The sequence below is a fragment of the Dermacentor silvarum genome, chromosome 9 (assembly GCF_013339745.2).
Source record: "Dermacentor silvarum isolate Dsil-2018 chromosome 9, BIME_Dsil_1.4, whole genome shotgun sequence".
NCBI classification, from domain to species: domain Eukaryota; kingdom Metazoa; phylum Arthropoda; class Arachnida; order Ixodida; family Ixodidae; genus Dermacentor; species Dermacentor silvarum.
Genome location: NC_051162.1, coordinates 137,345,601 through 137,468,386, shown reverse-complemented (window position 1 = coordinate 137,468,386; position 122,786 = coordinate 137,345,601). Strand labels below are relative to the sequence as shown.

The 122,786-nt window shown below is 45.6% G+C and overlaps 1 protein-coding gene across 15 annotated transcripts; it reads right to left on the bottom strand.

The window, feature by feature from the left end:
* Positions 1-1,148: 1,148 nt before the first annotated feature.
* LOC119464432 (uncharacterized) lies at positions 1,149-75,302 on the bottom strand. Of its 15 annotated transcripts, none has more exons than XM_049656069.1 (8): positions 74,100-75,302; positions 68,374-68,452; positions 37,637-37,672; positions 36,940-36,978; positions 36,805-36,840; positions 10,987-11,025; positions 7,754-7,885; positions 1,149-5,708 (listed from the first exon to the last, which is right to left on the bottom strand). In XM_049656069.1, the coding sequence occupies exons 1-7, from the start codon at positions 75,203-75,205 to the stop codon at positions 7,802-7,804; spliced, it is 1,419 nt and encodes a 472-aa protein (XP_049512026.1). In that variant the 5' UTR covers positions 75,206-75,302; the 3' UTR covers positions 1,149-5,708; positions 7,754-7,801. The 15 variants fall into 15 exon arrangements, 13 of the variants coding, with proteins under 13 accessions (XP_049512026.1, XP_049512024.1, XP_049512022.1 ...); XM_049656067.1 differs by lacking the exon at positions 10,987-11,025 and adding an exon at positions 36,471-36,509 and having other exon boundaries at positions 36,943-36,978; positions 68,374-68,455; positions 74,100-75,301; XM_049656065.1 differs by having other exon boundaries at positions 68,374-68,455; positions 74,100-75,300.
* Positions 75,303-122,786: the final 47,484 nt, after the last annotated feature.

Below are 122,786 nucleotides of genomic sequence, written 5' to 3'. Positions count from 1 at the left end.
ACTTAATATGCACCTCTTAGCGCAGCAGCTATCAACGTCGAGTTTCTTGCCCTTAAGCCCAGACCATTTCATTTCAAACTTAAATTTTTTCATCAGGTTCCGAAAGACTGGGCCGACTGTCCTTTCACATGCCATTCTGTATTTCTGAAGACAGACAGGCTTTATATGACATCTCCTTATGGACATTATGTGGACAAATTTTCATCAGCCATGTGACAAATATAATGCACAGCTATAAATATCTCTTCCTTAATGGCAGCACACTCTACAGCAGTCGTTTGGCATACTAACATTCTTCCTGCTCCCTGTGCATTCATGCCAAGTTGCCCCGTCTTACAACAGTAATTATAAAGCCTCTTGTGCGTCACGTCCAACCACCGCAAAAGAAATAGTATACATATAAGGCAGAAAAGGAGGTACACACCAAAATTTAGTACGGCAGAAGTCATCATTAGCTGTTTGATAGCCCCTTAATACTGTGCCACAGCAAACACAGAGGCTTTACCAAGGCACGTAGTATCGAAGCCTCATTAGTGCAAGTTCATCAACGCACACCTGAAAGTTGATGAGCAGGTACAGCAGCGGCACAGTGTTCAAGAAACAAGAACTTGCTATTGCAAGTCCTTTAGTTTTAAGTGAAGACATTTTTGTTTAATCTTTCTTTTGGTTGGAGCAGGTGTGAGTATGATTTCAGTGGTTCAAGCATTTGTGGTTTGCCATAGTTGCAGGCATGTGAAAGAGCAGTTATGAGGGTGTTTTTACAGAAGGTGAGTGTTGGCATGTCCGGCACTAGAGGTTGCCAGTTCTTGTTTTATGGCACTAGGAAGACCATCGTTGCTTTACTGCAATGTTTCAACAGCGTATGTTCAGAAAGTTTAAGGAATTTGTTGTTCGACTGCAACCAACATGAATTGTGTTTTCTGCACAATGCAAACTGTGTTGAATTTGTGTGTAAAGGAACAGCGTTCAGCAAACACCTGGTCCTTACACGTAGTGTACAATTTGGCAATGAGTTATCATTACAGGCTTGTTAATATCTTGTGCCATCAAGCCAAATGATGATAGTGGTATGGTGCAAGAGTGAGTGAGTACGAACTTTATTTAGGTCCTGAACAGAAAGAATTAAAGCGGGCACAAAAGATGGCATTACCTTGTGTTTATTTCTTGGCACGGAAGTCATTCTGGGTAGGTAAAAATGCTTGATAGCATATACAGTATAGACCGCTTACAACTTAAGTCGCCTGAGTCGCAAATATCCACACTATAAGCGGTACCGCACTATAACCAAAACAACTATTTTATTGCGATGATGGACACTCCAGGCGCATTTCTGCCGTCGCTGTCACCGTGCTCTAGGTTCTGTATTCGCTTACTAAATAAATTAACAAGCACGGTGTCACGCACGCACAAGCAAACATGAACACATCTCGCTCGTTGACTGCAGAAACAAACTGTCAAAACGCTCGAGTGACGAAGCGCGGCGAGCGAATTGACCTTCGTGCTATCATGCCTCTCGCTTCAATGCTAAAGCCCCTATATTTATAAAAGTAGCGCCATTCTTAGATCTTGCCGCCACCGCGCTCACCCCGGCGCTTACTCCTCGCCCTCTCTTAGCCGCCTCCTGTCGCCCCAGCCTCCTCCGCTCCCCCATTGGCCAATCCGTGTCACGTGGAAGTTCGCGTCGCGCTTTGTATATTTTTTTCTTTCCAGCCCTCTCCGACTGCCATTCTCGGGCCTGTGCGACGAAAGTGCTGTACGCACAAACGGATCAAACGTGTTATGGACAAAAACTTCGTTGTGATGGCATGCTGCTGCGCCTTAAGTTGCCGCAACCGACAAGGCGAGGGCAAAAGGCTTTTTTTGTTTACCATCCGGCGTGCACAAACGCTTGCTGCACACTTGATATTTGCGCCGTCTCGCATCGTCGCGTTGCTACTTCCAAAACGGCATTATTAAGACCAGTTACTGACTGACGAAGCAAAATCGCGCCTCAAAAATGTCTCCGGAGGGCGCGATCGAAGTTTTCCTCGGATTTCCTCTGGTAGCGTGTTAGCTGTCGTCTGCCACGGCAGGCCCGACGCAGGCGGCGCCACTGTCGATATCGCGCCTCGATCGCGCTGGTCGCGCCGAGCGCGATAGTAGAACGGAGGAGGAGGGACGTGGATGGCGCTACTTTTATAAATATAGGGGCTTTATTCAATGCGACCTATAAGCGGCGAAAACACGGCGCGCGGCGGACTTTGCCCGTCGCAGATTGCTTTCAAGATAGGGCCAAGGCGATTGTATCGCCGCAGTGGATCATCGCAGATTACGTCCAGCTTAGGTCCCCTGAAACCGTTCCGTATTGCTTTGCTGGCAAAAATCCTCTCCTTCTGTTTGCGCCAGTCCCGAACGCAAGTTTCGGATTCTCCAAACGCCCGTGATGCGGCCCGATTTCCGTCCGTTTCCGCACGCATGATCACTTTCCTTTTAAATGCGGCATCATGATCATCATCATCATCATTTATTTTCCCTTAAGGACCCCTGTCGGGGTATTACATAAGGGGGGGGGGGTTACAGGAGGTAAGAATAGGAATATAGACATGGTTACAATTTCCTACAGCCTGTGGATTTCATTTGAGAACACAACTAAAAAGAAAAAAGGAACACACACAAAAAAGGAAAAACTTCGCGGCACACCGAATACAATGCAAAAGCAAGAAAAAAGAAAAAAAAAAGCGAAAGAAGGAAAACGCAGTACGGTCATTATAAGGTTAGAGCTTGAGGTAATCAGTAAGCAGCCGTTTAAAGATAATGTGGTTACGCTCGCTGACAACTCTATCTGGTAAGTTGTTCCACTCTGCGATAGTGCTAGGCAAAAACGATTGATTAAAGGAAGATGTTGAACCATGCAAGCGCTGGATGCTGCAAGAGTTAAAAAGGCGACGAGATGTACGGGTTGGTGGAATAAGAAGCTTTCCATGCAGATGTGCGAAGTTATAATATATTCGATGGAAAAGGCACAGCTTTGCAATTTTCCGACGCAACAACAATGGTTCGAGTCCTAAGGATGATTTAATCTTACTGATACTTTCTTGGCAGCTGTACCTGGAAGTGATTAATCTAGCGGCACAATTTTGTATTGATTCTAAAGTGTTGATTAAGTAAGCTTGGTGCGGGCTCCAAATAGCTGAGGCGTATTCAAGTTTACTTCGAATGAAAGTTTCATAGGCTAGTTTTCGTGTCGATGAGGGGCACAGCGCCAGGTTGCGTCTGACGTAACCAAGTGATTTAGTAGTGTCGGTAGCCAATTTTGTGATGTGGTCGGTCCAGGTCAACTTGCTGTTAATTGTGATACCAAGATAACGATATGATTCAACGGTGGATAGGGTTGTCGAGTTTAGAGAATACTGGTATTCCTTGTTAGAGTGCTTACGGGAGATCCGCATAACTTTACATTTGGAGATGTTAAGTTTCATAAGAGAATTGGAACACCAGGTTTCTATTAAATGTAAGTCTTGTTGAAGTATTGCATGGTCGGTTTGGTCCTTGATGCGACGATAAAGTACGCAGTCGTCTGCGAAAAGTCTGATAGAGGATGAAATGCCGTTAGGAAGGTCGTTTATGAAGATGAGAAAGAGAAGGGGACCGAGGACAGACCCTTGTGGTACGCCGGAGATTACGCTAGAAGTGCCAGAGCAATGATTTCCGACAGCTGTGTACTGGAGGCGATTTGTTAGGAAGCAATGGATCCATGACAGTGCGAGAGGGTCGAGATTGAGGCATGAAAGTTTGGCCAAAAGTCGCTGATGGGGAACACAGTCGAATGCTTTGGCAAAGTCTAGGTAGATGACGTCAGTCTGAATTGATGAGTCTAAGTTCAGGTGAAGATCAGCAACAAATTCAAAAAGCTGTGTATCGCATGACAAACCAGGCCGGAAACCGTGATGAACTTGGTACTTCATGCTGATAGAGCAGACGCAGAAAACGTGCAGACAGACGGTAGACTATTGCCTAAGCACGTGTACTGCAGCACATGGAGGAAGATACGGTAGCTAGGCTCGAGAGTAGCTAGGCTTGACGCACGTGCAAGGCGGCCATTTTAAAATGCCGATGGCAACGCAGATTTAGGGTCGTACTCGATTCTAACATGCACGCAATTTTTGGACCCGTTTTATCGGAAAAAAGTGCACGTTAGATTCGAGTAAATACGGTATTTGTGGCTTGAGGGGAGCGTTTGCCATCTAGGTTGACTGCCGAACTTCCAGGCAGCCGCACTGTAACCGGTATTTCGTGTCCCGCAACTGCACTATGCGTATACATAGAGTGCTATGGGAAAATTAACGGGAGTCTAAAAAGACCGTATTATATCCGGTCCTGCATGATAAGCGGTTACGTTATAAGTGGTCTATACTGTATGTGTGCCCAAGAAATGACAGCATACACATAAATCTGCCTCTATATCAGCAATATCAACGCAATTATATTTCTGTAAATGTGGATTGACTGAGAACTGTTCCTGTGGATTCACAGTACTAAGAACACACTTAGTGAGAATATTGTTTGTTGAGCACTCACGTGCAGGATACTTTACCATGTGAAATAACTTTTTGATTGCAAAAATCCCCGTTTCATAATTGTGCGTGTGTAACCTTCGAAAATGTCACATGGCGCACTTGGCAAGAGAACGGGCACGCGCATGCAGAAGTTTGAATCACTTTTCAATTGGACTTGTGACAATAATTTTGCCACCTAAAATTTACATAATGCAGTATTTCTTGTAGCAGCAGCTTGCACAAGTGCTCATCCATTAATGTTGATGTGGTCTTGTCGATCAAGATATCAGTTCAGTTTTCTTGCATCCATCTTTATATTCATTCATTACTGCATTGCATTAACATTTAAATAACACTATGTGCTAAACCTTTCAGTTGGTAGCCGGCACAGCATCCTGCGTCTTCTTGTTCTGTGCCCTGAGTTGTAGTACTGCTTGCTCCTAAACCATTTTCTTGATACTGCTGTTCATTCACAAGCTGGCTATAAATATTTGATGCTCGTGCCTTTCCAGCCACCCAACTTGGCCTGTTGTCTCCCATGGGTGTCTTACCACTCGAAATTCAACATTTTGGCCAGCTACACTTGTTCTTTCATTATCCTTTTCTCTTATTTATCGATCAACTTGACAGCTTTTCTTTCTGCTGCCCACTTCAGTAACATCTTTCGTGGTCACCATCTTTTCACCTGTCCCTGAACGTGGAGCTACCATGTCAAGCACGTACATGGGTCATTAGTCTGACCCTGCCTCCAGCTAACTTATAGTGTAAACAGCGCAGTGGGTACTGGCCATTGCACAACACTCGCACGCAACTTGATGCTGCAGCATTGTGTGAACCGCTTTCCGTACACCAAGGAGGCATGTGGTCTCTTGTCCGAGTGGTTCATCACGTGCTGGGTGAGGCTGGTTTTGCACGTGAAGCTCTTGTTGCATGGCAGAACCACGTAACAGCGTTTGCCACCGCTTAGGTGAAACTTCTGATGACATGAAATGTGGGTTGCTTCAGCCAAGTGCTAGCCACAGACCGGACCCTCGTGAGGTTTTTCCCACATCTGGACCCTCAGGTGCACGCCAAGAGCTCTGTTCGCAAAAAGTCCTCCTGGCAGACGTCGTGCATGAAAGGTCCTTTCCCTGTGTTAGTCCTCTCGTGATTGGCGACGTGGCTCCTGGGAGACTGGAAAGAAAGAATACTGCAGTGGTAGAAACTGGGGACGATTTGTAAAGCAAACAAAAATGCCACAAAAGTGGAGCAGTGCGAACTTGCAACTAAGCTTAAATGCACAAAGGAAATTTAGACAGCTGCAAGCACTATTCACACCAGGAAAGGACAATGTTGGGAGAGTTTGTCAAACATTTATAAGGAACAATCAAGGGAATGCGCACAACATAGAACAAGAGCCCAAGAGTTTCAGTCTTCGTGTTCCCCTCACATGCTTTTTTTTTGGCTGGGCTAAGTTGGCTGGGCTAAGTGGTCTTGCATAATTTAAGGAACTTAGTAATAGAAAAAGACACGCACAGACAAAAAAGGGATGAACACAAGTGCTACTGTCGACCGTTTATTAGCAGGAATTGTCAAGGCCTAACAAGTTGAGGCTGAAGGTAGTAGTACCATCTGTGCACAAGGTGTCACATAACCTAAAAAAAAGCTTGTTAACTGACACGGTAATACCTCTTGTGTTTCCTGCCCCCAATAAGCTTTTGAAGTGATGGCCTCACATATGCTGTGACAGCAAATGAGGTTGCCGCACAAGGCATAAGAAGCCCATCGTCAAGTGCTCCTGAGGAGTAGTTTATCTTCCAGGAGGGCTTAATTTGTTTCGTTCTTTTTTTCCCGAGACTATAAACCTATGGAATAGTTTACCGGATGATGATGTGCAGAAAAACAATGTATGTGATTTTGAAGTTTGCCTAGATAAGTATTTGGATAAATGTGGTTTCGCTTGTTAGTTGACCATTGTAAAATGTGTGTGTATTTAGTCTGTAAATTCCATTCATTGTACCCTCCCTGCGGAGACCCTCAAAAGTTTGTTAACTGTATGGCTAAATAAATAAAATATAAAATGTTTATTGGCCAAATCGAATGTTGCGTGAACTGCCTCTTACGGAGCGTGTGCAAAACTTAAGCAAAAGAGAGGGCAATGGCGAACATTTGGTAGCCTATGTGACTGTGTGGTTGCGACGCTCGCTTCTTGGCAACAACCATTCTAGGCAGGAGTGGTAACACCGCTTCAAGACTTGCTCAGGAAACATATTTTATCAAAAATGGCATTTACTGTTGCATATGTTAGCGAGTTATACTGCACGCTTCCAAATATAAATTACTGAGCACCGGCTACTGATGTTGTATATTGTTTTTCTGCATGCGTGGCACAATAAAGTGCCTAGCTCCTGTCATTAGAACATTTTATCCTCCTCTGGTCATCTAATTGCTGTCACCATATCTCTCACTACAACCGTGTTAACATTTTAATTAATCCTCGCTTCATTCTTGCTCTTCATTCTGAGACCTGCTTCCATTATGTGGATGCCCCACATTTGCAAAGAAACAACAGCTTGTTGCTGGCACTACTGAACTCACACAGCCAAGTTATAATTCGTCATGAGGAAAGGACTCGTAGCCTCGTCAGCTGTAGCACACTAGTCTGGAAATCAGAATGTTCTGGGTTTCAATGCTGGCGCAGTCAGTGGTGCAAGGTTATCTTTGCTTTACTTTATTACCTGTCTACTGCTAAGAAACTGTACAGTGTTTATCAAGAATCTGCTAGACTGGTAAGATTAGTCTGGTTAGTTGAAACACAAGTGAAATCAGCCGGGGTCTGCAAGACTGGCTGCGACTGCAAAAACATTTCACATTTAATATCATCTGCCCCGTTATTTCCACATAAACAGAAGACTCTGCTTAGTGAGCATAATTGAAACAGAACACGTAGATACTGTTACACAAAGCAATCTGGTGTAACATGTGAATTTCAAACTATTTTAACCAAAAGGTATGCCCAGGTATAAAGTGACCCACACCATTTGTCAAAGGGAATGTCAACGAAGTGGAATAGCTTGCAAGAAATTTCAGAACCTACAACTCAAGTTGGACCAGGAAGAAAGTGATCAAAGAAAGCGTAAATGCTCATAATAGGCTAGCGACTAAGCATGATGCACCGAATCTAAATGCTCGGCAAAAGTGGCCATTCTTGAGGTAATGCATGAAACAGACACACTTACTGCATAGGATGCTTTCCTTGTGATTAGACCGTGTGCCCTTGTTTGATGTTAGAGCCAATCTTCACTCTCTGCCCCCATAGCAAGTGGACAGTCACTCTCGTACTCGGTAGCATCACAGGTAGGCTCGTAGAACTGAAGTATTGTTGAAAGGGAAAAATAAAATCAAAGGTTAGCAGACTGGACATCTAAAAATTTGTACACGGCCATCCCCTCCTAACACTAAACACAAAATACATGCTAGGCACACTGAAACAAGGGTCCCTGAAACAGAACAAATTTAGTAGGCACATAAGGTACAGCTACAGTAAAACATTTGCTCCACAATTTAAGCGAAGCAACTCATATTAAGAGAGCTCAGGGCTATCACAAGTTACCCTCCTCCCTAGCCACGCTTTTCCTCCTCAACTCATTTGCCGAGTGATTGGGGCTAAGGTCCACCTTCACTGGCTCTGCATCATGATGCGACGTCGTGTCGTCTACTTCCGGTGTCTTGGAGCCAGCGCCCGTAGCCTCTCCCGACCTCTCCGCTAGCCACCTGGCCATCGACACCCATAGAGAGCTATCCAAGCAGCGTGCGTTGCGTGTGTTCTGTAGCAGAGCCCAATCACTACATGAGCATGTTACTGTGATAGTAATCCTCCGGCATGAAGTCACGACCGCAAACGTGTAGATGCTGCTTGCCAATCGGATACCGACAGCCCGATGCGCTGCAGCCACACCGCTCGCATGTTGCTTTGCAGAGAGAAACGATGCCGCAACTTGACATGTCACCAATCACTAGATTTACAGCCCACAACGCAACAAAGGCGGTTCATGGTGCTCGTGAAAAGAAGCCTCGAGACCAACACTGACCGTGCACCTCACGTCAACACGAGGCAAGGTGTCACACAAGCAGACGACACTTGCTGTGTGCCGGAAATGCTTGAGTGTAGCGATACATTGATGTGTATTCTCTCTGTGTAATTTTTTTTGTGATACAAATTAACCAATATTCCAATTATTACACACAACATTTGGTCCCCATAAAACTGGAAAAATGACCGATGGCGCAATGTAGGTAGCCAATCGGATAGCTCGCCTGAGTAACGTCACGCACCCCCGCTATGTACCAGGGGAAGGGGCGGCTAAAAACTCAGGGGAGCGGCACATCTACAATCAGTTGCGATGCACATTTCTAAAGTCTTACAATAAATTGCATGCTTTACGCAGAGCGCTTAAATGTGATCAGAAGGACCTACCCTAACAACTCAGTATGTTTGTACAAAATAATCAAAATTGTTCAAGGTCCCCACTTGGTCAGATAAATTGGCTCTGGAATAGTAGCTAGCTTAAAACTGATCACCTTAACACTTTTGCAAGGCTAATTGGGAAATCTGGGACTGGGCCAGGTTTTTCACTCAATTCATACATCTCCATAGCAAATCAATATACGAAGTGGTGGTAAAAATAAGGACAATGCGAGAACAATGAGCCGAATGCAAGGAGTCATCCAGTGTGTTCCCACTTGCCAGACACGTACATCATTGCCTGCCAGGACATTTTGACTTGTACTAAGAGCCAACAGGTGTGGGGAGCCAATGCTAGTCATGCTGCATGAAACTGGAAGAACAAATTATGCTCTTACAGACCCATTCGTGTAAAATCTAATGCCTTGCTTCCCCTCAGTCAAGCACATAGCTGAGTTGACAGCAACACGCGAGTGCCTTGTTGATGATACTGACAGCTAAGTAAAGGAATGTTTTTGAGCTGTGGTGCGCTTTCACAAGCCTATACCATGTGGTAAAGCATTTCGCATTGATCGCAGTGTGGGCATTTATAGGAATACAGTGCAGGGTGTATGGCGTGGTAAAGACTCAAATGCGGATATATATTTGTTTGGAGGTTTCGCTATATTATGGCTTCGTCTCGCGTCAGAGCATTATGAGGCGGCAGTTGTGTTCTTTGTGAAAGGTGATAGTGTTGTAGGATGTGCATGTAGGTTAATGGTATCGGTTCGGGGTGGAACTACTTGGCATGCCCTCTCACGGCTCCTGGTGCGCATGCACTCGGGTGTGGGCTTGTGTCTGCTGATTGCCACATAAGGACTCATGGTCCGGAGTCCACACGATTTGTATGTATGGTGGAAGCTGGTGCATTCCACTCAATATGATGTGCTGCCCTGAAAATTTTGGCCCTGGAAAAATTTCTGCGTGCCGTCTGAGAATCCATCAGAACTATGATGCACTCCTAGTACGGTATCGTCGTGATGGCTAATGCTATCGCTAGTTCATCTGAGAGACGGTGAAGTCGAAAATTTTAAAAAATTGTAGATCTTAATGTATCAAAACTGCACATTGGGTTTGACTACATTTTAAGACACACAATGAACGTCACATGAGCACTGTTGCATTCCACCCCCACTGAATTGTGGCTGCCGCAGCCTGGATCGAAGCCAGAACCTTATGTTCGTTCGGCAGCGCAACAATATAGCCACTGAGCAACCACAGTGGTTCTGGAATAGTTTTGACCACCTGGGGCTTTTTAATGTGCATTTATATACTTAAGTACCCATGAGCGTTTTTCTCTCATCTCAATTTTTCTCTCATCTCAACTCTCATATCAACGCAGCAATGTAGCTTGGAATTGAACCCGCAACCAGATAAAGAGGAATAAATGTAAGAGATATTTATGGCCACGACAATTGCACTTTGGTTCATAATAAAACACAAGTACACTCCAGTATGTAAGCTTGCAGGTGGGCCGTTCAGTATTACTTTTTGTTGGCCGAAAAATTAGCACAGCAAAGTTCCTTAAAGCAAGTTCTGCCAAGCACGGGGGAAAACAAATATTGCAATAGTGGTTATGACATTGAGATAAACAAAGCCCAGCCTGCATGCTATTATCTACAAGCTGTCCTTTCTTCACTAGGCAGTTTGCTCCTGTACTCTTTTTTTTTTTTTGACACATAGCTGTGTTGTGCTTCTCGATATCTGGCTCTTATATTGAGCCACCAAGCCCAGGAGAGCGCCACATGTTAGCAGTCAGTCATGCTGTCGCGCAGTGCTTCCAGGCACAGCATGCCTTATATTCAATAGAGTCATGAAAGAGTTCCGCGTTGAAGTCCATTAGTGAATCTGGCTGTTAGTGCTAAATTTCTTCAGTCTATGATTTAGCTGAGCATACAGGGGCCTTGTGCAGATCTGCCATTTATTTGTCAATACTGCGAATCACGAATAAGTAGGCAACTAGCTTACCTCTAGTTCTGGATATTCTTCGGTCTGCACTGCAACAACCTGTAAAACCAATCATAGACACACAATTCGCAAACATGTCTCACTAGTTCGCCTACGCAAAAAGTGACAAAGGTAAGTAACAATTCAAGAAACCAAGGAAACTGTCAACCCCATGAAGTGTCTGGCCCACATTCCCATATCACTATGACATAACAAACAACAAAAATTTAATCACTAACTATGGCCATTATTTCTCCTTGTTCCAGACTCTGAGAAAGTTGAACAACGGTGCTTACATTTTCGATTTAGTCATACAAGAAAAACCATGTCTAAGCTCATTAATGCTGTCACACAAACAAAAGTGAACCACTAACTCAATTTTTAACTGTTCCTGACTGTAAGTCAGGGTGAAAATAAAGCTCCGGCTATGAAAAGAAAAAATAAAGAACAAAAAAAGGTCACAGTTCAGCCAGAAAGGCAAGGCATTGATAGCGAAGTATTATACAGTCACACATGTAAGGTTTCTGAAAGAAAAAATTGTCATCCACCCGAACGTAGCATGAAGTTACAAAGGAAACCCATATTGGTTTTTCAGAAAGAAGCCTCACAGTTGAAGAAAAATTCATCCTGGTCCAGGATTTGTGCCTCCACCTAAAGGGATGATTCCACAGAACTGATTTGCCATGAGCAAAGTTTGCAGCTTTATCAGCCACATAAATTGCAGTAAACATGCGTTTACCAGTTAAATTAACAAGCATGGTGTCATGTGCGTAGAGGCAAACATGAACAGATCTCACTTGGTGACCACAAGCACTCATGGTCACAACACTAGCGCAGGGTGCCTTGAAACGCGCCCTCTCAGCTTAAGGACAACTGCGTCATCTGCTATGGCGGTCATGATTCTCTGGCTCACTACAGTAGGCGAGAAGTGTGGCGTGCTTAGAGCACTGATTCCTTCACTTACACCAAGCACCTACATTCATGACAAAAGTAAATTGTCTTAGCAGAAGCACACAGAATGTCGTTACATGGTACGAGACATAAACCAAGCTTCTGACGACTATATGCAGGCTGCGTTCTTGGCAAGCGCAGTGCGAGCATTAAACGGTGTTCAAGCATCTGCCAACAACTGAATGGTCGTATCTACCATGCAGTCAAGCTTAGCCACAAGGATATATTTAAAAAAAAAAACAGAAAGAAGCAGACTACAGCGATTTCATTGGCTCTGAACTCATTTACTACGATAGAAGCATTGTCCCACACAAAGACCCCCATCTATTTTTGCTTGCCTGCTATTCTTTAAATAATTACACTCACCCACTACAGGGGAATGTGCAAGAAGCCAGTGTTTACAGGATTCTTGGTTGGAATGGGGATGGGTGGCATTGTTTTGCAGAACACTTGTTCTTTATGCTTCAATGGTAAATACATATAGACTATCAAAATTAGAACTACTCCAGTTTATACATTTGCATCCTCGCTGAAGACTTTCAGCAAGAAATATCAGTTTTCTGAGCTTTTTTTTTTTTTTGTCTGTACTTCGCTTAGCACTCAATGGCCCCATCACACAACCAAGCTGCAGTTGTGGCACTGTCACAAGCTCAGACACTGTTAATGCATACAGGTGTGCCCAGTAAACCGAAAAACAATGCTTAGTAGTTCAGTTCTGAAGGGGAACACCACTGACTTGAGATTCTTTCAACAGTCTGTGCGGTTATGTTCGAGGCTGCATTTTTCAAAGTGGGTCTGTTGATCCATTGGAAAGTTTAAAATAGTGTTAACGTAGTGAGGAAATATGAAAACTGCAGACGGGAATGTAGCGACTAAAAAGTACACTGCTAGAAGGGATAATGGATGGGTTGCATTTCGCACGTGAGACTCGCAACCTCCACAATTTACTACGAATTTTGTTGGCACCTGTAATTTTTACGATAAGCACTGTCATCCTAACATTAAAAATAATTAAAAGTCATGTACTGCGTCTATCATGCAAAGTGACAAAAGTTGGAGAAAGTAAGATTAGGTAATCGGCAGACAACACAGTGACACACAAGCAGAAGTATTGTGCTGTTTAGAGCAAATGTTCGTCTTTTCCATTTTGTGTGTACCCAAGTTTGGTCCATCGGTATCTGCTACCCAAGCGATGCGCTCCAAGACACAAAATGTCCGCACAGGAAACAGAGATGCTTTCTGTGTATGTACACAATATAATAGTGAACCAGACGCGTCATACAGCTAACGTAATTCTGGCTTACGTGAAGTAACGCGACCTTCAAGCCTCTGTCAGCATGAAAATGCAATAAATAAGACAAATATGTTTCTGTTACACAACGGTTTGCACAAATATTGAGCTTGAAACCACAAGCATGCATTGACAAAGGGGGTCTCAAAGAATTCGGCACTACTGTGACATAGCGTCTCAATTTTCAAGGCCTTTACAAGCCTAAAAGAAAATGTTCTCTAACTATGTCTAGAACGTTCCATGCTTTTGGATATGCATACTGAGAAGGGAATGCACGAGCAAAACACCTATCCGCACTCACCACTCGCACCGCAGAGAGAAGTGGGCAAAATAATGGTGGTGGCGCGTCCCGCGAGGCCAGCATGATGGCATCACCCTACGTGGGTGGCATGTGCATCGGGGCATCTTACGCTGGCATCTCTGACTCGCCCTTAGCCTTTTGTACCCACTGCAGACAGCCTCTAACATATGGCACGTGGGAAGCGTAGGCACTCAGCTGTGTTATAGTCATGCCAACAGCCACGCGCAGTCACAGCCGGGCCAGAGAAAGCTGGAGGAGGAGACGCATGCTCTCCTCTCCTGGCAAGTGCTTGATCGCGCGACCTCCGACATCGGGTCTCAAGTCCAAGCCACCATCCTTTTCACCCTCGATTGCTTGCCCTTGCACCCACAATTGACAGCGCACCGGATGGGATCTTATCACACATGACGAGATGGCAAAAATCTGCCTGACAGTCAACATAACTTCTATCTCAATAAAATACACCCTCTTACCTTCATGCATTTCCCAGTTTCAAACGTTTTCTGTGGATAATAAGAAAACAAACATATCACCGTAGGCAATAATGGCTCCCAACATGTCAGGTTAATTCAGAATGAACTTAACATGCACACGTTACCTTTGTGGCATCTTCAGTCTGCACAAAGCAATCAGTCTGGAAGAAATTGTCTTTGTTACAGATATGACAAACTTTGATTTCCAACACTTAAAATATTCCGACAAGGACAGCAAAGCTGTATAAGCGAGTTCTCACACCCTCGGATCGAAGCACTAGGGGTTTGTTAGCTGGCTCACAGCGTCCACACCGGTGGTGTTGCAGCCCCACGGGGTCAGCTTTCCCCGATACAGCTGTACTAACACCTAGCTGAACTCTAATGTGAACCACTTATAAGGGAACGTGAAAATGTTCATTCTAATGAGATATAATATGAGGTATCTTTTATTTTATAATCATAAGTTTAGTAAACCAAATTCTGGCTGCAGTGCATGTTATTTACATTTGATATAGACCACGCCATTACACGCTGCCTTTCACCACTGTACCAAAACCATTGCGGAACTCCACCTAACAGCTTTGCTGTAAAAAGAGCTTTTAAAAATTCACCTTTCCAGTGCCATCTGTCTGCAAGCAAAAGTCAACCTACGAGAAAGAAATTTTTGGGATAAATTTAGTGGTGCTTCCAGTTTAAACACATCATAATGCCAGTAGAACAATTTATGTTTAAAAATGGAGAATTCACAGGCAAGATGCTCTCCATGGAGTTTAATGCAAAAAAAGCAATTAAAGTGACAGTAAAGAGCAATAGTAAATCAGCAAACACTGGTAACAGTTCGTTTTGAAACTTTATTACAGTAAGATGCCGCGGAAACGCCCACCCCACTTTCACTGAAAATTAGGTTAATCTAGATATGGGCGCTTGTTCAGTTGAAGCAGTAAAAACCAAGATGACGGCCATCAAAAAACTTCGAGGCAGGGCAACGGTGGTTATGGAATTGACAGAAGCATGTTTATTTTATAATGGTAAATGATCAGGTACACTAGCACCTACTCACTGTCACTGAACCCAGTGAACAACTCTTCCGAGTTGGTGCAGAAGGGAGGTCAATGTATTCGTCGCTGACACTCGCGCAACCACGGGCACGCTTTATCAAGATGTGTCTCACAAAGCCCTGCGACCACTGGTTTTTTTTTTTTTTTTTTTTTTTTTTTAAGGACTGTTCATTGTCACTCTGCACTATATTCACATGCACCGGTCTTTCCCTGTCCACTGCAAGGAAGCAAATATCCTCGTCATCGCCCCTAGCGGTCTCGCTACGACCGCAGTGGGGTGAATATTTTGGCTGATGCTGGTGCTTTAGAGGGGGTGGGCGCGTAACGTATAATTTTCAGAGTTCTGAAATTTTGAAAATGTTAATACTGGGCACTTTCGTGATATTTTACGGTAATGTGATTAGCATTCTTTATCTACTTTAGGCACTTTGAGCTTATCTATCTGTTTGTCTAACTAACTAGCTAATCATCCCAACCCACTGGCCTAATTTGTTGTTGTCGTCACCCCTTTTACACAGACACAATGGCCCCAGTAGTCTAATAGCTTGGGCAACTAGGTTTGTGCTCGTTCGTGGTCACGATGCCGTAGTGGTCATTCTATTGTCGTCATTTCAGCTTTCTCATCTGACACTCGTCATGCCGTTGTCGTCACACCACCATCATGCATTTGTTGTCACACCGCCGTCGTGATGCCATCATAATCACGCCAGCTTTGTCATCTGGCTTGTTGTCACACCATCATTGTCATAAAGCTGTGTGATACAGGCGTCGCCACGTCATTGCCGTCATGTACTGGGGTTCATCTTATTGTTCTCATACCGTTATTATGCCGTCGTTGTCATTGCGTTGTCATCATACAGTCTTCGTCACGTATTCGTTGTCATACTGCCGCAGTCATGCAATCGCAGCCATTCCATCTTCGTCATCTGGTTGTCATCGTCATACTATCTTCAGGATACAGTCGTCATCACACTGTCATCGTTATCCGTTGGCATCATTTCAGCATCATCTTTGTCATTCCATGATTATCCCTGTGTCATTGTCGTCATATTCACGGCCGACCTTGGCCATGCGAGTGTCATAGCAAAATGGACTGCTACCGGCAACAGTGCATGCCGCATATAGCCAAAGCAATAGAAATTTCAGAATAACCACTACAGATTCTAAATAAATGTGTCCTTAGCAACATGCTATTTTGCTACATTGCTAGAATACTAATCATGTTACCATCGACTGCCATAGTCAGATGGATTCTGCTGGTTTTTTTTATTGTTATTTAGCAGGAGAAAGTTGATTACCAGTAAAGTATTGCACCTTTTTTGGCTTACTATATGCCACATTTATTTATTTATTTAGTATTTATTTACAGAAAACCCACATTTCCCCGAAGGGATGATATAATGTAGGGGAGCAAGTGTGGTAAAAAATTTTATTTTTTGTCCGAGAGGATTAGTAAGAACGTACAAATAATCTACACATCTAAATATGTATTCATGTACACTTCTAAATATTGACACACGTACGTTGTTTATGTTTTTCCAGCGACCATTTGCCATTCGTGCCAAGAGTTGCTGTTCTGCCAACTACAGAAGTGCAGTTAATCAATACCAACTTATTATTGCTTTCTGTCATCTTTTTAAAGCCAGTGAAATAGTTTCAATCAAACTTAGAGGCATGCAAGAATGACTGAACCTTACCTTGCCTTCTTGAGCATTTTGTATGGAGTAGAATTTTTCGGCAGGGATGCTCTGAAAATCTTCATCAATTCTGCAATGTGGAATAGAACCATGTCGAACACTTTGGTGCATGTTTCTCAGCTGCACCCCCGCCCCAATGCACATCTCATACGCTTAAAATAAGGCAAGTTGTCAAGCAAAGCAGTTGTAGTTTTTGGATAGTTGGGAAAAAAATTATGGGGTTTTACTTGCCAAAACCACAATCTGATTATGAGGCACGCCGTAGTGGGAGACTCCGGAAATTTGGACCACCTGGGGTTCTTTAACGTGCACTTAAATCTAAGTACACGGGTGTTTTTGCATTTCACCCCCATCGAAATGCGGCCACCGTGGCCAGGATGATAGTTAGAATGTGGCACCAAGAGGCAACATACACAACTGAGTGGTCAGTTCTGGTTAAGAGGAGGAAGATAGGATATCTCCTTGTTACTCTCTCACATAACAATATCTTAAGTCAATGCCTCTCCCGAGTTTAGATTAGATTAAGATTCCTTTATTTAGCACTAATTTTTTGCAGAAAGAAATATGCCAGGACAGGAACAAAATGCCACGGTTTCAGCAACTTACAAAGGCCCTTGCCTGAATTTTATTCAACAATCGACTGCATTCAACGGTAGCATAAAAATACGATAACATTCTTTGAGAGAGAATGGGTACATTCAAGTGTCAATAGTATAATAAAATTTACTGAGCATAGAATTTTTTTATAAACATGGCAGCTTGACGTGACAAGGAAAATGTTATTCCATTCGCAGAAAAAAAAATATTCTAAATTACAATGAACAGAAGTACAAAACGTATTTGATCTAATCTCGCTAACTTTTTCTCCTTCTGGGTCGCCTTCAGACTGTGACAAGAATAAAATCCTGGTAGCAAAACACAGGCGAGCAGCACACCTGTTTGCAACAAAAAGAAAATACGCTAGCTGGACCATTGCCTAGCTGGTGCCCACAGATGACACAGCTAATGTTGCATTGCTTGAGAGACCAAGTTAATTTTAAGGCCACCCGAGTCTCTCGCACAGGTGGCCTTCAGATGATTGCTTCGATTGAAACAAAACATTTTTGGACTCCACTGTCTAGCATTCATGTAGCATCAGGATCAGTGGTGGTTATGCGAATTACAGCCATTAGGAAGGCTTGCAGTGACTCAGGATATTACAGTAGTTTTACAACCGTAAATATGCGCCAAATGGGGAACCTCAAAAACCTCTGCCAGTTTTAGGACCAAAAGAAACAAAAACAAAGTAATGAAGAACTCAAGAGGAGAGATGAGAAGGAAAGACAGGGAGGTTAGACAGTCTATAACATAGTTGGCTACCTTGTCCTAGAATATGAAAAATTCAAGGTGAGAGGAGGGGAGACGACCTAAAATAAGTTTTTTAAAGATTCGGCAGCCATTCTACCGTGCGAAGGTGGATGACCAGCGAAGCTGCATAGCCGATCGCACACTCTACAACTCAATCCGAAGTTATGGTTGAGAAAGCCTCTCTTGAACCTCGCATAGGCACCGTGGAACGCTGGCACGCCTTCGTTGCAGCCAGCGTCTTCGGCTCTGCGCCGTCTCTTGCGCGCCGCATCGCGGGCACGTTCCTCCTCTCAGGTCGCCTAGTCGGCGCGACGACGACGTTCCGCGGCGCGACGTAGACGCTTGCACGCCGCGGGCACGTTCTTCTTCTCGGTATGGCGAGAAGGCGGCGCGACGCCGACGGTCACATCCCCGTCGCTGCTCCCCCCCCCCCCCCCCCCCCCCCGGCGTCGTTCCTCGTAAATTCGCTGTTCTTTGGGCGTACGCACCACTAACGGCAGTCCCATGGCGACGGCGGAGCTAAAGTGAGACCGCAACTTCACCTCTCTCTCTCTCCCCCTATAACACACGCGCACAATGTCATACGTTCGAGCAGATGTTTCAATGACACCCAGGTGACAGCTAAAGCGCGCTTCGATGCGAGGGAAACGATGCGAGAGAAATTCTCTCTTGTGGAGGAGAGTTCTTGGCTCGCGGACGACGGATTTACCCTAGCCATATACAGCTTCGCTGTGAAAGGCGAAGTGCGCAATATAAATGCAATGTAGAGCATGACAATTCTCAAAGATCAACAATGGGTAACACGGTTTACTCAAAAGGAAATCGACGGTGACCACACTTCATGATTTCGCGGCTGCTATGGACGCTCAATCTCAAATAGATGCCATTTTTTTTTAGACTTTCAAAAAGCGCTTGACTGTGTTTCGCAGTCTAAACATTTAGTGAAGGTTAAGGCCATACTGAAAAATTACGTTAGTGTTGTGGATAGAAGACTACTTGTACTCCCGGCAACAATTGAAGATGTCTGCTCAGCCCCTGTAGCTGTAGGGTCGGGCATTTCACAAGGGTCGGTCTTGGGACTGCTATTTTTCTTGGTATTTATAAATCACAGTTTTAATCAAGTATCCATCAGAATTAAGCTATTTGCTGAGAACCGCATAATTTACCACAAGATTGATAACCCTCACGGCCAGGTCCACTTAAATGAAGCTCTTAATCACATACAAAAATGGTGCGAGACCTGGCAAATGAAAATTAACCCAGGAAAAACAGTTCTCATGAGAATCACTAGAAAGCTCTTACTGTTACAATTTAACTACTCTTTAAATGGAAGCTAATTGACTGAAGTAAAAAATAATAAGTACTTAGGCGTCATATTTACCTCGGATCTTCGGTGGAACAAGCATATTTCTTACATCAAGAAAAAAGCAGTATGCAAAATTGGGTATTAAGACAAACATGGAGACGGGCACCACAAGATATTAAACTGATGGCATATAAAACGTTTACCCAACCAATCACGAAATATACGTCAATAGTGTGGGACCCATACCCAAAAGAAAATATTGTCCAGTTAGAAAGTATTCAAAGAAAATCGGTCAGATTTGTTTACAGTAACTACAGCTGGCGCGCATCTGCCAGTGCCTTGGTGAAAAAGGCTGAACAGGATTTGTTACAGTCCCGGTGCCATACTAATCAGTTACAGTATCTGTGTCTACTCTATCACAATAAAATAGGAATAAAAAAAAGCAATTTTATCCAGTCTGTCGCCAAACCAACCACACACTCTCACCACTCCAAAAAACAGAGACTTTCATTGTCGAACCGGTATCTTTAAAAACTAATTCTTTTTCCACGAACAGTGCAAGAATAGAACATGCTTCTAGCCGACGTTATGGAACGCTCGTCTTCGGTTCCTTTCGTTACCAGCACTGAAGGCTCACCTGTCGACAAATTAATTAGTCAGAAGACATTAGTTCTTTTGTTTTCTTTTTGTCTATATGTAAAGATTCATTTTGTTGCCTTGCATGTTTTTCCCTAATGTTTTCTGATGGGACATAGACCCTGTATTTGCACACGAAACTAGTCCAGGTATATTTTTATGCGCAAGCAAGGTTATGCAAAATATGTATTGTCTGTATTATGTATTGGTGCATCTTCTATCCCCACTCCTGCTCACAGCCTTTCCAGGCTCGCAGTATTGTTGAAATAAATAAATAAATAAATAAAATCTGTCACATAGTCCATATGTCCTCAAGGAGCACAACAACACGTTCAACAATTTTTGTACTGAGGACGATCAGGACCACCAGGGACTCTCTCCTCCACTAGATTGAAACAGGAAAATAAAGCATGATGCATACAAAAAAGAATTGATAACAGATTTTGAGGCAGCGGCTCAATCAGCTATCACAGGCTTATGCACCTTTATGGACAATAACAGGCTATTCACTTCAGCATTGTGTATTAATCAGCAATTTCATGCGAGCAGCTGAAATTACATTGAGAAGGCAGTACAGTTCAACTGCTCACTCCCTATGACAACATGAGCTTGCAAGCTCACATGGCACTCAGCTACACAATTGTATTGCGAGTTCTATGTCATTATGTTATGTAGCATAAATACCAAGTACCTTTTAGCACACTTGCCGCCATGGATCAACTCAAGTGTTATATTTATGCAATATATCATTACTGCCATTATGTAAGGGCTAAGTACCGTATTTTCCAGACTATAGTTCGCAGCCAATATTTGTTGGGGCTATTTATATACGAACTATAGTCTGCGGACTATAGTCCGGAAAATATGCTATACGGATGTCTCATTTAGAATTTACATGAGGTATATGCTCTCACTAATGAAAGGCTAGTTCCATTTCCATGCGTTTAAAAATGTTGCAGTAAAACAGCAAGAGCACAGTGCAAAAATTTCGTAAAAGGGACCACAAGCAATGCGCTTGTGTGACAATCGTAATCAGAGGTCCGCAAGAAAGCACACCACTGTCGTTGAGCCCCGAACATCCCTTGGCTCTCTCTTTTTTTTTATTAAATAATTATGCTTGATTAAAATCGAGTATCAACAGAAGGTAATTCACTTTGATCTCGTGATGTGGTTGAGAATACGAGACATCACTTTATTTAAACATATTAATATCGCTTATATTTAGGGAATGGATATTCTGCCAGCAGAGTCACATGGAAAGAAATTTCGTCGGCAGTTCGTTCCCACTGGCTGGCTGCATTTGAAGAGAGAATTTGTGCATGTAGTAAGTGTAAGCAACATGTCCTTATTTGGTATGGCTTGGCAGCATTTCCAAAATGACAAGGAGGCAACGAGCACAGCAAGGCTAGTACCCAGACTGGTCCGTGAGTCGCGGACAGGCAGTCTTAAACAGCCCCGGCAAATGGAGGCCTCGTCGAGCCCCCAACTCAGGAACAGTCTGGGTTCGAGCTTTGATCCTTCGTTATTGCCTCTTGGGTGTCTTAGAGATCCTGTGCCGCCCACTTGTTTATAATCTCAGGTATTCTCATGGGGCCTCTGTTTGCATGGAATGAAACTGCTGGCAAAATTTCTATCGAGCAACTCTGCCAGCTGCTGGCAGAACATGCACTCTCTTATGTTAAGTATGCATGTTCCTTTAGCTTTTTTTATCAAACATATTGAAACTATTTGAAAAAAGGGTAGTTCATGACAAATTCGCCTTATATTAAAGTGAGTACACTTAGCTCGGTTAATTCACGCAGCTAAAGATACGGTGCTGGTGTTTTCTTGCTCTAAATGTCTTGAAGTGCGATTTTTGAGACGGTCGAACTAAACAGGCAGCCAAGCTCTAAATAACTCAGCAGATTATTTGAATGAAGAACAATGGTACCGTACGTGGGACGATGACGCGCCGGAACTGTACCCCTTTGCAGCGCGCCGTGGCATTTGGAGCACAGCATAAAGGAAGGCACGTCTTCGTTTGGGAACTCGGCACTGAGCAGGGAAACGTGAGGGGTGCGGATGGGCGTAAGGTCTGCTCTAAAGCCAAGGCGATGGCAAACGTCGCACGCATATCCAAATGGGTTACTGGACTGTCCTCTCATTAGTGCTATGTGCTCTCTCAACCGCCGCTGACGCCTTGCCTCGGCCTCGCGTTCCCGGACAGCCGCATCTTCACGCCGTGCACGCTGAGCACAGGCTTCCTGCTGCCGAACTGTGGGGTCCTGTCGGCGTTGCCGCCTTGCCTCCGCCTCGCGTTCCCGCACTGCCGCATCCTCCCGCCGTACGCGGTGTGCGTACGCTTCCTGCCACCGGATTGCTGGGTCTTGCCGGCGGCGTCGGTTTGCCTCGAGCTCGCGTTCCCGCACTGCCGCATTCTCACGGCGGACGCGATGTGCGTACGCTTCCAGATGCCGAACTATGGGGTCTTGTCGGCGTTTTCGCCTTTCCTCGGCCTCGCGTTCCCGCAATTCCGCGTCCTGGCGCCTGCGGCGTTGAAGTTCGGCGTGCTTCGCACGCGAAACAGCACGTTGTTCCTCCGACTGAGCAAGTTTGCGGGCACGCCTTGCTTCCTGACGTCTAATTTTGTGCTCGCGCTCCTCGGATGGTGTCCTCACAATACGCGGACGCCCCATGTTCACAAGCAAGCGAGGCAACTGAGGCGACCTCTGGGCTGCTATCATACTGCTTCACGGCAGGAAGAGATTTTGTGATAACGCGGGTCAATCGGGCACGCGCACTGAGCGTCTGCAGCCGCGGAGCGTCGCTTTACAAATGGATGGATGTTACGAGTATCCCTCTTGAACTGGGGTAGTGGCTAATGCCACCAGCGTCGACGTTTGCGGGCTCGCCTTACTTTAAGCTTAATATTGTACTCCGGCTCCTCGACGGTGTTCTCACGATACGCAGGCCCATGTTGACGACACGCACCAAGCGAGGCAACCAGAGACCTCGAAGGCCACCAAACGAGACTTTGGCGATTGTGATAGCGCGGGCGGAGCATCGCTCTGCATCTCTTCGCATGGATGGATATACATACCTTTTGAAAAGGGGTAGTAACCCCTGTAGTCAGAGTTTCTCACTATAACCTATGCCTGTAGTAGCTAATAAACATGGAGGAAGGAAATATTTTTCTTCCTCCATGCTAATCAAGGAGGTTTTTAAAAAATGGCTGCGGCTTAGCTCAGCTAACCCTGGATATGCAAAGCGAAAGCCATAGCCGCTCGCACACGTCGCGCACAAAGCCAAACTGATTGTCGGTAAAGTCTCCACAAGGAGGCGTTGGTCTCCATGGAACCGATTAGTCGCAGTCGCAGATACATACTCGGTCAATCGAATGGTGTGGTTGACCGACCGTTCGTTCACTTCCTCGTCCACGGCCGTTGGGGCTGTCGCAGATTCGTCCAAAGCCTGCCTTTGTCTACGGTTGTGGTCCCGCTCCCGGCGTTTTGCGAGCCGAACGGCGCGCTCTTCCTCAGTCTCAGATGCTAGCTTCGCGCGCTTGGCATTCCGGGCCCTCTCCAGTGAAGCAGCTCGCCGGGCAATATCCGCGGGGTGATCAGACGCCGCTTGCCGACGACGGCTCAAAGCCTCCCGCTCCCGCGCAACGCTCCGAGAAGACGGCCCGGCCTCGCACTCATCCATGGCCAAGCTCGCACTGACTAGGCGAGCGCGGTGCTCGCCTAATCAGTGTGTGCGGATTAGCCAGGTGCGATTAGGCAGGTGCGCGGCGAGTCACGTGGTCAGGTCCAGCTGTGGAGAGCGCATGCGCCAAGCCGGTGGCGGCTAGGGCACGCGACGAGTCACGTGATGCGTTGCCAAGGCTACGGCGCAGCTGCGGTCAAATGAAGGTCAAATTGCTGGCGACGGCGAAACTCGGCTTAATTCAGCAACCCTTGAGGCAGCACAGCTGCTGCACTGAAAGCTGACGACGTGGTCCAGCAACACAGCCTGCGTGGGAGCCTCGAAGCAGCCGAATGACCAGGGAGTCGGTGACCATGTGCAAAAACCTCGTTATAACGAAGTCGCTTTGGACACAAACAAACATATATTCATTATATTCGGTATTTATTATAAGCATATATTCATTACTCGCTGATTATGGGCAAAAAATATTTTAATTTACTTCCTTATATAGAGGCTCACCTTTGTAACCCCTTCAGATACGGCGTCCACATTTGTGGATACGACCTATTTTTGCCATTTCTGTGCAGTGGTAGCAACGAATGGAGCACAAACATTAAGCTTAGGGTAAATTGAACATTCTGCTTAACCTATATTACTTCCATTTTACTTCTCAGTGATGTATTTTTACAGAGTACCACTTTGGTGAAGGCGTGTTTTACGTGACGTTCGACTTGGCGCATGTCGGTACCAACCTCGAAATATTTTTTCTTTCTTGAAATGCTTGTGGCCAATAAATAACTTGTGCATGTAATTTGAGCGGGTGATTCAATCCCTTTTAAGAAACGTAGCATGACTGGCTTTAAAATATTCAAATATTTAGTTACTCTGTTTAATTATGGTGACTCATGATAAATTGCACAAAGAGTCATTCTACAACCTTAATTTGCTTTCAGTGGAGTCTAAAGCACGCTGGCATAAAATTGTTTCACACATGTATCGGCAGTCGATCATAATTTGTGTCTGAAGGGGATAATTACTTCCGCACAAAAGGTAATTAAGGCATACCTTTTCACGGCTGCACCGGTGCACCGCAACTCGCACCACTGTGAGCATGTTATGCTCGTTTTTCCCATACCCACCCTCTTCACTTCTTTTCGTAGATGCATGCCCTTCACTGAATGATCACCATATTATGATTTACATGTCGCTTCTCTTGCTGCTCACATTCAAACACCCTTTCCCGCAATACAGAGGCTGCAGTGGGAATACTGCTGTGCACAGCTTGCTCATGTCTGTTGGTGACACTGAATTCAAAAATTTCTCATAGAGAGACAGGAAGAACAAAAAATTTATTTAACAAAACGAGAACATTAGGATACAGGCTTGCTTCTTTGTCTTGCAGCCTGCACCAGCGGGGTTAAGCCAGCAGGTGTGTCTGGTGGCTATTATTATTTTTGCCGTCACACACCATTCTGTATTTCTGTAGACTGTTGTCACTTGTACTGTACCTTGATTACCTGTAGTGCATGTACGATATACAGGGTGTTTCAGCGAACACTTCCAAAAATTCTTAAAGGTTGCCTGTGGCAGATAGCACAAGTCTAGTTCATGAGCTGGTCTACTCAAAGAGGCGGACATTACTTGCACAAAAAATTGAAATGCATAACTGACTAATTAACAAAAATTTACTAATTGAATGTTTAACTAATTACCTTATGGTCCATATTGCAAATTACAAATTTTAGCCATGGAGTTCGCAAGGCAGATACACTTTAAACGAATTCTCAGGGCGACACCAGTTTCGAGATATTAATTCCTGAATTTGGCGGATAAATGCATTGGCGTTCCAGTCACTTTCTTAACAAAACGTCGTTTTATGCATTGAAGCACAAAAATAACAGGCACGCCAATGCATTTCTCTGCACAGTTCGGGAATTTATTTCTCGAAACTGGTGTCATACTGAGAATTCGTTCTAAGTGGATCTGCCTTGCTAACTCCATGGCTACAATTTGTAAATTGAAATATGGACCATAAGGTAAGTGGTTTAAAAATAATTAGTGAATTTTTATTAATTAGTCGATTATGCATTTCAATTTCTCATGCAAGTAATGTCTGCCTTTTCGAGTAGACCAGCTCATGAACTAGAATTGTGCTATCTGCCACAGGCAACCTTTAAAAAATTTTGATAGTGTTCGCTGAAACACCTGGTATACGCACCACTCCTTGTGTAATTCCTCAACGTGCATTTATGGTTACAAAGTAGACTGAAGTGAAGGTGATCTTCACTGGTACCAGTCTTATCACAAGTGGGAGAAGGCTCTGCTTATGTCCTAGCTAGTTCCCGATTCTCCTGTTTTTGGCCCACTACAGCTTTTCACCAGTCTCTTACATTTCTCTTTATGCACTACAAACTGCATGCATAGGCTGCAGTATGATCTCACACTGGAGCTCAGTGGCAGCAACAAAGCCGCTTACAGCCAAGTTCCAAGATCACGACAGATAAATTGCAGAACCCCTTGCGACTTTTTGCTTTTTCTTTATGGGCAGTAGGTACAAAATAGCCAGTAGGCCTTCTCTGGAACATCTACAAGTGATAGTTTGCAGTACAGTGATGCTGCATATGGCTCCTTAAGCAAAAGATAAAAAATAAAAGAAGCAAACAGAACATCAGATTGGCAACAAAAAAGTTACTGGCAGAAACCCAAGTTTCAGCAGGTGAAAACAGATGTACTGTGCTATGTAAAGATATCAGATCAGAGCAAATTCTTCACCACTCTTATTAAGAAACATTGTCTGTAGGAGTGTGTGGATTAGAATTTTAATTCCAGTATTGAAACAATGAAGCACTTTATTAGGTTGATTCGAACTGATTCGAGCTAAAACTGATTGAGCTTTCACCCAATCACCTATTACGAGCTGCTTTCCAAAGTTGTATGATGAAGTGCACCAGCCTTATCCAGGGTTACGAGTTGACCATACCTATAGGGTTTAAGTAAGTTCCTGCAAAACAAGCCGAGTGAACCCAGTGTAGCCAGACAGCCCAAACCAAGTCAAACACCAAGCACTGGCACTAACATTACAGCATAAAAAGCTCATTTTCATTGACACACAAGGTTTATAAGACTGCTACTGGTGTGTACTAATGTACAATATACAATGTAACACGAGTGCACTGCTCATCTACTTCATAGCACTGAACTCTTTCACAGAAAAATTTTTGATATGTGGCACAGGGGTCTACTTACGCGGTTTCTCCAGCAGACATGGTCAGAAATGTTTCCTGTAAATGTCAGATATTTTAAAGTAATATATGCAGAAATGCGCAGGTGGGAAGTATTCTTCCTACTGCCCAATAGGTGCCCCGAAAAAGAAATATATATTTTCATATTACTCCAGAGTATAGAGAACACTTGGGATGACTTTCTATGGCTCACAGCAACTGCAATTTTTGCATTTAAAAGTACCTAGTGCTAGTGCCAAAGTGACTAATTCTTAGCATAACCTCACTTAAGCCCAATTCAGTAAAAACAACATAAAATTTGAAATTGTTCTTGTGAAACATTTTTCACATTCACACTTAACTAGTCTACCAAACAAAAATAAGCTGGCAGAAACGCCGTAACGTGGCTTCCATGTAAGTGGTTCCTTGCCTGCCTCCCATGTGACTTCGCAGAGAAGTTCAGCACCTCTGAACATCCAAAACCATATGCATGATTGGGTGGATAGAAAAATTTGCCGTACCTCTGATGTCAAATGCAAAATTAGCCACGTGAACAAGTAACAAACTGCACAAAACAGAAGGGCAGAAAAAAAGAGATGGGACACTATGCAGTACCTTTTTTGCTACACTCCGTATTTTACACACTGCATTGCTTGTTCAGTATGAACCAGCCAGTCCACTTTTGATGCAACAGTTTCTAGATAACAAAAAAAAAAATTTTCAGGGAAAAGAAATAGTGCACTAGACCGAACGCTAATCCCCTCTCTTTTTCTGCTGAAAATTTTTTTACGCTAGGAACTACGCGACACCGAAAGAAACAGCGCAAACTAGACCAACTCTCTTTAGTTGTGCACCTAGTCCGCAACAAAGTACCTCTGAAACCACGTGAAACGGGCTTTAGATGGCATCCCATTACGGGTATTGTGGCAATGTTTTCATCGGCCATGAAACATTGTGCATTAACATGTCAACTTCTCTCTTATATTAGAGAAGTCCACTTTACAGCTCTGGTTTGGCACAGTGTACCTTTTATATTTTGATTATTAGTTGTAGACCATGCTAATACGGCTAACTTGCTGCCTGTAACTCAAACATTGGGATTCAGCAATAACTTGCACATTGGATTTTCAAGTGGAGCAAAGAGAACTAAACAGTCCTGCAATGGCCATTGCCTACCTGGATTACTTCACAACAAGTGCAACATGTGAGAAGTGATTGCTATCATTGTTATCAATAAGAGAACTAGAGGGAAAACATGAACATGCATTCCTCCTCCACCACCCAATTTCTTTTGTGTTGTTCGACTATGCAATCATACCAAGTTGGACAGTTTTACTTGCACGTTGTACTCGGTATTTGCACTTGACCATGAAGCCGCTTGTACGAATACTGAAAAACGTAATGCAGAGCAACGAAATAACCATATTAACGAACACACAAACTCATCACAAGTAAAAAGAAAAACTCCTCTGATGCATGTCCATATCTTTCATTGTGGGTGTGTCATCGTACTGCATTATGTCCTTAAGCAAGCACTAACTGGCCGAGTAACATGTACTGTTGTCTAATAACAATAACATGTTGTCCAATAACATGTAGTGCAACAGTATGCTGCATTTCCTTGGATATGATACGAGTGTTGGCAGTACTTTGAAGCTTGCAAAGTGAATGTATGTGCTGCACTAATGGACAACAGTCATCATCGTTTTATAGCACTAGTAAAACCACCATGACCATGCTGCCACAATGTATGCTCAAAGCCAATTTTTAAAAATTTGCCATGCGACTGCAATTAAAATGAACAGTGTTCTCTGCACAGTGTGAACTGTGTGTGATTCGTTTGCAAGAACAGTGTTCTGTACACATTGTGTCCTTACGTGTAACGTGCAAATTGAAGCTTGGTAATGTCATGCCCCCTCAAGGCAGACAACAATGCCCGTACACTGCACGAAAGGCTGCAACACAGCTTTGTCTTGATTGCTCTGCACTGAAGTCAGTCTGGCTAGGTACAAACGCTTGATGGCATATATATGTGCGTCGAAAAAATGAGAGCACAGAAATGAATCTATGTAGGTGCAGCATCTACGTGCTTAGGTTTTTATAAATGTGGGTTCACTAAGAATTTACTAAGGTTTATAGAGAATATGGTTTGTTAGGCATTTCTTTGCAGGATATTTTGTGAAAGTTCCCTTAACTTGTAATATTCCCTGTTTAATACAGAAGACCCCAAGGGGACGACACTAGCGTCGGTGACAATTCTCGCCACACGCGCGGGCACAGCTGAGGAGGCCGTTATAGTTCGCACCACCCAGACGAGCAAGGATGCCCCCATAGTGGTCTTAACCAACTCTCAGAGGAACGCAACTACAGGAAGGGCAGGATCTCCATCAAAGCGATCAACATACTGAAACGCAGCAACACTCCTCCCCCCCTACACCTGCATCATCTGGGCTCTGGGACATGAGGGACTCGAGGAGAATGAAGCAGCGCACACAGTGGCCCGTGCAACCGTCAACCAGGCATCCCCGCATGAGATCCTAGACATTTCCCACCCACCCACATCAGCGGAGGAAACAGAAACTGACGCAGGAGATACTCTCCACCACATCCAAAATTAACAACAGATGAAGGCACCGACTACAGGCGACTACAGAGTAATACCTTCACACACGGCATCCTATTGCATCATATCCAACCGACGCTATACAGCTACACCTGTCCACATCGCAACGTGCCAGACACCCTGGCACACCTTCTACTGCAATGCAAGCACACCTGAGCAAGCATCACAGCGACACAACCAGCAGCAGCAGACGCAGACAAAAATCTCCTCACTGAAACATGGGAGGCTGCAATCTCCAAGCCAGACCTGGTCGACCAGCGTCAACTCATCGCCCAGGCCAGAGGGTTCCTGGAATAATGGAAACTCCCACCTCAAGTGACAAGTCACTGTTTTAATAAAGGTTTATTCATTCTTTCATTTTATTATTCATGAAAAATTCAAAAATATCACCAGTAGCACTTCACAAGAGAACAAGCACACGCAGGCGTAAGCATAAATCAGTTTGCAGAATCAGACTTGTAATAGAACAATTTCACCACCCCCAAAATCTTCATAATACAGTACTATTTCCTGAAGCAGCAGTAACATAGGTACACACCCATTATAGTTCATGTGGTAATGTTGTTGGCCGAGATATCTCAAGGTTGTCCGATTTCTATTTTGCATCTATCTTTGTATTTGCTTATTTTTATGCTATACTCAAGTTTACCATATACTGCCTGCCTTCGCGTTCTGTGCCTTGAGTTCAATTATATTTTTTTCCTAATCATTTTCTTGTTAACAGAACTGACAGCCAGGCTAGCTAGCCTTGAGCGCTGTCTGTGTGTGCTTCTCTGTCGTCCGTGTTGTTTCTTACGCTGTACAAATTAATTCAAAGATGCATTTTCTTCATACTGCAATATATTAATAACTTGGTCATAAATTATTCACTCATGCTCTTCCTGCCACACTATTTGGCTTGTCACCCACAACAGGTGTCTTTACTCATTGCTGGAAGTTCTACATTTCTATGTTTAGGTACACTCACTCCTCGTATCTTTTTCTTTTGCTAGTTGCCAAACTTTTCAAGGTATTCTTTCTGCCGCCCAGTTCAGTCATACATCTGTGGTCACAATCTTTTCACCACTCACTGTATGTGAAGCTGAGCTATCGTCTTCATTGTGACCGTTAAACTGCACGTGTGGGTTGTCAATTTCACTATGCCCCAGCATCCTTTCCAGCAGTGAGGACAGTGGAGTAGGTACTGGCCATTGTGCACCCCTTTCCCATGCAACTTGGCACAAGTCTTGCCGCACACCGAGCAGCTGTGGGGCCTCCCGTTTGAGTGGTTCATATTCCATGCCCGGTGACACTGGCCTTGAAGGTGAAGCTCTCGTCACACATAACACGCAGACACACGTAACAGCATCCACAACCGCTTATTAGCAAATTCTGATGACATGCAACGTCGTTGCTTCAGCAAAGCGCTGGCCACAGTCCGGACACTCGTGAGGTTTTTCTCCCGTGTGGACTCTCAGCAGCGCACTGAGAACTTCCTTCATATTAAAGCCCTTGTGGAAGACGTCGCATGTGAAAGGCCACTAGTCAGTGTTGGTCCTCTCGTGATTGGTGAGATGGCTCCTGGTAGAATGAAGATTGGAAAGAAAAGATGTTGCAGAGGCAGAAACTAGGGACTACTTGTAAAACAAATGAAAATTCTGCAAGAGTGAACAGGTGCATATTTGGAACTAGGCATGTTATATAAAGACACGCGAAGGTAATTTCAACAGCTGTAAGCAGAAATGAACAGGAGAGGAATCTGTTGTTTGGAAAGTTTGTCAAACAATAAAGGGGCCCTGTAATGCTCCCGAGGAAAGATTTTTCGGCGGCACTGATAGCAGCATCACGGAGCACCAATTTTCTGCACTTCATGTGACGGACATGACATTGATGTGTCCCACTATGACCACTGGTTAAAAGTATAATGTACGATTTACATTCACATAATATTGTGAGTACCATGAAAAAAACTCCAGCATCATGTTTTACAACTATGTTAAGCATCAGCAAATTATCACACAGCCATGACCAAGGTGCCGCAGTCATGGGAATAATGCATCAACATGTTGAGCACATGGCGCACCAATGGCACCTCGTGGAAGCTGTTGTAGACAGCATAGAAGTGAAGCCATGATTCAAGTGAAGCCAGCCTTCAAAATTGCCCCGCACTTTAAGATCACCAACGCCAATGAAATGAAATTCCCAGCTTCAATCTTTCAACCATTCTCTCCTCCTCTAGTCATCTCATCAGCATCACCATATCCCTTCAATTAAGTTACTGGGCTTTACATGCCAAAACTACGATCTGATTAGGAGGCATGCCGTAGTGGGGGACTCTGAAATAATTTGGACCACCTGGGTTTCTTTAAAGTGCACCTAAATCTAAGCACACGAGTGTTTTAGCATTTCATCCCCATTGAAATGCGGCCGCTGTGGCCGGGATTTGATCACACAACCTCGTGCTTAGCGGCCCAACACCACAGCCACTAAGCAACCACGGCGGGTTCACCCTATCTCTCACTACAACTGTATTATTTTTCAAGTTAATCATCATCTCAATCATGCTGCTATTCATTCTGGGACATTCTTCTGCTATATGAAAGCCCCACATTTGCAAGTGGCGGCAGCTCATCGAATATGTGCTTGCACTGCTGAGCTCACAGCAATGTTATGAGAAAAGAACTCATCATGAGGAAAGGACTCGTAGCCTTGTCAGCTGTAGCACACTAGTCTCGGAATCGAGATGTTCTGGTTTTGAATGCTGGCGCAATCAGTCGTGCAAGGTTATCTTTGCTTTGCTTTATTACCTGTAAGAAACGGTGTTTGACAAAAGTCTGCTAGACTGGTAAGATTAGTCTGGTTGGTTGAAACACAAGTGAAATCAGCCAGGGTCTGCAAGACTGGCTGATACTCTGCAAAAACATTTCATATTTAATATTATCTGCCACGTTATTTCCACATAAACAGAAAACTCTGCTTAGTAAGCATAATTGAAGCAGAACACGTAGATACTGTTACACCCCCCCCCCCTCCCCAATGCAATCCGGTGTAACATGTGAATTTCAAACTATTTTAACCAAAAGGTATGCCCAGGTATAAAGTAAAGTGACCCACACCATTTACCAAAGGGAATGTCAACGAAGTGGAATAGCTTGCAAGAAATTTCAGAACCTACAACTCAAGTTGGACCAGGAAGAAAGTGATCAGAGAAAGCATAAATGCTCATAATAGGCTAGCCACTAAGCATGATGCGCCAAATCTAAATGCTCTGCAAAAGTGGCCATTCTTGAGGTAATGCATGAAACAGACACACTTACTGCATAGGATGCTTTCCTTGTGATTAGACCGTGTGCCCTTGTTTGATGTTAGAGCCAATCTTCACTCTCTGCCCCCATAGCAAGTGGACAGTCACTCTCGTACTCGGTAGAATCACAGGTAGGCTCGTAGAACTGAAGTATTGTTGCAAGGGAAAAATAAAATCAAAGGTTAGCAGACTGGGCATCTAAAAATTAGTACACGGCCATCCGCTCCTAAGACTCAACACAACATGCATGCTAGGTGTACTGACGGATACCTGTGCCCACATGGCCACATAAACTGGCATCGGAAGAAGCTTAAAATTGCGATGGGGCCAGGTTTTTCACTCGATTCATACATCTCCACAGCAAATGAATTTACGAAGTGCTGGTAAAAATAAGCAAAAAGCGAAAACGTGAGCCGAATGCAAGAAGTCATCCAGTGTGTTCTCACTTGTCAGAGACGCATGTCATTGCCTGCCAGGGCATTTTGACTTGTACTAAGAGCTCACAGGTGAGGGGAGCCAATGCTAGTCATGCTGCATGAAACTGGAGGAACATATTATGCTCTTACAGACCCATTCGTAAAATCGAATGCCTTGCTTCCCCTCAGTCAAGCACAGAGCTGAGATCAGTTGACAGCAACATGCGAGTGCCTTGTTGATGATACTGACAGCTCAGTAAATGAATGTTTTTGTATTCTGTCCCTACAGAAGTTCAGTGGCCACAGTTGGCAACTGAACCCTTGACCTTGTGCACAGAAGCAGAATTCCAGAGCCATTGAGCTACTGCAGCAGGTGACATAGTCAAATCAAGTTTTACATGAATCCCTACACAAAACAAACAAAGAATTAGCGCCATTGAATGTGCTGTGTCTCTCTGTGCACCAGCTAGACCTCTGCTTCCTTGTCGGCATTGACAGGGGAGAAAAAAAGAACTGCTGTATCAAAAATCAAATCAAGTTGAGAGTTCAAGGTACCAAATCAAGAAATGGTCTGTGGGAGACGATGTAGTCCAAAGCTCTCGAAGAGAGAGAGAGAGAAATGAGGAAAAGGCAGGAAGGTAAACCAAAGACATGCCCAGATGGCTACCCTACACTTGCGAGGGGAAAGAATAGATAAGCAAAGATAAGAAAACCAACAAAGAAAGGTGCGGAATAATTTTTAACAATTGTGGGGTATAATGTAATAAATCTACATAGCTGTGGGTCATGAGGGATGCTGTGGTGGAGGGCTCCGGATTAACTTTGTCTACCTGGGGTTCTTCAACGTGCACTCATTGAACGGTACACGAGCGTTGTTGCATTCAGTCCCCATCAAAATGTGGCCACCGTGGCCAGCATCAAACATGCAACCTCGCACTAGGCAGCGCAACAATATAGACAATGAGTCACTGCAGTGGCTCTGGAATAATTTGATCATTTGGGGCTCTTTACTGTGCACCAAAACTTAAGTACACACGGGTTTTTCCATTCAACCCTCATTTCAGTGCAGCCAAGCAGCAGGGAATTCGAATTCGATTTTCATGGACATTGGAATTTGGTTCATAATGAAACACAAATATGCACTTCGATACATAAGCTTGCAGATGGACCATTCATTATTGCTATTTATTTGCCGAAAAATTAGTACAGCAATGTTCATGAAAGCAAATACTGCCGAGCACGGTGGAAATCAAATATTGGAATAGTAGTTATGACAATGAACTGAACAAAGCCCAGCCCACATGCTATACAGTGAAACCTGGATATAACGAAATTGACAAATTCCCGAAAAACTTCGTTATAAAGAGGATTTCGTTATATGCAGGTTCGGCACGGAAATTCGAAAAAGAAACGCTTACCGTATTTACTCGATTCTAACGCGCCCTCGATTGTAACCCGCACCCATTTTCCATTTTCGTCGAAGCACTCATCCTTGGAATGTCACGCCAGGTACTAGATGCATGGACGCGTGTCGTTTCGCACAAGCGCGAGGCATCGGAAACGAAGAGCGAGCGTCACGATGGCGTCGTAGCGTTGTACAGTGTAACAGTAGAACCCCGCTGTTACGTCGTTTTCGGCCGGTCCCGGCACAGCTCCCATAGAACCCAATGCATTGGTAGAACCCACTGCAATGAACTGTGGGGCCGACCATTCCCGCATCATACGTTGCGAACTGCCACCCCGCGCCGGCCCGAGCGGCCATTTTGACTTTTCATGTCGCTTGGCTTGGTGGCTTGACGATGGCATTGGCCCAAAGTGCCGGGGGCGACAACTATGACATATTTTGGGTTTCCGCCAGCAAAAGTATGGCCCTTGAGATCCGTATTTGCTATCTAAAGATGGTGTCTATGACGCGTTGTAGCCCTAAAATTGGTTTTGGCTCATAGATGTTCCTTATGAAGTCCAAGGGCGATAACGCAGTCGCCGCGCGCCGTATGCTGTATGTGCAAGTGAAAACGTGCGAGGGGAGCCGACAACGGCGTCTAAATCTCGCGCGAGCAAGAAAGAAAAGCAGGGAGGAAGCGCGCCATCTTCCATTGCGCTCGAGGCACCGGCGAGGGAGCGAGGGGGGAGGGATAGCGGGCGGCATTGTACTGTACTCTGGCATCAACTGCGTACTGCGCGGCGGGTCGCGCGGGCCGCATCTTGAAAGCGATCTGCGTTGGGGCAGAGTCTAGGCAGTGTAGGTGCATCGGCAGCTCGTAGCTTTGTGTGTGCTGTGTGTTCTCGGCGTTCAGTTTGCGTTGAAGCGATAGACAACAGCACGAAGGTCACTTCGCTCACTTCTCCAGCGGCGCTTCCACACGCAGCCAGCATTTGACAGTGCGTGTCTGCGCTCATTGAGTGCGATGTGTCACAGCGTCTGCCAGCGCGTCGGCAACATCAACTGGAAAAGGAGAGTGCCGGTTGGCGGGCTAGGCCAGCTGTATGCAAGCGGCAGGATCAGGTTTGAATGAAGGGAAGGGGAAAAGTCACGCCCTCGGCGGCAATATCGCCGGGTCGAGGGATGGAGGCCCGCCTCGCACACGCTCGCATGCACGCACATGTGCGCTCACTTCGCATTCCGTCACGGCGGAGAAGGTGCTTCCGGTTGCTGCTCGCGCAAAAATGACAAAATTTGGGGCGAAATCTCTAGGTTGTCGACGGGGAAAACTTTGTTATTTCGAGAGGGTCTCCCGCTGCCACTTCGTTAGGTAGAGGTCTCAAATACATGTGCTTCTATGAAGTAACGGTGGGGAATAGAAAAACTTCGTTATATCCAGGAATTCGTTATATGGAGGTTCGTTATAAGCAGGTTTAACTGTATATACGGGCTGTCCTTGCTTCACTAGGCAAATTGCTGTTGAATTGCATGTGCACTCATCTGGTGTACTTTCTCTTTGACACACAGTTGTGTTGTGCTTCTCGATATTCAGCACTGATATTGAGACACCACCCCAGGGAAGTGGCGCACATTACCAGTCGGTAATGTTGTTGCGCGGTGCTTCCAGGCAGAACATCTGTCTTACATTCAATAGAGTCATGAAAGAGCTTCGAGTTTAAGTCCATTAGTGCATCTGGCAGTTAATGCTAAATTTATTTAGTCTATGATTTAGCTTAGCATACAGGGGCCTTGTGCAGATATGCCATTTATTTGTCAATACTGCGAATCACAAATAAATAGGCAACTAGCTTACCTGTAGTTCTGGATATTCTTCAGTCTGCACTGAAACAACCTGTAAAAGCAATCATAGACATACAATTAGCAAACGTACCTGAATAGCTGTTCAACACAAGCAACAAAGGTGTGTAACAATTTCAAAAGCAGGAAACTCAATCCCATGTTCTGCCTGGCCTGCATTCCTGTATCACTATCAACATTAATTTCCTAATTAAATTAACAAACACAGTGTCACGTGCCCAATAAACAGACATCACTCAATGACTGCGAGCAGTCACTGTAACGATGCGAGCAGTGAAGATCTGTCTTACAGTCAATATAATTTCTATTGAAATAAAACACACTCTTACCTTCATGCATTTTTCCGTTGGCACTTCAGAAGTCCTCTGTGGATAATAGTAAAACAAAGCTGATCACTACAGGTAAAGATGATTCACAATGCAATGTCAGGTTAATTCAGAATGAACTGAAGAATATGCACTCACTACCTTTGTGGCATCTTCAGTCTGCACAAAACAGTCAATCTGTAAGAAATATTGTTGTTAGAGATAGGACAATCTTTTATTGCCAACGTTCAAATCAGGCAGAGTGACAGCTAATTATTTTAAAGAAATGCTTCACAGATGTATGCAAATCTGACAACTGATACATCAAGGACAGTGAAGCTGTATATGCGAGCTCTCACATCCTTTGGAAGTACTACTAGGGGTCTGTTTGCTGGCTCACGGCATCAACTGAACGCAGTAGCAACGCAGTAGCAGTTGCTGCTGCTCTTGAGCACTCTTGTGGCTGGCTGTTCTAAGCTCCCATGCAGGCAGCATTGGAGCTCCACATCATCAGCTTTCACCACCGCAGCCACACAAAACACTAGTTGATTTCCAATGTGGAACTGGTATAATGCAATGCAAGGCGCATTAATTACAGATTACTGGTTTAAAAAGATACACATATACGTTGCTGTCTATTTGATTGAAACATGCAGTCTACATACACAAGGCAACCTATATTTTATATAATCATCAATCATTACATTTCAAACCAAATTCCGGCTCTGACACACATTGCGCTGCATTTACATGTGATATCGACCACACCGTTGCACGATGGCCTTCAGTGCTGTACGAAAACCACTGTGAAACTCCTTTTAACAGCTCCGCTGTAAAAATAGCTTTAAACAATCACCTTTCCAGTGCCATCTGTCTGCAAGCAACAGTCAACCTGCAACAAATAAATTTTGAAAATAAGTTTATTGGTGCTTTCAGTTTAAACAGGCAGCTGAGCAATTTATGTTTAAAAAATGTAGAATTCTCAGGCAAGATGCTAAACATATGCAAAAACAATGATAAACCAGTAAGCAATAGTACCATGTTCTTTTGAAACTTTATTAATGCAATTAGCATTCTTTGCCTACTTTAGGCACTTTGAGCTTATTTATCTGTCTAGCTATCTATCCGATTGTCTAACACTAGCCTCTTATGCTGACCCATTGGCCTAAGTTGCTTACTAGATTGAGCCACTATGTATGTGCTTGTGGTTGTGATGCTGTCGTGGTTGTATCATTGCCATTCCAACTTTTTGTCCTCAAACTCGTCATGCTCATGCCATCACGCCTTTTACGCTGACACAATGTCTAAGTTATCTTATAGCTTGGGCCACTAGGTATGTGCTCGTGGTGGTGATGCCATTGTGGTAACTGCATTGTCATCATTGAATCGTCATGCATTCGTCATCACACTATCGTTGTTGCTCTATTGTCGCCATGCATTAGTTGTCATGTCGTCGTGCTGGTTCTATCGTCGTCATTCTAACTTTGTAATCTGACTGTCACCATGCCATTGTTGTCGCACAGCCTTCATCATCATATCATTGTCTTCACTCTGTTGTCATCACGCTATCATTAAATCTTGATAATGCCGTCGTTGTCATGCCACTGTCATCATTGCTTCGTCATCAGACAGTCGTCGATGTGCATTAGTTGTCGTATCGTCGCCCATGCCATCTTGGTCATTCCATTTCGTCATACCGTCATCCTCTAACAGTTTTCACAATATAGTCATCATCACTCTATCACCATCACACACTCATCGTCATTCCATTGACCCAATGATGACGTCATACCGCCTTCACCATTCCATCGAAGCATTTCTTTGCCATTCCATCGTCGTCACTGCGTTATCGTACAGTCAACGTCGTGCTGTCATGCTCATGGCCAACCTTGGCCATGCAAGTGTCATAGCAAAGTGGCCGACACTGGCAACAACACATGCCACATATAGCTGAAGCAATGGGGGTCCCAGAATGACCACCACAGATTCTAAACAAGCGTTTCTTCAGCAACATAATGCTTCAGCAAGGTGTCACTGCATTGCTTGAATGCTAATCGCATTACCTTCAACAATCATTGCCAGGTGGGTCTTGCCAGAATTTAAATATATATATAATTATTATATATATTTAGCAGAAGAAGGTTGACTTACTGTGGAGTATTGCACCGTTTCTGGCTTACTATAAGCCTAATTTAATAACTTATTTCATGTTTATATACAGAAAATCCATATCGATTCGAAGGGATTATGTAAACAAATGCAGTAAAAGATATCGATTTTTTTCCCCACAAAGATTAATAGGAACAGCTACACATCTAAATATGTATTAATACACACAGCTCAATATTCACATGCATAGATTGTTTATCTTCTCTTTGGTGACCGTTTGCCATTCATGTCAAGAGTGGCTGTTCTGCAATTGCAGAAACTTCACGTAGAGCTAAACTTAATGCTATCTTCTTTTAAAAGCCAATAAAGTATTTTCAGTCAGTCCTATAGAAGCACACAAGAATGACTGAATCTTACCTTGCCTTCTTGAGCCTTTCGCTTGGAGTAGAGTTCTTTGGCAAGGCTGTGCAAAGGTCTATGCAAGTCTTTATCATGAGTTCTGCAATATAGAAGAGAAATGTGTCAACCACTTTGGTGCATGTTTCTCAGCTAGCTGCACGATGCACATCTCATACATATAACCTCTGAGCTGCCAATGCCGAGATAGCTGCTCTGGTGCCGATGACGAGTTAACTTGTCGTGAATATTTGGCAATTTTTGCACATGTGTGTGTGTTCAGTTCCTTGTAATTTTGACAAGAAAATGATGCACAACCTTTGTCGAGTTATATTTTTGTACCTCTAAAAATTTTTTGGAATTTGTCACAACAGTTAAGGGGTTCAAATATAGGGCAGTGTCTAGCAGACCCAATGTAACTTCTGGACAGTTTGAATGCAGCACCAAGAGAAAACATACACAACTGAGTGGCCAGTTCTGATTCAGAGGAAGAAGATTAAATCTTCATGTGTTGTTTTCTCTCACAGCATCTGAACTCAATGTCCCTCCCAAGTATTCATTTACCTGCTTTTCTCTAGATATTAAGTGCAATAAATTACTCACTGAAATCGCCCTCTGCCATAGGATTCCCACCTCTACCGAACGAAGACCATTTAGTGACTGCACACAGAGCTCTTTAGCCCACTAATTTTCTTGTGTTCATGTTTCTAACAAAAGCACATGCGTAATATGTGCCACTTATTTCGAATTTGTACATTAAGATTTCTTTATTTAGCACTAAATCCTTGCAGAAAGAAAAATGCCAAGACAGGAGCAAAAAGCCACTATTTCAGCAACTTACGAAAGCCCTTGCCTAAAAAGTATTCAATAGCTGACTGTACTCTGTAATAGCATATATAAGTGACAACATTATTTGAGAGAAAATATACACATTCAGGCATCCATAGCCTAATTTGGCAAGGACTAAAATTTTTTTTGAAAAAACATGATGCACTACTCCCTGGCCTGCTTCGTCTTCCCTAATGGTCAAGGACACAAGAAAAGTTACCATCACCATGAAACTCTCTGTCCACTCCCCTCCCCCTATTATGATGGATTTTAAAGGTCACACTTCCCTATCAACCCACAAGGAAGGAGCCAAGTTGCCTCCGAAACGTTGGTTTTAGTAATTGTACGTTTTGGTTGGAGCCGCTCCTAAATTTTTAATGACAGCATGATGTGACAATGTAATAAAGTCATTCTGTGCACAGAAAAAAAAAAGATATATATATACATATATATATACATATAACATGTATATATATATGTATACACATATATACACACACACACACACACGCGAAATAAATATGAAATATATAGCTAGTTCAAATACATTTTGCACATAGAAGAGTTCTAATTTTAATATACCAGGTGTTTTATTTTGGGAGGTCCAACATTAAAAAAAATTCCCTGTGGCATATGGCACAATTCTGACCCTTGATATACACGGAACCAATTATAACCTTTGAAACGCGGAATCATGAGGCGGAACGTGGAGGAGGAGGGTATGGCAAAAGCGTGAAAAGAAAAGCATAGTGCGGCGACAATGGCTACAAGATGGTGCCAGAGTAGCACGCGTACGTCTGGGAGGTCTGTCTGCGGTGGCTGCTGTGAATCGTGCCACGTGTCAAACTCTGTCCTCAAGAAGCGTAACAACACGTTCAACACTTTTTGTACTGAGGATTATCAGGACCACCAAGGACTCTCCACCAAATATAAATCGGAAAATAAAACATGACATCACCAAAAAAATTTGATTACATATTTTGAGATAACTGCTGTACCAAATACCCCAGCATATGCACCCCTTTTGGACAACGGGAAATTCACCTGAGCGTCACATATAAATCAGGAATGTCATGTGAGCAGCTGAATTTGTGTTGTGAAGGAAGCAAAGCTAAATTGCTCGCTCCCTATGGCAAAATGAGCTTGCAAGCTCACGTGATATTCGGCTACATAATTGGATTGTGAGTTCTATGTGACTATGTTATGCAGCATAAGTACCAAGCAACTTTTAGCACACTTATTGTCATGAAACAACTTATGTGTTGTATTTATGCATTGTATCCCTAAAGCCAATATGGGCTAAGTATTCAGATGAGTGATTTAGAATTTACATTGCATATGTGTTCTCATAAAAAGAGAAAAAAAAAAAGGCTAGTTACATTTCCATCCTCTCAAAAATGTTGCAGTAAAACATCAAGAGCACACCAAACATTTCAATAAAAATGTCACAGTTTCGCCCTAAGGGCGAAGCAATGAATGCGATAGCAACACAGCAATGTCATACGAAGTAAGGTGAGCGGCTTTGGTAGCAATATGAATTGTAGTAAACATGAGCTGATTAAGTAAGCAGGTGTGCTGCGGCGTAAGTAGACCGACATGAAGAGAGACTCGATGACCACGAGAAGGCGCGTGTGAAACGGTGGTGTTGATGAGAAGCGCTTCCCATGGGCAGCGCGTGCGAAGGGACACACCTGTAGTGCTGCACTGCCGATCCGGGCGGCATTGCATGTGTAGCGTGCGTTGGAAAATGTGGCCTGACTATTACTAACTGAATGAACAAGCATGGTGTGAGCGCGCACAAACAAACATGAATAGATCACACTGAATGACTGCAGACAACGACTGTCACAACGCTGGCAGCAAGCGCATACGCTGCAGCGGCGAAGGTACGTGCGGTCTATCGCTTCAACGGAAACTGAGCGGCGAATGCACGGCGCATAAAGGTCAGAGCCGTGGGGAGATAAGAGACGGTGCTGGCGGAGCGACGAGCACGGTTGTTGGCAGAGTAGAAGTACCCCCCCCCCCCCACTCCACTCCCTCCGGCGCTGGCTTCCCGCTTCCTTGCTTGCGCGTGGGAGATTGAGTGCGTTCGCTCTCCGTGATAGCGCGCGTCCCCGCACGCTTCCGCTCGGGCATACGGCGCGCGGCGAAGATTTTATCTATAGGGAACCTCACGGCGACGGCGACGGCAGAAATCCGGTTGAAGTGTCCATATAATTGCTATCGCAATAAAAGGACCACAGGCAATGAGATCCTGTGACAATCATAAGCAGAGGCATGCGTGCAAGAAAGCACAGCACTGAAGAAGAGCCACAAACATCTCACGGAATCAATTTTAGAGTGTAGCTCTAGGCGTCCGTTGCTGCGACAAGCGTCAGTGCTGTCCCTCGTAACCGAGCGAAAGAGCACAGCAAAGGAAAGCAAATGCGGAGCGTAGCGGGAGATAAAAGACGGCGATAGCGAAGAGAGCGTGAGGAGGAACACAGAGGAGGAGGATGCAGAGGAACCATGAGGTGGAAAGCGGAGGTGGAGGGTATGGCAAAAGTGTGAGAAGAAAAGCGCAATGCCGCACAAGATGGGCTTTGTGGTGACGATGGCTACGAGATAGCACCAGAATAGCGCGTGTCGTCTGTATGGAAACAAAGCGCTGCATGAGCAAAGGTCTCTCTGCGGTGGCTGATGTGAATAGCGCCCACGCATCACCCACGCGCTGCCTCTTGTGATCTTCCGATTAGCAAGGATGGTGTCCTCACGATACGCGGGGGCATGCTGACAAGCAAGCGAGGAAACCCAACTCATCATACTGCCATAGATTAATAAACCATACTGCTTCAGGGCAGGCCAAGATTTCGTGATAACGCGGGCAATTGACGCAGGTCAATGCGTACACATGGGTGCGCACGCACAAGGAGCCTCTTAAGTCTGGACGTACGGAGCGTCGCTTTGCAAATGAATGGATGTTACAAATATCCCTTTTGAAATGGGGTAGTGGCTAATGCCCCACACTTCACCCGGTTTGCAATGTGCCACACGAGACAGATTGTTTGCACCAGCCAATATACTATTGACTCTTTTCACGGAGCAGTTTGCTCTAGAGGAACGAGATGGGGCTTTCGGTGGCGCGCCATACGTTGCCTCAGAGAATGCGCAAGAATACGAAACCATTACAACTTCTGCCCTGCTACTGTGCGATCAGCTGTTGGAAATGCAAACTGGGTGTTCGCTAATGCACTGTGCCCCATTCATGCTACAAGATGTGTAACGATAAAGGGAAGACGTGTGCGGTAGTTCGCTGCAAAAATAGTGATTCGCATATTATAAGGAATGGAATCAACCTGTGTCGCCGCTGCTGCGTAAGGACTGCCTGTGTTGCCGGCCCTTCGCGATGCACGGTTTTCCACGAGGATCAAAAAAGATAATTCATCCGCCAGCGCTGTACAGCTAACCTCCAAATAAAGGACTTCAACTCCGGAATATCGGCACATAAGAGGGAGTACTGCTCGTTACAAAAGTAAGTAGCGCCCCTTCTTGGCATAGTAAGCTTCTCGCGCATTATCTACACACATCCACGCCTATACTCGCACACAAACTTACGCCCACCCTATCTCCAACGTATCAATAATAAGTTGATGGGCGAACACTTGAACCAATGTGCCGAAGCATGAGTGACGGCGACTACACCGACAAGACACGAATGTTTGAAGCTGAACGTTTCGTGATGGTCCACAGAGTAAGCGAGAGACTAGAGATAATATGTCTTTGCTACAAGCTACCGCAAAGTACAGAACAAGCTTTGTGCGCAGCAAGAACAAATATATCACAGCAGAGCACACCCGCGAGTGATTAGGCTGAAAATAAACACTCATATAGTGGCCGCACCGAGGAACTTTACTGAGTTAGAAACGTGACAAGTCGCTGCTTCAAAATGTTTGGTAAATAAAGAATGAAGAGCACTCTGATCCTGATTTAATTCATAAGCGGAAAGTTTGGACAGCTTGGAGTACATTTCTAGCTCCGCTTTTAGTACAAGCAACGTATACGCTGCTTTCGCCGTTTGGACAAGGGGTAATGAGCTCTGAAAGCATTTACATGTCCTCTAAAGCTGCGGTCAAAGCTTCGTGTCATGCACAAAGCCACCATCTATGATATTCGTCAAAACAGAGGTTTGCTGCGCCGCACCGGCGTCACGCGCTTGCATTGTAAACGCGGAGGCAAAAGAGGCAGCTGAGGCAAGGAATGGATGTCACCACGTGATCAAACATGGCAGTGCCCACGGGAGCGCCGCGAAAAGAGTCAATAGCAAAATGAAAACACGGCATGTATTGTAATATTGTAATTCGTACATTGTATTAGTATTGTAATCCTCAGCGAATATTGAGAGCGCAGCTCTTAGGAGCCCATTCCTGCGGTGAGCGTCGGTGTAACCAAGCGTACTGATGAAAGTGAACACGGAGCGCAGCGGGAGATGAAAGACGGTGATAGCAAAGAAAGTGCGAGGAGGAAAGCAGAGGAGGAGGGTGCAGCAGAACCATGAGGCGGAACACGGAGGAGGAGGGTATGGCGAAAGCATGAAAAGAAAAGCGTAGTGCGGCGACAATGGCACCAGAGTAGCGCGTGTCTGGGAGGTCTGTCTGCGGCAGCTGCTGTGAATCGTGCCCACGTGTCACCCACACGCTGGCTCTCGCCATCTCCAGATTACCATGGCAGTCGCGCCATAATCTGCTCCATTTGCAACATGCTGCACGAGACAGATTGTCTGTGCCAACCAATATATCACGAAATGAAAACACGTATAGAGCTGCACTCAAATTTCTCATAAGGGAGTATCGTAATCGTTGGTGAATTTTTTTTCTTGGTCAATTAAACAATTATGTTTGTTTAAATGTGAGTGTTGACCCAAGTGACTGTTTTTGTGATGTGGTTGACAATCCCGATACACGACACTTAGGGAATGAATATTCTGCCTGCACAGTAGTTCGAAATAAATTTCAACAGCAGTTCTATCAGCAGTTGAATGGTGTCAGTGAGGCAGCAAGGGAAGTGAGATCGTGTACAATTAGTAAGTGTAAATGTGTCATTTGGTACACTTTGGCAGCACTTCTAAGATAAAAAAGGGGCAATAAGGTCACCAAAGCTGGAACCCGGATGGGTCCGTGAATTGCGCACAGCTGATCTTAAACACCCTTGGCAAGTGGAGGTCTCGGCGAGCCCTCAACCGACAGACCAGTCTGACCGATTGCAGCATTGATCACCTTACTGCCCACTTAGGTGCCCAGCAGAATCTGCACCCACTTACCTTATTCTAATCTCAGGTACTCTCCATTTGCCAGTAGACTCTTCCGGCTGTCAGCAAAACATCCACCCTCTCATATATTTAATATCTTCATGCAGCTTTCCTTATCAAGTATATGTTAAGGAAGGGTAGTTCATGACTAATTGGCCTTATGTTAAAACAATTACATTCAGGTCGCTTAATTCCCGCCACTATAAATACAGTTCCGGTGCTGCTTGAAGTGCGATTTGAGAAAGTAGATGACTGATGAACTGGATGGCCAGGCAAGCTGGAAATAACTGAGCAGATTATTTAAATTAATGACGTACATGTCCGGTATACCGTACGTGGAGCGATTAGGTCTGCACTGGTTCATCTGCGTTAAAACACAAACACTGCTACCACATAAGCGGCACTATGCAGACAGCTAGAGCACTGGTTCATGCGGTGCAGACATGTAAGGATCTTTGCACAAAAGTGGCGCACCAGCTCACCTGCACATGAAGTTGCCTTCATGAAACCCTGTGCGACTGGCCGGACATGCGTAACTGCCACTTCGAGAAAGCACAGAAATTGTACCCATTTGCAGTGCACTGCGGCACGCGGAGGACAGTATAAAGGAAGGCACGTCTTCGGTTGGAAACGCGGCAGTGAGCAGAGGCACGTGAGGAACGCGGATAGGCGAAAAGTCGCCTTTAGAACCAGGACGATCGCAAACGTCGCACACATATTGGAACGGGTTATTGATGATCTGTCGTTCGAAGTGTGCTGTGTGCCGTGCCAAGCGCAGCTGTCGGTTTGTCTCGGCTTCACGCTCAGTTTCCTGCTGCCGAACTGTGGGGTCCTGTCGGCGTTGCCGCCTAGCCTCAGCCTCGCGTTCCCGCACTGTCGCATCCTCCCGCCGTACGCGGTGTGCGTACGCTTCCTGCTGCCGAACTGTGGGGTCTTGTCGGCGCTGCCGCCTTGCCTCGGCCTCGCGTTCCCGAACTGCCGCATCCCTGCGGCGGGCACGATGTTTGGCCGCCTCCAGCTGCCGAACTGCGGGGTCTTGTCGGCGTTGTCGTCTTTGCTCGGCCTCGCGTTCCCGCAGTTCCGCGTCCTGGCGCCTGCGGCGTTGAAGTTCAGCGTGCTTTGCACGCGAAACAGCACGTTGTTCCTCTGTCTGGGCACGTATGCGGGCACGTCTTGCTTCCTTACGTCTAATCTTGTGCTCGAGCTCCTCGGATGGTGTCCTCACGATACGCGGGGGCATGCTGATAAGCAAGCGAGGCAACCCAACTCGTCATACTGCCCTAGATTAAAGAACCATACTGCTTCAGGGCAGGCCGAGATTTTGCGATAACGCGGGCAATTGACGCGAGTCAATGCGTACGCACGGGCGCGCGCACGCGCACGGAGCCTCTCCAGGGAGGTACGGAGCGTCGCTGTGCAAATGGATGGATGTTGCAAATATCCCTTTTGAAATGGGGTAGTGGCTAATGCCACTAGTGTCATTGCAGAAAGCCATCATCCAGGGCCGCTATTTTGTCATAATGCCTTTTCGCGCTTATCGCGCTTTGTCAGTGGTCAGAGCGACGGTCCGCTCACGATATCAACGTTGATAACGCGAGCGGGCCGTCGCTCTGACCACTTACAAAGCGCGATAAGCGCGAAAAGGCATTATGACATTAAAGGCATCGCTACAAAATACCGGCCCAGGATGCTTTAGAGGTGTTCCATAGAATAAAGAACGAACTTTGGTGTTCCATAGAATAAAGAACCAACTGTTCTGTGGCTTTAATTCGGGCACCTATCTAAATACATGGGAACTTGCTTCTTTCGCCCGCTTTCATGGTTTGTATGGGTGTTCTGTGGGTTGACGGCGGTCGGTGCATGGCCGGAGAGATTGTTGCGGAAAGGGGGTGAAAAGTTGGGTTAAGTGCAACGCGATAACTGTCTCTCAATAGAGGACACCTCAACCGCGTTGCACAGAGGGGAAGTGGGATTGACAGAGAAAGATCGCAGAGGCAGCAGCAGCAGTGTGGTCGGACAAAGGCGCCAAGAGGAAAGGGCGCGTTTGTGGCGCAAGAAAAAAGATCGCTCTTTCGTTCGCTCGGTCTGTTCGCTTGCATTAACAATCATCGCCGATGGTTCCTGCACAATTTCTTTCTCATAGACCAGCAACAACTGCACTGGTTTTGATTAGGTTTCTTACATTTAAAAGAAAAAGTTACACTTTAGTGACTAATAGACCGGCAACAACTGCACTGGTTTTGATTAGGTTTCTTACATTTAAAAGAAAAAGTTACACTTTAGTGACTAAAGAAAGCAATTTTGTTGCGACAGCAATTACATGGACACACCAATTGCAAGCGAATTTCTGTCGTCGCCGTCGCCGTGAGGTTCCGCCGCGCGCCGTACACTGTGTGTGCGAGTGAAAGCTTACGAGGGTGAGCGTTCTGTGGGTGAGCCGGCAATCGCGGCTCAATGTAGCGCACGTGAGGGAGGCCGGAGGGGCGCGTTCTTTCGCGCGCGAGGCACGGGGGCGAGGCAACGGAGAGGGAGGGGGGTGCGTTCTGCTCCGTCGACTGTAGATCGAGTTGAGCCGTAGGGAGAAATTGCTTAACAAAACAGTTGCTTAACAAAACGTCGCTTTATGCATTGAAGCACAAAATTAACTGCAACGCCAATGCATTTCTCCGCAAAGTTCGAGAATTATTATCTCGAAACTGGTGTCATCCTGAGAATTAATTCCAAGTGGATCCGCCTTGGGAACTCCACGGCTACAATTTGTAAATAGCAATATGGGCCATCAGGTAATTAGTTAAAAACTTCATTAGTGAATTTTTGTTGATTAGTCGATTATGCATTTCAATTTTTTGTGCAAGTAAAGTCCGCCTCTTCGAGTAGACCAGCTCATTAACTAGAACTGGGCTATCTGCCACAGGCAACCTTAAATAAATTTTGAAAGTGTTTGCTGAAACACCCTGTATATGAAAGCGTGGTGATGTCACTAAGTATATATATATATATATAGCCACGTTCACAAGCCTCCGGATCCTCATTTCTTAGCCTACGCAAACTCTCGGCTTCCCTCAATCTAAACTCGATCGGGATGTTCTCTTCTGCGACGCTTGGTTTCAGCTTCCCTAGCTCTCGCTTCAGTCTTTCAGAAGCAATAGTGTCCTCTGGTCGAAACCTGCTGAACCGCCGCCAGAGGCATCGGCTGCAGTCACGGACACCAGGCACATTCGGCGCGAACGTGGGGAGGAAACGCGATCTGCATCGGCAACAGCTCTATGTGTCCCACTACCACATGCCTCACTCCTCCTCTCCACCTCGCATCCGCTATGCCATTTTTTACTCTGCTTTCACTCTCTCTCAGCTCTCTCTTTCCCCCAGCTCAGCGAAGCTATCGCACAGCTGGTATGGGGTATGGCGTTTTGTGTTTACGCCACAAAATTTTCCGACCAACGAGAGATATACAGCTTCACTGTAAAATATACATTCATTATATCTGACACGAACACTATAAGCAGATATTCGTTGTACATGCTGGTATCAGTGATAAAGATTTGAATTTACTTCATTATATATCTGTGCTCATTAGGTCACAGGAGAAAGAACAATTATTCTTTCTCCGTGCATTAAGTGGAGGTTCAACTATTGTTTCCACACTATGGTAAGGCATGCCTTGTCACAGCTGCGCAGGAGAAATAGCATCGTGACCCCATGCCCACTGTGAACATGTCATGTTCACGGTTCTACCCTATGCTGCAGACACCCCACCCTCTTCTTTTGTAAATGCGTGCCCTTCACTGCTCACCACATCATGATTTCTCATCTGCTTGCGGCCGTGACAACCATGCATGTCACTTTTCTGGTCGCTCCCATCGAAACACCCTTTCCCATGATAAGGACAGTACAGTGTACTATTGTGCACAAGTTGCTTATGTCTCTTGTCGACATTGCATTCAGAGAACTTCTCATACAAAGGAGGCAGAATCAACATTTATTCACAGAAAAAGAACAGAAGATAGAAGCTTGCTTCTTTCTTGTTTTGCAGCCTGGCTCCCAGTGGGGGTGGGGGTCCATAGGTGTATTTGGAGGCTATTAAAACAGGGGTGCAAATTAACACACACATAAGAAGCAGACAGAATGAGCACTACTACCAACTGTTGTATTAGGCCTCCCAAGATTCGCCTATATATATGTGTGGTTATTTGCACCGCTCTTCTAATAGCTATGTCTCACAAACTGTAGCCCAACAAGTAGTATTCCTATGTATCTGGTGATGCAAGACATCCGGGGGAATCTCTTGTCTCAGTATAGACACACGTGACGGTTTATGTCACTGTTGCCCTAGTGCAGCGGCGAGTTAGACCTTGACAAAGTGGTGTCTGCCCTCTCAACACCCATGCAGCTGGTCTACTGTGTGAACCCTGAGGTGCTTGGCAAGTTTTTATTGCAGAGGGAAGTGTTTGTGCAAGTTGACGCATGCAAAAGGTCACTCACCCATCTGAATTCTCTCACACCTCTTCACGATGGCCCCTAAGCAGTGGCGCACCGACGGGGGGGGGGGATTCGGGGGTTGTAACCCCCCCACTGAAGCCAACTTAACCCCCCCTTTTGTTTAACCCCTTTTCTTTCCTTACGCATTTGAGTACTGCAACTAAGATGTAAGATGCGAAATCGTCTGCACACTCGCAAAAAGCGCATTTTTTGACAATTTCCAGTGAAGAAATCGAAATTAGTGCTGTTTAGATGGTATTGGCAAACTGTCAACCCCCCCCCCCTGGCAGAGATCCTGGGTGCGCTACTGCCCTAAGCAAAGACAGAAGGGAGCAATACGTATTGGAAGAATTCATTTGTATCACATCCGTGCTTCATTGTTAAAAGCAGCATGTGTCTTCACAGCTCTTCTGTCAACACATTGCCATGTCTTCTTTATTTCATGTACATGGACTTTGTGAAGAACTTAGGGTCATAATGAAGAGGACGAAGTGACAGTGGGGTCGGAATAAAGAAAGTGGCTGACACCATAGCCTAGCCCTACTCTGTATTATTACAAACTGGAGCAGCTGCATACTTTGTGTGTGGACATTCAAGTCAAGATGTGGCGGACTTCATCATCGGAGCAAATCAACGCGGTGGCATCTGAATCTTGGCTGCTACGCCTCAAGATGAAGAGGAACAAGCTCTTCTGGAAGCAGTGAGCACCGACGCATTTGTCTCTTATATAAGTACTAAAACGAAGTTCACTTCAGATGATTTAATTGCGAAAGGAAAGGTGAAGCTGAATATGTAACTTCAAGATAATGAAATTTTGTGTTGACTTCAATTTGAAACTTCGCGAAGCCTGCTACCCTTGCTTCGTCCAGCAGTAGCGTCAACCTGATCACTAAGTTTCTTGAGGTGCAACAGGAATAGAACAGACAGCAAAATGAATTATTGCATTTGCTTGTAAACATGACCAAAAGAGGAATAAACAAACCGAGTCTCGAACACGTGAAGCCAGACATGTTTGATGGAGAGTCCTGTAGTCCCGAGTCCTGGCTAACATTTTATGAATATGCGTGCAATGAAAACTACTAGCACAGTGATGAAAATAAAGTGAAAAACATGCGACTATTCCTATCAGGAATAGCCAAGAGTTGGTACAAATTGTGAGTCAATGCTCACAGGAACAAGCCATGGACGGAGTGGAAGGAAAGTTTTCTCAGCTCTTTTGGCGAGAACAAGATATTACTATGGGACAAAGCTATTGCATTCAAGCACACATCTGGATCTGTACTCAGCTATTTTTATGAGAAAAGGAGATCCCTCCAGCTGGCTGACTCAGCCTTGCCTGAGACGTCCGTGGTTCCGCTTACCATTCATGGTTTGAGTCCAGACCTTCGATCAGAAGCAAATACAAGCGAGCGGGCCCAAAACGGTTCAAGAACTTCTGGAGGGAACGCGAAACCTTTACTTACAAGACTCAAGACCCCAGCGGCAACCCATGATGCTTGGTGCAAGGTGTCCAGCTGCCACACGAGCTGATGAAAGAAGTCCGCTTGCAAGCTGGATGTCTACTGCTACTCCCGTGTCCTTTCTTACTGAGCAGAGAGGCTCACGCCAATATGAAGAGTCAGATGATGCGACAAAAAACTATATGAAGAGGGCCTCGGCTTCCACCTGACGACACCAAGAGAAGCTATTTGTCGCATGAAAGCGTCTTGTACATATCTGTTTTTACTGATGGAATGGAAAGGAGCACGTTAGTTGACAGCAGAGCAAGCATCACAATTATAAATGCCAGCATTGTTGAGAGTAAGAATGTACAACAGAGACAGACTGTAGAAGTACTACATGGGACCGTATTGCATGGTGCAAACTGAAATGCAAAAGGTGTTCTTATGAGAGTTGATTATGTCAACGATGACGACATGCTCGAGTTTGCAACCATTCGGAACATCTCCAGGTATCATCCCAGAAGGGATGAGTCTTCAAAGAGGAAGGGGAGTGTAGGTGGACATTGTGAAGAAGTTAGAGAGGGTCATAACGAAGACGATGAAGGTAGAGGGGGTTCGGAATAAAGAAGATGGCTGACACCATAGCCTAGCCATACTGTGTATTATTACATTTCACAACTTATATTGCAGTTTGCTGAATTTGCAACCTTGAGTGTCTACAACATCATGCACATCTCAGCCTACTGCAACCATCGTATCTGAATTCGTCACTCTTGCAGCTAGACTGTTATGTTCCAAGCTTCATTTTCTTCCTCTGGCTATCAAATACCAGAATGACTGCACGTACGACATTGTTGCTGTCACACACCATTCTGTAGACTGTTGCCACTTACTGTACCTTAAGGGGACACTAATGAAAAGCATTAAGTTGAGCTAGATTGAAAGATTAGGCATCTGTAATGAAGAATTCATTATTCAGAGTCAGAACAGAGCTTTTGTAGGTGAGAAAACAACAGAAATAGAAAATCTGAGTGCAGCCACCTATTTTTGGATTATGGCAACTCTAAAGTGACGTGGCTGATTCACAGGTAGCAGCAGAGAGGAAGTTCACATGGTGACTACGTCAACTCGTCCTGTTTGGTGCGGGCGATTGGAATTGAGGAGCAGCAGAGGGACCTTCAGTGGCAGTTTTCTACGTAACAAAAATATGTATTGGCACAAAGAAAACGATGATACACTTCTAGACGAATACTCAATCTATCTAGCTCAGCTTAACATATACTCAATCTATCTAGCTCAACTTAATATTTTCCTTTAGTGTCCCTTTAATCATCTCTATGTTAAAGGGACACTAAAAAGAAACCAGAAGTGTATTTACGTGTATTTGTAGTCATAAAGTGGACTGAAGTGGAGGATACGTACACCGGTACCAGCCTAATAAGGCTTTGCTCAGGTCATAGCACCCGATTCTTTGTTTTTTACCCATTACAGCATTTCACCAATTTCTTATGTTTCTCTACACACAGTATAGACTGCATGCATAGACGGCTGTATTACCTTGCACTGCAGCCGAGCGGGAGCAAGAGAGCTGTTAGGAGTCAAGATGTAACATCACAGCAGATAAATTGCAGTACTTCATGTGATTTGTGCGATTTGTGCCAGTTTCACACAAGCATGTGTAAGTTTCCAAAGCTTCAGAGTTCTGAAAATTATATGTTAAGCGCCCACCCCCTCCAAAGCACCAGCATCAGCCGAAATATTCACCCCACTGCGGTCACTATGAGACCGCTAGGGGCAATGACGGGGATATTCACTTCCTTGTGGTGGAAAGGGAAAGGCCGATGGGGGTGAAGATAATGCAGACGACGGGCACTCACATAACCGATTTGCAGGCACTGGAGAGCCCGTGGTCTGTTCAAGTCGCGCGAGTGCCAGCGACAAATGCATTGACCTCCTATTCTGCACCGACTTGGAAGGGTCGTTCGCTGGGTTCAGTGACGATGAGTAGGTGCTAGTGTACCCCATCATTTGCCATTTGAAAATAAACATGCTTTCTTCGATTCTGTAGCCACCGTAGCCCTGCCTGGAAGTTTTTCGTTGGCTGCCATCTTGGTTTTTACTGCTTCGACTGGACAAGCACCCATATCTAGATTAACCCAATTTTGAGTGAAAGTGGGGTGGGTGCTTCTGCAGTATGTTACGGTAGGCAGAAGGTTCAACAGTGCTTTCCCTGGAACACCTACATGTGATAGGGATGCCAACGTCAGTGCAACAAGTCCTGTGCTGAGAACATATCATTGCACCCCTTGCCAAAGAATTGCAGGATAGTTCCTGCATTTGGCTCCTAAAGCAATGAAGCAAACAGAGCATCAGATAGGCACCAAAAAAAGTTTCTGGCAATGGCTAAAGTTTCAGGAAGTTTACAGGGAGCAGATGTGTTCAAGCAGGTGAACAGAGATGTACTCTGTCAAATCTAGGCTTTGACAGAATCCCGTCTGGTCAGGAAGATTCATGACAATAAAAAAGGAACACCAGCTAAGAAATTTTCTCGGTCAATGTTCCCTTCTTTCATCGGATGTACTCTGTAAAGCTGTCTCTTATCAGAGCAAATTTTTCACCACCTTTATTCTGCAACATTGTCTGTAGGAGTGTGTGTTGATCAGCATTTTCATTCCAGCCTTTAACCAATGAAGTATTTCTTTAGGTTTATTCAAAGGTATATAATATAAACAAACAAGCAGAACTACAGCTTCATGGAACAGTCATTTTTTTGTCTTCTTGGATATTCCACATTTAATAAGAACCTGTAAATTCCACATTTAGAAACACAATACCTTTATTCATGAAAAATTCAGAAATATCACCAGGAGCACTTGACAAAAGAACAAGCACACACACATAAGCATGAATCACGTTGCAATGACTTGTGACAGAACAATTTCACCACCTCAAATCTTAATAATGCATACTATTTCCTGAAGCAGCAGTTGCATGGGCACATGCCTCTGGCACATGCCTATAGTTGACGTGCTATTGTTTTTGGCTGGGATATCTCAAGGTTTTCCGATCTGTATTTTGCATTTATCTGTGCAATTGTTTATTTTCTTGCTATATTGAAGTTCAGCATACACCGCTGTGTCTTCTCATTCTGTGCCTTGGTTTAATGCTATTTTCTCCCTATAATTTCTTAATATTGCAATATATTAACAAGTTGCTCATAAATTATTCACACTGGTGCTCTTCCTGTCACAGTCCTTGGCTTGTCACCCACACCAGGTGTCCTCCCTCAGTGTTGGAAATTCCACATATTTATTGTGAGGTACACTCGCTCCACCTGCACCTTTTTCTTTTACATGTTGATCAACTTGTCAACCTTTTCTTTGTGCCACTCGTTCAGTCATAGTTCTTCTGCGGTCACAATTCCTTCACAACTTGCAGCACGTGGAGCTCAGTTATGGTCTTCCCTGCAACCATGAAACTACGGATGTGGTTTGTCGATTTCACTATGCTCCAGCATCCTTTCCAGTAGTGCGGACAGTGCAGTGGGTACTGGCCAATGTGCACCATTCTCTCACGTATCTTGATGCTAACGTGTTGCATGACTCTCTTGCCACACACCGAGAAGGAGTGGGGCCTCTCGTTCAAGTGTCATCACATGCTGGGTGATGCTGGCCTTGAAGGTGGAGCTTTTGTCACATGGCAGACGCACGTGACAGCATTCGTCACAACTTAGCTGCACCATTTGATGATGTGCAATGTCGGTTGCTTCAGCAAAACGCTAGCCACAGTTTGGATATCTGTGAGGCTCTTCTCTCGTGTGGACCCTCAAGCGCGTGCTGAGAACATTCTTCGCATTAAGGCCCTTTTAGAAGATGTCACACATAAAAGGTCACTAGTCAGTGTCGGTCCTCTTGTGATTGGTGACGTGGCTCCTAGGAGAGAGGAGAAAAAAAAATATTACAGTGCAGAAATTGCTCATTAAGTACTAATAAAGCAAATGAAATGCTGAGAGGTTGATGGATGAAATGCCAGTGTAAACTTGACACGAAACATATTAGATTTACCAACAATATTTTAACAACTGCAAGCATAAATCAACAGGAGAGGAATGTGTTTGGAAAGTTTGCAAAACATTAAAGGGGCCCTGCAATGCCCCTGAGAAAGCTTGTAGGGCCGCACTGATAGGAGCATCACGATGCAGCCATCTCCTGCACTTCGTGTGACAGATCTGACGTCGATGTGTGGAACTGTGATCATTGGTTAAAAATGTAATGCGTGATTCGTGTTCACACAATATTTTGAGTACTGGGAGGAAAAAAAAAAAATCTGGCATCATGCTTTACAGCCATTCTAAGTATCCCCTAATTATCACACAGCCACGAGCAAGGTGTTGCAACAATGGGAATGATGCGTAAACCTGTCAAGCACATTCTGTGCCAATGACTGCCTTGTGGAAGCTGTTGCAACCATAGAAGTGACACCATGGCCTCTGGGATCGCCCAGCACAGCACTCTATCACGGAGACCATAGGAACGCCATCAGCAGGCTTGACAACCATGGTGTATCAACTTCCTTTACGTAACATCAATGCTATGTCGCCACATTAGATGCCGTAGGAGAGTGAAATGAGGCATCCAGGGCTGTGAAAGTTCAAGACGATGGTTACTCTCATTTCGCATGTATTTTGAAGTTTCTGTGAGCGATTACTTGGGCTTGTGAGCATTATTTACAATAATTACTATCGGTTTTAGTTGTTTGATGTGCTCAGAAAAGGTCTAGAGCAAAAATGGCAGCCTTAAAGAGTGTTCTACAGCTTCTTTAAGAAAGAACAAACAAATGAACATGCACAACACTGAATGTAAGCCCAACAGTATCAGCCTTCCTCTCTTCAGTTAAAATTCTAAACCTAGATACAGTCAAACCTCGTTAATACGTACCCACTTAATGTGTAATTGCGGTTTAAACGTAGTCGCGAAGATTCCCCCACCCAGCCCCCATTGAACCTCATGTATTGGCTGACCACTTAAGCCGCAGTCGCTCATTGCTCACCAAATGGTTAGTGCATACTATTTTGTTTCTTATCTACATGCACAGGCACAAAAGCGGCAAAATCTCAAGTGTGCAGACGTTCGATTCTCGAGTTGCGATGCCCGGACGACAGCCGCCAGCGATAGTGAACTTAAAACGTGGCCACCATGACGTATTTCCTGCTCATGCAGCTGTTGCCGATTGCCGCACACAAAAGCATAGCCTTCAAGATTAGCTCCCGGTAACGCGAAGCCGGCGGTAGGGGGTGCAAATTCGCTGTCGCCATCAAATCCAATTCAAATAGTAACTGCGCAGAAGCACATCTTATTGCAAAGCACATTTCTGCCGTCACCGTGGACGTCGCTTTGAGTTTTCGTATGAAGTCCAAACATGGCAATATCGTCGCCGCGCGCCGTACGCTGTATGTGCGAGCGAAAGCTTGCGAGGGTCAGCCGCCTATACGTAGTTCTTTTCCGGCCGCTAAGTAGCCACTAAACTGGCATTGGCGGTTAATTCGTACATCGTTTAGTGCGTACCTAAATGTTGTTCCCGGCCAGCTACGTATTAACAAGGTTTGACTGCAGCTGGATCATTTTCAAGATGGTGAAGATTGCAGCTGACAAGTGTTCAAGTAGTGCACCTGCCCTGCTCATACAACTCGTGTCATCTGTACAGTTTGCACTGTGGTAACATACACTGGCAAATGAAGCTGACCAACTAGAAGCTGTAAGCTTTACTGCAAGGCTAGGTGCGATATACAGTATAGACCACTCACAACGTAACTGTTTCTAGTGCAGAACTGGCTACAACGCGGCCTTTTCCGACTCCCGTTTACCCTCCCATAGAACTCCATGTATACGCATACCGCTTACAGTGCAGCCGCGTGAGACGAAATACCAGTTATAATGCGGCTTCCGCGGGAAAATCTCGACGACAAGGGCGGTAGCGAGCACGCTTCTCAACAAGATGCGTGCTCCAGGCCGGCGTATACATTATTCAATTCAATCAAACTCTCGTTAATTCAGACTTATTTGGCCGCACATCTGTTAATTCGGACTACTTTTGGAGCTCGGTGAGCGAGGAGCGCCACAAATGTGCGATGCAAAAGAGCAAGAACGGCGCCAGCGTCCAACCAAAACGAAGCGGGGGAGTCCGCATCGCCACAGCCATCAGTTGAAATCGTACGTGAATGACAGCAACGCCGGAATGCTTCGAGCCTATTTGTGTCTTTAAAGCCTGTATTCTTGCGTTTACCGCCACGCATAACACCACGTTGGCTGCAGGCTTTCGTAACTGCCTACTCGTCATCCACGATGGCGTCGATAGCGGCCGCGATTTTCTCAGCAGCGGTTGCGGCGAACAGTAGTTACGTTTTCACTCGGTACGCGCGTCGGTCGCGTGCCTAAAAAACTGCGTAGTCACCATCGATGATCGCATAGATAGCGACTGCGGTTTCGACTGCAGGTGTTGCAGCGAATGGTAGTTTTTTTTTTCGAAAGCTTGGCCTTAGGCATAATGGTAGTTAATTCGTCCAAACTCGGTGTGTGCGTCGGGCGTGTGCCTTCAGCACTGCAAAGTCGTCGTTCATAATGACGTCGATAGCGGTCACGGTTTTTTCTGCAGCGGTTGCAGCAAACAGTTGTTTTGTTTTGACTCGGTGCAAAGCTGTCGAGCTTGAAGAGCACCGGCTACATTGCGATTATGTTTTCGCCAGCTCACTGGCGAAAACACAATCGCGATGTGCGCGCAATAGTACAAAGCGTGTCTACATGCTTGGTCTACATGTTTTGGAAACGTGCAGGGCTTGCAAATCATTGTTTTCGTTATGGTGCGGTACCGCTGGTAGTGCAGATATTCGCGACTCCGGCGACTTACGTAATAAGCGGTCTACACTATCTGAACAAATCAACCATGTATGTGAAAGCGCTTCCACAGGACTAACCTTGAAGCAACTTAAATGAAATCTCTCATATTTGTAATAAAAAAGTTTGACTCAAGAACTTCACAAGAGCAGAGTTTTAATTTGGGCCCAGTAAATAAATTGCCACAATTTAGAAAAGATGAAGGATTCTAAATGGCGTAGTGTAGCCTTGTAATGAATAAAGGTACAAGAATTCTTGAAACTGCATTATGCTGAAGGCCCCAATAACTATACATCTTGCGCCTGGAAGTAGGCATAAACACAACCTATTCATTGCAGCATCAATGTAGAGCGATGATGCTTACTGCATTTATCATCACCTATGCCAGTGCAATGAAATGCCTAGCTTCTGTCATTCGGCCATTTCCTCCTCCTCTGATCTCTCACCACCGTATCTCTCAATACAACTGTGTTTAAAAAAAAAATTATCCTCAGTTTATTGTTGCTCCTCATTCTAGGACATCCTTCTATTTCATGGACGCATCTTATTTGAATGTGGCAGCAGCTTATCTGAATATATATGCTGGCACTACTGAGATCACGGCCATGTTATGACCTGTCATCAGGAAAAGACTCGTAGCCTAGTCAGCTGCAGAACACTGGCCTCAGAAACAGGTGCTCTGGGTCTGAATGCTGGCTCAGTCAGTATTGCAAGGCTTTTTTTTGTTTGCTCTGTTACCCGACTACTGCTAGTGAACATGTTTAGCAAAAGCCTGCAAGACTGGCCAGATCACTCTGGCTGGCTGAAACCTACAAGTACATGTGAAATCAGCCAGGCTCTGCAAGAGTGGCTGATATTGTGCAAATACATGTGATAGATGATATTTTAATCTGCCATGTTACTTCCATGCACAGAGAGGACTCTGCTTAGTGCGCATAATTGAAACAGCACATGTAGAAAGTGTTACATAAAGCTCTTAGGTGTAACATGTGAATTTCAAACCATTCCAACTGAAAAGTTGTGGCTAGGTGGGCCGTAAAGTGGCCTCCACACTTTTGAAGAAAGGAATGCTGATGAAGCTGAATAGCAAGCAAGGCATTTTAGAACCTACTCCTAGGTTGGACAAGAAAGAAAGTGACCAGAGGTAGCATAAAAGCATAAAATGTGGCCATCCCTAAGTTATATGATGTAAAAAACAGGCACATTTACCGTATAAGATCGACGCATTTAGCCTTCCTCGTCGTTAGAGGCAATCTTCACTCTCTGCCCCCATAGCAGGTGGACATTCACTCTCATACTCCGTAGCATCTTTGGTGGGCTCGTTAAACTGGAGCAGTATTGCAAGAGGAAAAATAATAATTAGAAGATAGGGCATCCTACAATTACTAGACTGCTCTCCCCTCCTAAGACAAGTGAAATAAAATACATGTTTAGCACACAGAGGGATACCTGCAACTTTAAAAACAGCCATATAAATTAGCGTTGGAGGAGCTAGCTTAAAATGGCAATCAACATAATTGGTTTACACGGCTAATTGCGAAATTTGGGACTGGGCCAGGTTTTCCACTGTTATTCATACATCTCTATAACAAATAGATGTAAGCAGTGATGGTAAAAGGAAACACAAAGGAAAAAATAAACACATGAGCCAAATGCAAGAAGTCATCCACTGCATTCCTGCTTAAAGGAGACTTATGTCATTGCCTGCACAGACATTTTCATTTGAATTAAGAACCGCCAGGTGTGGGGACCCTAAGTCAGTCATGCTGTATGAAATATGAAACTGGAAGAACCTTTCATGTTCTTGCAAACACATTCATGAAATTGGATTATTGTCATTTTTTTTTCACTCAGTTTAGTGTAGAACCGAGATCTGTTGACAGGAACATGAAACCGACTTGTTGGCAATAATGTGGTAACGCTACGAATGTCTTCGTATTTTGCCCATAATAAATTGTAGCTGCCAAAGTTGAGAATTGAACCTGCAACCTCATGTTCAGCACAAGAATGCCAGAGCCACGGAGCCATCACTGGGTGGCCACCACAAGGGGTGGTGGCTCAGTGACCCTGTGATCATATTCAGTCTTGTGTGGATCCTTATGAAAACACAAAAATCAAGTTTGTGCTTGTGTCTGTCTCGTTACATGTTATTGTCCTCCACTTTGTGCGCAAATCTTGCAGTTATGTTTAGGTGTAAAGTAAAAAATAAAAGGAGGAAAAAAAAAAACAGCCAGTAGTTATGTTAAGCAGTGTCATAACAAGCACTAAAAGTAGTAGAGAACTCCTTCAGGCAACAATAAATTCTGCCTGCTGAAAATTCGGCTTTATTGTCATTTTTGGCATATTCAGAATTATTTGAAGCATGCTGCAACAGACCAGATTAAAAATTTTTAATCCTAAAATATGTTTAGGCAAGTTTACAATACATGAACACTTTGCGGGAACTCTCTACAGGGACATCTAATCTAAGAAGATCAACTATTACATGTCCAGCATGCATTTGGAAAGAACCTGTCCAGCTGCTTGAAGTATATAACTGGTGTAAAACATTACTAGAAACATTCAAAGTGAACCCGCTAAATGATGACACACTCGCACCGACAGCAAACGGCCACTCATCTGCCTTCCAACTGCTTTCACTAAAATACTTCGCATACATATTCAAATTTGCAGCTAAGGTCCAATCAGAAGAGCCGAGATTTAGGCAACACATGTTGATTGTCGATTTCATTAGTCTTTGCTTTTGACGCACTATTGTGGCGCGCATACATGTGCACACAGTGTGTGAAAGGGTTAAAGCGCCGAGTCTGCTTCTGTCAAAGGACAGTGCTGTCTTACATTTGATAGAGCCAAGAAGTGCTTTGAGTTGAAGCCCATTTGTGAATGTGGCAAGTAATGCTAATTTTATTTAGTCTGTGCTTTAGCTTAGCATATGGGAGCCTTACATGTGATTTTATAAGTCACAAAATGCAAGGGACTAGTTTACCTGTAGCCTTGGACATTCTTCAGTCAGCACTGCAACGACAACCTGTAAAAGCAATCATGTACACACAGCCCCTCGACATGCCTAAATAGTTTTTAAAATAAAATAAGCAAAAGAAGGTAACCCACAAGTTAAAAAACAGAAAACTCTCAACCCTCTGCTGTGTCTTGCTGACATTCCCCATTTCGTTTCACCCGCCGCGGTGGCCCAGTCAGCTAAGGCGTTGCGCTGCTGAGCACGAGGTCGCGGGATCGAATCCCCGCCGCGGCAGTCGCATTCAGATGGAGGTGGAATGCAAAAATGCCCGTGCGCTTGCGTTGTAGTGCACATTAAAGAACCCCAGGTGGTCAAAATTAATCCGGAGCCCTCCACTACGGCGTACCTCGTAATCAGAACTGGTTTTGGCAAGTAAAACCCCAGAAAGATGATGAAGACATTTCACTATCATAATAAACAACAAAAATTTAATCACTAATTCACAGTGTTGTTTCTCCATGTCCTAGGCTTTTCGAGAAGGACCAACAAAGGTGCTGACATTTTTTTGTTTAATCGCACATGACAAATGATATCTCAAGTTCACTAGCACTGTCGTTCGCACAAAAATGAACCAGTGATGACAGAATGAAAACTGTAACTGTTCCTGACTGTACTTACTAAATACTTTTAAGCCAGGGCGCTAATAAAGCTCAGGTTGTAAAAAAATCACAGAAAATAAAGCAGACTAAAAAACGTGCTCTTACCTCCATGGATTTCTCGGGTGGCACTTCCGAAGTTATCTATGGATTATAAGAAAAACCTCATTATTACAGGCAAAAATGCCTCACATGATGTACAAGGACGTCAGATTAATTCAGAATGAACTGAACAATATGCACACACTACCTTTGTGGAATCTTCTGTCTGCATAAAACAATCAGTCTGGAAGAAATACCCTTGTTACAAATGTGACAATCTTGAAGTTCACAAATACAATATACGTATTTATTTGAATATAAGACGAGGTATTCCCCAGACTCCTTAGCCTCAAAGTCACACCCTGCCTTATATGCAAGGCTGACAGATTCAGTTCAGTTACTTTTCTAACATGGTGACAGCAGTGCCACATTTCCCACAACCCAGATTTCAGACAGCAGCGCAAAACTGTAGGCAGGTGAGGCAGTACCGTATTTATGCACATATAACCTGCACCAAGAATTCGAAAAATTTAAGACTTAAAAGTTGGATGCAAGTTATTGCAAATTTTGCCCTGAAGTGTGACTTCACTGCAGTGCAAATTTCGCCTAATGATGTGGCTTCACGGCATAGGGTTGTGCGCTGCTGTGAAGCCACATCATAAGATGAAATGCACGCTGTTGTGAAGTCGCACCTCAAAGCAAAATTCGCACGTAACTCGCACCGATCATTCTAAGTATTCTGGGGACTTCCAATTCCTCGGTATTTCCGGCAGTCCCCGCCGAGTCCAAATAATCCTCTGGCTACCGTATATTGCCTCATATTAGTATGCATACTTATTCTATTTCTCGAGTCCCCCGACTGCACCCTTGCATTTTAATTATGACTGCTTTGTAATCGAATAAATATGGCAATAAGGCAAAGAGCGAGAATTAAATTGTAATAAAAAGTAAAAAAAAAATCACCTTTCCTGTGCCATCTGTCTGCAAGGAACAGTCAACCTGTGACAAAAAAAAATTTTTTTTTGATAAGTTTTGTAGCATTTACAATTTCAACACAGAAGAATGCCATTGAAATGCTCATGTTTAAAAATGTATAATTCTCTCACTAGGTATGTTTTAAATTGTTTTTCATGAAAACGAGAGCCTTTAAAGGGAAAGAAAAGAGCAATACATACTAAATCAATTAAGACTGGCAACATGTTTTTTGGAAACTTTATTTTGAATTACCGTAAGCACTCATGCATAAGCCACACTTTCTTTCACGATCTTGACAAAGAGTGGGCCTTGCACAAAGGCAGGCCATTTCGAACCAGTTCTTCCAGCCGTGCATAATCCCCATGAATCCCGTTATACCAAAAGAGTGCATGCATTCGATTTCATAATGCATTAATAGTTTACGCTTGCACACCACACACATGGTGCCCATCTAGTCCTCACCACAGTCGCTGCCACTGCGACTCATGCACGGTTCATCAGCACATTTTCGGATACAGCCGTCCTCCGGGCCATCAATGGTGTTAGATATGCCCGTGACTAACTTTTTCCACAATAGTGTCCAAAGACACCACACACCGTGCCTTTAAACACTTTTTATAGGACGCTTAAAAAAACATTGGGCTGATAAGTTGGGAGTGCGGCACCTACAGGGGGTGTGGCAGCATGCCGTGTTGGTGCCGCAAACAGCCAGTCCAGTGTTAATCTTTGCAAACAGCGCAAAACGAGACAAAGGACTAAAAAGTGAGATGAAGATAGTCCTATGTCTCATTTTGTGCTGCTTAACAAGATGGTACACCAACTAGCGCGGTCTTATACTTTGCTCCAGTGTTAATTTTGTGTGCTACTGCATGCCCCTTCATCTTGGAGGCCATGTGTTCACTGCCTTTACAAGCTATGCATTCCTTTCATACACGCTCGCAACTGTTATGCTCACGACTGTTACACACACAATCAATGGGTACAGTGTGCTCACAAAGCATGAACCTCAAGAGCTGCAAACGATCACAACGAACAACCATGGAGCAAAATATACCATGCTTACATGCTCAAATGTTTCCGTCTAGCTGGGGTAGCACCCACTACTCCAATATCACCTTAATGTGTTTCTAAAGCAGGCTGTAGATTGCTTGCGATCAGGTCATATTACAGTGGTGCCACTGATGAATGAGATTTGGAGCAATTTTTGGAGCAGCAAAATCTTAATTTTGGAGCAGTTTAGAGCATCCAGATACAGATTTCGGAGCACTTTGGAGCTAATAAATCGCAGCTGCTGGACACGTCCTAAGCTATTTCAAACACTTAAAATTGGCAAGCGTTATTCCGGAAAGTATTTGCTTGCTGTAAAACAATGTTGCTTTGCCTCTAAATACATGATTTTCCCTTTAAATGAAGACAACAAACCTGTTCACACAGTGTGCTATAATTAGTTTATTGCAAGTTGAGTGAAGCTGCTCAGATGTTGCCTTTTACATCGTATGATTTTTTCATTGACAGCTGAAAGTTTGGTATGTTTTCGGCAAGGCTCTAGCATCAGTCAGAAACACCTGGCCAGACTGAACGTCATCAATGCTTTTCTGAGCCAGGCCAGCCTTGATAAGCCCCTCGTAACGCTCAGTCATTGCTTCAGACGACACAAGGTACTCTTCAACGGTCTGTTTTTCCTCGTGAAGCTGAAGCCTCTGTTCATCAACTGGCCAATTCTCAACTGACGTCGCCCGATTATTTCGACACCAGCAATTCAAACAAGCTCGATTATTCGGACTAATTTGAGACACCATCACTGGCCCATAAATTTAAAGTATAAGTACAACCGAAATTTCACACACCTTAAGGTACAAAATTCTATATAATTCGGAGTCCGCCTGCATGACTGCCTGCTAATTTGACCACTGAGCTGAGAGGAAATACCAATATTTTGGCGTTGATACGTCGCTGGCATCGCCACAGCACGGTGGTCGGCCATTTTGCCGACACCTCCTGGAAACCGAAACTAGCGAAGTCTAGTTAATCGAGCACCGACTGCACCCAAACCATCAAGCGAACTCCGGCAAGCCATTCGGAAGTGCAATCGGGTTGGCTCCACGCGTCCAGCGTTTATTAATTGACGTGTTAACTAGCAACACGGTCGCAGCGACTTAAGTTGCTTAAGTGGCGCCGACTACACCCTTGATGTCTCCGCCAATGAGGACAGTGATTTACAAAAAAAGAAAAAAAAAAACACCCGCCGTCATTCGGCTATGATAGCGCGGTCGACTCCTGCGCAGCGATTTTGTAGTGATGCATTCTGCTTGATTCTATATGCCGCCCTTATCGTCCACCGTTCTCTGCCGGCTGATACCATATAACGCAGGCGGAGCACCGCTCTTATACCACTGACAAAGCACAAGGAGTGGCAGCGGAAAAGGCATCGCTACAAAATCGTAGTCCTGTTGCCAAAGTTTGAAGATTCGGTGCATGCATTAATTGTACTTTCGTCTTTTTGTGGCGACAGCATAACAATGGTAGAGATATGGACTGACCAGGTCGTAGGCAAGTGTACGTGCGTGCAGGACCGTGTTGACAAACTTCCGCTTTATTTTTGGACGATCCCCTTTCCGGGATACTTTCATTTTCGCGACATTTCGCGCGACTAGCACAGGACACGCCGACAGATGATAGTGTTCCTGGCACACTACCAAGTATGCCGACGCCGACGCTAGTGACGCGAAAGTGTACGTAGCCCCGAAAGTGGTCAACCGAGAATAATGTCCTTTTTAGCCACTGGCTGAATAAATTCAGTTATTTTCTGGCAAATTTGGATATTTCTGACTCCCAGGCGGTCCCCATCGAGCCCGAATTATTGGTTGCCGTTCGATTTATGAAGCCGCTTTAATCATGTGCGCTACGCACGTCTGCAGGCCACTGTGGCCACACACGTAATGTGCAGGCTCTAATTTGGCACACTTCGACGCAAGATCGACTATTTTTATCAGGATGGCGCAGGAAATCTCGTATGGCGCAATCTGGCGCATTTGGCGCAGGAGTGGGAGCACTGATATTATGTGCCAGCTTTAGGCATATCAAAGCTTCTATAGATTGAAAACATGAACTCTAAATTGCGAATGGTGTGAAGCTATCCTATGGTTTCTGCAAGTCTGCGCAGCAGTGAAACAAACTAGGGGCAAAGAAAGCATGCATCACAATGGTTGTGTGACGCACAGTACACAGTGTCAATGTTAACATGGGCATACACTCTAAAAACAGTTGCACCCTTCGAGGTGTATTTTTGCCACAGAACAATAATCGTCATCTGACTTGCGCGGCTTTCCTTTCTTTAACGCTGTGCGCCCGGCCCTTCTCGGTCACGAACGACAAGAGCGTTATCAGCGTGACACAGCGTTCTCGACAGGAAAGTAGCAAGTGCAGAGTTTTCAAGATAGGAAACGCAAGCAAGACAGATGACGATTATTGCTGTGTGGCAAAAATGCACCCCAAAGGGTGCAACTGTTCTTAGAGTGTAGCTGATAAACAGGCATAAATTTCAATGCAGCAGCTTTAAAGGTCAACATATTGAACTCATGGATACAAAAACATGTATTGAAGTATTTTTTTATTGCAGTTACGTATTTTAGCTCAGTACCAAAACTTGACATGCGTGATAAAGAAAACAGAAATGCAGTTCGTCGAAGACGATCGTATGACGAGGCCCACCCCTAATCATTTAAATGAAAGGTCGAGCTGCAAGCAACTGGACAATGCTGAGCAGACTGTGGTTAAAAATAAACTGCGGCATCAACACCTTTGCTTAGTTGTTATTGAGTCGCCACAGTAATCGGAACTATTCGACTAAACACTAACAAATGCAAGTACGTGCGTGTTTCTCGCCGTAATACCACACTGCCTTCATATCTTCTCAATACTAGTAACCTTGAATCTGTGTCCTGCTACAAATATCTAGGCGTATTTATTTCTTCTAATCTATCTTGGCAGTTGCATGTTGACCATATAACCAACAACGCTAATCGCATGCTGGGCTACATATGCCGCAATTTTTATCTTTCTTCTAGTTCTGTAAAATTACTTCTTTACAAATCGTTAGTTCGTACTAAACTGGAATATGCTGCATCTGTCTGGGACCCCAGTCAAGAGACGCTCATCTATCAACTTGAATCTGTCCAGAACCGGGCGGCTCGCTTTATTCTTTCCAATTATCACCGTAACTCCAGCGTCACTACTATGAAAACAAGCTTATCATTACCTTTGCTATCACAACGTAGGAAAATATTGCGTCTTTGCCTATTCCATAAGATATATCATGACAACCCCATTCTTAAGAATAAATTGATAACCCCCTCGTGTTACGTTTCAGCCCGCATCGACCATCGTCATAAGGTTGGTATTCCGTCATGCCACACCAACCATTTTTTCAATTCATTCATCCCCAGTACGTCAGCAAGTTGGAATCACCTTCCCCGGTCCGTCGTCGAAATATCTGATAATGCTAAGTTCAAAGCTGCTTTAACAATCCTGCTGTTATCATAAACATAATTGTAGCATTGTCAGCTTTTTTATTTTTCTTCGCAATTTTTTTTTACCACACCAATCTTTTTAAAACGGGTGTTCTGTGTTTTGTAGGCACATATTACTACTTCGAGCGTCATGTATTTCGTTTTATTTCTTTGTTGCAAAATATTTATTTATGCTTTGTTTGTTCAGCTGGTTTTCTCTCCTTGTGCTGTGCGCTATTTATTGTTAATCTCCTTTATTGTATTGATGTAACTTTATTTTTTTTTCCTCCTTTTTCCCCCGTGAACCTCAATTATGCTAAGTTTTATATAAGTTTACTGCAGTTTCTTGTTTCCCACTTCTTCGAATGTAACCCACTCCCCTCTGTAATGCCCTCGGGCCCTGAGGGTACTGAAATAAATAAATAAATAAGGTATTGTGCTTATTAGGATGAAACTAGGACAATCATTTGCAAACGTTTTGTTCACAGTGAAAGCTTTCTTTACAGCGTGCACGCTGCTCTTGCTTACCATAGTCTGCTACAGCTAGCAAGTGAGACATCTCCACAGTGCGCCGCCAGGGCTGCGCCACCGTCTCTTTGCATGCTCCCTATCTGTATTTAGCAGTAGTAGTTTGATTTCTAGAGGAGAAAATAAACACCAAACTTTTCCAATTAAATTTCACACCAGAAACTCACCAACAGTACACCAATGTGACCTCAAGAAATTTCAAATTCATCACACTACTTCATTACAGACAATCAGCCAAATGAAAATAGACATGTCAAACTTCATAATGTCATAGTGGGTTCGTGTAGGAATGCCAAGGCACCACCGCCAACTACCTTTCATTATCGCATCTTTTTTGGTTATCAAGCCTCCCTTCACAGCAAGAGTGGCTGTTTTGCTACCACAGAGGTGTAATGTACCAACACAGATTGACATAACATTGCTCTCTATTGTTTTCTTAAAGTCAATGAAATATTTCCAGTCAGTTTCAGAGGCATGCAAGAATGACTGAACTTCACCTTGTCGTCTTGATCCTCTTGTTTGGAGTTGAGTTGTTCAGCAAGGTTGTGCAAGGGTACCTGCGAGTCTTCATCATCACTTCTGCAATATAGAAGAGGAACATGCCAATGACCTTGGTGCATGTTTCTCAGAGGAACGTGTCAATGACCTTGGTGCATATTTCCCAGCCAGCTTTGCAATGCACATTTCATACGTTTCAAATAAGGCAGTGTGTCTAGCTGACCAGATGTAGTTTCTGGATAGTTTGAATGCAGCACCTCGAGGGAGCATATGATTGAGTGGCCAGTTCTGCTTCACAGGAGGAAGACAGGATCTTCGTTTTTTGTTTTCTCTGATAACAATATTCAATGTCAATGCCTCACCTGAGTAATCATTTACCACCTTTTATCTGCAAGATTGCAAGTTTAATAAATCACTCAGTGAGATCATCCACTGTGCCCAGAGCTCTTTTGACTGTTCATTTGTTCACGTTCTAGCTTCTAATGGAAGCACATGTCTAATATGTGGCACTTATTTCAAATTCGATCATTAAGATTCCTTTATTCAGCACTCACTCTTTGGAGAATAAAAAAAATGCAAGGACAGGAGCAAGAAGCCACAGTTTCAGCAACTTGTGAAGGCCCTTGCCTGTATTCCATGATAGCATAAGTACGTGATTACATCATTCGAAAGAAAATTTGTACATTCAGGCATTAATAGTTGCATTTAAAAAATTGATGCAGCATACAATTCAACAATAAATTTCCATGGTGAAAGAGCACCATGCATGGATAAAGAAATACAATATTTAAAAGTACTACATGCACACATGCACAAAAGTGTTATAACTGCTCTCAATGAATTTTTCTCCTTCTCAGCCGCTTACAGACTGTGACAAAACCAAAATCACTTAGTATAACACACACGAGCACATTTGCTTGCAGCAAAAAGAACAACGCTAGCCGAATCGATGACTAGTGCCTACAGATGATCCTGTTGATGCTGAATTGCTTAAAAAAAAAGTGAATTCTGACGCTACCTGGACCTGGTTTTTTTACGCAGGTGGCGTCGATTCACATGAGTGCTTCGTTTGAAACAAACAGCTTTGGGACTCCACTGGCTAGCTTCTTGAAGCATCTAGATTAGTGTCATGCAAATTATTGCTATTAGAAGGGCTGGCAGTGACTCAGGACATTACAGTGGTAGCGTTTAGGAGTGAATTCACTTAACATAATTATGCACATCTGGTCTGCTTCACAAAGCCTCTGTATTTCAAAGAGCACAAAAATAAATTGTTGAAAAATTAAAGCAACAGTCAAGAAAATAAAGCATGAAAAACAGACAAGAAGAACTGATAACAGACCTTGAGATACTTGCTGCATCAAGATACCACGGGCTTCTGTGCCTTTAGCAAGTCCTGCTTTCATTGCCTTTTCATTTTTGGGCAGCAACAGGCTGTTCTCCTCAGCGTTACATAATGTAGATTTTTTTATCATTAACACAACTTTATGAAATTGACCATGGCATTAGGACAATTAGAATTCTTGAGCTAGATTACTCTAAAAGACAGACATTATTTTCATGAGAAATGTAAACGCAAATCAACTAATTACCAAATTTTTGCAAATTTTGAGCTAGGTACTTTTTGGACATACTGCAACATACAAATTGCAGCCGGTGAGTTCCCCTAGTCACATATACTTGGAATGAGTTCTGAGGATGACACCAGGGATGGTATTCTAGGGTGATCAGTCTCGAAGATAGTTTCACTTTTGAGCTTTTTGCAAGAAAAGGCACTGAACTCGTTGAAGTACACGGCCGACAGCGCACTTGCATGTGCGAAGATAGCGAGTCTGGCACAGTGCCAGAAATGCTGTCAGCCGTATACGTGGACGCGCTCGCTGCCAAGCCTCATGATAGTGATCACCCAAGAAGACCGCATCAGCTTCAAGATATGTTCCCACCAAAATGTGCAACGAAACGCATTGACAATTCAGTTATTTTCGAGCTTCAACGCATAAAAAGGCATTTTGTTAAAAAAGTAAGTGGAAGAACAGTGCACTTTTGCTGCAAGTTCGACACTGCTTATTTAAAAGCTAGTGCTAGCTTCAAGATTTGTTCCAAGTGGATATGCCTTCTGAAACCAGTGGCTTCAATTCGTAAATTGCAATATGTGCACTAAAGTAATGGGGTAAAAATTATTAGTGAAATTTAGTTAATTAGTTAATCGCGTATTTTGCTTTCTTGTGCAGGTAATGACTGCCTTTTCGAGTAATCACGATCAATGAGCAGTTTTTCTACTACATGCCACAGCTCATTTTTCCAAATTCTGTTGGTTACGAAAGACACCCAGTAAAATGGGCAATGTCATGTGAGCAGCTGAAAGTGTAAGCGAGAAGGGAGCACAACTTGACTGTATGGCAGCACAAGTTTCAAGCTCACGTGGTTCTCAGCTACAGTATCAGCTGTTATATGTCACTATGTTGTGTAGCTCAAGTACCTTTTAGCACATTTCATGCTATGAATCACATTAAGTGTTGTATTTGTGTAATGTATCTATTACCAGCAATATAGGCTAAGTATTTAGATGCATGATTCAGCATTTACATTGTGTCATGTTTTCACAAAAGTAATGCTAATCAACTTTCTACACTATAATTAATCTATGTTGCAGTAATGTATGAAGAGCAATGTGCACACATATTTCATGAAAATGAGCCACAAACATGCCATGCCAATCCTTTTTTTTTTCTGCTTTAACAATTACACTTAATTAAAAAGCAACATCTACACAAGCTTGGTGACTTTGGTCTTGTGATGTGGTTGAACCTCTCAACTGCACATCCCTCAATTTAGAACATTACAATCAAATATAATTACTATGTTCATGTAGCCTTCCTCAGAAAACATTTTTTAAAGAAGGATGGTTCATGCTAAACGAATGTTAGTGAAACAAATACACTCATTTGAATAAGTTCATGCACATAATTACAGAATTTGTGTTGTCTTGCTTGAACTAGATTGAATTGATATTGGAAACAGTGAGTTGTGGCCCTTCTGAGTGTTCTTATTGGCTTGAATGAGTAAGCAGCATTACTGATTATACTCTATTTCATACTTGGCTAGCAACACCGTGGAAGCTACGCAGGTCATGCAGTCATAGAAGTCTCCCTCTGCCTGTTTTACGATACAGTTGCTTTTGGTCTACAACACCTTAATATGACATAACTATGTTGTACATTACGACTGCAACCTGCGGAAATAAGGTTATGTGGGATCAAGTATTATTTGTGCATCTTCGTGCTTCCATAATGTGACGTGCTATGTTTTGGTGGTGGGTACAAGGGGGACTCCGCAGCCACTGGTTGCAGGAATGTATTGCTCCGCTCGTTCAGTGGTAAATAGGTTCACATCTGCGACACCTTCCATGTAATATTTACATCGTATTTTGTGTCACGAAAGTACCAATGTTACATCGAACAACATGATGCATATTTATATTTTTCTTGCATTTGTGATGCACAATTTTTTGGTTGCATATAGCACTGTAGCATATGGTGTTCGTAGCATTGCATGCTTTGTACGAAACAGTTTAGGAGGGTTGCACTCTATGCCATCCGCTAGATGCACTGGCAGCAGCCCCCATGTTTGCGGTCCAAGGTGTCAGCAAATCAGTGACAGGGATTGCCACAGGTAGTTAATTGCAGCTGTGGCTGTTTTAGTGTAGCAATTCTTCAGTGGTGTACAATACTCCATGCATGCCAGTGCGTATACCTGTGAGCTGCGCGGCACAAAAAAGCCCCACTATATCAAAAGGTTACGTTATGCGGAGGCATCGACCCCTACAGTTACGAAGGTGACGCAATGCTGACGTGAAGGTTGCCAAGTGTAACTTGCAAACATTAAGGATTATCTCATATATGCCACGAGTTATGAGGTGCAAGACAACCTAAGTGCTCGCAAATCGATGAAGGCCAACAATTCTAGCTAATGTATGATTGCAAGAACAATGCGTCGAAGAGCTTGGTGATGGCTGCCACACCGTCGTCGGTAAGGTATATGGACTGTGTCGTTGAAGCTTTGGTAAATACAAGGTAGAGTGGGTAAAAATTTTTTCTCTGAATGATGACACCACTGTGTGGTATGCCTACAGCTACTCAGCAAAACTGCCAGTTTATATGTGCACAATACTCATGCCACCAGCGGTAGGCAGGACGCTGCCGAGCCGATTGAGCAGAGCATGACAGTGCGTCCACTTGGCTTTGTCGTTTTTGCAGCCAAGCACACTGCGCATCGCTCGCATCTCCGGAGAACTAGCACAACACAGGTCACCATTGTGAAATGCCACAATGTCGCGTTCAGGATCACGTGCTGCACAACACAACGCAATAAAAACGGCTGCAGGACTGCAAACACAGTACGGCTGCACTGCTCCTGTGCGACCCTCCTAGTGACAGTCAGCCAAATGGGAAGTAACGGAGCGGATGAACAAAAAAAAAAAACAATTATGCAGGTTTCATGAAGCCGTTAATAAAATGCTGTAATTAGCCCAGGTTATTCCTTCATCTTTGGCATAAAGGAAACTGGTGTGCACATGTGCTCTTGCTCATCCCTGCTACAAGATGCGACAAATCTTATATTGGCTTATATTTGCTCATTTATTTTTTATTTTAAATGTACCGGCTGCTTCTGGGCTGATTGCCCGTTGTGGTTATGAGGAATTGTATGGAAATCATTCATTATCAGCACGCCCACCCGCTTCTCGGCTGATCCCTTGATGTGGGTATGTGCCATAGTAGGAAACCATCATTATCAACGCATGGTGATCATCACAAAGAGCTATTCGGTGACACGATCTCTACTGCCTGTTTCTTGGCCAACCACCCATTGTCGGTACGTGTCAGAGTATTCAAATCATCATCATAATCAACACGTGGCAACTATGCTGAAAGCGACAACAACAATTTGAGCTAGTTGGTGGTGCCACGAGAGAAGCATACGTGTGTTTGTGGCCAAATGGTTAGAGCATCAGGTTGCTGCACTGGTGGCCCGAGGTATGAATCCTGGCACCGCCTCCCCCTTTTTTATGTGAGATTGAATCTACTTGGCGAGAACCCGACCAGCGACCGACAGATAGGCTACCATCTGACCAAGGCCCGACCATGGGCTGGTAGGCGAAGAAAGTAAGACATGTTACTGCAGCAGCTATAAGGTCAACACATTGTTAACACATCTGCGTTAAACACTAGCACTGCTTTCATTTAAGCGACGCTATGCAACCACAATGTCCCTTGAGCAAAGAAACTACTTTCGTATGGGACAAGAAATGACATACATGAGCACTGACTAGCAACTGCAATGCTTATGCGTACAGAAAGGGTATATATATGCAGTGAACACCAAGTAGACAAGGGCAGGACGTGCACTTTTGGGGCTGACCGCATATGCGAAGTCTTTCACTAGGTAATAAGTATTATATGGTTACTAGGCAGCATTTGTGTATGTCATTTCGTGTTCGCTCTAAATGTGCTGTTTCTTTGCCCAAGTACATATATACCAACCGGCCCAAATTGCCACTGTTGGAAGTATAGTATCCCTGTATATACTCCCCACAACCAGCGCCTACAATGGTGCTGTGAGCACGGAAAAGAGCCTTCCTTCTTTATTTTGTGAGCGCTGCTGTTCACATGCAGTACTTGGGTCAGACCTGTCAAGACCATTGCACAGGATTAGTGCACCAGCTTACCTGCACACCAAGTTGACTTCAAGTAACTCAGCGGGAACGGCCGGCTCAAAGCAAATGTCACTTCGAGAAGGCGCGGGAACGGTGCCACTTTTCAGTGCGCCGTGGCATTTCGAGCATAGCATAAAGGAAGGCACGTCTTCGTTTGGAAACTCGGCACTGAGCAGGGGAACGTGAGGGGTGCGGATAGGCGTAAGGTCTGCTCTAAAACCAAGGCGATGGCAAACGTCGCAGGCATATCCAAATGGATTATTGAACTGTCCTCCGAATAGTGCTTTGCGCTCTCTCAACCGCCGCAGACGCTTTGCCTCGGCCTCGCGTTCCCGCACTGCCGGATCCTCACGGCGGGCCCGACGTTCGGCAGCCTCCAACTGCCGAAGTGTACGGTCTTGTCGGCGTTGTTGTCGCTTCGCCTCGGCTTCGCGCTCCCGCACTGCCGCATCCTCACGCCGTGCACGACGTTCGGCCGCTTCCTTAGCCCGAAGTTCAGGGTCTTTCCGGCGTTGTCGCTTCGCCTCTGCTTCGCGCTCCCGCACTGCTGCATCCTCACGGCGGGCACGACGTTCGGCCGCTTCCTTCGCGCGAAGTTCAGGGTCTTGTCGGCGTTGTCGCTTCGCCTCGGCCTCGCGCTCCCGCACTGCTGCATCCTCACGGCGGGCACGACGTTCGGCGGCCTCAAGCAGCCGAAACACGGGGTCTTGTCGCCGTTGTCGCCTTTTCTCGGTTTCACGTTTCCGCGCTGCCGCATCCTCACGCCGTGCACGGCGTTCGGCCGCCTCCTTCTCCCGAAGTGTAGGGTCTTGTCGGCGTTGTCGCCTTTTTTCGGCTTCGCGTTCCCGCACTGCTGCATCCTCACGGCGGGCACGACGTTCGGCCGCTTCCTTCTCCCGAAGTGTAGGGTCTTGTCGGCGCTGTCGCCTTGCCTCTGCCTCGCGTTCCCGCACTGCCGCGTTTTGGCGCCTGCGGCGTTGAATCTCAGCGTGCTTGGCACGCGCAGCTTCACGCTGTTCCTGAGTCTGGGCACGTATGCGCGCCCGCCTTGCTTCCTTACGTTTAATCATGAGCTCGCGCTGCTCGGATGGTGTTCTAATGATCCGCGGGGGTGCCATGTTGGCGAAACACAGCTGGCTAACAGAGCATACGAGGAAAAGCCCGAAAAGCTACCCCGTTGCTAGGCTATGCCAACGTTGGCTATGCATGGCTATGCAGCAGGGCTGCCAACCATAGAGAAAGGAATTTCTTTCTCTATGTGCCAACTCTGAAAGTCAGAATTTCCCTACCGGACGCCTGAAATTTCCCTATTTCTGCCGAAATTTCCCTCGCTTACCAAATAATTATATAATACTTAAATATTCGTTGTTTTCTTCATCACTTCAATTTTTATGGTGAGAAATATCACATAGCCTGTACGCCGCGTCTGAATTTCGCAAAAATGTGTTCTGCGGGCTAAAACCGCGGCCAAAGAAAATTGCTGAGTTGAAGTGTTACCGGGAGATCCAAACTGACAAATGAAACCACATCTTTGGTTTTGGGTGTAAGCACCTCACCAGGATATGATACTGCTAATTTTAGCAGAAAAAAGTTCTTCATGTGCTCCAGTGTCCCCAGATGATCGCACAAACCGCCAAACGACTCGAGGGAATAACCCAAACGTAGCCAAAGCTGCTGATATTCGATGCTATCTCGGAAAAAAAAAAAAGAAATAAATTGCCTATAAAATTCCAGCTATATACGGAGCCCAGAATTTCCCTCAGACTAGCAAGATTTTCCTTATTCCCACTTAGACCTGAAAATTACCTTAATATGGGAAATTTCCCTTGAGTTAGCAGCCCTGCTATGCAGGCAGAGCTGCTGCCTTATTCTAGCCACCCTAGCTGCCTGCAGCACCGCAGAATTATAGTGTTCTATAAGGGTAGAACACCATACTTCCACCAGGTGCGTGCTACCAGTTAACGCCAATTTGAGGAGCGATTGAGAGCAATGGCAGAAAAGCGGTGGGCAAGGAGAGTTTTCAGTTATTTGTACATGAGGAATGTTGATACAAAATGGAGGAAGCTGACCAGAAAACTGTCAATCAAATATTTGGACTGCAGGAGGGGTGCAAACCAGGAAACAGCGGTTAAGGAAAAGGTTAAGGAAACAGAGAGGGGTCTATGGAAAACAGAGATGCAGACGAAATCAGCACTGGGAACATACCGAACTTTCAAGCAAGAAATTGCCAAAGAAAATATCTACGATAATTCTAGGGGAAGCTCTTTGTTGTTTGAAGCCAGGACGGGAGTATTGCGGACTAAGATGTACCGAGTCAAGTACCAAGGTACACGTTGTGCTGTGCGTGTGCAGAAGAAGCGGAAACGGCTGAACACCTCATACTTTTCTGTAAAGGGCTTAACCCTACAGTGCGAAGCAACGGGGCTGATTTTTTCAAAGCATTGGGGTTTAGGGACAGTGAAGGCAAAATAGACCTTAAGCGGGTAGAAATAACCAAACAGAGGTTATCTGATTGGTGGATAAAATGTGGTGGGTGAAATTTCACCCACCACAAAGTACAAAATATGTTAATAGTCATGGTTAGGTGGCGTATGCCACCGCCCGGTTTAAAGGGTTCAGCCTCATCCATCCATACATCCATCCTCATAATAAAACAGTGGACGAGACACGGACGGACGCTTGTCAGGCTCGTCGTCTAGGTCCTGCTCCGTGTGCTTTGTGCTGTCTTCTTTATCTTAATGGATTTATATGAATATTTCGATTAGTTATCGCAACAAGCTATTGCGATGTCTCATGTCAAGGCTTGTCTCAGCCCCAATTAAGTTGTGCCTGATGTCTCCAGTTGATGCAAGCATAAGTTATGTGCCATGAATATCTACGCTTCAATTCCCCACCCATATTTGATTCACTTTAAGACATAGTACTGTTATTTTTATATTCTGGGCAAACCAAAAATTGCAGCAGCTTGACTGCAATTTAATAAGACAGCCCTGCGCCTGTAAAATCAGGTGGCCGGGTGCAGCACCGCAAGCAATAAAGCCCCTATATATAAATACTTTAGCAAGCAAGGGTTGCGCACTCTACCACTACTCTCCCGCTTTCTTTCTGTACATACTTCGGTTTCACAGCAGTTCGAGCGAAAGAACAAAATGGGAAAGGAGGAAGGGTCGCGAGCACGCCTCTATCGCGATTTTGTAGCGATGCTTTCTGCTCGTTTCTTTGTCACTCTATCAGTCATCGTTCACAGCCGTCTGATCTCACTGATAACGTGGTCGGAGCGTCGCTATGATCACATACGAAGCGCGAACAGCTCTGAAAATAATAGCGTGTTGAAAAAGTTCGCTGGTGGCTAGCGAACGTCACGTGGTCTGATATTGGTGGGAAGATAAGCAGTGCAAGGAGCGGGGTGCGCGGCAAGCAGTCGCACTGGTCGGACGCTGGTGCGTATCACTCCCGAGATATTGTTCTTTCTTACCTGGAATTTCAGGGCTATGGCGTAGCCCCCGAAAATGGAAGCGACACCCCTAGCGTGCTATTCAACTCCGACAGCCAGCATATTCGACGCTTCTACGCGCCAAGCAGAAACGAAAAATCCCACTGACAGCCCGGATACACCTTCCGCTGACGCCAGCATACGCACGAATAATTGATTCAGGCATTGCCGCCGCTGATACCAGCATGGCAGACGAGTAATCTTTGGAAGATTCCGGCGTTACCGCTGTCCAACCACTTCTACTTCCTTCGCGCTGAAAACAGCTGGGAATAAGTCTTTGAGGTAGGACCAAACATTTCTTCTTTCTGGGGTTTTACGTGCCAAAACCAATTCTGATTATGAGGCACGCCGTAGTGGAGGGCTCCGGATTAATTTTGACTACCTGGGGTTCTTTATCGTGCACTACAACGCAAGCACATGGGCGTTTTTGCACTTCGCCTCCATCGAAATGCAGCAGCCGCGGCCGCAATAAAAACACTTTTCATTCACCTAGAGCTGCTAAAAGACAAAACGTAGGATCAAGCACTGGGTAGACAAATAAACTAATTTCATTTCGCGAAAAAAATAATGCCGGTCGCTCTTCATGTCCCTGTCAGCTTTGCGCTGCGTTTTTTTTTTTTTTTTTTCCTTTCCGATGAATCACCAACACGCCCAAGCTTCCACGCTAAGTTAATTCGCCGTGTTTCTTGTGGCCGAACGAAAATTCAATGCCGTTTGCATATTTGTCTCTGTCTCTTTAAACCTACTGACAATGTAAAATGACGGAATTACGCGCATAAATAAGATGTATTTACTCCTATTTTCTTGTTTTTGAGGTACTTTTTGTGCATTTCGGTTGCTTCATTCGTTGCGCAACGGTCATCGCGCTCTCGCTGTTTTCGCTTCGGTTGCCAATCTGTCCGCCTGCTCCTGGCGCTCTCTGCACACGCGCACGCCTTTGTGGTATACTGTGCTCTGCAAGGTTTTGTTTCTGCATCGGCCAGTGTTTCAGTGGTGTAAGGAAAACGCAGGAAAGAGGAGTTCTGCGGGGCTATATGGTGGGTCACCACGGAGAGGCACAGCACGGCCACCTTCTTCCACTTCCAAGAGGACGAAAGGTAAGCGCGCTTTTTAGGTGTAGTCTTTATGTATACAGTGTGTTTCACTTGAGTCAAACTTTAAAAATATGCAAATGCTACGTAGCTGGACAGAACCAAGGTAACGTTGTTTGCCATCGCTTGGGGATACTCTTATTACTTTTTGCATTCCGCCTAATTACCTAATTAGTCTTAATTAAATAATCAACTTCGCAAATATTATAATTAGATGAAAAGTGTCAATGAGAAAATTGTGGAGCAGCATAAACTCCCGATACAGCTTTCTGGTGCTCAATAAGTGTTGCATAAAAGTTTTTCAGAGCGTGAAAGAAGCCCGCCAAATACACGGTACGGGCCTTTTGGGTGTACTTGCGGGCTTCTTTCACGCTCTGAAAAACTTTTATGCAACACTGATTGAGCACCAGAAAGCTGTATCGGGAGTTTTTAATGTTGCTCTACAATTTTCTCATTGATACTTTTCACGTAAACTTGAGAAGTTCATTAACACCACGTATATTAGGCGGTATGAAAAAAATAATCAGAGTAGCTCCACGCGACGGCAAACATTATACCTTGGCTTTGTCCAGCTACGTAGCAATTGCACATGTTTAAGGTTTGGCCCAAGTTAAGTGAAACAACCTGTATATCGAAACGCCGCTGAATTCTTTGCAACGACATTAAAGCGAAAAGAAGGGTCTTCCATACGCGGGGCTACATCTGTATGTGGTGCCCAAAGACATTGAACCTGTCTATTGACGAGTCGAGTGAGTGCTAGCTGACCCGCTGACGGAAATTGTGAGTCATTATATCTCGGCGACTGCTGTTCATGCCCGTGATGAATAAGACTGATAATCATCTTTGCTGAAGACGTTTGAATGCGTGCTGTACGAACGAAGTCGTTAGGTTAAAGAACAATGTGATTGCCTACTGTTCTTGGTTAGACATTGAAAGCCGCCTGGGGCTTCGCGAGTTGCGGAAATCAATTGAAGGGGCGTTGCGCAGGCGCAAAAAGAACTGCAGGCACTGTTTTCTTCACCTTGTCTGCTACAGTGCCAAGTTCTTTTTAGATTACGAAACGAATATTCCTGTGTCGGCAAAAACAAGCTGTCTGCTCATCTTCAGATATTTATCTGCGATGTGCAAAGTTCGCGGTTGTTCACTGAATACTAAGCAAACAAATTTATTTTGCTCAGAACGAGTAAACTTACCTTCGCTGCAAGTCGGGCTGCCACGCGATGTGTACGAATGTCTTTTCGTCGGCGCATAGCGAGCCAAGCGCTCCAGTGTTCCCGCAAAGTTTGGTTCCGCCGTGCAGCACAAGTTCTTCTAGAGCAGGAAATGCTCGTAGACAGTTGACCAGCGGCTTCGAATTTTTGGAAGCGAGTCGTCTTGTTATGGGCATCCTTAAGAACAGGAAGACGGAGCCAATAAAAGGTTGAACTAATCCGCCAGTGCCTCATTAGAAGTGAATGATAAATTCATGGATAGAGATAGTTTAGCTGTAAGAAACTGACGGCAAGTATTTTCAGATAGCTGTTGAGACATCAGCATTAACGAACCTGTTACTTCAGTATAGTAGTAGAAGGTAAAATTGGAACTTGGCTTGCAGAAACGTTTGTGGCACAGCTTTAACAGAACTCCTACAGCAAAATAAAGTTAGCCCACGTGAATTGAAAGCACAGCTTTGCGGAAACAGTGCTGAATTTTTTCCCAGCCATTCTGTTGTGTGCGCGCACACAGCATATTGCCTCCATTTTTTTTTTCAGACTACAGCGCCAGACCAAACAACGCCACCTCACCTGGATCGCTGACTCGTCTGACAGTGACGTCACTCTTCTGTATGTGTCCGGGTATAATAAATGTGCTGCTTTCTTCCTTTCAGCTGCTCTAGCTTACTGGTAATTTTTTGCATCAGTAATTACAAATAACTGTTGCGACGAAGAATTTAACTTTGTAGGACTGTCACATGTAAAGCAAAAGAACATGACTTCTACTATTCACAATTGTAAGAAACTTTGATATCTATAGTTATGCCCCTGTAGAATTTGCAGTTTGTACTGTAGATACGAGACACACAGCTCTGAATTGTTTTTCTTTGTATTGTATCTCGTGATGTGGAAACTTTGCTAATAAACATATGCAATAAAGCATATAAATCTGCGTATCAATGTCCCGCTGAAATGCAATCGCATGCTTTGGTGTGCTGATTCGCGTATGTTGAACTGAACTGGGCCAAGCTATAAGATGCGCTGCTGGCGCTCACTTAATACGTGAGCAACCACACAGACGATAAAAATTATTAGTGACGTTTCACTTCGTCAACGCGGGGTTACGCGTAAGCGTATGAGTGCTATGTCAATGACATTGATGCCTCACAGATGCCAAATACGATCGCACAGAAGGTACACGTACCCAAACGGGTTATTACAGTGAAATGCCTCCTAAAGATTTAGGTGGCGCCCGCGTGAAGCCGGGCATTCTGTTCGGTCTTGTGCTTAATTCCGGGCTTCTCGCAAGACACTGCGATGGGCTTCCAAACGGGCTTCACGCTGCTGAGGAGTTTCTAAGCTATGCCAGTCTTGCCTGATACACCCGCATTGTGGCAAGCCGCCTAGCACATTACTCGGGAGTCTCCTGGGCACGCCAAGCACGCGCCTTTTGCCGGATTTGTTCAGCTTGTGCCCGGCGCTTGGCGACGACTTCGGGGTCGGTCGACTCGCGCTCGGCCTCCCGCCGCTTGCGTCGCTGCTCCGTCCTTCTCGCTCGGCGCTCGGCTTCTCGATCACGAGACGAATCCGGTACGTCCATAGCACACACATAACCCGTACCTACTGCCAAAGGAGGTCAACCCAACACGCCTGCGGCTACCCTCCGCGACGCTTCGCCTCGTTTATCCTTCCTAGCTTTGCTCAACGCCACCTAGACTTTCCTTCGGGTAGAGTTGCCTTGCCGCGCGCTCAGCGTGCTCCGTACTTCCCACAATGCGCGATTCTCTTCTCCACCTCCAGGCGCTTTCCGCCTCCGGCGCTCACTTACCTCGCGGCGACACACATACGGCGACCCAAATAATCTCGGCGATTTCACAGACAGGGCATGTACGCTTGCGCGTAAAATTGTCAGTACAAGAAAAAAAAAAAGAGCCGGAAATGACACCTATTGCAACAAGTTTCCAACAGAAAACGCAACTCATGCTTGCTTCCTCTTGCGTCTTTCGAGAAAAAATCGTGCGCTAAACGAGCGCATAGCAGACGGCAAGTGGGATGGCGTCTCCCCCTCGAGCATCAACGAAACCGCTGCCATGACAGCTTGAATTTTATTACGATAGCAATTATATGGGCACTTCAACCGGATTTCTGCCGTAGCCGTCGCCGTCAGGTTCCCTATAGATAAAATCTTCACCGCGCGCCGTATGCCCGAGCGGAAGCGTGCGGGGACACGCGCTATCACGGAGAGCGAACGCACTCATCTCCCACGCGCAAGCAAGGAAGCAGGAAGCCAGCGCCGGAGGGAGCGGGGGACTGCCAACAACTGCGCTCGTCGCTTGTCCGCACCGTCTCTTATCTCCACACGGCGCTGACCTTTATGCGCCGTGCATTCGCCGCTCAGTTTCCGTTGAAGCGATAGACCGCACGTACCTTCGCCCGCGGCGGCGTATGCTTGCTGCCAGCGTTTTGACAGTCGTTGTCTGCAGTCATTCAGTGTGATCTATTCGTGTTTGTTTGTGCGCGCTCACACCACGCTTGTTCATTCAGTTAGTAATAGTCGGGCCACATTTTCCAACGCACGCTACACATGCAATGCTGCCCGGATCGGCAGTGCAGCGCTACAGGTGTGTCCCTTCGCACGCGCTGCCCACGGGAAGCGCTTCTCATCAACACCACCGTTTCACACGCGCCTTCTCGTGGTCATCGAGTCTCTCTTCATGTCGATCTACTTACGGCGCAGCACACCTGCTTACTTAATCAGCTCATGTTTACTACAATTCACATTGCTACCAAAGCCGCTCACCTTACTTCGTTTGACATTGCTGTGTTGCTATCGCATTCATTGCTTCGCCCTTAGGGCGAAACTGACATTTTTTTTTTATTTTTACAACTATATGGACACTCCAGACGCATTTCTGCCGTCGGCGTCACCACCACCGTGATGTTCCGTGATGTTCCAAGGGTAATAACATCGTCGCCGCGCGCTGTATGCTGTATGTGCGAGTGAAAGCGTGCGATGGTGAGCCTACTATGGTGGCTCAATTTCGCTGGCGCAAGGGAGGAAAGCAGGGAGGAAGAGTGCAGTCATCCGTTGCCCACAAAGCACCGTGAGAGAGAGGGAGGGAGGGAGGGAAGGAAGGAAAGGAAGAAAGAAAGGGGGCGTTCTACTCCGGCAGAGTAGAACGCCCCTTGAACTTGCACGCGGCCGCCCGGGCCTTATCTTGAAAGCGATCTGCGATGAGTACCGAGTCTAGGTGCACCGAGAGCTATTAACTTCGTGTGCTATCTGTTCTCGCCGAAACTGCCACTTTTTTCTCGTAAGCATGGCCTAACTGGTATCAGGGGAAAACGTGGCGTTCGTGACGCCATTTTCGTTTATTTGGTGGTATATGCCAGCTGACATAGCCGCAGATTAAGTACCTCCCGCGCAGCTCACTCACGTTCGGCTATCAAGCACGCACGCCGAACCACGTGACCAAGACCAGGCAGCCATGAAGGTCATGACAGGACTCGTCCTGGCAAACTCCCTCACACGAGGAAGATATGGCCGGAAAAACAGCAATCGTGCATCCGATTCCATAAAGCAACATGTGATAACCAAGTTGACGTCACCTGGACAGCTAAGCATAATACCACCGCCTCTCTCGCACGCGGCAATAGACAGAACTCCGCGAAATTCGTTTTCATACTCAATTTGAGGTACGCTGGAACGCAGCAATCAATTTGGTGTCGATATTTCACATCTGCAACTTGAGACCATTTTGTTGCAATGCGAACTCTTTACGTCTGCGGGCAGCGCAATGCCGATTCAAGTTACGAGACTATTCATCCTGGTCACATCCATAGCGTGATCTAGCGCGCTAATAGGATCACCATTGAAGAACACGTGACTAACCTCACTTGCTACTCGTGCAAGATAGTTACCGCTTGGCTTATGGGCAGCAAAGGCGCAGCTCTTAACATATTTCAAGGTTCCAAACTGACACGCGAGATTCATCTGTATAGCGCATCTTTATAGTGGTTTCCTATCAACCAAAGTCTGCAATCTGAACTGTGCCATAAAATTCGACATAGGAAAGAATCGTGCCCAGCTGCCCATGAGCGTCGGTGGGACGGCTGCGGTCGTCTCGCGCATGGGGAAACGGATAACAGACCCCCCCCCCCCCCCCAAAAAAAAAAAAAAAAAAAAAAAAAAAAAAAAAAAGCGAGTGCGGTTTGCCGCAACTGTGGTGCCAAGCATTCAGCGACAAATTGAAAGTGTCCCGTGCGCCGCGAAAGGTGGTCAGGCGCATCAGGAATGTCACACGTCGACGGATTCTAGCCTAGCGGCAACAAGATCGACAAGCACGAGGCGCACTGCAGCGAGACAATCAGACCGCAGCGCAAGCTCGCCACGGAAAGGCGGTAGAAACACATCTGTCGTCTTGCTCTCCTAACGCTTTCACTGCCGACGCGTTTCCTTTGATAGCCCCGCATACAGTCTCGGGGACAGGAGGTTACATCTAAAACCAGTTCCCCTTACGGTTGTACAATGCGTGAAGCACCGGGAGCCAATGATGACGGCAGCACCTCCAACGCGCTAACAGAAGCACTATCAACAAACCAACCATCAACGCGACCTAAGCCGCACAGGTGCATTGAATATTCGACAGTCGTTCGAGTTGCAATACAACGCACGGAAACGTCTCTCGGGACAGATCCCTCACACCCCACGGGCCTTGAGAAGGACCAGCTGAATCAAAAGATCGAACAGGTTACAGTAGAGGGGATCAAGCGCATCCTTCCTCTACTAAACGTGCAAATTGCTCCTCTTAAGAGTCTGGATGACTTTCACTAGTCATATTCATCATCCCACGCTTTACATAAACCGTAATGACAAATTCATGCACACAACAATGCAATTTTTTTTTCGCCTTGTTCCCCGGTTTGGTTTCTTCAAAGGAATCGCCGGTAACCGGAGTAAGCCTGCAGAATTCCTGAGGAGGCAATCAGTCACGCCTGCACACTATAACCAGTCATTTTGCTACAGGAGGCTGGTACAAAGCGGCCAGCTTTGATCGGCTACCAGCTCACTGCAGCCCTTCCATGCAACATAACGCGTCACGGACTGGCATCGCGACTTGAACCTCCCCGTGGCTAAGGAGTAGGCATGCGTCCTAAGCTCGACACTTCGGCGTGGTGCAAGAAGTAGCAGGGATTTGCCCATCATTAGATAGAAATAAACGAGCTCGGTTTCTTTTCGGTCTACGCGAGAACTGTCAGCACTATACCAAACATCGAGTAGACATTTCGTGGGTGGAACACTTCACAAGACTCTACCCTCAAGACCTTGCAACTGTAGGTGGTGATTTTAACGCCAGGCATACGCGTTCGGGGTATGACTCAACAACGGACGTACTCAGTACTTATGGCAGCAGATAACACTTCACTCTATATTGCCAATGTATTAACCTTACAGACTCGCATTAGACAACTATCCAACAGGACACTTCCCCAGACTTGACTCTTTTTATTCATTTCAATAAAATAAATTGGACCCATGCTGCGTATCTGATGCAGTGACCATTATCCATTAATGCTGATAATGAAGATTTATGGATTTTATTAGTGCAAGGGCCAGATATGGCCAAAGAGCGCCATTAGTGTTCTCTTGGGCCACTCGAAGACGTCATCGTCATCAGCCTATATTTATGTCCACTGCAGGATGAAGGCCTCTCCCTGAGTTACCCCTGTCTTGCGCTATAGCTGATTCCAACTTGCGCCCGCAAATTTCCTAACTTCATCACCCCACCTAGTTGTATGCCGTCCTCTACGGCGCTTCCTTTCTCTTGGTGTCAATTTTGTAACTCTAATGGTCCACCAGTTATCCATACTACGCATTACATGGCCTACCCAGCTCTTTGTTTACCTTTATGTTAATTAGAATATCCACTATTACCGCTTGCTCTCTGATCCACACCGCTCTCTTCCTTTCTCTGAACGTTAGGCCTAATATTTTTCGTTCCATCGCTCTTTGTGCGGTCCATACCTTGTTCTGGAGCTCAGGGGCGTAGCCAGGAATTTTTTTCGGGGGGGGGGGGTCCGGGGGGCAAGCTTCTGCTTCCTCTAGGTCACGTGATAAATGTCGGTAGTTTAAGCACACACTCTACATGTGTATCAAAGACATGGGACCCCCCCTCCTTCCGTGTGCTTGTGAAGAAATTAAGTAAAAATTAAAGTAAGCTCAGTAAATACAGTAAGTACGACAGGTACAGTGGGCGTTTGGAGCAACGGTCTCTCATCGCGCCACTGAATGGACCAGTCTTCGAAAACGCATCATTGAGACGATCCGCCCGATGGGAGAAGGCATCATTAATTGTCAATCTTGGTTAAGCGTAGATGGCGTCGTCCTCGTCGGGGCGAAGTGCGTTTCACAAGTCAATGACGCCTATACGCGTCAAAATGCACGTGTGACCAGGCTATACCTACTCCCATAGCAATAGCTTGTTCGCTGCGTCTTTGCGCTAGAAAACTTAAATACGCGCAAAAACGCGTAAGGCTTTTTTTTTTTTTCGAAGCTTTCGTCGCCCTGCTCCCTCATACGAGAGGGTTGCATTTCCTGCGGCAAGTGCATGGGCCGCTGTGTCTTCCGCTGTGTGCGAGCGTGCAGCCGTCATTTGCCTTTACGTCAACAGATTCAGAATTGTGCAGAATATTTCACCGCACAGCATAGATATGGCATGTGTACGCATTTTAAGTAGTGCGTGCAACTCATTTCTGCTTCACTTACGCTGGTGCAAACAGGAAGCGGCTTTGTACCTCACAGAATCTCGACTGATTGGTGCACTAGTGATGCAGGAATGAACTCTGGTATTGTTCAGTACATAGTGCACATAATCAATTTCTCAGGACGCGTGAACTCCGACGAGAACTGTCAGCGCCTGCAACAAGAATTTACTTACGCTGTACTGCGCACAGCAGTAATTCATGCTTGTCGGCTGTCTGTGTCGTGCATTCTATTGCGAGTCGGTGGAATTTCACTGCTGTCATCAACCCCTACGTGTGTACATTGCTGGTTTGGGATTCCACAACTGAAACCGCAACTACCAGCCTTCCGTAATTGATGGTTTGCGATTCAACAACACAACAGTAATTACCAGCCTTCCGTAGGGGCGCAATCGCAAACAAGAGACGTTTCTCGCGCAGACTAAGCCTACGTTCACACTTGGGAAGCGGCAAGCGGGCGGAAAGGCCATAGCGGCCGGAAAATTTTTTCCGCGCCTGTCCAAGTTCACATTTGTTTTGCTACCGCCGCGGCCGCCGCTGCCGTTTTCGTCCAGATCCATCTCGTCTGCGTACATTTGTCGGCGTGGTGGCGCTCATTATCGCATTATGTCTAGCGGTATGTTCATTCTTTGACCCACGTACCGTCATCAAAAGTGATCATTTTACGCAACTTCGCGTGTCATCTGCGACCTTCGGTAAATTCCTCGTTGGCGTTCCGTAATTCTCCGCACACGGGCGCGGTAGCGCTGAGTCACAGGTTGGTGCCTAGGCGTGAGAATATTTCTTTAATAGCTTTTATTTACAAGTTGTAATAACATTTCATCATTTGGTATTGTCGGCGCCTCCAGGACACCAAAGCGGCAACGGGAAGCACCACAGCTGAAACCCGAGCTGGTCCCTGTGTTGGGGCTCGCCAAAGCCTGCGCGTCCTACGTGAGACCTACGCTCCCAATCTATCGTCGCGACGAGAAAAGCACCCCGCGACTTCTGCAACATACCGTACACGTGCGAGGAGAATTATGGAGCGCCAACGAGGAATCTGCCTAACTATTGTCTGCCGTGGAAGTGGAAGAAGAAATGGCTCTTATACTTCCACCTACTTGTTTTCTAGAAATGGACAATGAATAAACGGAAGACGTGGACACCTCGGAAACGGCGGTGGTGGGTTCGCCTGGCTTTGCAAAAGCGCGAGAAGTTGGCTCACGCCAAGGCTTCGTTGCCGCACCTCCGGTCACGCGACATTGAATACTATCGCGAGTATTGCTGACAGTACGTTTTAGTGCCACTCTTGTCGTAGAGCAAGGGCTGGTTCTTGATCGCGTCGATCAGCATTACTGCCTACACTTCTGGTGCCATGTTCAATTTTACGACCAGTTGTTTACATGCTAGTGTAGCTTGCAGTGAAGCAGAACGACTTTCCGCCGCGTTTCCGCTTCGCATGGCGAAAAAATCGGCCCGAGACTGATTTGGCTCGCAGCCTGTTTTTCTGCCTGTTTTGCCGCCTAGGCGAGCGGATTTTTCCAAGATTTTGCCGCTTCCTACAGCTTCGAGACCAAGTGTAAACGTAGCCTAAGATCCTGCGCGAGCGCGGCCTAACCAGCACCTGAAGGGAAGCGGCGGAAATGTATACCGGAGATTTCGATAACCTGGGGTCTTTAACGTGCACCTAAATCTAAGTAAACGGGCCTCGAGCGTTTTCGCAATCATCTAAAATGCGGCTGCCGCATTTGTTGCTTCATTTGTTGCACATTTGTTGCTTCAGAATGCGGCCGCCACATTCTCGCCCAAAACTTCAGAGAGTGTCAAAGCCTTGACAAACACCGTGACAGTTTTTTCCATATGCAGACATGATTCGCTATAAATTACCAACCAAACGGAAGCGCCCAGGAATGAAATTGTGATAGTAGCACCGGTTTCATGAATTATGTCAGCGCGAAGCGACGAAAACAAAGGGCGGGTAAGTAGGGGGGGGGGGGGGGTTGCGGTAAAATTTCGGGGGGGTTTGAACCCCCCCCCCCCCCCCCCCCCCCCTGGCTACGCCACTGCTGGAGCTTCTTTGTTAACCTCCAAGCTTCTGCTCCACATGTTAGCGCCGGTAGAATGCAATGATTGTACACTTTTCAACGACAATGGTAAGCTCCCAGTCAGGATTTGGGAATGCCTGCTGTATGCACTCCAACCCACTTTTATTCTTCTGTAAATTTCCTTCTCATGATCAGGGTCCCATGTGAGTAGTTGACTTAGATAAACGTACTCCTTTACAGACTCTAGAGGCTGACTAGCGATCCTGAATTCTTGTTCCCTTGCCAGGCTATTGAGCTTTATCTTTGTCTTCTGCATATTCATCTTCAACCCACTCTTACACTTTCTCGGTTAAGGTCCTCAATCATTTGCTGTAATTCGTCCATATTGTTGCTGAATAGGACAATGTCATCTGCAAACCGAGGTCGCTGAGATATTCGCCGTTGATCCTCACTCCTAAGCCTTCCCAGTATAAGAGCTTGAATACTTCTAAGTATGCAGCGAATAGCATTGAGAGATTGTCTCCTTGCTTGACCCCTTCCTTGATAGGTAACTTTCTACTCTTCTTGTGGAGAACCAAGGTAGCTGTGGAATCTTTGTAGATATTTGCCAATATATTCACGTATGCTTACTGTACTACTCGATTATGCAATGCCTCTATGACTGCTGGTAGCTCTACTGAATCAAATGCCTTTTCATAATCTATGAAAGTCATATACATAGGTTTATTGTACTCCGAAGATTTCTCGATTACCTGATTGATGACATGGATCTAATCCATTGTAGAATATCCCTTCCTGAAGCCAGCCTGTTCTCTTGGTTGATTGAAGTCAAGTGCTGCCCTGATTCTATCGGAAATTATCTTGGTGAATATTTTATACAGTACTGAAAGGAAGGTAATGGGCCGATATTTGTTTCAGTTCTCTAACGTCTCCCTTCTTATGGATTAGTATAATGTTGGCTGGACTGCAGTCAATACCAATGCAAACTGGTATGCTGCTCTCATCAGCCAGGCTTCACCTTATAAATCCAGAAGCCTGTTCTAGTCCCTAGGGCCCGAGTTGTCCGGCTAGAGGAACAGCCGAACATATTGTATGGTCGTGCCCTGCATTTGGAGCTCTCCCCTCCGGGAGAGGACGCTTCGTTCCCTCGGCGCATGCTATATATGCGGATGATCTCACGCTTTGTACCTATTGTGGGTCACCTTGGCAGCAAGAGACTGCGCTGCAGAGAGGCCTTGGTGCAATCCATGGTTACATCCGCACATGTGGTATGCAAACTTCCACAGAAAGAAGAGTACGTACGTCGTAGTCATTAATGTTCCTAAACAAAGGGTCGAGTCGTACCACAGTCTTATCACTCTTCGTTTGGTTAGCTCTGTCGTTTCCCGCATGAAGACAATGCGTACACTCGGTATGCAAATTGACCCGGACATGGGGCAATAAAACGTGGTTTCTCAGCACTTCCGTCAAGTACCACCGCAGCACCTTATGCTGCGGATTACCAGACGCGTATGCATATTCAGAGACACGGGTCTCCGCTAGGCTGTTCTTGTTCCATAGTATAAAAAATCGTGTATGCCTATCCTTATATGCACACTGCCCATGCGCAAACTCCCCAGCTCGAACGAATTAACCGTAAAACAATGCGCTTGATCACTTGACTACCCCCTTACACACCCATCTTTGACCTACATGCATCTGGTCGGGTCAATGCCTTGCGGGATTTGGCAGAGCAGCTATTGCAAGCTCAGCGTGTCTTACGACGACGGCTGGCCGTCAAATCCTACAGACATTCGGCTATTCGATAAACAACCTCCATCCACTCTTACTCCCCTGCTCCGGCGTGATAACTCGTTGACTTGGTTGATGGGATGCCTTCAGCGAAGAAGATGAGCACAGCCAATAGATCACGACGTAAAGCAGCTGCAAAGCGTCAACTAAAACCGTCCACCAAACTTGCTCTCGACGGGGTCATACTATTTCACCCTGACGCCACTCTTTTTTAACAAGGTTCAGCTATAGCTTGCTATAACAATAAGTCAGCTATCACCACTCCCGCGTACGCCTCTACCGATAACAATGACCCTAACTTAGTGCTCATGGCATTACACCATGTCGTTTCTTGTATAAAATACACAAGGTTCCGGTCCTTGTACATACTACGTCTATGCGGATTCACAAGCAGCTTACAGCGCCTGCCATGCCGGAAGGGGCGGAATATGCCATGCCGAAATCTTTCTGAGCAATGGCACGGTGTCTACGAAAGAACAGCTTTTCTATGAAAATTAAATGCATTCACAAACACGAAGGGATCACTGGAAATGAAATGACACACCAGGCTGCGCACTCAGCTTCTCTTCCCGCATCTTTGCCTGGGGCCACAATCGTTTCCACTGCATGATAGTCCAATGCGCTCCTCCAGCCCAGCTTGCTTGTCATGGCTGTGGCGGAGACTTGGCAATGTGCGCATCGTTACCACCGTAGCACTCTCACGCATCTTAGCAACCCCGAAGGGCGTTACCCGACTACCAACCAGTACACTCCGTAGTGCAGAGGCAGTTCTCCACCGCGCTCAAACGGGTACGCTGCTCTCATCAGCCAGGCTTCACCTTATAAATCCATAAGTCTGTTCTAGTTCCTAGTGCCCGGGTTGTCTGGCTAGAAGAACAGCCGAACATCTTGTATGGTCGTGCCCTGCATTTGAAGCCCTCCGGGAGAGGACGCTTCGTTCCCTCGGCGCACAACGACCTCGGACACGAGACAGGACCAATCCTCCTCTGAACATTGGACTTTCTGACGCACAGCGATTTTGGCAGGCCTTCCTATAATACTTCCGGGAACCAGACGGACCTGGCCGGTTTTTCGCCGAGTAGATGACAGGGTCATCGGATATTGATCAAGACGGTGATTCCCCTTTCTGACCTCCCTAATCCCCGTTCCTTAAATTTCTGCAGCAAGGCTAAAGCCCACTTTAAGCAGAAATAATGACGCATAAAAAGAAAAAAAAAAGCATTGTAGATCGCGCAGGGCCGCTACCTGCCATAACGCCCAGTTATTTCGTTTTAGGTCAGACAATTGCCACTTCATTTCAGCGCTCATTGTTGACTGCTGTTTGAGGCACGGACTCCGGGAGTATCCGCTTGACCTGTGACTAAGCAGGTGTGTTCATGTCAAGCATTTGTGCAATTTATATTGTATTTAGCTTGGAAGTGAAGTGTGCTGAACTGGTTCGTATAGTGCGGCACACGCAGGAACGAACATCTGCGCGTTCAGTTTCAGTGTGCAACAACCGAAGAATGTCTGTTTTTGTGGTTCACTTCGTGGGCGCTGCTTATTCGTTCACCAAAGTGTAGCTGGATTTCGTGGCGTTTTGCGACAAAGCTGTGAGTCGGGTCGGCTTGATTCATGATTGAGGAGGAACATGGATACGATGTTGCTACCTACCAGCAGACATAGCCTTGCATAGGCATGCTGCATAGGAGGTAATGCTAAACACCAACCCTAATTGAGTAGATGGACACTTTTAGGAAACTTCAGGAGGCCTCTAGGCACATCTTATTAAAAATGAAGGAGACTCCAGAAAATGTGGTGCCACACTGCCGCTTTACGTATGGTACAGAGCACATTGAGCTCAGAAAACGTGTGGTAGTTACTGCATTCGCCTCTCGTCATTGCCTGACAAGCTCCACAACACAATTGGCGAGGTTGAACTCGCCATTGTCTACGCATGTGCATCTTAAGATTTAACACGAAGACATCTTTCAACGGCAAAGCCCTTCATATTGCTGATACAAGTAACTTGCTTATATTAAGGTGGAATGATCGTAATTTGCAAATTGGTCGGGATTGCAGTAAATTTATAAAAGTAAAGTTAAGCTTCCAGAACTAGCAGACTATGTATTCTAATGCGAGGGGAGTCATTTGCAAGCTTGATCACATGACTGAACTATTACCTGAATATCAACCTGTGTCCAGGAGATAATATCTGGGGCGGTATTCACTAAGCGACCTTACGAACGAATTTTGGCATAAGAAAAATCTTCCGAAAAAAAAAGCGTATTCACAAAGCTAAAACTGTTCGTAAGACAAGCAAGCTTGCGATTGCCGCCGCTGCAATGACGAGCGCTGTAGTTGAAAAAAGGCGAGTATGAAATCGTAGCACAGGTGCGAACTTCAGTACTGCATAACATGATGGACGAACTGATCGAGGCCCACCTCTCCAGCCAGAAGCATCGCCTAAGTCAAACGAAGGCCGGCAGAAGAGTCCCGAAGCAGATCGGCTGGTAGGATACGAGAAAGACGGAACGTGGACAAACATCCGACGACTGGCTCCAAGCCATCAAGGTAAAACCACTCCCCAAGAACATGAGCCCAGCACACCATAGCCGCACACGGGAGCCCAGAGCAAAGACTTGCGACAGGCTGCTGGCTTGGCAGATGGGGGTAATCTTCACGGACGCCTCCAAAGACAGAGGAAAAAGCTGGGTGACCGTAACGGTAACAACCAAAGAAAAGCTGTTAACGTGCACGACGGCAAGAACAAGTGACGTCGAAGAAGAAGAGCTGGGAATTGTCCTGGCCCTCACCAAACAGGGCAGGACCAGAGTGGTCACAGACTTGTACCACGCGTATAGAAGCTTCCAATTGGGCTGGGTGTCCCGGTTGGAACCTCCGAAAACCTCCCAAAGGGGAAGAGATAGAATTAATCTGGGTTCCGACCCACTCCACAGTGGAGGGCAGCGAGTTTGCCCACCAGCAGGTCCGAGCGCTGTCACACCGGGCCACAGCCACGGAGAGGGAGGAGGATAACGCAAAGAGCCAGTCACTGGTCCTAGAAATACATAGCGTAGTATTACAGAAACAAGAGACAGAGCTTCCCCGAGCCACACCTCAAGTTTTTATGTGTACTTTAAAGAACCCCAGGTGGTCCAAATTTCCGGAGTCCCCCACTACGGCGTGCCTTATAATCAGATCATGGTTTTGGCACGTAAATAATTTAATTTTTAATTTCACACCTCAAGTTAACAAGGGAGCAGCAGACAGCGTATAGGCAGATCCAGACAGTCGCATCTCCACCCTCGAATACTAAACCACGGCCGGTATTTTGTAGCGATGACTTTAAAGTAATAATGCCTTTTCGCGCTTATCGCGCTTTGTCAGTGGTAAGAGCGACGGTCCGCTCGCGTTATCAACGGGATCAGCCGGCCGTGAGCGGTGGATGATAAGACTATTCCAAAATAAGTCATAAGGCATCGCTACAAAATCGCGGCCCACATGTACCCAAGTCAGTACGGGCAGGAGTGCCCCGTGTGTCAGGAGCCAGGAACACTCGAACACATGATAGCAGAATGCAGGTTTAGTCAACAACCACCACCACTCCTCCCCAACTCTAGTGCCCTCGATTGCTCTCTGGGCTGTGCAAGTCAAATATGATAATAAATGCTATAATTTTTCTCTGGGCAAAATATCTGTTCAGATGAATTGTGGCACTAAAGTGATCCCTGAAGGACTTCCAATCGCGAAGTTAATCGAAACATGAATGAATTTGCAGTTTCGGCAGGACCACTGCGCGATGGCGCAGCACGGTCCCGTGACTGCGAGTTATTGTCTCCGTTGGTATGCGAGGTGAAGAGTCACTAACCTCATTTTCTACTGAGATGTGGTCCCTGTCAGCGTTCGGCAGAGGAAAGTCCGTACTTGAGGCACTTGTTGCCATCGATTGCTTCGCAAGCTCTAAAAGAACCATGCTCGGGACTTCAGACGCCTTTCCGTCGTATTCGGTCGCTGCCGCACATTCTCCCTTGTAAGCGTAGTCAAAGATTTCCTTGTTGAGGCTGACGAGCTCCGCGTTCTTCTGAAAAGGGTAGCTAACATGAGAGTGCAACTGCGAGGCATCGGGAACAAAGGCCTGCAGTTCGCCGGTAAGGAGCGTAATTGTTTTCATGATGCTGGCCCCGACGACGCCATGGTTCTTGCGCAGCTGCTCCACAGATGCCATTGAGGTTATAACTTGGAAGGGGATGACCGGGGCATTTTGACACCAAAAGAAATGTCGCTTAACAAAGACACGATACCTAGCCCAATCACTTAGTCTATTGCACATGTCATTCCTCTTGTTCTCCCTGTTGCCGCAAGTCGGCAATGATGTTCAACAGTGCAGCAGGTTGCCACGGCAAGGTGGCCTCCAGTATGTTCAGATTGGGCGTGGGATCATGCACTATAGACGAAGGCATGCATTCGTAACCCGCAAACTGCAGATTTATATATCGGTGCTTGTGTCATTAAAATCCACCAGTTATACCACTATAGATTAAATGGGCAATTCAATCTGACAGCGCTTAATTATTTAGAGAAAAAGAGGATTACGAGACAAGGAGAGGCGAAATACGGATGCTACCGACCGCGAGTTTACAACTCGGAAATGCAATGCTTGTGCTATATGTTGTGTCGTCTAAAGAATTTATTCTGTTAAGTTGCATTTATCTTGTACTTCAAGCAAGTTACGCTTCAAAGTTGTAAACGCGAGAGCATAATTTGATAGTATTGATTGATTGATTGATTATTGTGGTTTATTTACGCAAGGGCCAGATGTGGCCAAAGAGCGCCAAGACGATGGTAATGACTTGTTAAATTATATGAACATTAGATGTGACATGGCTGTAAAGGGGCCTAAGAACAGTCGCTGTAAAGTGCGTAAAATCTATACGTAATAATGAATTGAATGTATGTTGTTTACTAGCGCAAGGGCCAGGTATGGCCAAAGAGCGCCATGCCAGTGTTAGTGAGTTCGTAGTGGAGTGATGAATTCTGATAGGTACATGTTCGTGGCTGTAAAGGGGCCTAAAATTAGTTGCTGTAATATGCGTAAGATCTACATGTAATAAGATTATGGCAATATGTAATGAAGTGTATTATGACCATGAAAAATGTACTGCGAAATATTGCTACGATATACAAATGAAGATTGCAAGAAGCACAACTGCCTAGACAGAGCCCTTGAACCACAAGGGCCTCGCGGCATGTGCTATAAAAGAACTATCACAGCAGCATCCTCTGGAGAGAGGATACACTACGAACTAGTTGGGTTAATAACACGCAAGACCACATCGTTCAAGAAATCGACGACTGCTTTGGCATTAAAAAGCCGTTCTTCACCAAGAAACATAATGGGATGAAGAGGGACATGATATCGGTACGCTTGTGGAAAATATTTCTTTCTCTCGGTTCCGGCTTCCCGACACTCCACGAGGGCATGGAGGACGGTCAGCCTCTCACATCTACCACAGGTTGGTGGTTCATCACCAGTAAAAAAAAAAAATGTGAGTGCCGTATGTATGTCCTATTCTTAGACGACAAAAGAGGACATCAGTTCGTCCTGTTTTAGTTACAGGGGGCCAGAAACCTAACTGTGGTTTTATCAAGTGAAGCTTATTATTTCATTCCGCATCCCACAAGCGTTGCCAGTGGCTTCGCAGTTTCTTTCGCAAGAAAGGTTTCAAGTCTGTTGCAGGAACAGCTACTGCATGATTACTAGTGTGCAATGCAGCTGATGTGGCCATTTGGGTTGCTCGCACATTACCCTCAATGCCTCCATGATCCGGCACCCAGCATATAATGACATGCTGGTTTGATATATACGCTCTGCATAGAGTGGAATAGAGCTCAATGAGTACAGGATTTTTGTGTTTACAGAGTGACATCAGGGCTTTCACAATGCTTAGAGAGTCTGTAAATATAACTGTTTTTTGAAGTTTTGTTTTCGTTATGTGATTCACAGCCGACAATAGTGCATAGGCCTCAGCCGTAAAGATACTTGTTTCCGGGTGGAGTACACCGGATTCCGAGAAAGATGGGCCGACGGCTGCATAAGAAACCCCGGCATGTGACCTAGAAGCGTCTGTGTAAAACTCTGTACACGAGTACTTGGATTGAAGCTCTAGGAAATGCATTTTAATGTGTGCCTCTTTAGCATCTTTCTTGACCTCTACGAACGATGTGTCACACTCTATGATCTGCCACTGCCACGGCGGTAACAGTTTAGCAGGAGCCATAGGACGATGTTCAAGCATGCACTGGAACACCCATTTGCTCACTAAGATTCCTTACACGTAAGGAGAACGGTTTCCTCGCTGCAGATCGGTTATGGAAGAGTGCAGCAGCGTCATATCGTTTATGGTGGAATAAAAAGGATGTTCATTGTTTGCTTGTACTGTCAGAAAATATGTGAAACTGCTATATGAACGCTGCAGATGGAGTGACCACTGGTTCGACTCTACATAGATGCTCTGGATCGGACTTGTTCGGAAAGCACCGGTCGCGAGGCGGATGCCCAGATGGTGAACGGGGTCTAGTATTTTTAATGCACTTGGTGTTGCGGAATTGTAAATTATAGCTCCGTAATCAAGGCGCGAGCGGACAAGACTGTCGTACAAGTTTAGGAGGCATTTTCGATCACTACCCCATGTTGTATGCGAGAGAATTTTTAAAAGGTTCATAGTCTTCAGACACTTCGTCTTCAGATACTTAAGATGGGGGATGAAGGTAAGCTTGGAGTCTAGAATTAAGCCCAGGAATTTGTGTTCACTGATTATGGATAGTTCCTCTCGATTGATCGTGAGATTTGACACCGGTGTCACGCCTCTTTTGGTTGAGAAGAGTATGCATGTACTTTCCTGTGCGTTTATTTTGAACCCATTTACATCCGCCCATTTAGACAATTTGTTTAGTCCAAGCTGCACCTGTCATTCACAGATAGCAATGTTGCATGATTTGAAACCTATCTGTACATCATCGACGTACACAGAATAAAACATGCTGCGTGGAATGACTGTATACAGCGAGTTCATTTTTACAATAAAGAGTGTGCAACTAAGCACACCCCCTTGTGGCACGCCAGCCTCCTGGGTGAATGTTCTAGATAAAACATTGCCCACTCTTACGCGAAACGTGCGGTTAGACAGGTAGCTTTCGACTGTGTTTAACATATTTCGGCGGACCCCTATCGCAGAAATATCGCAGAATCCCGAAGCGCCATGTCGTGTCGTACACTTTCTCTAAATCTAGAAATACAGAAAGTAAAAACTGTTTATGAATAAACGCATCTCTAATGTTTGCCTCTATGCGAACAAGGTGGTTTATTGTCGACCTGCCTTCTCGCAAGCCACACTGGAAGGGGTCTAGTATTTTATTTTCTAGGAAACTGATGAAACGCCGGTTTATCATTTTTTTTTTCATACAGCTTGCACAAGCAGCTTGTTGGAGCTATTGGCCTGTAGCTGCTGGCTGAGGACGGGTCTTTGCCATGTTTAAGTATCGGCATGACTATGGCTTCTTTTCATGAGGACGGGATACACCCAGCCGACCACATGGTATTAAAAAGAAATAAGAGTGTTTTCAGTATTTCAGGGTGTAGGTATCTGACCATTTCATACATAATACGATCGCCACCTGGCGCCAAATTGTAGCAACATGTGAGAGATGCTTTAAGTTCTGCTAAGCTAAATGGTCGATCGTAAGCCTCACTCGAAGAACCTTGGCAGTTAAGGGGCAGCCGCTCATCGCGTTCTTTGAACTTCAGGAAAGTTTATGTATAGTGCGATTCACTTGATACATATTCAAAGTGTTCACCTAGACAATCCGCCTGGTCTTCCAGGCTATCACCTTGGCTACTTACTAAGGGTAGGGGATGTGACTCCCGGCCTATTAGTTTATTTACCCTATTCCAGACTTTTGTTTCGTCGGTGTATGAATTTATATATTGGAAATGTACCTTTCCCAAACTCTCTCTCTTTGCACGTCGACGCGTTCTTCTGCCCTGTGACATTGCTTGTTTAAAATTTATCAGGTTTTCAACTGTTGGGGAGTTGCGAAACAATCCCCAGGCTTTGTTGTTCTTTTTACGTGCTTTTTGGCATTCATCATTCGACCAAGGCAGGCGACGTTTATTAGCCAGTTCATTAGTTTGTTGTATGCACCTTTCAGCAGCGTCAATGATAAACCTGTTATATACTCGTACGCCACAGCATCATCTATGTTAAAAGAGGCAATATCATACCGGCTTAAATATGTTAGTTCTCGGAAAAGGTGCCAGTTAGCTGAGTCAACCTTCCATCGGGGAACGTGTGGCGAGCATCCATCTTGTTTTGTTAAGCGTAGGATAATTGGGAAGTAGTCGCTCCCAAAGGGGTTCAGAACGCACCACTCCAGGCAAGGCATTAGTGTACTCGATACTATAGTTAGGTCAATGGACTAGTATGTGTTATGCGCCACGCTGTAGTACGTTGGCTCTTTCTTGTTGAGTATACATGCTCGGGAGGAAAAGAGAGTTTTCAATTAGGCGACCTCTCGAATCGCAACGAGAGTCTCCCCTCAAGGTGTTATGTGCATTTAAATCTCCGACAACTATGTATGGAACCGTAAGTTAATCTATGTAGTTTTAAAATGGCGTTTTATTAAGTGAATAGCGGGGAGGGATGTATATAGAACTAATAGTGATTAGCTTGTCAAACAACACCCCTAGGACAGCAACTGCCTCTATAGGCCTACGAAGTTTTAATTCCCGGCAGGCAACTCTGTCTACTATGATAGCCACACCTACGGATGACACAACAGTGTCATCGCGGTCTTTGCGAAAAATAGCACATTCAGTCAGTCAAGGAACTTTATTTAAAGGCCCTGCGAGTTTGTGGGACGGGCAAATGGTCCCGCCTAGGTGACGGCCAGTAGCTCTTGAGCTCTGGCGGCTTCGTCGGCCCGCTGGACAGCTCAAAGTTGATCGTCAAGGGCAGAGCTGAGCAACACAGTCTCCCAGCGCACGCGGAGGCGATCGCGAGAGGCTGCATCCCCATTAGTGTTGTTATGCTTCGACATATGTTCCAGATTGGCTCTAGAACCACAGTTTTTGCATTTATCTGTCTTACACATGTCTGGGTAAATGAGGTGTGAAATCGCCGGGTTCGGATAAGTTCTGGTCTGTAATTGCCGCCATTCGACAATTAAAGAGAAAATTGTCTGAGAAAATTTGTTTGTGTACATTTGAGGTGCGTTTCTTGAACACATAGCACATTAGGGTTAAACCTGTGTAGGATGTCTTTAACATCATCGAGGTTGTGAAGGAGTCCTCTGACGTTCCACTGTATTATTTGTGTATTCATCGTGGGAATGTTTTTTGTGCTGTGTGTTTAAGAAATAGCTGTTACTTCACAGAGCCCTTGTCGGGCCTTGTGATGCGGGCTTTTAGATGCGAAGCAGCTTATGGAAGGGCTTTGTCCGTCCCTCCTTCCGTCCCCCGGTGTCCCACACCCCCACAGCGCATGCGCGTCCCCCCTCTCTCTCCTATCCTACCCTCCCCTTTTATCTCCTCTAGGAATCCTCTACTCAACGGAGCGGCGCCCGCGTCCCACACCCCCACAGCACATGCACGTCCCCTCCCCCTCTCCTATCCTACGCTCCCCCTTTCTTTCCTCTAGGAATCCTCTACGGAGCGGCGTGCACGACAGGTGGTGCGACAGCTGCATACTCCACTGGGGGCGCCACGGTAGTTCCGCGGTATGAAAATAACGGAGCGCGCGAGCCTCATTCTCTCTCCTGTGCAGCGCCGGTAACGCTGCCGTTGACCATCGCTTCCACCACAAGAACGACAACGTGGACAAGAACATGATTGACGAATTCAAACGCCTTTACAACCATCGTCTCGACACCGTCACTCAGCGTTACCTCCGCGCTTTCCGAGAAGACGTCGACCCCGAAACAGAGTTCACTATAGCACTGCTAAACAGCCGGTCCCTCAACGCACACGCCAGAGACATTGAACGTGATCCCGTGCTAACCAAAGCAGACGTGCTCTGCCTCACGGAAAGATTCTCGGCGCTCCTTAGGCACTGGGCACGCGCTCTTGCGAGCGGTTTGTTGTACGTGCCGCCCTCGTCCGATGGACGAGATCCCTGAGGCCACCAGCTTGGAGGTCGATGGTCCCTTGTTCTGAGGTGGCGGAGCAGCGCTAGCTGCAGCCGCCGAGGGGGCGGATGGCGTCACTGCGGGCTCGCTGCTTGCGGGCCGGGCAGGCGCCGGAAGCCGTTGTGTCGCTGCCCCCTGACGCGCCACATCGGCAAAGGTGTTCTTGGGCAGGTATGATACCCGCCTACGTGCCTCCTTGAATGATATGTTCTCCTTTACTTTGATTGATATTTTTTTTCTCTTTTCCAGGTAGGGCACGACCGCGAGTATGCGGCGTGCTCCCCATCACAGTTCATACAGTGGAGAGAGTTTTCACATGATTCAGAGAGATGTTCGTTCGCACTGCATTTCGCACAAGTCTGACGGCCTACCCGCCGGGGTGGCTCAGTCAGCTAAGTTGCGCTTCTGAGCACGAGATCGCGGGATCGAATCAAGGCCGCGGCGGCCGCATTTCGACGGAGGCGAAATGCAAAAACGCCCGTGTGCTTGCGTTGTAGTGCAGGTTAAAGAACCCCAGGTGGTCAAAATTAACCCGGAGCCCTCCACTACGGCGTGCCTCATAATAAGAACTGGTTTTGGCACGTAAAAACCACAGAAAGAAGTCTGACGGCCTCGGCAGTTCTGTGAACTGTGGCCAAATCTTTGGCATTTGAAGCAACGGAGAGGGTCGGGGATGTACGGCCGTACTTTGATTTTAATGTAACCTGCCTCGATGGTTCCTGGCAGCACACTGGAACCGAATGTGAGTATTAGATGCTTAGTGTCCATTTCTTTACCATCAGCCTCATTCTGATTGATTACGTTTTGTTCTTTCCATTCTTCCAGAAGTTCAGCTTCGGTCAGTTCCATGAGGTCGTCATCGGAAATCACACCGCGGATGGTGTTCATGGTGCGGTGTGGGGTTACTGAAACGGGTATGTCCCCGAGAGACACTAGGTTACATAGTTTTTCACGTTGCTTTTATTGCGATAGCAATTATATGGACACTTCAACCGGATTTCTGCCGTCGTCGTCGCCGTCGTCGTCGCCGTCGCCGTCGCCGTGAGGTTCCCTATAGATAAAATCTTCGCCGCGTGCCGTATGCCCGAGCGGAAGCGTGCGGGGACGCGCGCTATCACGGAGAGCGAACGCACTCAATCTCCCACGCGCAAGCAAGGAAGCGGGAAGCCAGCGCCGGAGGGAGCGGGGGGGGGCGCACTTCCACTCTGCCAACAACCGCGCTCGTCGCTCGCTCGCACCGTCTCTTATGTCCACACGGCTCTGACCTTTATGCGCCGTGCATTCGCCGCTCAGTTTCCGTTGAAGCGATAGACCGCACGTACCTTCGCCGCTGCTGTGTACGCGCTTGCTGCCAGAGTTTTCACGGTCGTTGTCTGCAGTCATTCAGTGTGATCTATTCATGTTTGTTTGTGCGCGCTCACACCACGCTTGTTCATTCAGTTAGTAATAGTCGGGCCACATTTTCCAACGCACGCTACACATGCAATGCTGCCAGGATCGGCAGTGCAGCGCTACAGGTGTGTCCCTTCGCACGCGCTGCCCACGGGAAGCGCTTCTCATCAACACCACCGTTTCACACGCGCCTTCTCGTGGTCATCGAGTCTCTCTTCATGTCGGTCTACTTACGCCGCAGCACACCTGCTTACTTAATCTGCTCATGTTTACTACAATTCATATTGCTACCAAAGTCCGCTCACCTTACTTCGTATGACATTGCTGTGTTGCTATCGCATTCATTGCTTCGCCCTTAGGGCGAAACTGTGACATTTTATTTGTCATAAAGTTCCAAAAGAAGGTCGCCACTTGCTAGTCTGGTTGCCTTATAGCCTGGGCCAATTGTCTGAGTTAGACTTTTGGAAACGAGGAAAGGCGAGATCATTCTCGTTGTATTTCCTGGTTTCTCACAGTGTATTACCTGATATTGGGGGAAATTCTCAGTGTTACGACCAAAAAATTTAAATACTTCTTCGACGCGCCCTCGTTTCTGAGGGCGATCAGAGAGTTTAGGAAAGGATCTATCCATTAAGATTTGCAGATTTCGGCAGTAACGCCAGCCGCCCACCGTGGAACCCAACAATGAGACGCCACAGGTCCTATAGAAAACAAGTCCTGCGGACGCCAACTGCACGTTGCCGCTATAACCAAATATGTACAGCCAAGGTTGGTTGTACCACACAAGGTTAACCCTTGCTGCCAGGAAGATCGGAAGTAAAAAGAAATGGAGAGAAGCCAGGAAAGATTTAAAGTGGGAGAGAAAGAAGACGGTTGGAGGGAGGGAGGGAGAGAGAGAGACAGAAAAAATTACACCATCTTCCCGTAGGGGAACCCTGAGTAGTATGCGAAGCAGCCATGGGGTCGACTCAAGTTCCCATTAGTTTTCAGGTCGGCCTGTCGCCGTTGCCGTTTCGTAGCAGCGGCTCGAGCCCTCTTCTCCGCGGCGCTGTCCACGGCGCTGACACTGGCGTTGACGCTGGCGCATTCCGTGGCACTCATCGCGGCGTTGCGGGAGGAGAATGAGAGGACGAAGTGAATGATGATGAGTGGGCGAAGCACCTGGGGACCATTCGGGCAAAACGCCGGAAGCGTTCTCCGGAAGCCGGAAGCTGGCTTCCGGAAGCGGAACCAGAAGAGGAACCGGAAGCGGAACGGGGAGGGAGGGAGGGAGCGGAGGAGGGAGGGAGGATGTGACATAGCCCCGAGCATAAGATGCTTGGCATCTAAAAGGCAACTACCGATTTCCCCCGGGTGGGTCAGTGCGGGGGTGCCGTCTACGTGAAGCAGAGGCCAAAGAGGTGTGTTGCCTCCGCCGAGGGGCCGTAAAGGTCCAAACACTCGGCATCGGCTCAACCTCCAGGATCCCCTTTTCCCCAGACACGGCTAAGCCACTTACGGCTAAACGCGGGAGTGGCCAACCCTCATGGGCTCGGGTCCGTGGTGTCGCAGCACACCAAACGCATGCTGACGCAGGCACCCCTGCGGGGTGACAGTATACTTTATGTATTGATATTATATTTGCTACCTTGTTACTTTGACAGTGTTATCTCTAATGTGTTTATATTTGATATGATTTCTAATTATGGTCGGCGCTGCTGTGAATCCTTGTAACGGGGGCAGTGCTATCAAGCTCCATTAAGCTGCCAAATGGCAGCTTTTATTCGGCGCTCCTATCTTGTTTGTGTCACGAAATAAATGAATTGATTGATGAATGAACTGGAGTTTTCAATATTTAAATGCATAAAATTGTAAACACTGCAAGCGCAGCTGCCTGTCATGGGAAAGCATTAAACGAAATCTGACAAAGATCATCAAACGGTCATGCACTAAGTGGGCCAGCAGCGACCAAAACCAGTGAAAGGTTTTCAAAAGAAATTGTTGCCTCTGCTCTCAGTTCTATTTTTTTCCGTCAGTGAGGAATGCAAAAATAAAAATGCGGGCGAATCTAAAGGTTGCAATTATAGGAAAGGTACTCTCCGGGCATTTCAAATTCGGAATGATGTGAAAGCACCTTAAAAGGTCCGCGTTTAAAATGCCGATCAAGTGCCTTGCGTATAAACCAGCTGTGTGCAGCTTTCTCTCAAAACATTTTTTTGTAGTGTTCTTCTGGCGATTAAGTTCGTAAAGATGTTTTCCTCGACTATCCAACACTTCCACTTTGGAAAGGCATTGATAGGAAAGTAGCTCAGACTTCTGTGCCTGAAAATGCAACAGTCGCCCAGAGGCTCATCACCACGTCGATCACAAAGCGCCACCATCGTCTGTGATAGTTCTGAATTGTCACCACTGCCGTGCAGCTGCAGTAGAATGCTAATGGCATTATCATTGACAGTCGTCGCGAGATGAGTTTGGCCGTAGTTTTTCTTTAGTTCACATACAAATGCAGTTTGATCCACAATACCTTTATTTACAAGCACCGAATAAATAACACAGGCACCAACCAGCAAAAATAAATGAACACAACATTTGCAGCCTGGATACTATCCTCCTCTCCTTGAGGTGTCTTTAATGGCACCAAGTTTGTGGGCACATTTACAGCTTGATAACGGTTTAAAATGACCAGTATGTGGATTTTGCACAATCCCAAAAGGTTCTCGGGCACCTTGTCTAACTGATCCTTGAGTGACAATAAAAAGCGTTCATTGTTTGACATATATGTAGGTGGAGTTCATTATTAATTTCTTCGAGAAGTCGGTCTGTGTTATCTTGCGTTTTGTCTGTGGTGTCTTTTCGAGGGAAGGGGTGGACGTGTTGTGCGAAAAGACAGTAGAAACGTCCTCTGGAGCGGAAGAATGAGACGCGGAGCCTGAAATATCACAAGAGGTAGGTGTAGAAGGGGGAGAATTAATGTTTTTTTGTGTCATGTCCAGTGTGATGTCCTTGTACCATGGGCAGAAGTATTTCCGATGGACTCTCTCAATACTGGCTAAGGATTTCTTCAGCGGAATCGTCCCCAAAGAAGTCCATGTTGGTTGTCGTTGTGCAAAAGAACACACTTTAAATGTCACTTTGTTGGTTTGGAATTTGTCCGTATACTGCACAAATGTTTGATACGTAATGCCTTTTTGACACGTGGACTTGTCTTCACCAGGGCAACAGCTCAACTTGCTGCCGTGATGAAGACAAGCCCCACTGTAGAAATGTTGACTCACTTGTTTCCCTACACATACCTGCTAATTCTTTTGAACTTATAAAAATGCAAACAAGAAATAAGTTGTGATGGTACGTGCATTGCCCTTTTGTGGCAATGTTAGGCGCTATATAGAAGCACTGCATAATCAAGGAGCACAGGAGGCCTACGTGAATATCTCTGAATATATCTAAAAATATTCTATAGCTACCTTTTTCCTGCACAAGAAAACTGGAAAATTACCTATAAGAAGGGTCAGGCAAGGAGATACAATCCATTGTCATTCACAGCATGCGTAGAGGAAGTGTTCAAGCTATTAGACTAGGAAGGCTCAGGAGTCCGGATCAGTGGCAAATATCTTGACAACTTTTGGTTTGTAGATGACATTGTCCTTTTCAGCAACACTGGAGATTATTGAATTGCAACAAATGATTGATGACCTTAAACCAAGAAAGTGTGAATTACTCACAGGGGACTCTAATCATGAAAAAAAAAAACACCGCATATCCACGAAGTAAATGATGATGAGTGGGCGAAGCACCGGGGGATCATTCGGGTAACCCTGAATCCCCCGTATATGTATATATTGCAACAAAAGTATTTTGCAGGTAGACTTGATGAAGCGGTTAAAGAAGCTGGCTCGTTGAAAACCGACCTAGCGCGCGCCGCGAACCGCATGATCGTCAACGTCTTCGTCCTCACTGGCTGGCACAGAGCTAGTGCCGATGTGCTCTGGTAATATATATATATATATATATATATATATATATATACTGTACACGTGTACAGTATATACAGTGCTTATATAGCCCTTGTGCACCACAGCACTCCTAGCGGTCTCCATGCAAACCAGAGCTACGGACGGCGACGAGGAACAAGGCTCGGCCCTAAGGTGCTTCGCCCCTAAAAAGAAATTTACAGAATGATAAACGCGTTGGAGTACATACGGCATGCTGCGAGATTACCAGCCACTGTTAAAAAGAAAAGTGCACAATCCTTGCATTCTACCGATGCTAACATATGGGGTAGAAATGTTGAGGTTAACAAAACAAGCTCGAGAACAAGTTGAGGACTGTGCAAAAAGCGATGGAATGAAAAATGTTCGGCGGAACATTAAGAGAGCGGTTTGGATCAGAGAGTAAACGAGGATAGCAGATATTCTGGTTGACATTAAGAGAACGGAGCTGGGCCGGCCATCTAATGCATAGGGCAGATAACTGGTGGACCCTTAGAGTTACAGAACGGGTTCCAAGGGAAGAGACGCGCAGTCAAGGACAACAGAAAATGAGGTAAGGTGATGAAATTAGGAAATTAGCAGGCGCAAGTTGGAGTCGGCTAATGCAAGACGGGCAATTGAAGAACTCTGCGAGAGGCCTTCGTCCTGCCGTGGACACAAAAATAGACAGATGATCATACAGAGGACTTGCTTGCACCAAGCGAGTTTATCCTGACAACTTCCTGAAGCAGCCTAAATTGGCAAAGGCAATGCCACTGATTTCAAAACACTATTGCTTTTTGCACTCGTATTCACAAATGCAACTGAACTTGAAGGCCATGGTCGACTTGCTCTAAATGATACGGAAGGAATCCCTACAAAAAATGCAGCTAATTGCTAGGTTTATCTCTAACATTAACTAAACTAAATTAATGGCGTAAACTAAGTGGACCTACAAAACGACCAAACGTGTTTGCGGAACTCGTGGAACAGGCAGCCAATTTTGACGGGACACATGCAGATCAAATGACAATTATCTGCGTGGTTACACCACATAAAATATTAATCTCGTTTCCGCGCTACAGAACAGCGCACGTACCGTCTTGAGGAGCTATATTTATTATTATGGGATTTTCCATGCCAAAATTACGATCTGATTATGAGCCACGGGTTGACCCCGAAAAATGCGGCCAGCGCGGCCATCCCGCGATCTCGATCGAACTCAGCAGCGACACGCGAAGCGCGCTGAGTTCAGCTTTTTGTACAGGCAATTCGTCGTTAATTGGTCGTTGCTTGGTGGGACGCTACAAAGCATATTGGCCATGTTTGGCAGTTGTTGCACATTGAGCACTCGCCGTTCGTCCCCGATTAGGTCTAGGGCCTTGGCGACGGCAATCCAGCTTGCGGTACGTAGTCTCGCATTTCTGTAGTCTAGGCTTGTCTGATGCCACAACGTGCGATTACCACAGACTATCCACATCAGCAATTAATTTTTGCTGGCACGAACTACGGCGGCGTTCATCATGTTGTTTCGACCAGAACTGCTTCAATCAAACGTGGAAATCGCGCCCTCTGAGAAGTCAAAGCATGTCGCAGGTTGGGGGGGGGGGCACGTCATATCGATGCCGCGTTGTCATTGGCTGCGGCCGTCCGACCAATGCGACAGTCGTGCGACTAAATCCGATGCATCACGTGCGATCTGGCGCCGCATGCGGCAGAATATGTTCAGAACCTGTAGTGAGGTGGCCGATGCGGCGCGTCGTACGACGGATGGCACGCAAAATCGCACCGTGTGTCTCGTGCTTATAACGGGACGGACGGGCGGACGGACGGATGGATGGACAGTTTTCTTGTTGCGCAAGCATAGAAATGCTTGTACATTTAAAAGCTGATGGGATCACCTGTGGAAGTTCGGCAACGAGAGCTTTCGTTCTTCCGGCAGTATCTTGAAATGGGGGTACATCTTCTCTGGCATTATACACACGCGTGGTAACTGGTTCTCGAAGTCCATCGTTGCCGACGCTCCTCCCGTCGACGAACTCGAGTGGCAGCGGCGTGAGTGGGCTGCTCCTGGGACGCCGCGTGCACTGCGATGGCAGACCAGTGCAGTTGACTTCAGGGGAAGGCTCCTTGTGGTTATTTTTGTTCAGCATAGCAAGCAGCTACATTGATGCGACACTGTGGCTGCATGCCCCACTAGCTGCAGAGTGATATGCTGCGGTCTTCACAGATCCGAAGCCATCGATGAGAAGATGCATGCTGTAGGGTTTTGACATCTTCCTCTGGCTGCGATAACATATGCGCTTGACCAGGACATCTCCAGGGCTGCAAGAAGCCGAATTGCATATAATAAACGGTTCACCATAAGCTTGGAAAACAGATGTCCGGCAACTTCATCGTAGCACGTACAAAACCATTCCCAAACGTGTACTTGATCTATCGGTTTAATACAATACCATGATAAATATACAGACAAGGATAAATGTGTTATAATAGCATAAAATAATGAGACACTAAAAAGTGGTGCTTAGCCCGAACAAAAAGACGAGGACGTACAAGATACACACATTAGTGTGTGTCTGCATGCGTGTTAGTACTTCTGTGTGCCGGTCTTCTTACAAGCCATCGTCAAGAGTTTTTGGACTAAACACACATTTTAATAGCGTACCAGCGATGCCACAACTGGAGATTTGCTGAGGCAGTGCAAGCAATGTTCTAACGTTCCATGTACATGACGATATGTTGATAAAGGCAGTCACTTAGGATACTTTTGAATGCATTCAGTGCATACAGCAGCCTCATCTCCACAAATGCAGTCGGTGAAAATACCACAAATGCTGAGGATGAAATGAAGCAACACCTGAAATGCTTTACTAGCTTTTTTTTTTTGGTGGCGCCGCACAAACGTTAAAGTACCGCAAGCAGCAAATAAATAGAAAAGAAAATGTTTATTATTTTTTCGAATAAATATTTCTTGGATATGTCCGTAGATATTGGCGACATTTGGTGAAGACATGAAAGAAATATGACGTCTGTGCCACCACTTCAGATCATTTTTGTTCTTTTCGTAAGTAACGTACAAGTTACCGTACGCTGTGCGTGACGCTGCAAAAGCACGCAGTACGCCATTGCAAGAAACCCGGCGGATGTGGCTCCTGCACAGCGATTCTTACTCGTTTCCAAGTTCGTCGCTAATATAATGTATATGACATAACACTTTCTCAATCCGCTATCACTCTGCAACTATCACCACTATAACATCCGTCAGCAACGGGCGTGCAGGTTAGCTGCATAGACATGCTCGTAGCGCGGCTTGGCTATCTCGCGCAAAGGTGGCAGGAGGCAGAGGTGCTGACAATATAGATCGTTATCAGCACACTCAAACAGTTAAGGAACCGAGAATGCCCATTCGTTTCCAGTCGGGACGTTCGTGCTTGTGCGAAATGGAAACTACCGTGCAATGCGCGGCGCTGGTCAATGCTCATTGCAACACCCACCATTGTGCGAACGACTGACAAAGCAACTCTTTAGGTTCTCGACTGGCGGCTAATGATGACTGTCACGGTGTTGTAAAAAACGGCCGTGCTGACTACAGTCGTACCCGAATATAACAAACCCGGATAAAGTGAAATATTCTCTATCTCAAGTGCGCCAAGTTTACTGACTGATACCCGTGTAAAAAAGCTCCCTCAGAACGGACTGGACACATTGGACTCGGTGATGCTGATTTATATTGGCATTCTCCTTGAAACGGGGCGGTGACAAGTAGTCACCTAGCCTGCTTGATGTATTCAGGTATGATATGTTTTCGTTTAGCATTTTTGTATACATAGTCTTTTTTTTTCTTAAATAACTACCTTGTACCGAGAGAAGCCTCGGCTGCGGGAGGTTGTGGGTTCCGATTCCCACCGCCGCCGACTGGTTCAAATGGGCACAAGCGTACCCCGGTCTGCGCCCTAAATTCCCGTCGAAACCCTCGTGAGCACGAGGGTTTCGACGGGAATTTAGGCCACAGGCTCCTTTCCCAATCCTCACCCCTGAAGGAAGCCGAACGCCAGGTCGGGGTACGCTTGTGCCCATTTGAACCAGCGGGTGCCCGGCGGCGGTGGGAATCTCTTCCCGGCGGCGGTGGAAGCTCTTCTTCATAACGAATACACAACGACTAGCCCATTTCACTAATTCCACGCTTCTGTGTCACTGGGTGAGGTAGCATACATGCGCGCATTATGGGTGCGTGTTTCTCTGGTATGTGTGTCTGTGTGAAAAAGAACACTCTAAAATCTGAAGGCGTGCCATCGGGGGTTAACGGCGCAATAGCATAGGGATGGGAACAGCGTAAAACATGTTTGTGTACCAACTTTTTACTCGGATAGCAATTATGTGGACACTCCAGGCGCATTTCTGCTGACGCCGTCGCCGTGAGGTTCCGTATAATGTCCAAGGGCGATAAAATCATCGACGAGCGCCGTATGCGCCGTGTACGAGTGAAAGCGTGCGAGGGTGAGTCGGCGATCGCAGCTCAATCTCACGCACGCAAAGGAGTTAAGCGGTTAAGAAGCGCGCCGTCTTCCGTCATGCGCAAGGCTCCGGGGCAGAGTAGGGAGGATGGGGCGTGTTCTACTCCGGGCCGCTCAGGCGGCGAAGTGCGCCCACCCGGTCCGCTGTATTTTGAAAGCCATCTGCGACGGGGACAGATTCCACTGCGCGTTGTGTTTTGCGGCTGAGTTCGCGCTGATGCGAGAGACAGCGCGAAGTTCAATTTGCTCACTACTGCGGCCGCGCGCGCTTCCTCACTCCAGCATTTTGACTACGAGTTTCCGTGGTCATCAAGTGAGATGTGTTCATGTCTGCTTGTGCGCGCGTGACACCATGCTTGTTAATTGACGTAGTATGCCTATGTTTACATGTTTATACGACCGATAAAACTACTCTCCTTACTTACCCGCCGTGGTTGCTCAGTGGCTATGGTGTTGGTCGCGGGATCGAATCCCGGCCACGGCGGCCGCATTTCGATGGGGGCGAAATGCGAAAACACCCGTGTACTTAGATTTAGGTGCACGTTAAAGAACCCCAGGTGGTCCAAATTTCCGGAGTCCTCCACTACGGCATGCCTCATAATCAGAACTGGTTTTGGCACGTAAAACCCCATAATTTAATTTTTTATACTCTCCTTACTTCTTATAGCTTTCCACTAATTTGCTATCGCAATCGATGCTCCACCTTTCGGGTGAACCTGCGACTTTTTTTTTTACAAAGTTTTATTCGTTGCAGCGAGGTTCCATGCTGATGTTTGAAGGACATTGCTCTGTCGGCTAGAAACCGCACGACTGGTCGTACAATGGGTACTTGGGCGATGAGCCGCAGTTCTCGTCGTAGATGAACTCGCAGCAATCGTTTGGCTGATCGAGCGTGCCCAGGCGTCGCCACAAGGAACAGCCGTTACCTGGGAAGTTCGAGCAAAGTGAGAGAGAGAAATTCAGGCCATCGAGATTGCACAAACATTGCAAATCATTTTGGGATTACTGCGCAGCATCTCGCTAACGGCACAGCGTGAGCAGACATCGTACTATAAGGTGTGTGCTTGAGTCAACATTCGTGCGTATCTATCGATAGGAATTCACCCCGTTACCCCTAGAGTGCGCACTAGTTATGGAAAAAGGACTTCGTCTTTAAAGGTAATGAAATTTTCAAAATTTTACCAGATTCATTGAAATCGTGAGTCTTTTCTTTCCTGTAGGTCAATACTCTAAGCGTTCTCTTTTGGTTATTTTTATTTTGTTTGAAGTTGCGTGTTGTTAGCGATGTTTCAGCAGAAAAGTGTTTTATGCTGATCTCCACCGTAAGTTTGCCTGCTGTAGTACGTCAAGCGATCATCATCATAATTCTAGTTTCCTTGAATCCATGGGAGATGGCAGATGGCGCTACTTTGCCGCTTGTGAGCTGAACGTGGGACAGTCGGAGAACGCCACCAGATGCTGTTGCCGTCCGCGCATCATCTCGGTGGAGCATGTCGGCGGCCGTGCGGCCGCCGTACGAAGTTAGAGTAAAGCAGGCGATCGCAGAGACGGCCTCTTGTCTGCTTCTCTCCTTCACAATCCCTTACAAAAGTTATTCATAAAGTCTATAGAAATTTTAGACATTTGTCTATAAGATTATGGATTGTTTAAAGTCAGATTCTTTAGACTAGTTTGTAGACAATCTAAGGGCTTACACCCTTACACTTTTTATCGGTAATTGTCAATGCAATCTCACAAACAAATATTAATATTGTGTATACTCAAACCCTCACGATGGGTCAATAGACTATATAATTGGACTTAACCCTTTCGACTTATCGACAATTGTCTACAGAGTGGCTATGGACAAATGCTTTAGACTTGGCTGTCCTCTTCGCTACCAGTGTTAACATTTGTGGACACTTTTTGTAAAGACAAGGTATCCTGCGCGAAAAGTTGTGAGACATTAAAGCTGCGCGCCTTTCTCAGTCGGGATCTTCGGTTACTCGGCTTTCGAAGGACGAAGCTATATCTTGGCTGATGCGGCCGTTAAAAAAAGAGGATGGCTGCGAGCGGTTTCGCAAATCTTCCTGTTCGCTACCAGTGTCCACATTTGTGGGCTCTTTTTCTAAAGCCAAGTACCCCTCAGCGAAAAGTTCTGAGGCATAAAAATCACGCGAGTTTGTCAGCGTGCATCATGGTTTACCCTGCTTCGTGCCATATCTTGGCTGAGATGGCAGTAAAAAAAAAAGAAAAAATGGCTGTGAGCAGCTCAGGAAATGTATTCGCAGCTTGTGTCCATATTTGTGGGCATGGGTTTAAATGTGTTCTTCTTAGCATTTTTTTCTCCTTAAATAGCGTGAAATAAATTATCAGACTGCTCATTACCCTGACTTCGTTGCCTTCTGTAATGAAGAGGCTATAGAGTATGCAATCATAATTATTAAAAGGACGTATCTGTAGAACGCGTTTCAAACGCTTTTTCCTTTCTGCTTCTCTTGTTTCATTTTCTTTTGTTTTATTTTCTAACAATCGTGTGTAGCCTAGCATATATGAGGTACTCACCGTTATCAGCATAGCGGTGACGAATAACAACACAACTTGAGCAATCCGCGTAAATTGTGTAGTAATCCTCGAGAGCGACATCAGCTACGAAAAAAAAACATCAAAACAAAGAGGCCGTCAAGAACCTGTCTACAAACCATTGTTCCGCTAAATATAACAAATGTAATACTCCATAGTAGATTTATGCGTGTTGCCTACGACGTGTTATCGTTGCAGCCCGGAATGTCTCGGTAACCGTTATAATCTCACCATCTCAAGTTCATTCTAAGCTATCCCTTCAGAAGCCAATCCTGACTCAAGACGGCAAGTTACGCCAGTTGGTTAGGATTCATCGTAAGATTCGTAACAGCGCAATACAAGAGCGGACAGTTGTCCGTGCCTTGTGTTGCGCTATTGCGAGCCTTACTATGAGCCAGTCCGGACCCATGATTGACTTTGAAACCCCGAGCACATCTATCGTGCGCTTGGTCATTGTGTGGCTGTCCATGCCTGCATCACATTGCTTGAAAGGCACGGGTTATGAGCTAAGAAATGGTCTGAGCCTCGAGAGAAACGGCGATTTAACGGTTTAAATGTGTTTTTCTTATCATTTCTTTTTCTGTGAGCTCCTCAAAAAGCGTGAAATAAACTATCAGACTGCTCATTTCCCTGCCTTCGTTGCCTTCTGTAATGAAGAGGCTATATAGCCTGCAGCTATATTTATTAAAAGGACGTATTCGTAGAACGAGTTTAAGGCGCGGCGAAGCTGTGTATGTCCTTTCCTGTGTAACAAAGTGACGAGTCCAGCACAAACTTTGCAGTACTGAAATACACATGCTTTCGGTTTCTGAATAGGTTATGGGAGCGTTAACTGGTCAGTGATCGATACAAGCAAGAGACGTAGCGTTAGTACAAGAAAACCAGGGACGAGATTGACTTAGCCGGTGTCACTACAGGGAGAGGTAACTTAGCAATATAGGGACATATGTTTTTATTAAGGAAGAAAAAATCAAGGAAAGGTCAAGAAGCAAGGGAAATGTTATGGGACAGATATATTAAAAATCGCTTTGATCAAGCAGGCTAAGTGACTAGTCACCGCCGCGTTTCAACGATGATGCCATTAAAAATTGACAACTCATCATTATCATCACATGGTAATGAAATAGAGCATAAACGTACGATCAATGATGAGACGGAGAGCCCAGAGATTTTAAAACTCGGGCATCCGTTATTTCTAGTACCAACCTTCAAACATTCGGGTTGGTTAATTTTAAATGCCAGACACCAGAGTTATATTGATTTCAAAAATGAAATCTGGCGTATTGCTTGGTAATAACCTACGATTATCGGGAGTGAAGTGGTGTATGTCCTTTCCTGTGTAACAAGGTGATGACTCAAGCACGAACTTCCCAGATCTGAAATACGCAAAGAAAGCAACTTGGATGTTCGCTGAGAAAGCGAACGGCACTTCAGTTTTTTCTACATTCAATTTGTTCAGACACGGCAAAAATGTCGCAGTGAGCATTTTACACAGATGAGCTCTATCACACGACATTTTGAATCAGAAACCATGACTTTCGCTGGCTAATCAATTCATTTTGAGCAAGTATAAATTATATATGCAAGAACACGCCATCTACACAAAAAAAAGGAAACATAAGAGCATACAATTTTTCTATCAGTGAATAAAGAATTGCTGTAGTTGGCAAATTCATGTCTCCTCCTCCAGTGCCAGCGCACCAAATCTTAGCACTTTCAAGTACTGATGAAAGTTGGTATGTCTGTATACAGCCGACAAGAACCTACTTATGAGAGTGTGTATCTACGCCATCTATTCTATTCTTTTTGTTTCCCTGCCAGTTGATTAACTCGTTTATATTTTTCGACGAGACGTATATTCATGCTCGTTGCTTCCATTTTCCATTAGCACTACTTACACTTAACCGGATACCTCTTACTACAATGTTTTTATTGCGATGTCAATTATGTGGACACTCCAGGTGCATTTCCGCCGTCGGCGTTGCCGTCGCCGTGAGGCTCAGTATAACGTCCACGGGCGATAAAATTGTCGCCGTGCGCCGTATGCTACATGTTGGAGTGAACGCGTGCGATGGAATGCCGGCGATCGCGGCTCAATCTCGTGCACGCAAGGGCGGGAAGAGGGAAGGAAGCGCGCCGTCTTCCAGTCGCGCGCAATGCTCCGGAGGGATGGTAGGGGGGGGGGGAGGGGGCGTTCTACTGCGCGCCGCCCGAGTAACCGCATGCGCCCGCCAGGCCGCAAGGCTCCGCAAAGCTCCGAGGGGAGGGTATAGAGAAGGGTGAGGCCGCGTTCTACGCAACGTGCGCCCACCCGAATGGCTGTATCTTGAAGGCCATATGCGGTGAGGGCACAGTCCTCCCTGCGCTGTATTTTCGAGACTTAATTCGCGTTGATTCGAGGGCGGGACGAAGGTGAATTCGCTCGCAGCTGTTGCCGCGCTCACTAGTGCTTCGACAGCGCGTTTCCGCGGTCATCAAGTGAGATGCGTTCATGTTTACTTGTGCGCGCGCGACACCATGCTTGTAATTTATTTAGTATGTCTATGTTTACAAGTTTATACACCCGATAAAATTACTATCCTTATTTCATATAGCTGTCCACTAGTTTGCTATCGCAATCGATGCTTCTCCTTTCGGGCGAAACTGACTTCTTCTTTAAGTCCTCCCCATCCCCTTTCGCCTTTCTTTCTAATATTGTCATGCCCCACTTTTCAACATTCCAAAAACATATTTTACTGTTTTCTGAGAATGCTGAACCCACCGGAAGGACATTGCTTGCTTGCACCTAAAGCTAATTCCCCTCTTCCTTTTTTCTTTCCTACTTGGAAGAACCGGCAGTATTCACACTATCTTTGTTCCCACACGGCCGTAAATGAACACGTCACCCCTACTAGAGTGTACTAGAATGGGGGAGTGGGTCCAGCGGACGCCTTAGCAAGCGGCGAGGGTGAAGCAAAAAACACGCAAAATGTGGCGGCGCTGCCGTCGCCTCCTTCTAAATTTTGAAAAAGAAAGATAATGGGAGGTATACAAAAATGCTAGATAAAGAACATGTGTAGTATACCTGATTAAATCAAGCAGGCTAGGTGACTATTTGTCGCCACCCCATTTCAAAGGGGATGCCAATAAATCATCATCATCATCATCATCATCTGAATCTCCGGCCAATAAACGATGGCTCCCGCTGTTTCGGCAGAGCTCATTGGTTGAGGCGAGCTCGCGGGCTGAGTAGCTGTCGTCTGCTCGACGCACCGTCGTTGTTGCGTCGTTTTCGTTCTTTCCGCCGCTATTTTTTCATTTTATTTGCAATAGATCGGTGGGGAATAATGTCAGTGTTACCGCCACTGAGCATCCGCATGTCGCTCCATGCAGCTGCGGTAGGGTCTCCGATGCGACAAGCGTCTGGCCGGCGAGCGGTACCGCTCATTCGGAAGTAAGTGATGGTGGCGCCACCTGGATTTTCCATAAAAATATGCCTCAGCACAGAGCCCTCGTTGGACCCACTCCCCCAATCTAGTACACTCTACCCCTACCCTACCCTTCTTTATTTTGTTTGCTTTTGAACACTTCTAATTCGCCCATCCTACTGTACGCGCCCGCTTGTTCTACTCCTGTATTTAGGGGGGGGGGGGGGGGGCGGAGGGTGTCTATCTATATAAATGCTCTCAAGGAACGCAGTGTGTCGCCTTTGTCTCAATTTCAGCTGCATAGGCATCTCTTGTTCGAGCACCGTTGTTCTATTGCGGTGCTTGTTTCATGGAGAGGAGAGCACAAATTCTTACGTGTTTTTTGTTCCCTGCTCCCCAAAAGTGAAGACGACGTTTGTCGTGAAGTTCTCGTAGCTGCCGAATCTCTTGTAACGAAGGCACTTGGCATGTCCTCCGAAGGCAGGATCTTCGTAGTAGTTCCTGAACATGCAGATCCATTCTCCTACATCAGGGTAGCACTGGACACAACGAATAGAAGAAATTGAAAACATCGGAGGAAAAAGTTATGCACTTACATTCGTAGCACTCCTAGTTTATATTCATTGTTTTCCAGAAATCGTGGTGCGTTCTTATCCTTGTTTCGCTGACTGAAGTAACTCTGCCCTTGGCACGTAACCGAAAAATAGAGTTGCTTTCCTAAATGTTCTCCCTGCCATCCAGCCAATATTACTGTCATGTGTTCAAAAGTGTGATGCATCTTCTTGCCTGGTAATGTTGCTGATGATGACTGCCTGGCAAAAATCAAGGAATGTCGCAGATTGTGAGAACTATCTGTATTACCTGTATATAAAAAGCTCCGTTGGTATAACAACGCGGCAGACGACACACAGAGGAAAAAAAAAAAAAACAACCACAGGACGAGCGGCGACTTCTAACTGAAACCTTAATGTCAACCTTATGCAAATATACATACATCTCAGAACCGGTATGAAAGAGAGAAGCATATCAACACGTTTTGAAGTACTCAAGCTCTTTATAATGCAAGGAAGAGAAGGCTGCGCGACTAATGCTTCCGACAGTTTGCCCATTCGAGCTGCTTCGACAATTTCCCGTTTCGACTGCCTCCTGAGACTATACAGTATAGTGGTGTTGTCAAAAATTGGGCCCCATCCACAATCGTGACAGTGGTGGGACAGGTTCGAGCTATCTTGACCTTCCAGGGAATTGTAGTGCTCCAGAAGGCGCGCATTATTGCAGTGCCCCGTCTGCCCGACATACATACGATTGCTCGTACGCTCCGCAAAGTCTTCATCGAATAATATTGTAAAATCGGAAGCCATACAATGTAAAAACCAAGGGGTCATTAGAAACATATTTACACCAATGAAGAAGACGATACCCAAACGTGAATAGTGCAGGCTGGGCTACGACTGCCCAATTGCGTACTATTCTGTTCCTTCAGTATTTTGTTTTTGTTTCTTTGTTTATAATTCCTGCTGCCCGATCCCTCTTAGTGGGCACGCGCCATTAATGCGGATCATTGTCATCATCAGCTGACATTTCGTGTTTCTGTTTTAACTTCCTTAGCTCTGTACCATCGTTCATAATTAGTCACCACCTCTCCCAGCTTTCAGCAAAAGTCCCATATGATCGCATCGTGTTGCCAGACATAGGAGTACAGACATATTTTTTTCCCTCATTGTCAATGACGCCGATATGCCTTACCTTGCTGACATCCTGATACTTTTGCAGATCACTTCGAGCTTCAGGGTAACTGGGACCCTTTGCGAGCACTACCAGTTCCTGTGCGAGTAAGGTGATTGCAGCGAGCAGAATTTTTTGCTGCGTGAGGGCCATGCTTTACGGCATTGGAGAACGCGGGGTGCTATGAGCGTTCGTGGCTTTTCTTATAAACGTTAGTGCACGGAAATAAGATATAAAGGTCGGCTTCTTCACTCATAAACCATGTTTGTGCATGCCGCCCCGTGTTAAATGTGTCATAGACACGGGAAGTGAGCCATAAACCATTTGAGCAAAATTACCCGAAGGACAGGAAATGTCGATTGAGAGCGGTAACACGTGACTGGAAAGGCGTTTTAGAGAGCATGATGAGAAGGAAATGGCTACACTATTAAAGCGAAGCTTTCTATGTCTCACTGATTCGTCTGTGAGCTCCAAAAACGCACTGCAGGAAAACCAACTTACACAATGGAACTATCTGCGCATCTGCGCACACAATAGAACAACCTGCACCCAATCGCAGAACACTACAGTTTGTACACATCACCCGCTATTACAGGCACACACTCACACTTTCGCGGACAACTCTACACTTGCACAGTATTGTCTTGTGATAGACAGTCAGAGGTTCTGCCGTTGCCGATGCACGGGATCGGCCTTACTGGCTCGCACTTACGTTCGCGTACGGCAGCCTCTTCGGCCGTGCGCTGCACCCGCGGCCTACCCATGATGAGGGCCGGGAATGCATTGCGCGACGCGCGTAATGCAATGCAGATATATACAGTTCGCCATGGGTAGCGAGCAGTTGCAGTTGCCATTGTTCTTATCGGTACAACTGTATCCCGAAAACGCACGCCCTCGAGCGGCCAGTCGTGCGGCAATTCTGCGTGTATTCGCGGCCTTCTTGCACACTCGGAAAAACGCATTTATGTAGCATGTATTGAGCAACAGAGAGCTGTATCGGGAGTTTTTCATGTTGCTCTACAACTTTCTCATTGACACTTTGATACTTAGGACAGTACTTCTCGAGTTAGATAAATAATTACAATTACCTAATTAAATCTCAGTAACGAAAAAATTACTGGCGGCTACTCCACTGCACTGGAAACAATACGCACTAGGTTGACTTCGCGTAACACCGTTCCTTTTTTTAAAAATCGTGCTGCGTCATAGCTGGGACACCCTGTATATATATATATATATATATATATATATATATATATAGTGACAGCTTTGTCTAAATATACATTCACACAGGTGCCACACGCGAATTTCGTGGCGCCCCTAACTGGGGCAGCTTATTCAGTGGGAAGCGCGAGAGGTGAACGCGGCTGCAAACACGCCGGCGTGTTGGTGGTCGCAATATAACATCTGTACACTGCTACAATGCTAATCGCAATAACCTCAGTATTTATCGTTCGGTGGATTCATCCTGAATTTTTCACAAGTGGTTCGCATTGCGCTATGTCTAAACATGTTCTGCGTGCCCGACGTAAATTAACGGGAAACATACCGAAACCAACGAGCCCATAAAAAAAAAATCTAAAGGATTCGTTTAAGTACCCGTAAAAACGTTTAAAGGATCGTCTAAGTACTTTTAGCGACACCCACCTAAAAAAAGAACAGCCCTACCAAATGTTAAGTGTTATGACATTCAAAATATCCTGTAATGAGATTGTTATTTGTTATGCAAACTAGTTATTCCTAAATGTTTTTCTATCATTAAGAAGGCTGTAAGATTTCTTTTAAAGAGGCTGTAGGAAAAGTGTCAGATTAATTTCAGCACTCCATTCACTCTTCTATACCTCTTTGATGTCCTTGCGCTGTTAATCAAAACATTAAAGTCCACCATCAAGCTGCTTCATTTCATAAGACGCCTTGTACCCGACTGCATCTTTCATTGCAGGAAATGTTTGTTACGCCTCAAACCTGTCCCTAAACCACGTCTCTATCGCTAAATGCGAACCATCATAGCCATCAGACCCATGTGGTCGCAGCCTTACAAGCTCTTTCTACTGCCTATCTCCAGTGCATAGAGAAGTCGTCGGTAAGTCTCGCTGTTTTTGTCGTCGTTGTTTCAACGAAGACTAAGGTAAAGTAGGCTGTCTAAGGGCAGGCTATACCAATCATCAAAACATTATCTCCAGCGACTAAGAAATGCCAAAAACACAACGAAATGAAACCGCAAAGGAAAAATACTGAAGGATAAAAAGAAATCAGTCCGACTTATTGTCCTTCTTTTTCCTTGAGTAACAATATGGGATTTTGGGATAGCTGGCTTTGACGCAGGCTACCTTCTCATGTTACTACATCTAAATGTAGAACAACGTCGCCTAAAATATTATACAAGGTGTCTCGTTTAAAAAAAAAATTAGGTTTTTAATTAGGACTGGTATTCTAAATGCGGAATCGCTGGGAATCGCTGGCAGTGAACATGCGAGGCTGGGGGCGGACGGCAAGGTGAACACGCAGTTGAATAGGCAACCATATGAGCTAGCCAAAGCGGGGTTTTTGTAGAAGTTACTAGATGAGGCAGGCATACTTTGTCACTATTACAGTAAGCATTTATTTTCTTAAGAATTTTTTTCATACCATTCATAACGGAACCTTGGGGGAAGTTGTTTATATGCCATATTTGGGAGGCAATCACATTTTTTTATCATAGAAATTGCTCCTACTCGAGCTATTAATCATCGAATTTCAACACTCATGCGGCTCCGCTATTATGCCGGACGGAAACGCCCCATGCTACGAAGTGCGTGGTGGAGTTTGAATGATGGCAAGCCGGGGGGGTTGCAGGTACTGAAACGGCACGTCGCAGCAGATGATTGTCAGTCAAAACGTGCCTTATCAATATTTACATATACAGCGGCGTGCAGTAGTTGAAACTTCGTCGCACCTTTCGCCATCAGGCGTAACGGAAAAATCCCTGCCTCTTTTATCTCTCACTCTCCAAGGCAGGATCCGAACTTGTGGCTTTCACGTTCGAAACCAGGTATTCGAGCCGCTGCACGCCTGCAGTTTTGTTGAAGCGACGCAGTAGTAGAAGCACGTTATGCAACTAGACCCACTACTTCTCGCGTGCCACTGTTCTGTTTACCATTTCGTCAAATACCGCTATGTGCATCACTGTGTCCCGTCGTCCGAGTGATGAATTTTCAAGGTCGCGGTGCAGAGCATCATGGCGGGGCGGGAAAACAGTTTGAAAAAGAAGTGTCTGGAGATTTACTTGCCAAAACAACGATCTGATTATGATGCACGCCGTAGTGGGGGACTGCGGGTTAATTTTGACCACCAAAGGCAATTTAATGTGCGCGTAGGTATTAGTACACAACCGTTTTTTGCAAAATTGCCGTGATCTAAATGTTGCCACCGATGCCGGGATCAAACCCGCGATTTCGGTTTCAGCAGCGTAACGTCATAGCCACCGGGGGTCATTGGCGGTGGAAAACACTTTAAGATGTGTTGAATTCCTGGGTGGACTTCAAACTGCGAAATTAATCACTGGTATACAGGAAAGCCGACACTATAATATTCAATAATTTGTGCTTAAGCTTTCTAAGCCACCTTATCGCACCTTATGCGCACCTTAAGCCACCGTATGCGCACCTTATCAATTTCATTATTTTCTCTGCAAAAGAAAACGATTGGCACGGAATAAATCACATAATACCTCATCGCTATTGCTTGTCGGTTCTACTATATATAAATGCAAGCCTTCCTGCCGGAAATCAAAATCGAAACATAACACAGCGTTTCGAAGGCCCGGGTATGTGACATTTACACAGGTACCTGACCCCAACAAATGGAAAAAAAATTGTTTTCACCGTAAGCTGCATTTTATGTGTGGTTTTTACAGCCAGGAATTTCTCGTCAATTATAGCGGAAAATTTCAGCGAGTTCGCTGACCAACGTTCATGCTTTGCGGCACCTGGTACCTGCGATACTGTAATCGGTGAATACTTTGCGGCTAAAAACTACCATGTGGCGGTTTGCGTGCACTGGACACCTTTTACTTAATAAATAAACGCGACAAGCCGGTAACTTTGGTAATTTACCCTGAAACTTCAGAAGGAACCACCCATGAAGATAGTTTTGCTTTCCGAGTATCACGGACAGGGCGATTTCCCTGGGTGAAACAGTTTTTGAGCATGTCTAAACTTCGGTGTCATGGCGGCGAAAATGCATGGGACTGAACTTTTGAGACTACTCAGGCATCATATTGCTTTGAGATGGGCCCCTAAATTTTGGTTAGAATTTCCCTGGAGGGGGTACATAAAATAATGTTGTGGAACTGGCGCTTTCATATTGAACATTTGTAGGGGGAAATGATGCGGCTCGAAAGCAGGAACAGTAGGTGAACATGGTATGAAATTTTAAGCAAATGCTGTGAATTATCTTTTGAAATTTGTACGTCATGACACTCTACTTCCTGCTGAAAAGACTCCGCAATTTAGCGTCTCGAAACCCACGACACTGATAAGGTCAGAGTGTATTTATTATTGCGATAGCAATTATATGGACACTTCAACCGGATTTCTGCCGTCGGCGTCGCCGTCACCGTCGCCGTCGCCGTGAGGTTCCCTATAGATAAA

What these genes read in the sequence shown, in the direction of transcription:
- LOC119464432 (XM_037725399.2), bottom strand. Translation starts at nt 75,205, where the DNA reads ATGGCACCCCCGCGGATCATTAGAACACCATCCGAGCAGCGCGAGCTC. An exon ending in AGACAGATGGCACAGGAAAG is followed by an intron (nt 62,110 to 62,828) that starts GTGATTTTTTTT and finishes TATTTCTTCCAG; the next exon opens with ACTGATTGTTTTATGCAGAC. An exon ending in CACCCGAGAAATCCATGGAG is followed by an intron (nt 61,237 to 61,931) that starts GTAAGAGCACGT and finishes TTGCTTTTACAG; the next exon opens with GTTGTCGTTGCAGTGCTGAC.